General features: G+C 57.0%; 9 protein-coding genes, 1 long non-coding RNA gene and 1 other non-coding gene across 21 annotated transcripts; 5 read left to right on the top strand and 6 right to left on the bottom strand.

The window, feature by feature from the left end:
* Positions 1 to 12,442: 12,442 nt before the first annotated feature.
* On the bottom strand, positions 12,443 to 15,977 carry CD209 (CD209 molecule). The gene is made up of 8 exons (XM_060630086.3): positions 15,838 to 15,977; positions 15,605 to 15,679; positions 15,382 to 15,468; positions 14,594 to 14,671; positions 14,202 to 14,279; positions 13,834 to 13,985; positions 13,274 to 13,386; positions 12,443 to 12,889 (listed from the first exon to the last, which is right to left on the bottom strand). The coding sequence occupies exons 1-8, from the start codon at positions 15,875 to 15,877 to the stop codon at positions 12,748 to 12,750; spliced, it is 765 nt and encodes a 254-aa protein (XP_060486069.1). The 5' UTR covers positions 15,878 to 15,977; the 3' UTR covers positions 12,443 to 12,747.
* Positions 15,978 to 36,023: 20,046 nt separating this feature from the next.
* Positions 36,024 to 66,438, top strand: EVI5L (ecotropic viral integration site 5 like). 7 transcript variants are annotated; one of them, XM_081791503.1, is made up of 24 exons: positions 36,024 to 36,080; positions 36,424 to 36,740; positions 39,910 to 40,012; positions 41,007 to 41,061; positions 48,794 to 48,977; positions 50,158 to 50,347; positions 50,719 to 50,943; positions 51,047 to 51,121; positions 51,731 to 51,856; positions 53,206 to 53,349; positions 53,486 to 53,575; positions 54,708 to 54,805; positions 54,887 to 54,947; positions 58,196 to 58,249; positions 59,199 to 59,231; positions 60,349 to 60,489; positions 61,931 to 62,035; positions 62,309 to 62,437; positions 63,753 to 63,893; positions 63,982 to 64,137; positions 64,244 to 64,390; positions 64,478 to 64,573; positions 64,654 to 64,749; positions 64,924 to 66,438. In XM_081791503.1, exons 5-24 carry the CDS (start codon positions 48,841 to 48,843, stop codon positions 65,206 to 65,208), a joined length of 2,529 nt encoding a protein of 842 aa, XP_081647629.1. In that variant the 5' UTR covers positions 36,024 to 36,080; positions 36,424 to 36,740; positions 39,910 to 40,012; positions 41,007 to 41,061; positions 48,794 to 48,840; the 3' UTR covers positions 65,209 to 66,438. The 7 variants fall into 7 exon arrangements, with proteins under 7 accessions (XP_081647629.1, XP_081647627.1, XP_081647634.1 ...); XM_081791501.1 differs by lacking the exon at positions 39,910 to 40,012; XM_081791508.1 differs by lacking the exons at positions 39,910 to 40,012; positions 41,007 to 41,061; positions 59,199 to 59,231.
* Positions 66,439 to 69,280: 2,842 nt separating this feature from the next.
* On the bottom strand, positions 69,281 to 72,366 carry PRR36 (proline rich 36). Its single transcript, XM_081791498.1, has 2 exons — positions 70,331 to 72,366; positions 69,281 to 70,132 (listed from the first exon to the last, which is right to left on the bottom strand). The coding sequence occupies exons 1-2, from the start codon at positions 71,724 to 71,726 to the stop codon at positions 69,621 to 69,623; spliced, it is 1,908 nt and encodes a 635-aa protein (XP_081647624.1). The 5' UTR covers positions 71,727 to 72,366; the 3' UTR covers positions 69,281 to 69,620.
* Positions 72,367 to 72,368: 2 nt separating this feature from the next.
* LOC132674089 (uncharacterized) lies at positions 72,369 to 73,271 on the bottom strand. The gene is made up of 4 exons (XR_014136234.1): positions 73,115 to 73,271; positions 72,896 to 72,995; positions 72,580 to 72,692; positions 72,369 to 72,478 (listed from the first exon to the last, which is right to left on the bottom strand). It is a non-coding gene; the product is annotated as an uncharacterized LOC132674089 (transcript).
* A 5,645-nt stretch (positions 73,272 to 78,916) lies between these two features.
* LRRC8E (leucine rich repeat containing 8 VRAC subunit E) lies at positions 78,917 to 86,234 on the top strand. Of its 2 annotated transcripts, XM_060630074.3 has the most exons (4): positions 78,917 to 79,006; positions 80,323 to 80,445; positions 82,019 to 82,161; positions 82,923 to 86,234. In XM_060630074.3, the coding sequence occupies exons 3-4, from the start codon at positions 82,024 to 82,026 to the stop codon at positions 85,164 to 85,166; spliced, it is 2,382 nt and encodes a 793-aa protein (XP_060486057.1). In that variant the 5' UTR covers positions 78,917 to 79,006; positions 80,323 to 80,445; positions 82,019 to 82,023; the 3' UTR covers positions 85,167 to 86,234. The 2 variants fall into 2 exon arrangements, with proteins under 2 accessions (XP_060486057.1, XP_060486060.1); XM_060630077.3 differs by lacking the exons at positions 78,917 to 79,006; positions 80,323 to 80,445 and adding an exon at positions 80,491 to 81,632.
* A 1,198-nt stretch (positions 86,235 to 87,432) lies between these two features.
* MAP2K7 (mitogen-activated protein kinase kinase 7) lies at positions 87,433 to 97,152 on the top strand. 2 transcript variants are annotated; one of them, XM_060630082.3, is made up of 12 exons: positions 87,433 to 87,658; positions 89,347 to 89,394; positions 92,422 to 92,563; positions 92,746 to 92,812; positions 92,927 to 93,040; positions 93,118 to 93,237; positions 93,393 to 93,500; positions 93,588 to 93,767; positions 93,870 to 93,950; positions 94,058 to 94,200; positions 94,802 to 94,847; positions 94,953 to 97,152. In XM_060630082.3, exons 1-12 carry the CDS (start codon positions 87,535 to 87,537, stop codon positions 95,085 to 95,087), a joined length of 1,308 nt encoding a protein of 435 aa, XP_060486065.1. In that variant the 5' UTR covers positions 87,433 to 87,534; the 3' UTR covers positions 95,088 to 97,152. The 2 variants fall into 2 exon arrangements, with proteins under 2 accessions (XP_060486065.1, XP_060486066.1); XM_060630083.3 differs by lacking the exon at positions 89,347 to 89,394 and having other exon boundaries at positions 87,436 to 87,658.
* A 492-nt stretch (positions 97,153 to 97,644) lies between these two features.
* Positions 97,645 to 100,923, top strand: TGFBR3L (transforming growth factor beta receptor 3 like). The gene is given in 6 exon segments (XM_081791494.1): positions 97,645 to 98,479; positions 98,481 to 98,628; positions 98,709 to 99,020; positions 99,609 to 99,735; positions 99,839 to 99,997; positions 100,190 to 100,923. Coding segments are annotated over 6 exon segments (1,428 nt in total). The 5' UTR covers positions 97,645 to 97,874; the 3' UTR covers positions 100,267 to 100,923.
* Positions 100,924 to 101,901: 978 nt separating this feature from the next.
* On the top strand, positions 101,902 to 104,512 carry SNAPC2 (small nuclear RNA activating complex polypeptide 2). Of its 2 annotated transcripts, XM_060630084.3 has the most exons (5): positions 101,910 to 102,204; positions 102,794 to 102,913; positions 103,095 to 103,163; positions 103,443 to 103,743; positions 103,832 to 104,512. In XM_060630084.3, the coding sequence occupies exons 1-5, from the start codon at positions 102,022 to 102,024 to the stop codon at positions 104,161 to 104,163; spliced, it is 1,005 nt and encodes a 334-aa protein (XP_060486067.2). In that variant the 5' UTR covers positions 101,910 to 102,021; the 3' UTR covers positions 104,164 to 104,512. The 2 variants fall into 2 exon arrangements, with proteins under 2 accessions (XP_060486068.2, XP_060486067.2); XM_060630085.3 differs by lacking the exon at positions 102,794 to 102,913 and having other exon boundaries at positions 101,902 to 102,204.
* A 1,213-nt stretch (positions 104,513 to 105,725) lies between these two features.
* Positions 105,726 to 107,356, bottom strand: CTXN1 (cortexin 1). The gene is made up of 2 exons (XM_060630071.3): positions 107,154 to 107,356; positions 105,726 to 106,780 (listed from the first exon to the last, which is right to left on the bottom strand). Exon 2 carries the CDS (start codon positions 106,758 to 106,760, stop codon positions 106,512 to 106,514), a length of 249 nt encoding a protein of 82 aa, XP_060486054.1. The 5' UTR covers positions 106,761 to 106,780; positions 107,154 to 107,356; the 3' UTR covers positions 105,726 to 106,511.
* Positions 107,357 to 107,903: 547 nt separating this feature from the next.
* TIMM44 (translocase of inner mitochondrial membrane 44) lies at positions 107,904 to 122,163 on the bottom strand. The gene is made up of 13 exons (XM_060630070.2): positions 122,046 to 122,163; positions 119,755 to 119,856; positions 117,147 to 117,317; positions 116,100 to 116,180; positions 115,146 to 115,295; positions 114,239 to 114,378; positions 113,841 to 113,926; positions 113,107 to 113,199; positions 112,888 to 113,012; positions 111,538 to 111,588; positions 109,515 to 109,604; positions 108,805 to 108,915; positions 107,904 to 108,474 (listed from the first exon to the last, which is right to left on the bottom strand). Exons 1-13 carry the CDS (start codon positions 122,088 to 122,090, stop codon positions 108,355 to 108,357), a joined length of 1,365 nt encoding a protein of 454 aa, XP_060486053.1. The 5' UTR covers positions 122,091 to 122,163; the 3' UTR covers positions 107,904 to 108,354.
* Positions 122,164 to 123,327: 1,164 nt separating this feature from the next.
* LOC132678117 (uncharacterized) lies at positions 123,328 to 132,274 on the bottom strand. Of its 2 annotated transcripts, none has more exons than XR_013554331.2 (3): positions 131,642 to 132,274; positions 127,560 to 127,786; positions 123,328 to 123,460 (listed from the first exon to the last, which is right to left on the bottom strand). It is a non-coding gene; the product is annotated as an uncharacterized LOC132678117 (long non-coding RNA). The 2 variants fall into 2 exon arrangements; XR_009609488.3 differs by lacking the exon at positions 131,642 to 132,274 and adding an exon at positions 129,329 to 130,860.
* Positions 132,275 to 134,640: the final 2,366 nt, after the last annotated feature.

Below are 134,640 nucleotides of genomic sequence, written 5' to 3'. Positions count from 1 at the left end.
TAGTGCAGGAAGTTCCGTATACACTTAACTCAGCTTCCTCTCCTGTTAACATCTTAAATTACTGTCACTTGTCAAAAAGAGGAAAGGAACATTGGTGCAATACCATTAGCGAAACAAAAGGCTTCGTTTGCGTTTCACGTTTTTCCACAGGTGTCCTTTTCCCGTTCCAGGATTGAATCCGGGACCCCACGTGGCCTTTGGCGGCTGTGTTAGCCTCCTAGGACTGCCGCGACAAAGGACCACACGCAGGGCGGCTAACACACCAGACACGTGTTGTCTCACGGCTCTGGAGGCTGGGAGTCTGAGATCCAGCCGTGGGCAAGTTGGTCTGGTTCCTTCCGAGGCGTCTCTCGTGGGGGCATAGACACCGTCTCCTCCCTGTGTCCTCACACGATCGTCCCTCTGTGCGTGTCTGTGTCCTAACCTCCTCTGATAAGGACCCCAGTCATACTGGGTTAGGGTCCGTCCTCATGACCTTATTAAAAAAAAAATTGTGTGTGTGTTTATTTTATTTTTGAGACTGAGAGAGACAGAGCACGAGCGGGGTAGGGGCAGAGAGACAGGGAGACTCAGAATCTGAAGCAGATTCCAGGCTCTGAGCTGTCAGCACAGAGCCCGACGCTGGGCTCGAACTCACGGGGCCGCAAGATCATGACCTGAGGCAAAGTTGATCGCTTAACTGACTGAACCACCCAGGCACCCCTTACTTCTTAATATTGGATATAAGGGGGCAAGGAGGGAAAATATTTAAAAGGCTATTTGGTGGTGGCGGGGGGGGGGGGGGGGGAGGTGTGTGTGTGCGCAAAATTTAAAACAAGGTTGATAAACACTGCCTTATTCCTATGAGGTGAGTCCCTAAGCCAGCCCCACTCCAAGGGGAAGAGAATTAATTCCCTCCTCCCACAGGAAGCACTCTTAAAAAATGTGTAAACAGGGGTGCCTGGGTGGCTCAGTTGGTTAAGTGTCCAACCTGATTTCAACTCGGGTCACGATCTCATGGTTCGTGGGTTTAAGCCCCACATTAGGCTCTGGGCTGACTCTGGACTCTGCTTGGGATTCTCTCTCTACCCCTCCCCTGTTAGCTCTCTCTCTCTCTCTCTCTCTCTCAAAAATAAATAAAAACTTAAAAAAATTTTTTTTACATGTGTGAACCTGTGTTTTTTTTATTTTTATTTTTTTACATTTATTTATTTTTGAGAGACAGAGCACAAGTGGGGGAGGGGCAGAGAGAGAGGGAGACACAGAATCCGAAGCAGGCTCCAGGCTCTGAGCTGTCAGCGCAGAGCTCGACGCGGGGCTCGAACTCATGAACCGTGAGATCGTGACCTGAGCTGAAGTCGGACGCTCAACCGACTGAGCCACCCAGGCGCCACGTGTGAACCCATGTTAAAACCAGCACAGTAATTAATAAATATTTTGCAGGGGGAGATAACACAAACTGGAAGTTATGCAAATATCCTGCTTCTCTCATTAGAGTAGCACATGTTAACTATAAGCATCTGTCTGTGGGTTTTGCCTACAGTGGTTGTTACCATGGTGTTCAATGTTTTTAATGTTTATTTATTTTTGAGAGAGAGAGAGACAGAATGTCAGCAGGGGAGGGACAGAGAGAGGGAGACGCAGAATCCGAAGCAGGCTCCAGGCTCTGAGCTGTCAGCACAGACCCTGACGTGGGGCTCGAACTCACAAACCGTGAGATCGTGACCTGAGCCGAAGGTGGACGCTTAGCCGACAGGGCCACCCAGGTGCCCCAATACGCTATATTTTACAGCACTCAGGGGCACCTGGGTGGCTCAGTCAGTTAAGCATCTGACTCTTGATTTAGGCTCAAGTCACGATCTCACGGTTCGTGGGTTCGAGCCCCACATCGGGCTCTGCGCTGACAGTGCGGGGCCTGCTTGGGATTCTCTCTCTCTCTCTCTCTCTCTCTCTCTCTGCCCTTACCCAGCTTGCTCTCTCTAAGTAAACAAATAAACTTAAAAAAGTTTTTTTCAAGCATTCACCTGGACTGCAAGCTCATCCCGGCTGGAGCTCTGATGGTAGAATTTGGGGCACCCGGCAACCTATCTGAGCCGGAGTATGTGAGCACCACCTTCCTTGACTCAGTAGAAATCCCACATTCTTAGGCCTACGGGGTCAGGGAGCCCGGGGAGGATCCCCGGGTAAAGCTCATGTCAGGGTTTCGCACCCGCACCCCCACTAGAGCGTTTCCTTCTCCCGAGACTCACCTGGGCAGCACGGGGTGATTTGTCCATCCAGTGGCTTCTGTTCCACGTCTGAGAGCCCCCGGCAGGTGAAGCGGTTACTCTTGAAAAGTCTGCAGCGGCAGAAAGTTCTGGTGTCTGGAGAGGAGTCCGGAGGGGGCTCTGACCCCCCACTTCTTGGGCTCAGCGTCTCCCTAGGCACTTGGCAGGAAGTTCTTCTTTCAGTCTGACCCTCTGGCCTGAGCAGCTCTCCCATCACACACTGGGTCACCAGGCGTGCGCAAGTGTCTTCCAGGCGCCAAGGCCGGACTACTCGCGAATTTACTCACGACTCGGGTTCGCGTGCTGGAAGCAAAACGAGCCAGTCCCTGAGAGCCGGTCTCTGTTCAGCTCCGCGTGGAGGGGCATCATGTTAACAGCTTGGAATCAGCCACAGCGGCAGGATGTACACGAGGGAGACTGGCGGACACTTCGCATCAGGACTCGCTTCCCCCCTTCACCACCCCACCCCATCCCCCCTGCAGAGCGCAGGTTGTTAAACGTTCCTTCGCCTGGGGCTTGTTTCCGGTTTAGGTGTTCCCCAAACACAAGTGTTGCACCTCCTTGCCGGGTGCCTGGTTCGTTTCCTTCTCTCCCTCACCTTTCCAAGTGGAACAAACAGCCTGTCTTCCAGGAAATCCTGTGGCCAGGTGCATGCCCCAGGGTCACGGTGGCTCCCTGGACAGGCAGACCTGCTCCCGGCACTTTTTTTTTTTTTTTTTAATGTTTATTTATTTTGAGAGAGAGAGTGCATGCACAAGCGGGGGGGAGGGGCAGAGAGACAGCAAGAGAGGGAGAGAGAATCCCAAGTCTGCTCCGCTCTGTCAGCACAGGGCCCGACACGGGGCTCAAACCCACAAACGGTGAGATCCTGACCAGAGCCTAAATCAAGATGCTTAACTGACTGAGCCACCCAGGCAACTCCCCCGCCCCCGGGGCAGTTGCAATTCGATGAATCAAGTCCCCACTTCCTGGCAGGCAGTGACAGAATTGTGTCCGTTGTGATGGGAACTGGAGAAGTAATCATTTCCCTGGAAGAATGTCCACTCCCAGGGCTGGACCGACACAGGCAGGCTGTTGGGGCAGGTGGGACAGGGCTGGGACTCAGGACACCCCTATCCCTGTGTCTGCCCACTCTTCAGTCCCTCGAGGGTTGGGGGGGGGGGGTCTGTCCTGGATTCTACACCCCGAACGGCCCATTTCCCTCCCTACTTCCGGCCCGCCCCCCCAGCCCAGGAGAACTCTGGAGTCCCGACCCCCATCTCTTCCAGACTGGGACAAGCAGGGAGCTCAGAACAAGAGACTGGCTTACTGTAGTGCCTGCTGTGTGCACGCCCCGCACTGGGCCCTCAGGGAGCTTGTTTCTCAGTCTAGATCTTGGTTCATCCCGTCTGAAGATGCACGAGGAGGGCGGGGGTGGAGCCTCCTCCACCCCTTCCCTCCCTGCCCCTGCACCAGAGTGGGGAGAGGCTCTGGGTGGGCCACCAGGGAGGGCAGCGGACCAGGAAAACAGCCCCATCTCTCTCTGGGAAGTGCCCCCCTCCCTGCCCAGGCAATGTCTGCCACCAAAGACCAGGCCTGGAAGCCCGTGGCCCTGGGGGCCTATAGCTGACCTTGGACAAGGACAGCTACAGCAGCCCAGTAAAGAGCAGGAGAGGGAAGAACAGTAGCCCGGGAGGGCCTGGTAGCGGCCCAGACACCCTGAGGGAGCGGAGGATGGGTGTTTCCAGCATACCTGTATTCCTGCCTCCGCCTGCCCCAGGGAAGCCTGTCCCCCAGCCCCCACCTCCCGGGACCCAAGAGCCTGACAGTATTGGTCACCTGCGCTCCGTGCCCTAACCCTGTTGTACCTGTGAAGTTCTGGAAACCACGGATTGTCAGAATCTAAAGTCTTTGGGGACAAGTGGTCCCGCTGGTTATCAGCCCTTCCTCCTCTGAATGGGCAGAGAGGCAATCAGAGTCTGCCCAAGCCGAGACCAGAGAGGGCCAGCCCCTGCCGCCCTCCCCAAGATCCGAGTCCCAACCCGGCCTCGCCCAGGGTGCCCGGCTGCCGAGCCATCCCTGGAGTGGCGCATGTCCACCTACGGTCCCCAAACGCCTTGTCCGGGACTCCTGGGGACCCACGGCTTTTCTTTCTCGCCCCGTGGTGCTCCCCTCCAAAACCTACTTTCGCTCAGGAAAAGGAACGGGGCACCGGGCTGTGACACATCACTGTAAGAGGCCGGAGGGAGAGGGCAGAGCTTCTGATGTGGAATGAGATGGGCTGGGTCTTCCAGGAATTCCAAGAGGTGGTGCAGGGTGGTCTGGGGGCAACAGCCAGGAGGACTGGTCCACCTGTGCCACGGCCAGGCCATGGGATGCTTTGGATGAGATCCGACAACGTGACAAGTAGGGCTAACTTGTGATGCCTCCTTCACTGAGGGCAGCTCGGACCGTGCCCCCCTCGCCCTGGAACCATCACCTCCCTCTGACTTCCACTGTGCCCTCTTGGCTTCCTGATGGCCTCATTGATGCGATTTTGGGACTGACTTCAGGAGTCCTGGCTGAGTCACAACTGCTTGTTTATTTAATAGCTGCTATCGTTGGGCATTCTTCTAGCTACTTCATATACGAATTGATTTAATCTTCCCAGGTTGGGGTAGATAATGTCACCTGCAGGTTACAGATTAGAGCAAACTGCCATAGCCTGAGGGGTTCGGGTCCAGGCCCCGGACGGAGGTGGGGCTGCAAGCCAGGACTCATCTCCCTCCTCTGGGTTTCCCTGGTCAGCTGTCTGATGGCCTCTCCCACAGTCCCTCTCACCTCTGGTGCAGGGAAGGGGGAGGGAGGACAGAGGCAGGGTGACGAGGAGGCTGCTTTCGGAATCCTTGCCCCCTGGCCCTCCAGCAGCAGCTCTCTCTGGGGGTCAGTGTCCTCATCCTCAAAGGCAACTGGTTGGACGGTCAGGAGCCTCACCGTGGCCTCTGGGTAGGGCTGGCATCGCCAGGCATTTGATAGGCGATCGTATTGCAAAATATGTGAGACACTCACCACGTATAATATAATTATATATATATTATATATAATATATATGTAATATAATTGACACATAACATTGTATTAGTTTCAAGAATGCAGCATAATGATTCGATATATGTATATATTGCAAAGTGATCTCCACAATAAATCTAGTTCCATAGTTAACAGTTATACATTTTTTCCCCTCATGATGAGAATTTTGAAGATCTGCTCCTTTTTTAAAATTTTTAACATTTATTTATTTAGAGACAGAGAGAGATAGTGCACAAGCAGGGGAGGGGCAGAGAGAGAGAGAGCAAGACACAGAATCTGAAGCAGGCTCCAGGCTCTGAGCTGTCAGCACAAAGTCAGACGCGGGGCTCGAACCCACCTGAGCCGAAGTCAGACGCTCAACCGACTGAGCCCCCCAGGCGCCCCTGCTCTCTTATGAATGTCTTCTAAGTTTCCAATTTCTGCACATCCCTGACAACACTTGTGATTATCTTTTTTATTCTAGCTGTTCTAGTGGGTGTAAAGGGAGATCCCATAGTGGGTTTCATTTGCATTTCCCTGGGGGCACTTATTAAAATGCAGATCCTTGGGGTGGCCGGGTGGCTCAGTCTGTTCAGCGGCTGACTCTTGATTTCTGCTCAGGTCATGATTTCGTGGTTCATGGGATTGAGCCCCGCGTCTGGCTCCGCGTTCAATGTGTGGAGCCTGCTTGGGATTCTCTCTCTCTCCCTCTCTCTCTCTCTCTCTCTCTCTCTGCCCCTCCCCCACCTCTCAAAATAAACTTAAAAAAAATGCAGATTCTTAACCCACACCCAAGAGAGTCCAATTCAGTGAGTCTGGGGTGAGGCCCAGGAAAATCGGGGTGGTGGGGAGTCTTTTGTGATAACTAGATTTCACTTCCGATGCAAGCCCTGTTTTCTCCTGGCCCTTTCCTCCAAGCCTGTCATCACAATTGACCACACGTTCAGCCCATAACTTGGGACGGAGACCATAGGAAGTAGAGATGGGCAGGCATGGGGTCCTCAGCAGCATCTTTGGGCTCGCTCCGAAACAGGACTTTCAGTTACCTGAGCCAGTTAGTCATTTGTTCATTTTTTTACACCTGTCTGTGTTGTCGCCTCTTGCTAACAACTGCACACATCCTAACCCATACACACCCTTACAGCTGAAAAGGACAAAGCCAGTCCTGGGCCCTGAACAGGGAGATCATTTTAAATCCCTGCTTTTAGGAATGGGGTGAGAGGCATGTGTCTTATTCGGCTCAGGCTGCTATTTTAAAAATACCATAGACTGCGTGGCTTATAAGCAACAGGGGTCTGGAAGCCAGGAAGTCCAAGGTCAAGGTGCCTGTAGATTTGGTTCCTGGTGAGGGCTCTCTTCCTCGCTGGAAGATGGCTGCCTTCTCGCTGTACCTCTCATGGAGGAGAGAGGGAGCTCTGGTGTCTCTTCCTCTTCTTTTTTAATTTTTCAAAAATGTTTATTTTTAAGAGAGAGGGATACAGAGCGTGAGCGGGGGAAGGGCAGAGAGAGAGGGAGACACAGAAGCTGAAGCAGGCTCCAGGCTCAGAGCTGTCAGCACAGATCCCAACGTGAGGCTCGAACTCATGAACCAGGAGAACGTAAGCTGATTGCCATTTGCAACTACGTGGATGGAACTGGAGGGTATTATGCTAAGCGAAATTAGTCAATCAGAGAAAGACAAACATCATGTGACTTCACTCATATGAGGAATGTCAGATACAAAACAGATGAACATATGGGAAGGGAAGCAAAAATAATATAAAAACAGGGAGGGGGACAAACCATAAGAGACTCTCAAATATGGAGAACAAACAGAGGGTTACTGGAGAACAAACAGAGGGAGCATGGGCTAAACGGGTCAGGGGCATTAAGGAAGCTACTCCTGAAATCATTGTTGCACTATACGCTAACTAACTTGGATGTAAATTTTAAAAAAATTAAAAATAAAATAAAATAAAAATAAAAAATAATAAAGTTAAACAGCTACAAAAAAAGGGGGTCTAGAAATTTCCATCTGATTTTGACAAGAAAGGATGAGGTCAAGAGAAGAGATGTTTCCACATAACAAGCCAGTAGATGATATTCATAGTTGATAACTTGAGAAGAGTCTCATAGGCCTATAACCAAGAAGCAATGGCACTGGCCACAAGATCGCCCAAGTGGCCATGAAGGTGGACAAGAGAACCACCTCCCAGCTTTTCCACATTTGCCAGGAACCTGTCATTTGGGGGATGCTGAGTGACAGATCCAATCCCCTCATAGATTCAAATGGACAGAACAGAATATTTAGTGAAACATTAACTTCCTTTTCATTGGGGTAAAATACACATAACATAAAATTGACCATTTTTACCACTTTAAAGTGTACAATTCTGGGGCATTGAGCACATTCACAATGTTGCGCAACCATCCCCACTCTCTGGTTCCAGAACTTTTCATCACCCAAAAGAGGAAATCCTGGACCAATTAGCACTTACTCCCCTCTCCCCTCCCCCAGTCCCTGGCAACCACGAATCTGCTTTCTGCCTTTACGAAGATTTGCCTACTTTGGACATTCCGTATATGTGACACTTTGTGTCTGGTTTCTCTCACTGAGCATAATGTTTTCAAAGTTCATCTATGTTGTAGCAGGTGTCAGTACTTAGTTCCTTTTTATGACTGAATAATATCCCATTGTATGAATATACTAGAGTTTGTTTACCCGTTCATCGGTTGATGGGCATTTGGGCTGTTTCCTCCTTTTGCCTGTTGTGAATAGTGCTGAACTGTTAGCTTTTACTTGACCTTTCCTTAGTACCCTATATATCTAGTGATAGCAGTTCTGTTTACTGATGCCATAACCTCTGTTGTCCGCATCCCACCCTCCACTGAAGACCACCATCTTGGCTATGGTTTGGCTGTGGTCAATCTTCAGTCTGGCAAATAAGGTCAGCTCAATTGGGAGTCCCCTGTAAGCCTAGAAAAACAATACCAATGCCACTCATGTCTTTTGGTGTTAACAACATTATCCATTAGTATCGGAACAGTTATGAAGAATCTCAAGAGGGTCCCACCATGGGGAGATCTATCTGTTTCCCAAATATTTCTTCCCAAAGCAACAGAAAACAAGAGGGGGAAGCAAGGTATGGTATAGCTTGAACACAAAGAATGCCAGAATGTAAAAGGATCATGAGGAAAAGTGAAGAATCATGGAATTGAAATATGAGGGCCCCACCCTTGTGCTCCATGCTTGAATCAAAGGCAATGGAGGAAAACTACAGTGGAAACAAAAAAGGGAAACTAGCAAAACAATCTGAGGTTGATCTAGAACTATCTCTGGATAGACTAAGCTCACCCTAAGCCTGAAAATACTGCAGTGATGCCTGAGCAGATCAGAGAGAGTGCAAATTCTAGAAAAGGAATGAATATAAGGGACAGTCTTCAATACGCATAGCTTCCGGAGAAAGAAAGGGGGAAAAGGAAGAGAGAGGAGCTGGTTGGCAATCTGGTGGTGAAGAGGAATGGAAGGGGAAAATGTAGAGCCCTTCAAGACAAAAGAAAACTATGAATTGGAGGTCTCTCAACCTATTCCTGCCACCAACAAAACAGAACAAAAAATACTAAAGTAAGTCCCTTTGCTGTGTTGACAGAAGAGGGCGCCATCAAGCCTCATAGCTCATGGACTGTTCCCAGTAACAAAAACCCGAACAAAAGGAACATAGTTAAGTCCACAGAGAGTAATTGCAAAAATTCGGGAAATGAAAATCCACACAAATCAACAAAGGAAAAACGACTCCCAGAAAGGAGTCAAGACGTAGAAGGAAATTGTAAGTCAGCGCTCCAAACAGAATTCAATACTGTGTAGTCAAACGGGCATTTGCCCATATGAAAAAAAAAATCTCCTTACATCAAAAATTCAAAAACTAAAATACTGACACGGACAGGGATAAATGAAGGAAATAAATGGAAGAAAAGGCAAAATTATCTCAGACCTGTAGAATAAATTATAAGGTACTCAAGAGAGAATAGACTCCAATGAAAATTTGATAAAGGGTAGTAGAAAAAAGACAGGAAAACAACAACAAAAAATAATAATGGCTTGAGAAAGAAGTCAAACAGGGTCAGGGAGAAATGGATTAAAATGGAAGTCCAGACTGAAAGAATAATGTGTGTATTTTTGGAGTCCCTGGAGAAGAAAGACAAAATAAAACAGAGCTAAATATTTAAACCATACTCAAAAATTTTTTTTCAGAAATAGAAAATCACCTGAATTTACACATTGAAAAGGCTCAGCAGGTACTTAGGAAAATTAACCCAGAATGGCCGACTCTGAAACATATTTTTTAACTATTCAATTTCAAAGATTAAATCTTCAAGTCCTCCAGATCAAACAATTTACTAAGTCAAAAGAATTCTACTGATTTAAGACTTCTCAAAACTAACATTCAAAACAAAACAACAATGAGTGTCATTTAAAAAACACAGCAAAACTGGGCACCTGGGGGGTTCAGGCGGTTAAGCAACCAACTGTTGATTTCAGCTCAGGTCATGATCTCACCATCTGTGAGATCAAGCCCTGCATCGGGGCCCTTAAGATTCTCTCTCTCCTTCTTTCTCTGCCCCTTCCCCATTTCTCTTTTTTAAAAAACCCAAACTTTAAAAAACAAAACAAAAACTCAATGAACAAAAGCACAAACCTAAGATTTGATACCCAGCCCAGCTGTCCTACAATTACGCACAAGATGTTAAGGAATTCTGTACCCATTAGTCTTTGCTGAAGAATCCATGAAAGGATATACTTCAACAACAGGATAATTGTTTCTCACAGAGATATGAATTATAAATTCTGAAACTACTTCCTGTGTATTCTAGGATTGAGCAAATGATTAGCAAATATATTGTGAATAATGAGAGCCAGGTCTCTCACTGTTGCTGAAAGATGTTACAAATAAGGACAGGGGAGGGGCGACTGGGTGGTTCAGTCGGGTAAGTGTCCGACTTTGGCTCAGGTCATGATCTCAAGGTTCATGGGTTTCAGCCCCACATCAGGCTCTGTGCTGAGGGCTCAGAGCCTGCAGCCTGCTTCAGATTCTGTGTCTCCCTCTCGCTCTCTGCCCCTCCGCCACCATGCTCATGCACACATGCGCTCTCTCTCTCTCCCAAAAATAAATAAAAACATTTAAAAATTTTACAAAAATTTACAAGTAAGCACAGGGGAAAGGCCAGAATGAACTCTGCAGTGTTGGACAGGAAGTAGAGTATCAGTATGAATTTGTGCTTTTTTTTTTTTTTAAGTAATCCTACACCCAACAGGGGCTCGAACTCACAACCCCAAGATCAAGAGTCGCATGCTCTACTGAGTCAACCAAGCATCCCTGAACTCATAGTTTTTAATATATGTACACAGACAAGTAGATACAGAAATAAATATAGAAGTGTATGTGTATGTGTTTCGGTTAGTACACATGCATGTATTTCCTAGCTCTGCCTCCTGAGGAGACCTAGAGCACTGGACACCCCAAACCAAAAGCATACCTAAACCATAATGAGATAGCACTTCACATCCACTAAGATAGCTATTATAAAAAAATAATAATAGGGGACGCCTGGGTGGCTCAATCGGTTGAGCATCCAACTTCAGCTTAGGTCATGATCTCACAGTTTGTGAGTTCGAGCCTCACGTCAGGCTCTGTGCTGACAGTTCAGAGCCTGGAGCCTGCTTTGGATTCTGTGTCTCCCTCTCTCTCTGTCCCTCCCCCACTTATTGTCTCTCTCTCTCTCTCAAAAATAAGTAAACATTAAAAAAAATTTAAGAAAAAGAAATAAAGGGCACAGATGCCATTTAAAAAAATTAAAAATTAAAAAATAAAGTGAAAAAAATTAAAAATAGGGGCGCATGGGTGGCTCGGTCGGTTAAGCGTCTGACTTCAGCTCAGGTCATGATCTCACAGACCGTGAGTTCGAGCCCCGCATCAGGCTCTGGGCTGATGGCTCAGAGCCTGGAGCCTGCTTCCGATTCTGTGTCTCCCTCTCTGTCTGCCCCTCCCCCGTTCATGCTCTGTCTCTCTCTGTCTCAAAAATACACGTAAAAAAAAAAAATTTTTTTTAATATGTAAACATTAAAAAAAATTTAAGAAAAAGAAATAAAGGGCACAGATGCCATTTAAAAAATTAAAAATTAAAAAATAAAGTTAAAAAAATTAAAAATAGGGGCGCATGGGTGGCTCAGTTGGTTAAGCGTCTAACTCTTGATCTTATGGTTTGTGAATTCGAGCCCTGTGTCAGGCTCTGCACTGACAGTGTGGGGCCTGCTTGGGATTCTCTCTCTCCCTCTCTCTCTGTCCCTTCCCCCCACTTTCAAAAGAAAATAAAAATAAACTTTAAAAAAAGGAATAATTGACTAGTACTTATCAAAAAGTTTAAGGACACGAAGACAATTAAGACACTGAATGTCTGGAGCTGTAAGAGGTACATTTGTGCTGTTTTAAGCCACAAAGTTTGTGGTTATTTGTTACAGCATCAATAGGACACTAACACACATATTTAGTAATAAAGTTTTTATGAAGAAAGTCACAAAACTTTACTGAAGGACATTTAAAAGTGCCGTATAAAGACATGATGTGTTCAGGAATGAATGAACACATAGATAGATAGATGATAGATAGATAGATAGATAGATACATACATTGATAGATGATAGATAGATAGATAGATAGATAGATAATAGATGGATAGATAGATGGATAGGTGATAGATGGATAGATAGATAGATAGATAGATAGATAGATAGGAAATAGATTGATAGTAGATAGATGATAGATACACTGATTGATAGATGATAGATAGATGATAGATGGATAGATAGATACATTGGTTGATAGGTGATAGATAGATAGATAGATAGATAGATGATAGATAGATAGATAGATAGATAGATAGATAGATAATAGATAAATGATAGATAGATGATAGATAGATAAATAGATAGATAGCCAGACACATAGACACGTACATACTTATATGTATATATGTATATTCCCAACCCAAATTACAAATTAATCCAAAACTGTATCTGAGAAATAAAATACACAGTAGTAGAGAGAAACCGAGTGAAAGAAAACAATACCCTAGTTTATATAAAATATAATATAAAACTATAGTAAGTGAAACAGTGGCCAAAAAAATAGAAGTTCAATGGAACACATAATGCAGTGTGTGACTTTATTAAGGGGATGTCATGGGGGGTGTTGGAGAGGGGCTGAGACCATCAACAGAAGAAGGGAGACGTCTACAGCCTACAAAGGGACAGATCTTAGAGGAGAAGGGGGTCTCGGAATCTCTCTCAGGATCTTAAAGACCTCCATGCAGGAGAAGGATGGGAGTCCACCAGCGGGAGAAGCAGAAAGAATGAAGCCCGAGAGAAACGAGCAGCATGCATGCATGAGCTCGTTGCCTGATCTCTGGAGACGGGGTGGGGCACGGGGAGCACTGGCCCTCAGAGGCCCGGGCAGGGGGACGAGGGCTTCTTACAGATCCAGAAGTTTTCTGTACTACATCTGTTGTCATTCCAGCCGTCACTGTACAATTCCACACAGTCCTCATCCCCGTGGTTGTTGGGTTCCCCTTCTTTCCAGAAGCTGTGAACACCATCAAAGCCATCGGCCCCCCTGCTCTACCCAGAGCCCACTCCCCAGCCCACCCTTGGAAGAGCTGGTCCCCGGCCTTTGGTGGCAAAAGCCCCAGTAGCAGTCAGAGAGTGGCGAGGATTCAGAGGCAGCGTTTTCAAAACGAGGGTTCAAACACCACTCCCACTGGAATCAGCGCTTGCAAAGTACAAATGCAGATTCCTGGGCCCACACCTAGATTTATAGAATCAGACTCCCCCACCCTGGGATGGAGTCAGGACTCTGCATCTCCACCGAGCAAGCCCATCAGATGACGCTTTCCAATTCCAGAGTCTGAGCATCCGGGTTTGGGTTTCAGTGCCCACCCTTCCCAGGCCATTGTCTCCGGGAGATCACCTGAGTTGGAGGGGAGTGTCGTCCACCCATCTCCAAGAACCCTCATTGTGGTGGTCACTGAGGCCGATCCATGTGCGCTGGCTATTTTTTGTATTCCAAGACTTCAGAAATTTCTGGGGCGGGGGAGGACGGGCAGTGAGACATCACCCTTCCCCATGTCTGCCCACATTCCCATGGTCCCCTGCCCCCTCCCCACGGAAGACCTGTGGTCCAGCCGATAGCCCTCACTCAAGTTGTATGTGTTCACACGCACGCGTGTCGTGGCTGTGTTAACGTGCGTACACATGTGGAAACGTGTTTACTTGAGCCTCGGCTTCATGTCTGGGGAGAGATTCTGCACAGTCTCGAGAGGGCTCTGAGTTCCCTTTCTGTTCACACATGGGTTCCTCTTGGGCATGTTCTTCTCTCACATGACCTTCCCAAGGCCACCTCTTCCAGGAAGCCTTTCCTGCCATCTCCCCGCCCCAGGCCTCCATCTCGGGGAGGGCAGAAGAGGGACAGAAGGCTTTTCGCTGGCCTTCCCGAGGTCCCACCCCAGTCGGGCGCTCTGCTCAGCTCACCTGCTCCTCAGTGCTGTTGATGACCACCAGCTGGGCCCTCATGTTCTGACACGCAGCGATGGACTCTTTCCAGGTGTTCTGGGTCAGGGAGAAGAAGTAGCAGCTTCCCTGGAAAAGTTCCCATTTCCAAGGGCAGTGGCGGCACAGGCCAGCTGGGGAGGAGAGTGGGGTTGGGACAGACAGGCCCCCAGCAGGTGCATCAGATCTTCGGAACCCAGGGCCGGGCCCCTGTGTTCAGCTGTCGGCTCAGTCCCCGGGAAATCCGTGTGACGGACCCCAGCCTGAGGAAGCCAGGAGCCATAGAAGGTGGGCTCCAGCCCCACCTGGGATCCCCAAACTCCCTCCCGACCTTGGCGTCTGACGCTTACCCAGGGTGGCATTCATCCAGGTCAGCTGCTGGAGTATCTCCTCCAGGGATGATTGTTTCTGGGCCTGAGAAACATCCCCTGGGAAGAGAGGACTTCAATTATTAAGCACCTAGGGTGTGCTTGGTGTGGAGAGGGCCCCGTGACAACATTATCAGTAGATTTCACAATGGACCCCAAGAGTCCATTATGCAAACAACAAAACTGAGGCTCTGAAAATGACTTGCCTGACATTGTCCCCAGGGTCTCACCCGGGGATCCAGTCTCCTCCCCCACCTCTACCCTCCCTCCTTCACCCCTGCGGGGAGGGGTATGCGGTGGCTCATCCAAAGTCACACAGCCTCTGAGCCCTCTCCTGCCCCAAACCCTTCACCGAGGGGCATCTAGCCCTTCACCGAGGCCGGGGCTCTCCTGATGGTTCCTCTCCCGATGGTCCCCTGTGTCTCTCTGCAGGGATTGGTGGATCCTGGAGACTGCAACAGACCAGAGGATTCCCCTTTATTTATTTTTTATTTAAAAAAAATTTAAACATTTATTTTTGAGAGAGGAAGATAGAGACAGAGTGTGAGCAGGGGAGGGGCAGAGAGAGGGAGACACAGAATCCAAAGCAGGCTCCAGGCTCCGAGCTGTCGGTACAGAGCCCGACGCGGGGCTCGAACCCACCAACCAAGAGATCATGACCCCGGCTGAAGTCAGATGCTTAACCGACTGAGCCACCCAGGCGCCCCAATTTTTTTTAATGTTTATTTATTTTTGAGCGCGAGAGAGAAACAGCAAGTGGGGGAGGGATAGAAAGAGAGGGGGGGCGGAGGATCCAAAGCAGGCTCTGTGCCGACAGCAGGGAGCCCCATGCGGGCCTCAAACTCATGAACCATGAGATCATGACCTGAGCCGAAGTAGGACGCTCAACCAACTGAACCACCCAGGAGCCCCGAGAATTCCCCTTTCATCAGCACCAGCTTCAGGCCTGACCTGGCGTCAAAAATCTAGTTTCAAGGTCTCTGGGAGCCTAGGTCCCGTGTGGAGAAAGACGAGCTACATTTCACAGATGAAGAAACAGGCTCAGAGAGGGGTAGTAACCAGCCCCCAGCCACACAGAAGGCGATGCGGAATAGCACCGAGACCTTCCCAGAGGGACAACCTAAAGCGACCCAAGACTCCGAGCCCCCAGCCTCCGACTCACCTTGAACCAGAGTGGTCACCAGGAGCATGAAGAAGCCCAGAGAGACGAGAAGCAGCAGCAGAGGCAGGTGGGCCTGGGTCAGACACCCTGAAGGACCAGCAGACGGGCAGAGCTGAGGTCCGCAGGGACGGACCCTGCCCCAGCCCCCCCCCCCATGCTGGAGCGGGGGCCTCTCGGCTGCCCCTTGCCCAGATGCCCGCTCTGGACACGCCCACCTCGGTACCTGGCAGGCTCCGTGAGCTCCTGAGCAGGCCGGTATATTTCTTAGCCAGTCTCTGGTTCCCAAACATCTCCACCTCTGAACGGGACAGAACACACTTAGCCGAGCTTTGAAGCCGAGCCTGCCCAAGCCCCGCAGTCAGGACTGCAAGCCCGAGGCCAGGCCTGACTCCCCCAGGAGCCTGGAGGGAGCCCGGCCCTCCCTGCCGTCACCCCACGGTGGGGGCTCAGCCTCACCGGGGTCATCCGGCTCCTTGGGGTCACACATCTCCGCCATCCTCCTCTTCTCTCCGGCTCCCCTCCACGCGGTGGTTTTTATAACCCCACGTGCTGCCCCAGCAGCCCCTCCTCAGAAACATTCCTCCCCGATTCAGGAACAAGAACACAAAACAGGACGCTGCTTCCTCTCGGAAAAGAGGGTGGAGGAATGAAGTGCTGACACAAGTAGGGGAGAAGGCACGGAGGGTGGGGGCAGGAGCCGCACGGTCAACCCCGGGGTCACAAGGCGCTGTTCCAACCCCTATCCAGCCCTGCGAGCGCTGGCCCGGCCTGGTCGGAGTCTCCGTTTCCTCAGGTGGGAAGCGGGACAAGCGCCCTGCCTCGAACTGTTTCTGAGAGGTTTACCACCGGGTGCTAGTGCTGGGTATATACATCGCCTATTCTAATAATAGGTACTCAGTAGCAATAGCGTTTGGCACGTGCCTCGCAGTTCCCCAGGGTGTGTGTTCCCCCTTGTGGAAACAGGCAGTAAATCTGGATCTGTTCCACCGCGACTGAGTTCCTGGTGGTCTTTGGCTGGGGGGTGGGGGCGCGCCCTGAGAGATCTCACATTTGCCCTATGAGGAAGACACGGCTTTTCTATTGCTTTACAGATGAGGAAACTGAGAAACAGAGAGGGAAAGGAACTGCCTGAGGTCACACAGCTTGTAAGTGGAGGTACTCGGAATAGGACCCCGGCAGGTGGGCCTCTGGGTCCCTGCTTAACCACTACTTAACCTTCCCTTGATTAACCAACTATTAAGCAATTACTCTTTTCCTCTTTTTGATTATGAAGCATTTTGCAGAGTCACTCTGAAACGGTGTATGTCAAACTCTCCTTCTGCATATGTATGGACCCCTGGTTTCCAACCTGATTCAATTGGTTATACGTTACTATCTCTCTCTCTCTCTCTCTCTCTCTCTCTTTTTTTTAATCTAAAGTGAGTCTCTTGGGGTGCCTGGGTGGCTCAGTTAGTTTTAATTAAGCGTCTGACTTCCCCTCTGGTCATGAACTCCACGTTCATGAGTTAGAGCCCCAGGTCAAGCTTGATGTTGTCAGCAAGAAGCCCACTTCAGATCCTGTCTCTCTCTCTCTCTCTCTCTCTCTCTCTCTCTCTCTCTCTCTCCCTCTCCCTCTCCCTCTCCCCCCCTCTCTCTTTCTCTCAAAAATAAACAAACATTAAAAATAAGCAAAGTCTCTTGTAGACAGCATACGATTGGATCATCTTTTTTAGGCCATTCTGTCAATCTCTACATTTTATTTATTTACTTATTTATTTTTAATTTACATCTAAGTTAGTTAGTATATAGTGCAATAATGATTTCAGGAGTAGATTCCAGTGACTCATCCCCTATGTAAACACTCAGTGCTCATCCAAACAAGTGTCTTCCTTAATGCCCCTTATCCATTTAGCCCATCTTCACTCCCACATCCCCTCCAGCAACGCTCAGTTTGTTCTCTGTATTTAAGGGTCTCTTATGTTTTGTCCTCCTCCTTGTTTTTATATTATTTTGTTTCCCTTCCCTATGTTCATCTGTTTTGTATCTTAAATTCCTCATATGAGGGAAGTCATATGATATTTGTCTCTCTCTGACTAATTTCACTTAGCATAATACCCTCTAGTTCCATCCACATTGTTGCAAATGGCAAGCTTTCGTTCTTTTTGATTGCCGAGTAATACTCCATTATCTGTATATATACACCACATCTTCTTCATCGACTCATTCATCAATGGACATTGGGCTCTTTCCATACTTTGGTTATTGTTGATAGTACTGCTATAAATATTCAGGTGCATGTGCCCCTTTGAAACAGCACACCTGTATCCCTTGGATAAATACCTAGTAGTGCAATTGCTGGGTTGTAGGGTAGTTCTATTTTTAATTTTTTGTCAATCTCTACATTTTAATTGGAGAATTTAGTTCATTTATATTTAATGTAATTACTGGTAATGTAGGAGTTATATCTCCCATTTTGCTATTTGTTTTTTATATGTCTTAGGTCTTTCTTGGTTATCTTTTCTTGTGTTAAATAGGTATTTTCTAGTGTACCGTTCTCTAGTTTCATTTACTATATATTTTTGAATTATTTTTTTGGTTGCCCTGGGGATTACTATTAACATATTAATTTATAACAATCTAGGTAGGATCAATACCAATTTAGTTAAAATAACTGATTTAGAATCATTGTCTAGTAATTCCAACATCTGTGCTCTCTCAGAAACAGTTTTTAGTCACTTTTTCTGCCCCACCCCCGCCTCCCTGCCCGTGTATGGGTAATATTTCATTGTTTCTTCGTATGTCCCATAATCTTTTTGTTGAAAAATGGACACTTTAAATAATATGGCAGCTATGGAAATCAGATTTTTCCTCCTCCTAAAGGTTTGCTGTCACTGTTATTTGTTGTTTTTTGCTTATTTAATGACTTTTCTGAACTAATTCTGTAAAGTCTCTGTCATGTAAGTCCACTAAAATCTCTACTCAGTTAGCTTAGAAGTTAGCTGATGGCTGGACAGAGATTTCCTTGAATGCCTCTAAAAGTCTCCCAGTCTCTGCTGAGGGACTTTGTTTGTTCAGACACACCTTCAACACACAGCCAGAAAGTTTGAAGCTCTGCCTTAGCCTTCACTTCCTGCTTTCCCAGAGACTTAAAGCCAGCCATAACTGAGAGCTTAGGGCTTTCTCAGATCTTTCCTGGGTGTGCACAAACCCCTGTGCGTACAGGTGACCTTTCAGATCCCAAGAATATATCAGACCTTTCCAAAGCCCCAAGGACATCTCTCATTCCTTAACTTTTCCTTTTGAGACTTTTGACTAGGCTGGTATTTGCCTCATTGCCTCAGGCAGCTGTCCTGTTAAAACATTTGAGGAGTGTCCCCTGGAGAGAGGCTTTTAGCACTGGGCAAGTTCAAGCAGGGTCAGTTGAAGACTAGCCTTCCAAGTGTGGGCTTCCAGGGAAATCAGACAGATCAAATGATGACTCCTGCTCAGCAGTGAGGATTTTTAAGAGCTCCAGCTGTGTTCTTCTCCCTCCAGAACCAGCTATCCAGACTGTTACTTTTCAGGGCTACTTCTGAGTTGGAGGGTGGGGAATCGAACCAGAGTAAGTTAAGATTCTCCTGAGCTCACTGTTCTTTACTGAGATTCAGCTCTTTTTCTGGACTACATGCTCCCTGAATTATTGTGAGATTTTGGTTGATTTCCAGAGTTCTAAAAATGCTGATTCTGACAAATTTTGCAGTTTATTCCATCGCTTTCCTAGAAGGACAAAACTTACTGTGACATTTTTGCTGATGCTGCTTCTTCCTCCCATATTTTTGATGCTTAAATTGTCTTTGATTTGGCCAGTGGAAGCCTTTCAAACTGGCTTCTGTGTCCTCTTGACATCTGCTTATCCGTTTTTTTGCCAATCAGTTTTCCTTCCTGTTGGTCTGCAACCTCAGGACTTTCCCTGGGTGAAATCTGAAACTAGTCCCCATACATATAGGGCAGGAAGAAAGAAGAAGGCCACTCCAGATCGGTAGGTGGCAGTTTTAATAAGCAAAGGAATGACATTTGAGGCTTGTCTTGGGTGTCTGCAAGACGAGTAGATCTCCACACCTGCCCACCAGAATCTTAAAAGTTTATGTAGAGACCTTAATGGGACCCATTCGGGGCTCCTGGGTGGCTCAGTTGGTTGAGCGTCCGACTTCGGCTCAGGTCATGATCTCGCAGTCTGTGAATTCGAGCCCCACGTCGGGCTCTGTGCTGACAGCTCAGAGCCCGGAGCCTGCTTCGGATTCTGTGTCTCCCTGTCTCTCTGTCCTTCCCCTGCTCATGCTCTGTCTCTCTCTCTCTCTGTCAAAAATACATAAACATTAAAAAAAAATTTTTTTTTAAGGGACCCATTCATATATACCATCCAGATGGTATATCTCAGCACCACATCGCTATCTCAAGGCTATGTCCTTGGGGCAGCCTCTGGGAATAGAAAAGGCAAGTGGAACCCACATTCCAAGGATTGAGGAATGGGAGAGGAGCCTCTGAGTGCCCAGGTCCGGCTCACAGGTCAACCAGTGGTCCTCCTGATGACCTACTCCAAAACTTCCTTTCTATTCTAACTAGATGTTCCAGGCTTTCCCTGTCCCAACTCTGGAGTCAGCCATTTCCCAAAGAGGCTGGGTTGCTTTTAAGCGGAGAATGGCGTTTCAGAAACCAGGACCTGGATGTTAAGTGTGCTCATTTCTTTGAAGCATCACTGGTCCCAAGACCCCTCAGTAGACAAATGGGAACACACACACGCGTGCACGCACGCACTTCTCTAAATATTTTGAAAGCCATGATTTTATACCAACACCTCCAATTAAGTACAATGGGGTTCATTCTAGTTTTCTTTCTGTTCAACTTGGCAGTACCCTGATATCAGGTGCTGATATCTGATATCGGGAAACCTGATTCCCATTATCCTGAATGAATGAATGCCCCGATATATAATCAGTCTCCCTTTCTGACACCATTCCTCTACCTGTATGGATGTCTTCCTTACTTTGCTTGGACATTGACTCCTCCCACCAGGTAGACTGACCACCGTGTTGCCCTTACCTCGCCTGGGTTCTGACCCCCCCATACCAGTACAACCCTCCATGTGGATGTCCCCCTCACCAGGTTTGGACTCCAACACTCTAGTGGCCGCCACTTGAAACATTAACTCTCGTCTTCCAGTAACTGGCTGATTTCCTCTGTCCCTGAAACATGTCCTTATCTCTGCAAGCCTTCCCATACCCAGAATTGGCGTCCGCCTGCCCCTGGGTGTAGAAGATGCCACTGCTCTTGACTCACCTACAAAGGGCTCATTTTATCTCTGAAAACCAGCTCATCAAAACTCCCTTTCATCCACCACTCTGAACTAGCTCCATCGGAAAGAATGGGTTTTTCTAGTTGTCGCCATGATAGTGAGGGTCTTTTGGGTTGTTCTACACTTTTTTAATTTTTAAAAAATTTTTATTTTTTTAGTGTTTTTACTTATTTTTGAGAGAGAGAGAGAGAGAGAGAGAGAGAGCGAGCGCACAAGTGGGGGGGTGGGCAGAGAGACAGGGAGACACAGAATCCGAAGCAGGCTCCGGGCTCCGAGCTGTCAGCACAGAGCCCCAGCGGGGCTCGAACTCCCGAACCGCGAGATCATGACCTGAGCCGAAGTCGGACGCTCAACTGACAGAGCCACCCAGGCGGCCCTGGTCCTTCTGCATTGTAACCAGAAGTGAAAATCCTACCAGCATTCCTTGAGCACTTAGTGCTAAATGCTTTTTTGGACGTGATCTCAGTCAATTCCCATTACGCAGCCACTGTTGTTCCCACTTTACCTGGGAGTAAAAAGAGGACTGTGTCACCTGCCCATGAATGCTGGAACTGCGGGACAGACCTCCTCTTCATTCGGCTCTGTGCCCCAAACTCCGACCAGCTGAAAAAAGCGGGAGGGGGGATTTGATAGTGCTGCCTCTCAGACTCAGGAAGTCTGAGGGAAGGAGGAAGGCAGGGGGAGGGGAGGTGGCAGATTCAGGCTCCAAACTTGTGTATCTGTCAACTACCTGTCTCCCCCAGAATGGAACTTTCTAGACCAAGGGGGCACCTAGTAAATACTTGCTGGCTTTGCAAGGCATACAGTCTCTGCCACAACGGCTCAGGTCTGCCGCTAGGACGAGGAGGCCCCACTGACAATATGTCAGTGAATGGAGAGGGGGCTGTGTTTCACCAAAGGATTTATAACAACAGCAGGGGGCTGGCTGTTCAGAGGGAGGAGACTGAGTCTGTTTTCTTCACTGCTCTGTCCCCAGGGTCAAGAACTCTCATTCCATCCGTGGCTGTTAAAGGTCTGCCTAAATGAATTATTATCGCTTGTACATTTCACACATGGGGACGGCCGGAGGCTCAGAGAGTGGAGGAGACCTGCCCGTGGCTGCACAGCAGGAGAGGCAGGGCTGGGGTCCATGTCTGCCTCCATTAGGATCCTCTTGGTGCCCAGCTGGACTTTCAGAGGAGACGCTGACTTCCCATCTGCAGACACACGAGCGGAGCCGTGACATCAACCGCTCGTCCGAACGCCAGACAAGATACTCTCTCTTGGGAGGACCAAGTCCTACCACCTTTGTGATTAACCCTTCCGTCTGTGGCTGAACACCTCGTGATGGATCCCAGACTAGTCATCCAGTTTTCCCTCCTGGGACTTGGAGTCCTGCTGAAAGACTTTCAGTTCCCCTGGGAAGTCACATTCTGCCTCACTTCCTGATCTTTGCATGTGCCAGTCGCCCCGACGACACTCCTCCTCCCACCTCCCCATTCCGTCTCTGTGCAAGCAGTTCGCCCTTCAGAGTGTAGCCTTTCCCCCAAAGCACAACCGCCTTCTTTCTGGAAGTTCTGCGTGTGCTCCAGCGTCACCAAACTGTGTTCTAAGTCTCAGCCGACACCAACTGGACGTCCCACAAATTTCACTCCGTGATGACATTATCAACCTGGAGGTAGCATCGGATCTGATTAAAAAAAAAAAAATTTCAACTGAAGACCTTATTGCCTTTATCCAATTATTCATGAATTGAGCAGCATCTAATATGGGGGATAGAAAGGAGTTTTGAGGAGCTTAAAGGGCAAGAGACTTTATAGGCAGAAGAGGGCAAGAACAAGGAAATTGTGCCAGGCCAAAAAGCAGGTTGATTAGGGGCAGCTGGGTGGCTCAGTCGGTTAAGCATCCGACTCTTGATTTCAGCTCAGGGCATGATCTCACAGCTCATGGGTTCGAGTCCCACATTGGGTGCTGGGTACTGACAGTGCAGAGCCCACTTGAGCTTCTCTCTCCCTCTCTCTCTGCCCCTCCCTCACACACACTCTCTCTCTCAAAATAAATAAATCCACTTAAAACAACAACAACAAAAAAGTAGGTTGGTTGCTGCAAGTTTCCTTGCCATGTAGGGGACAGCAGGGGTCCATGAAGCAGGTCACCTAACTAGTATTGATCAGGTGATTCTGGACAGGCTGGTTAAGATGCCACTTCTGAGATGGGGCGCCTGGGTGGCTCAGTTGGTTGGGCGTCTGACTTCCGCTCAGGTCATGGTCTCACGGGTCATAAGTTTGAGTACCACTTCGGACTCACTGCTGTCAGTGTGCAGCTTTCTTGGGCTTCTCGCTTTCAATCTCTCTCTCTCTCTCTCTGCCCCTCCCCTGGTGGATCTCTCTCTCTCCCTCAAAAATAAAATTAACATTGAAAAATTTTCCACTTCTGAGAGAGCAAAACAGTGATTAAGTTAAGCTTCCATCCCGTGCCGTGGGGCTTGGCGTGTGTGGGGCCTGTTGCCTTGTTTTTAACAGATCCCACAGGTTAAGGGCTCAGTGCCACTGGACTGTCCCCAACTTCAGACACCAATTGTAAGCCCAGGCCACGCATACCTCTGAGCCAGTGGCTATAAATCAGGGGTTCCTATGACCCCCTCCTCAGGACTCTTCAAATAACTTGCCAGAACGACTCATAAAACTTAGGGGGAAACTTACATATACTTCCTGGTTTATTATAAAGGATGTTATAAAGGACACAGATGAGCAGGCAAACGAAGGGGTGCCCAGAATGAGTCCAGAGGGTCCCCATGGAACTGAGCTGCACAGCCTCCCACATGCGGACACCTCACTAACCAGGAAGCTAACCAAGTCTTGTTGTTCAAGGATTGTTGTAGAGCTCAACCTCCAGCCCCTAGAAGCTCCAACCTTCAAATCCCTTGACCTTCATGGGGACCAGGCCCGTCCAGGCCCTCTGCTGAGTCATCTTGTTAACATAAACTCAGGTATGATGCAAAGGGGCGCCTTATAAATAACACATGATCCTTTTATCACTCAGAGAATTACCAAGGTCTTAGGAGTTTTCTGCCAGGAGCCAAACACAAAGACTAACTATATTTCTTCTTCTATCGGAGAAGCCATCTTAGATGCCCACCAGGCTGGGGCAGGTGCTTCCTCCAGGCTCTTCCTGGATCTGTCTTTCAGATCTGCCCCGCCCCCCTGCAGACCGAGTTCCCTGTAGAGAAGCTGGCTCAGATGAGGTGTTCCATAAATGACAAACGGAATGAGCAAACGTTGGCTCTCTCCACTGCCCAGTTCAACTTCAACACCTCACGCGGCTGCTCAGTCCTACATCCCCACCCACATTCTCACCGCTCTTCCACTAACGAATCTCATCACCTTTCAATTCCACCTCTTCCAGGAAGTCTTCCTTCCTTAGCTACTTGCAGCCCATTCCCAAACTAACCGGACTGCACGGACTCTGACACACTCTGTAAGCTTTGACTTGATACAAAATCTTCCCCCGAAGATCTACCCCAGGTCAGAGCCCACTTAACCTCTCATGGCTCAGACAAGTGACACCTGTGCTTTCAGAGATGTCATTCTCTCCTTCTTTGAAATGTTGGCCAGGCTGGGGCTGGCCTCTCAGGAACTCGCCAGCAGCAGAATTCCGTGAACCTCAGCTAACAGCCACAGACCAGAAGGAGACCACCGAGGGCTGGGGTCAGGAATCAAGAAATGGGCAGCCCGCTGGGTGTCTCACCAGGCTGGACAGTGCCACCCAGTGCCCAAGGCGGCTTCAGCGCTGGTTTACAGAAGGCATGCCACACGTCCCTGCCTCCTTGCCTTTGCACTGGCTGGGACCCCTTCTTCCTCCACGTTTCCTATGTTTGCAAGTTCTTGAGAGTGACGTCACAGTCCTCTGGGTCTGCTCATTTTCCATGAGCGTTAGTCCTTCCTGGGCACTGCTGCCCATGACAGCACCAGGAAGAAGGGCGTGGCCCCACTGCAGAGCTCTGCCCTGCAGTGAAGCCAACGCCTGGGTCCACTCTTGCTTCTGTCCTGAAAACTTGTTCCTGGGGATGCGGATGATCTGTGCCTCACGTCTTGGAACAGAGAAACTTCCAGGAACATAGGCCTGGCTTCTCTCATCACCTTTAGTCCTCTAGGTGTCACCAAACTTCTTGAAAAAGGGTTTTCTTCACTGCTGCCTCCCCCCACTCCGTGAACACGACCAATGACAGTATCTACTTTTGCCTTGGGAAAACCAACAGACCCATTGTTGTCGTGGTCCCACCCCCTAAGAAGAGCTTCTTCCTTCCTGCTTGAAACTCCACTCTCCCAGGACTTCCCTCCCTGGTCACGTCCTCTCTGGGGTCTCCTCAATCTCCCCAGCCCCTCCTCCATCCCCTTCACAGGCTCCTCTTCTTCTGCCTGACCTTGAAATGCACCTGGCATTCATGAGTCTTTGCTCTCCAAATCCCCTTCTGCTCTTGGGAGGTTGAGGACAAAAGGCGGCCAGAAACTGGTCCGGTTTCCAGAAACTCCAGTTTCTCTAGACTGAAGTCAGCCTGGGTCTACAGGGACAGCAAAGTCAGAGGGAGGCACCAAGGCCATTACTGAAGGAGAAACTCTCCAAGATCCAACAGGTTGAGAATGAAAGTGCAAACTGGTCATAGGAATCAAATGGTGAAGCTAGGGTATAGGGAGACCAGGGTGAGGCTATAGAACCACCTTGGCCCAGTGCTATTTCACATATGAAATCTTCAATTACCTTCCTTTCCAATGTTTCCTGTGATGTTTAGTCTGTTCAGGTTTCCCCATTTCTTGGGTCCTTTGTTTTGTTTTTAAGTTTATTGATTTATTTTGAGAGAGAGAGAGAGAGAGAGAGCAGGAAGGGCAAAAAGAGAGGGAGAGAGAGAGAGAGTCCCAAGCAGGCTCTGTCAGCGCAGAGCCCAAGGCAGGGCTCGGACTCACGAACCACGAGATCATGACCTGAACTGAAACCAAGAGCCAGATGTTCACCCAACTGGGCCACCCAGGCACCCCATTCTTGTATCCTTTGGATAGCTTGTATCACTCTGTGATTTATTTCTGAATTGTTCATTTATTTATCCCAACTCCCCTCACATTGTCCATTACTGTAAAAGAGATTGCTACAAACCAAATGGATTAAAACAACACACATTTATCGTCCCAGGTTTTTGTGGGTCGGGAATCTAGACATGACTTTGGGATCCTTTGCCTGGGGTGTTTCATGAGGCTGAGATCAAGGGAATGGCCAAGATTAGGATCTGATCAGAAGGCTCACCTGGGGAAAGATTTATTTCCAAGCTCACTCACATGGTTTTTGGTTGCATTCAGTTCTTGTTGCACTAAGGGCCTCAGCTCCTAGCTGACTGTTGGCCAAAGGATGCCTTCAGGTTTTTTGCCACATGAATTGTTCCAATGTGGCAACTTGCTTCATGAAAGCCAACAAGGGAGAAAATGTGCCAGAGAGATAGAAGTCAGAATCTTTTGTAACCTAGTTACAAAAATGACATTTCTTTCAATGATGAGGTATGATATCAGTTAGAAGCAAATCACTCCTTGGAAGAAGATTACACAAGGCCATGAATACCAGGAGGTGGAGACCTCTGGGAACAATTTTAGAAATTGCTTACCGTATCCCACCAGAATACAAATTCTATTACAGAAGCAACACTTTTTTCATGTTAACTATCACTTCTCCAGTATTTTGAAGGGTGAATGGCCTGTTGTAGATGCTCCTTTAATATTTGTAAAACAAAATACTGAATGGAGTAAGCTGTATGGACCAAGAGTAGAATGGTTAGGGATTGTTCAATTCAACGTATCTTTTATTGTGTTCAGGGGTTCTGTTAAAAGGATATTGAAATGAATCAAAGAACAGTGGGATGGATGGAGCTTTTACAGCAGTTAAACCAGGGGTGGCAGACTGTAGGGTGAACACAGACAGGGAGGAGCCACTGGCCTACAGAAGCCATGGGTCTGCTCACCTGCATCACCTTGTAGGGCTCCAGGAAGTGATCAGCTGATATTAGGCTTGATGAGTGTGATATACCTGCCAAGATGTGTCAGTTAGCTATTGCTGCCTAACAAACCACCCCCCAAATCAATAGTTCAAAATAAAAATTATTTGTTTCACATTGTGTGGTTCAGAAATTTGGGTCAGGCTCAGATGAAAAGTTCTGCTGAGCATAGCAGGGCTCATTCACACATCTGTAGTTTAGCTAAGTTTGTTTACTTAGCCAGTGAATTTTTTTTTTTAACTTTTATTTATTTTTGAGAGACAGAGAGAGATAGAGCATGAATGGGGAAGGAGCAGAGCGGGAGACACAGAACTTGAAGCAGGCTCCAGGCTCTGAGCTGTCAGCACAGAGCCCGATGCGGGGCTTGAACCCACAAACTGTGAGATCATGACCCGAGCAGCAGAAGTCAGATGCTCAACTGACTGAGCCACCCAGGTGCCCTGCCAATGAAGTTTTAAAACATAACTGAAAATACTTTGACCAAGAAAATACTTAGACAATCAAAAGAAGAGGTCACCTTGAATCTGAGTGTGGTTGGACTTCTTCAACCAATAGGTATATCCAAAGCAATACTATATGACTTCCAATGCTATATCATTAAAAACCATTCAAGCTTCTCCCTTGTTTGCTGGAAGATTCACTTTCAGAGGCTTGGGGCATCATGTAATAAGTCCAACTACCCCAAGGCTGCCATGCTATAGATGTCATGTGGGGAGACCGCATGGAGGTTCCTGAAACTACAGTGAGAGTAGTACAATGAGACCCCAACCATTTGAGCAGTCCCAGCCAGGAACCAGACATGTGAATAAAGATGACCCCCAAATAATTTCAGCCCCAAACCACTCAGGAACGCCAGCCCTTTGAGTCTTCCCAGCTTAAGCCCTAGATGCCATGGAGCCAAATAAACCATCCCCCGCCCCCCACCCCCCACAGAATTCTGTCCACAGAATCCACAAACATATTTAAAAGAAAAATGGCAGGGGCGCCTGGGTGGCGCAGTCGGTTAAGCGTCCGACTTCAGCCAGGTCACGATCTCACGGTCCGTGAGTTCGAGCCCCGCGTCAGGCTCTGGGCTGATGGCTCAGAGCCTGGAGCCTGTTTCCGATTCTGTGTCTCCCTCTCTCTCTGTCCCTCCCCCGTTCATGCTCTGTCTCTCTCTGTCCCACAAATAAAAAAAAAAAAAAAAAAAAACGTTGAAAAGAAAAAAAAAAAAAAAGAAAAATGGCTACTGTTTTCTACTGAGTTCGGGGGTGGCTTGTTACACAGCCATAAAATATTGGAATAGATGGCCTCATTCATAGCTGGAGGTTGATTGGCTGGTGATATATATATATATATATATATATATATATATATATAGGCTGGTCGTATATCTTTCACGACCCAGGCTAGCTTGGGCTAAATCAGAGTAGGCAGCCTTCATCCATCCCCAATAGAAACAGCAAAAAACAAGTATAAATTGTCATCACCAAATTTTCAGAACTCTGGAAAACAGTCAAAGATTCAGAGCAACCAAGTAAATCCTGAATTAATAATAATAATAAAAAGGGCAACTCCAAAATGGTAAAAGGCTTTGTGGCATTTTTATTTGCCCTTGTCCCACCCTCTCCCTGGTATGGCATTGTCTTAAAAAGGGAAGCCCATGTTCCCAGTGTGAGACCCTTGTCCCTGGTTCTGGAGGGAACAGAGGAGGCTTTATTCAAAAATTATAATGAGTGCCTGTTCTAACCTGTCTGGAAACTACCTGAAAGACTGACACAAAGTACACATCTCTGTTTTACTTACTTGGCATTCAAGTAAACTTGGCTTAACAACCTGTAGACATCTGAGGCAAAGATTATGGTCAAACCATACACTACATTGCCTGGGGCTCAGGATCAAAAGCTGGGGAGAGTGTTTTTGGAAAACTGGGATATTCAGAAACACCTGTGTATCAACTGGGATGTAGAAAGTCTGGTGCATGCCCAAGGCAAAATACATGCTCAGAAAAGACCTGAGAAGACCCCAAGGTTTACTTCAGGCTGATTCTAGCCTCAGTGCAAGCCTGGCTAAGTGTTGAAGGAGTGCTCTGGCACAGAAGCCATTTGTGAAGACAGAAAGGTGGGGTTTTTGTTTTATTTGCTTGCTTTTTTAGCTCCTGGTGTTTAAAACAAATCTCTGCAAAAACACCAGCTGAACCACAAACTAAGCAACAGAGACTTCAGTGACCATGCACATGAAGGAATATGGTATTTGCAAGAATTGTCAGAGGAAGTCACTTACTTAAAAAATGCATTACTGGAGCTCTCACCAATCAAAACACAAAAACAATAACATCCAACATCAAATTCTGGAGCCAAGGGAGAATCTGATATCCAAAGTTACCACATTATAAACATACAAATGTCCAGTTTTCGACAAAAAAAAAAAAATCAAAGGCATACAAAGAAACATAAAAGTATGGCCCATTCAAAGGAAAAAAACAAATTGACAGAAACCATCCCTGAAGAAGTCCAAATACTGGACTTACTAGAAAAAGATTTCTAAATAACCGTCTTAACTGGTCTCAACAAGTGAAAAGAAAATATGGATAAAGATTTAAAAGAAACGGGGAAAACAATGTATGAATAGAATGAGAATGTCAATAAAGAGATAGGAATTATAAAAAAGGAACCAAACAAAAATCATAGAATTGAAAAGTTCAAGACTGAAAATTAAAGATCACTAGTAGTGTTCAACAGTATATTTAAGCAGGCAGAAGAAAGAATCAGAAAAGTTGAAGATAGCACAATTGAGATTATCAAACCTGAGGAGCAGAAAGAAAAAAGAATGAAGAAAAATAAACAGAGTCTAAGGGACCTTTGGGATACAATCAAATGGACCAATACACACATTATGGGATTCCCAGGAGGAGAAGAGAGAGAGAGGTAGAAATACCATTTGAAAACAAAAACAAAAAGAAAGCAACAACAAAAAACAAACAAACAAAAATACACAATGATTGAAACTTCCCAAATTTGGTAAAAAACATGGATCTTCAAATCCATGAACTTCAACGAGCTCTAAATAAGATTAAACTCAAAGAGACTGAGACCCATCGTAATCAAACTGTCAGAAGACAAAGTGAAAATCTTGAGAGCAGCAAGAGAAGTGATTCATCATCTCCAAGGGATCCTCAATACTAAGAGCTGACTTCTCACCAGAAGTCATGGCAATCAGAAGAGACTGTGGTGACATATTTAAAGTGCTGAAAGGAAAAAAAAAAAAAAAACTATCCACCAAGAATTCTATATCTGGCGAAACTATCCTTCGAAGATAAAGAAGAAATCAAAATATTCTGAGACAAACAAAAGCTGAGAGAGCTCATGACCACTAGACTTGCCCTGCAAGAAATGCTAAAGAAAGTCCCTAGGGACTGAATCTACCACTACCTTGATCTAATTTCCAGCCTCCAGAACAAAAGAGATAAATTTCTGTTGTTTATAAGCTACCCATTCTATGGTATTTTGTTATGAAAGCCCAAAGGGACTACAACAATTCTCAACGGTGAGAGACCAAAAACTTTCCCCCTAAGATCAAGAAAAGGAGGGGCACCTGGGTGGCTCCATCGGTTAAGCACCCGACTTCGGCTCAGGGCATGATCTCACAGTCCATGAGTTCGATCCCCACGTCAGGCTCTGTGCTGACAGCTCAGAGCCTGGAGCCTGCTTCGGATTCTGTGTCTCCCTCTCTCTCTGCGTCTCCCCAGCTCACGCTCTGTCTCTGTCTCTCTCAAAAATAAACATTAAAAAAAATTGTTTTAAATAAAAGAGTAAAATACCTGAGAATAAATTTAACCATGGAGGTGGAAAGTTGTACATTGAAAAACTACAAAATATTGCTGAAAGAAGTTAAAGAATACATAACAGGTGGAAAGATACCCTGTGTTCAAGGATAGGCAAACTTAATATTCTTTTTTTTTTAATGTTTATTTATTTTTGAGAGAGACAGAGACAGAATGTGACTGGGTTAGGGGCAGAGAGAAAGGGAGGCACAGAACCTGAAGCAGGCTCCAGGCTTCGAGCTGTCAGCACAAAGCCCTATGCAGGGCTTGAACACACGAGCTGTGGGATCATGACCTGAGCCAAAGTTGGACGCTCAACTGACTGAGCCCCCCAGGCGCCCCAGCAAACTTAATATTCTTAAGATGTCAATACTACCTGGGCTCAGTTGGCTAAGTGTCCAACTCTTGATATCGGCTCAGGTCATGATCTCATGGTTGTGAGATCGAGTCCTGTGTCAGGCTCCACACTGAGCGTGGTGGAGCCTGCTTAAGATCTCTCTCTCCATCCGCCTCTCTCCTTTCCGGCTTGTGCATTCTCTCTCTCTCTCTCTCTCTCTCTCTCTCTCTTAAAAAAAAAAGTCATTCTTTCCCAAAGCTATCAACAGATTAAAAAATACCAAACTTCCAACAAGTCCTTTTAGCAGACTAGAGATGCCAATTCTCAAATTCATATGAAATTGCAAGGGGCCCCAGAAAGCCAAAACAATCTTAAAAAAAAGAGACACAAAGTTAGAAGACTCACATTTTCAGATTGCAAAACTTAATCCAAAGCTACAGTAAGCAAAACACTGTGTCCTGACATACGGATAGACATATAATCAATGGAATTGAAATAAAAGCCCAGAGACAAACCCATACATCTATGTTCGGTTGAGTTTTTACAATGGTACCAAGTCCATTCAATGGGGAAAAATAGTGTCCTCAATAACTGGTGTGGGACAACTGGATCTCCAAATGCACAAGAATGAAATTGGGCCCCTACTTCACACCAGATATAAAAATTAACTGCAAACTGATCAACAACCTAAATATAAGAACAAAAACCAAACAACTTGTAGAAGAAAATGTAAGGTTAAATCTTTATGATGCTGGATTTGGCAATAGATTCTAAGATACGATCTCAGAAGCACAGACAACAAAAAAGAAACAGATTAATTGGACTTCATCAAAACTTAAGATCCTTGTGCATCAAAGGACGTTCTCAAGAAGGTAAAAAGACAACTGACTGAATGGGAGAAAATATTTGTAAATGATATATCTAATAGGGACTTAATATCCAGAATATATAAAGAGCTTCTGCAACTCAACAACAACAAAAAGACATACAACTCAGTTTAAAAAATGGGGAAAAGACTTGAACAACATATCTGCCAAGATGCTGTACGAATGACCAATAAGCACATGAAAAGATGCTCTCTCCCTGTTAGTCACTAGGTAAACACAAATTAAAACCACAATGAGATAACATTTCACACCTACTAAAACAGCTATAAATTTTTTTCAATGAAAAAAAAAAGCGAGTCCTGGCAAGGATGTGTGGAAATAGGAACCTTTGTGCATTGCTGGTGGGAATGTAAAATGATGCAGCCACTGTGGAAAAAACCCTTTGGTAGTTCCTCAAAGAGCCAAACACAGAATTACCATATGATCCAGCAATTCCACTCCTAGGTAGATAGCAAAAGAATTGAAAGCAGGAACTCAAGGAGATATTGGCATATCCATGTTCGAGACAACATTATTCACAAAAGCCAAAAAATATGGGAATGCAAGCTGGTGCAGCCACTCTGGAAAACAGTATGGAGGCTCCTCAAAAAACTAAAAATAGAACTACCCTACGACCCAGCAATTGCACTACGAGGCATTTATCTACAGGATACAGGTGTTCTGTTTCAAAGGGACACACGCACCCCCATGTTTATAGCAGCCCTATCGGCAATAGCCAAAGTATGGAAAGAGCCCAAATGTCCATCGATGGATGAATGGATAAAGAAAATGTGGTATATATACACAATGGAGTATTACTCGGCAATCAAAAAGAATGCAATCTTTCCATTTGCAAGTACGGGGATGGAACTGGAGGGGATTATGCGAAGTGAAATTAGTCAGAGAAAGACAAAAATCATATGACTTCACTCATATGAGGACTTTAAGAGACAAAACAGATGGACATAAGGGAAGGGAAACAAAAATAATATAAAAACAGGGAGGGGGACAAAACAGAAGAGACTCATAAATATAGAGAACAAACTGAGGGTTACAGGAGGGGCTGCGGGAGGGGGGATGGGCTAAATGGGTCAGGGGCACTAGGGAATCTACTCCTGAAATCACTGTTGCACCATATGCTAACTAATTTGGATGTAAATTTTAAAAAATAAAAAAATTAAAAGCCAAAAGATGGAAACAACCCAAGTGTCCATCAACAGGGGAGTGAATAAACAGCACGTCGTGCACACACACAATGGAATATTACTCAGCCACAAAAAAAGGAATGGAGTTCTGACACATTCTACAACGTGGATGAATCTTGAAAACATTATGCTAAGTGAAAGAAGTCAGGCACAAAAGGACAAATATTGGGTAATTCCACTTATATGAGGTAACTAGGAGAGCCAAATTCATAGAGACAGAAAGTACAATCAAGGTAATCAGGGGGCTAGGGACCGGGGGGATGGGGAGTTAGTGTTTAATGGGGACAGAGTTTCTATTTGGGGATGATGAAAACATTTTGGAATGATTTGCAATGATTGCGCAACATTGTGAATGTACTTGATGCATCGAACTGTAGTCTTAAAAAGGGCAAGTGTTGGGGTGTCTGGGTGGCTCAGTCGGCTGAGCGTCCAACTTTGGCTCAGGTCATGATCTCTGTTTGTGAGTTCAAGCCCCGCATGGGGCTCTGTGCTGAAAGCTCGGAGCCTGGAGCCTGCTTTGGATTCTGTCTCCTTCTCTCTCTGCCTCTCCCCACTTGTGCTCTCTCTGTCTCTCAAAAATAAATAAATGAAAAAAATTAAAATTACAATTAAAAAAGGGCGTGTCTATATATATATATATATATATATATAATCATAATTAACATTTTTCAAAAAAGAAAAAGAAGTCACAACACCTGTTAAGGTGTTAAGGTCTAGGCTTAGAATTACCCCAGCCTTATTTCTGATGCATTCTGTTGGTCAGAGCATGTGACAAAGCTAGGTCAGAGTCAAGTGATAAGAAAACACACTTCACCTCTTCATAAGAGGAGCTACAGATACTGTGGCTTTCTCGGCTCTCTTTGAGACAAATAAATTCTAGGCTCCCATGGTCAGTATTCACAACAAATGAATTTTGAGTCCAAAGTTTAACCCAGAAAAAAATTGTTATTGTGCTAAAACTGGTTATCAGAAAAATACTGAGCGAAGAGTCTTTTAATAAACTTGAATGTGCAAAATTCAACTCTGAAGATATGACAGCCACACACCAAAAAAATCACAGTGGTAGAATTGACAGTTGGTAAAAATTGGACAAAATGAGCCTCATTAATGAATCGAATGTTTCCAAAAATCACATGGTAAAAAATGTTCCCGATAAAGATGATTTCAATCAAGTAAAAATGAGCATAGGAAAAAAAATTGGGAACGGTTTAGCTCCACTAAATAGAAAAAGGATCCAGGAATCTAATTGGCTAAATGCAGTTTGTGATTCAAAAGTATTTTCCAACAGAAATGTGTTGGATTTTTTTCCACTGTGCTTATAAAAATGGAATCAAAGTGTCCCCAGAATAAAACCATCCTTTGTGAGAAAATGGCCATGTGAGGACAAGAGGGTCAAATGTCCTGTGCGTCCTTCTTGTGTTTGACTTTATTCACCAGACACCAGATGCTGCTAATCTCCCAGGAAAGACCCCAGAAATGAACTGGTCATGACCCCTTTCCGGGGTACCCCGGACTCCACCCTGACATGTGCCTCCACAGACCTTTTTGTTTCTCACATCCTGGCTAGCTGTCCAGGTTTTTCTGTCCCTTGTAAGGTATGGCTCACACCAAACTGTTCTTTTCTGAGGGGATCACTGGTGGGGAAGACCTCTGGAAACCGGGGCAAATCCCAAGACTTTGGCCCTTATGATGACTCCTCAGTCCTCCTCCCCCCGCCCCCACCCACTGAGGGACCATGGACAGCCAACATAAGGATTGTCCCTTGCTGGTCAATTGATCTTTATCATGTCCTGGCATTACTCTTACCCTCCTGACTTAACATCCTGTATCACATTTCTAACCATGTTCATGCAGGTCCGTGGCCCCCTCTCAAGCCCACCCAGGAAATCAGGGGACAATGTCGATGAGATTCATTTCAGCTTCGTACTCTGCAAGTCCAAAGTCACCTTATAACTTTGTCAAGACTATGAAATGCCCAGCACATAAGCTGACTTTAAACGAAGGGAGGTAAAGATCTGTTCTTTAAAAAAAAAAAAAAAAAAAAAAAAAAAAAAAAATTGGGAAAGGGGATATGGGCATGTGGGGAGAAGGAATGCATTATATTTATTTTTACCACCAGAGTTTTTAGAAATATGTTTTGGGGCTTTTCTTACAATTCCAGAATTTTAATAGATGTAATGTAGATAGTAAGGAAGAGAGAGAGAGACAAAGACAGTGTGGACAGAATCAGAGTGTTAGGCAGGGGCAGAGAGAATACACAGTGGCAGGGAGAATGCAGGCAGAAGCAAAATGTAGGTAGAACAGAGCGTAGACAGAGGCAAGGAGAGATGACCAGGGGCATGGAGCGAACAGATGTCAGTCATTGCTCCCAAAACCAGATAGAAGCCCCTGGTATTTAGAAGGTTGAAACCTCAGATCTTAGAAAGTCCTGATAACGGCCCACTCTCCATCCCAAGCCCCCCCATACCCATTTCTGTCTCCCCATTTTCAGCCCCCATTCGGAACCTACAATGTCACCCTCTCTTCGGTGACAGGGTCTTTCCCTGCCCCACCCCCTCCAGGGTCCATCCCTTGGGGTGGGAACGTGTCCTTTTTGCTAAGTCTTGCCTGCCATCAGTGACTGTCCCTACATGCTCCTCTTCAGCCTGAGTGACACTCCCCCACCGTTTTTCTTCCTTGTTGAGAGTCTGGGGGCTACCATTCATTCATCCCTTCATTCATCAAGCATTTATACTTAGTTTCCAGGAGCCAGGCCCCTTGCCTACGCCCTGCATCATCCACTCACACCCACACCCCACGTGGGGCGTGGGAGGGCCGTATAAGCAGTGGTAACAGCCTGATCAGAGTTTTGATGGGTGAACATAAAGCACTGTGAGCCCCAGAGAAGATACTTAACCCGGCCTAGACCAGGTTCGGGAACCGGCTTGAGCCTTGGATGTGACCCCACCCCCAACAGTCCCGCCCCCCAGCATAAAGCCGGTCTCAAAGGTGCGGTCCCATCACCGCCCCCTCAGCCTGCCAACGCCCCTTCTCGGCCCCGCCCCATTGTTGGTTCAGGTCACGCCCCTCTCAGCCCCTCCCCTATTTCATTCAATCCAGGCCTCAAGCCCCACCGCCCGGGAGACCAACCTCAAACCAACCTCACGATCCCATTGGCCAGAGAATGTTAGTGCACCGCCTTCCATCGGTGTTATTGGGCCCCGAGGCGTCAATCTTCTTTATAGAGTCCCAACAGTTGCCACGGCCGAGATTTGAGGGGCAGATAATAATGGACGTCTCAAGACGTCTCGTTATTGGGCAGAAAGCCCGGCTCTGGGCGGGGCTTAGAGCCAAACGCTTGGCTGCCTCCGTCTGGGGTTCTTCAAGGCTGCAGCCTTTCCTCGGAGACACACCCCTCCCTCCTTGTTATTGGTGCCGCCAGGTGTTGCTCAACAGGATTCCACATGTCGATAGGAAAAACTGCCCGTCCTTCACAGCTTTCCTAATTTCAATTTGCTTCTCTCCTTAGAGGCGGCAACCTTCTGGCCGTAGCCAGGGCCCTCCTCACGGAATGGCCACGGATTGGCCCGGCATCCCGTCACTCCTAGACCGTGGGCGGAGCCAGGGTGCCTGGGGGCGGCGAATTGGCTGACGGGGCCTCGGGGGCGGGGCAGCCGCTCCTGTCAGCGGGTGAAATGGCAGCGGCAGAACCGGCGGCGGCCGCGGTCCCGGGGGGCGGCTGAGGGGGCCGGGCCGGGGCTGCGGGGCGAGCGGCGCGGCGGGGATCCAGCGGCGCGGCCCGGGACGGTGAGGCTCGGCACGGCGATGGCGGCGCGCTCGGCGCAGGTAGGCAGGCGGCGCGGGCCGGGCCTCCCGGGCGCCTTCTCAGGCCGCCGGCTCCGCGCTGCGGCCCGCGGGGGGCCCGGCAAGACCGGGGCTCGGGCCGTCTCGCCGCGGAACCCGCGCCGGGGGCCCTCGGCACTCCCGGCACGGACCCCGGCCGTCGGCCTTGGGCCCCGGCCCCCGCCCACCCTCGTTCCCGGTGCCTCCGGACCCCTCGGGGCCCCTCCCCGGGCCCTTCCGGGCGCCCCCTCCCCCATCCCGCCCCCTCCCCAAGAGCCTGCCCCCCTCGGCCGCGAGCTCCCGCCCACCCCTTCCACAGACGCGCAGGACTCCTCCCGGACCCTTCGGGGCTCCCCCAGCCCCCACCCCGCAGACCCGCCCCCCACAGGCGCCCCCCCCCCCTTCCCTGCAGGCCCAGGACCCCCGCCCTCCCTCTGTCCGGATCCCTCAGGACCCCTCCCATCTGCAGACCCCTTGCCACCCCTCCCTCCCCTCACTTGGCATCCTATCTCAGGGCCCAGGCCTGCCCCCAGCCCCAAGGGTGTTAGCCTCAGAGCCCTACCCCTCCCTTCCGACCCCACAGGACCCCTCCCCTAGCCTCTGTGAATCAGGATTCGTACCCACAGGCCTGACCTCGGCCTGCTGGCCCATCTCCCACCCCCAGCAACCCCATGCCCAAGGGCACCCGGAAAAATCACTCCTCGGGCTCCTCCCAGCGCGTTCCAGCAGCTGCACACACACCCCTGAGCCTGCTTCCTGAGCATCCACCCTCCCCTCATGCTCAGGACCTCCCAACAGATAGATATTCTGAACCCTCCTCCCCTCCCAGAGACACATCTTTCTGAGAGCCCCACACGCGCCCGTGCGCGTGCACACACGCACATCTGGGAGCCAACAGTTCTCTCGCGCAGAGAGATGACCACGAACCCTCCACAACGCGTCGGGACAGACATCCTGCCCCCCAACACACAGGCATCCAGGAGCCCCCTGGTACGCGGGCGTGCGCGCTCTCGCACGCACACACACACACACACACACACACACACAGCTAGACACTCGGATCCCCTACGCACACGGAAAAACTTAGGACCTCCAACACAGACGCAGACAATTGGTACCTCCCCCCACACACTCGCACACGCAGGACTCCTTAGCACTTTCACACGCCTCCGTAGATGCCACCTGCCCGGGTCCTCCCGTAGTGCCCGAAGCTCCCAGCGCAGGCAGACTTGGAGACAGGAGCTGTTTGCCCTGCCCCAGGCGGCCAGCCTGCCCGGCGTCCCCGTTGGGGCCCTGAAGGGTGGCAGGGTGACCCAGAATCTCCCAGCACCCCTGTGGACACCTGCCCCAGGCCTCTCTCCCCGTACCCGTCTCTCCCTGCTTTGCCATTCTTCAGAGGGAAGGACACTCACTCTCCCTCCTACACTGAAGTCTCCCAAAGGGAAGCCCCCCCCTCCCCACTGCCTGCCCCCCTGATTTATGCCACCCCCCTGGTGGGGAGGGGGAGTTCAGGCTGCTCCTGAAGTCTGACCAGACCGGCAGGACCGGCTTCCGGACCCCATCATGCACGCGCCAGGGGCAGCCCCTCATAGCCCGCGTGAGTTCCTTCACCCACCACCCGCGTGTCATGCCAAAATGAAACGGCTCCCTTCTCCCCTGGCATTTGGGACCCGGTGGGGCCGGGCTGGGGCCTGCCAGAAGGACACAGCTCTTTGTTAAGGAATATTTTCAGAAGGGAAGAATGTGCTGAAGAGGCTCGGGTGGAACACAAGTGAGTAGTCAGCTTGGTTTGTCCCCGGGCCGGGCTTTGGTCAAGCTAGAGGCCCCAGCATCCACGGGTCTTCCCGGGTCGTGTTGGTTCCCTCCGCCCGTCCTGCCACCCTACAGCTGTCACCCTCAGGTCCAACCTGTGGGCGCCCCTGGGCTTTTGTGGTCACCCCCGTGGGCGGTTTGGAAGGAGCTGCAGGTGGCTTGGCCCTGGCACAGAGATGAGGAAAGGAGATCACAGAGCGGGCACGATGGTGTGGCCAGGACTGCAGGGGTGAGGAGGAGTCTGGGTCCCACCCGCGCCGAATCCAGATCAGTCCAGCCCCCGCACTGCCTGTCTGGACTCCTTTGAGCGACATTAGCCTGGAAAGCCCCAGAGAAACAAGCCCAGGCTTCTTTGTGGATATTCACCAGTGGACTCTGGACGGCCCTGAGAAGGAGCCCATGTTGGCTCGGGGCGTCAACTTCTCCATCTGGAAAATGGGGGGGAAAGATCCTTAGATCCTCGCTTTGTACTGCAGGGGAGCCAATGAGGTTAGGATGTAGTCCTGAATGTCCCCCTGGGCGCCATGTGGAAGGGGCCGGTGGGGTCCAGCAGGGCAGTCATCCATCCATGGGCGCTGGCAGGATCACTGGCCGCCCTCGTCCCCTGGTTGTAATTCGTTGGCACCTCTCTGGATGATGGCCATCTCTCTGTGGCCCAGCTGCATCTCAGGAAGCCGGCTCAGGTGGGGGTTGAGAGATGGTCTGTTGTGGGATTTGTGGCCACACAGAAGCCTCCCGTGGGGACAGAGGGTAGGATGGGGACTGCTTGCTGGCAATGCCTCTGGCCCGCGTACACCTCTGATGCATAGACCTGGGTAGGGAGAGGTTTGCTCTGCCCACTTGCTGAAGGGAGAGGTGGTGAAGACTCCTGAAGGTCACGAGGTACACAGGAAACAGTCTCCACCTCCCCAGGGTGGGACCTTGTGCAGATCCAGTGGGGTCAGAAGGCTCCTCAGAAGAGGCTGGGTACGAACTCCTTGGGAAAACACGAGAAAGCTGCTTGTGAACAGCATCGGTGCACTCTTACCCTCGCTTGGGATACAGGCCTGTGTCTTTGTGTCTATGTGCTTTGGCAGGTGCAGGGGGGCAAGGAGGAACGTGATCTCAATTTCCTCTTGCAAAATAGAGGCGCTGATTGTTCTAGGTGAAGCCCTACCAAGTATTAGGCACCGAGTCAGCTGCTGGGGTATGAAAGAATGTCACATGTGGTCCCTGCCCCGCAGTTAAAGACCCTCCTGGCATCGGGAGGCAAGAGCTGAAACCAGCGGTGTGCCCTGCGATCAGGCCCGTGCCACATGCTAGGCCCTGTGCCAAGCACCATTTACATATTATCTCATTTAATCTTCCGAACAACCTGGAGGAACCTAGATTCCAGTGTGTGCCCTTCCCACCACATCCTGCTGCTTGCCCTGTGGAAGCATGAGATGGAATTATGCACAGCGTGCGGCGGGAGCACAGAAAGGGTTCAACGCATCCCTGGGGCGTCAGGGAGGGTGGAGCAAGGATGACGTAGAGGCCCAGAGAAGAGCTCACCGGGCAGGCATCGCAGGGAAGGGCGTGCCAGGCAGGCAGAGTGCTTGGACAGAGGCCCACCAAGCAGGAGCCAGCGTGGTGCATTCAGGAAATCGTGCCTTGTTTGGTGGGCCTCATCCTGCAGGTCCTGTGTCCCAGATGCTATCCATGGGGCGTACCCTGTGTGCTGCTCCCTGGGAAAAGGGACCCGTAGCTGGAAGAACTTGGACAGGCAGCAAGCCCCACCTTGCCCAGGGGAGTCTGTAGCACATGGGCTCTGGTAGCCAAACAGGGGCAGTGAAAGGAGTGAGCACTAACTCACCAGAGCCAGGGAAGCGATGTATCCCTTCCAGGGAGATTTCGAAGGCCCCATCCGCACAGCACAGCTCGCCTGCACTTTTCCTGCATGGCTCAGCGTGCTGTGATGTGTGGTGAGATGGTTTCATTGAGGTCTGCCTCCCACAGGAGACCACTAGTCCCACGAGGGCAGGGTGCCTCTCTGTTCATGGCTGAGTCTCAGGCGACTGGATGCTCGGTAAATACTTGCATCGTTTCAGGATCTGACAGTCTTCCCTACTCAACCCACTTACGAAAGAGCACCTAAATCTCTTCCCCAGAAAGAAGTCGACCCGTTGGCCTTGGAGAACCCCCAAAGGCAGGGAGCACCCACCTCGCCCCTGCCCCCTGGTCCAGTGAGCCTGTGCAGCTGACACGGGCACCAGAAAAGCTATCATCTTGGCTTTGAAGAGCCAAGTGCCTTGCAAGATGCCACTTGTCTTATTCATGGGTCCCTGGAAGGCTCATAAGGGCTTTAAATGTTCCCCTTTGTCATTCTCAGGGACCTAGAGGAATGAGGGGTTTGCAGGAATGAAGCTGTTTCGGTGGCAGTAGGAAAGTTGGAGATGATACAGGGTAGTAAACATTTTATTTTATTTTTTTTTTTAGGTCAGAAGGGATTCCACAGGTCATACTGGTCCACCTCTCAGATTTTAATCTGAAGGTATTTGCTGCTGCTATTATTACCAATAATGATAATGATAGTTTTACTTCGTTTAACTTTTAAAGAGGGCCACCACACTGGGGGTGGGCCTGCTGAGGAGGGGAGGTTTGTTTATTCATCCCACAAATATTGGATGCCTGATGCTGTGATGGAACTCTGGGGATCCAGGGGTGGGCTAGACAGCCCCGGCCCTCATGGAACTTTCCATCCCACAGGGAACAAATACTATGGGCCGGCTCCTGTCCTAAGCACTTGACAGGTTTAGCTCAGGTATTCCTCCCAACAAAACCTGGGAGGCAGGTACTGTTTAACAGTTAACCCTGTTTTCAGATGACAAGACTGAGGCAAAGTGTATCTCAAAGATAGAAAGGGATGTAGGAGGGATTTGAACGCAGGCTACTGGCTCTGAAGTTCTCCCAGGAGGCCAAGAGATCTGGGAACAGTTATACACACACCCACAGAGCCATGGAAGAAGAGACACGGATATGGAAACATCTAGAGCAGCATGGAGTTGCAGCGAGAACTGGGGGAAAGAGGAGGATAGACAGTAAGCCCTGAATTCCAACTGCTGTTCTTGTTATCCAAGGTTACAGATCGGTTGCCCGCCCCTCGCCAAGGGAAAGGGCCCAGACACCAGGCCATTTCCCCAGGAGCTGGAGCCAGCCAGGACCATGGCGGTCTGCGGGCCCACGGTGACCGTCCTGGCAGGCTGGGCATCTAGGGTCACATGGCATCTCCTGAGGCATCAGATTCAGAAATTTTTCTGTGTCCCCCATAACCATTCCAAGAAGAGGATCACAAGCTGGTGGGGGGAGGGGAAGTGGGGAGCCAAACTGGAAGGAAACTTGGGGTCTTTATTCTTGCCTCTGAAAATGCCAGGCTCTGAGAGAGGGCACATACACACTCACCCCCTCTCCCCATTGAAAGCCAACGACTGCACTTTCCTCAGTGCCCAGTAAATTGGGCATTCGAGTTTTATGTGTATTATTCCTAAAGTGAAAGGAAGCAGGAAGAAGGCAGAGGTTCTGGAGTCAGAAATCCAAGCACAAGTCCTGCCTCCCCCGCGGCCTCGTCGGGGGCCCTGGCACCTGTCCTACTTGCTACGGCACCTGGCACGTGTTACAACTGTGCTTTACTTTTCTGTCCACGCTGATATGGCATCTTTTTCTCAAATTGTTTTTAAAATAGGGTTTATTTTTTCGAACAGTTTCAGAGTTACAGAAAAACTGAGGATAGTGGAGTATCTTGTCGGCTCAGTCAGAGCATGAAACTCTTGATCTCGGGGTCATGAGTTCAAGCCCCACATTGGGCATGGAGCCTACTTTATTATTATTTTTTTAATGTTTAATTATTTTTGAGAGAGAGAGAGAGAGAGAGCACACTCCAGCAGGGGAGGGGCAGGGAGAGAGGGGGACAGAGGATCCAAAGCGGGCTCTGCACTGACAGAGGGTGAGCCCCATGTGGGGCTCAAACTCACGAACCATAAGATCATGAGTCAGACCCTCAACTGACTGAACCACCCAGGCTCCCCAAAGCCTACTTTATTTATTTATTTTTAAAAAATTTTTTTAATGTTTATTTTTGAGAGAGAGAGACAGAGACAGAATGCGAGTGGGTTAGGGGTAGAGAGAGAGGGAGACACAGAATCCAAAGCAGGCTCCAGGCTCCGAGCTGTCAGCACAGAGCCTGACGCAGGGCTCAAACTCACGAGCTGCGAGATCATGACCTGAGCCAAACTGGGACGCTCAACCGACTGAGCCACCCAGGCGCCCCTCCCCAAAGCCTACTTTAAAAAAAAAAATTGAGACGATTGTACAGAGAGTTCCTGTAGACCCCACACCCAGTTTCCCCTATTAGTCACGTCTTCAGTTAGTCTGGCACATTTGTTATGATTAACAGACTGATGTTGATACATTAACTACAGTCCACGCTTTATTCAGGTTCCCTAATTTCCTTGTCCTCTTCCAGGATCCCATCCTGGATCCCACGTGACATTTTGTTGTCAAATCTCCTTAGGTTCCTCATGGCTGGGACAGTTTCTTAGGCTTATCCCTACTGCTGATGACCTTGACAGTTTTGAGGACTGGTCAGGAATTTTCTAAAATGTCCCCTCGTCTGGCTTTGTCACATGTTTTTCTCATAGTTAAACTGGGGTGATGTGTTCTGGGAGGAAAGACACAGAGGTGACCATGCCCTTGTCATCTCATCACGGGCCCAAGCTCTCACTATGACTTATCACTGTCCGTGTTGACCTTGATCACTTGGCTGAACAGCACAGAGATTTTTGTCTTCATTTGGCAAATGTTTACCGAGCACCTGCTAAATTCCAGATGTGTTAGGATCTTGGAGTAGAAAATTAAAGAAGTTAGGCCCAGGGCTCCTGGGTGACTCAGTCAGTTGGGCGTCCATCTTTGGCTCAGGTCATGATCTCACGGTACGTGAGCCCGAGCCCCATGTCGGGCTCTGTGCTGACAGCTCAGAGCCTGGAGCCTGCTTCAGATTCTGTCTCCCTCTCTGGCCCTCCCCTGTTCATGCTCTGTCTCTCTCTGTCTCAAAAATAAAAACAAACATTAAAAAAAATTAAAAAAAAAAAAAAAGAAGTTAGGCCCTAGCCCTCAGCACGTTCATGACCCAGTAGGGCAGGCTGGCACGTATAGAAGTAATTGCCATAGAATGTGCCTTGGGCTGGGTTGTAGGAGATATTTGCAGAGAGGAGAGAAGTGAGCCAGCGTGCTGGAGGTGGAGGTTGACAGGAACAATTTCACAGGAAAAAAAATATTCAAAATGTTGGAGAATGCCTTTCCAGCAAGAGGGAACAGCATGTGCAAAGACACAGGCAGAAAGAAGCAGGTGGTCACGGAGGGCTGAGCCTGGTGGGGCTTGGATAACGGAGAAAGGGAGGCCAGCAGGGCTGTGAGCACCAGGCAAAAACATTTGGTCTCCATCTCCAAGTAGGGAGTGGCTGAAGGGTCTGGGCAAGTGCAGAGGGCTAGCGCCAGGCTTGGCCTGAGCAGGTGGGTGGAGGGCAGCACCACGGACCCAGTGAGGCCCCTCTGCATCAGGAGGAGTGGCGGGCTTTAGGGAAGGTCTTCCTAAAATGCAAGGCCAGCCAGGCTCCTGCCTTGGTCCACAGGGCCCGGTGGGGGTCTGGCCTCTGCAGAACTCTCCAGTCTCCTCTAGAGTAGCATGCCTCCCTCCTGCTTCTGCCCTGTGGTCCCTCTGCCATCCCATCCCACCCCATCCCACCCCATCCCATCCCTATCATCATTTTCTCTGAGCGATCATTCACATAACATAAAACTCACCCTTTCAAAGCGAATGGTTCAATGGGTTTCAGTATATTCACAACACTGTGCAACTGTCCTCACTGTCTAATTCCAGAACAGTTCCTTGCTCCAAAAAGAAATCCCCCATTCCCCCGTTCACCCTAAGCCCTGGCCCCCGGCCACCACTATAGATATGCCTCCTCTGGACATTTCGTATAAATGGAACCATGTCACTTGTGGTCATTTGTGTCTGACTTCTTGTACTGAGCCTAATGTCTTCCGGGTCCGTCCACGTTGTAGCAGGTGTCAGAGCCTCCTTCCTTTTTTATGGTTGAGTAATATTCCATTGTATGGATGGACCACATTTTGTTTGTCTGTTCATCCATCAACGGACATTGGGTTGTTTCCACTTTTTGTCTGTTGCGAATAACACCGCTGTGAAGAGTCATGTGCAAGTTCGCGTGTGGCCGTGCGGTTTCCATTCTTTTGGGTAGATATCTAGGAGCGGAATTGCCGGGTCATAGGGTAACTCCGTGTTTAACTTTGGAGGGAACTGCCAGATTGTTTTCCGCGCTATCCGTTCTTCCAAGCGTGCCTCTCAATCTGTAATAGAAAGTTTGGATGGTCGTTTCTTAATCCCTATGCTCTGTACGCTCTGGGAGGGCCGCGACTGTATCGGTGTTTGCCCAGTATGGTGCCCAGCACCTCGCAGGCATTCAGCAAATATGGGTGGGTGGGCAGGTGGGTTCAATTTCTCAACTCCTATGTTGTAGGCTCAGGCAGGGCACCACAGTGGCAGGGACCGAGACAGTGGCGATTTTTACCCTGGTGGGTAATATTCAGGAGCCAGTTGGCAATCTTGGCTGGTGCTCAGGAGAAAGGGAAAGATGGGGAAAGGAGAGTGTCCCAATTGGTGGCATTTATTTGATCATTTAAGCCTCGACAGTGAGACCACCAGGGGCATGAAGGGACAGGGGCCGAGGCAAGGCCCATGGAGGAAGAGGTGCCGTGTAGGACACTGAGAAGCCCAGGAAGAGAAGTGGGAGAGAAGCCAGGAGCCTGGTCTGTCTGAAGCTGGGTGGAAAAGGACTTCAAGAAGGAGGGCGCATGGCTGGCAGTGTCTAAACAGCCCGGAGAGGGGGAGGGAAGTAGAAAACGCCCAGCATCTGGGCCCTTCTGCCCCCGCACCCCCTGCCCCCAGCACACTGGCAGTCTCTTCCCGCCCCTCTAGGTTGGCTCAGCCATGGGCTCAGCCTCATAAGCCATGGGCCACCCTGTGGCCGTGTGGAGGGTGGGAGTGCCAGCAGGCAAAGGGGTAGGCCACCCACTGCCTGCTCTGCAGGGTCCAGGACCCCATTCAAGTGGCTGAGGTGGAGTAGAGGCAAAGGGGCTTGAAGTGAAGGACGCTGAGAGGCTGGCACATCAGACCCACTGGACCCGCATGTGCATCTCAGGCCGGTGGCCCCTCAGCCCTCGAAGGGACTGCCCCATCTGTGGGTCTCTGTACCCATCAGGCAGGGGAGGCGGTGCCTCATCCACCTATTTCCCCCCATTTCCCTGTGCCCAGAACAGTGCCTGGCCCTCAGACGGCCCTCAGTGAGCATCAGGGAAGGACAATGAGCCGGGAAGAGTTGGGCCTCTCTGGAGGGAAGGCAGGGCCACCCGCAGAGCTAGGAGGGTGGCGGGCCGGTGTCCGTCCCAACCTACTCAGTCCCAAGAGTGGCAAGATCTGGTCCGTGCAGGAAGTGCGTGCATGTGTGTGTGTGTGTGTGCACGTGAGAATGCGTGGGTGTGAGACGGACTGTAGACGCGTGTGAGTGGGCTGTGTGTCCGAGTGTGTATGCATGGGTGTGGGTGCAAGATCGTGTGTGTCGCTGTGAGTGCAGGGGGTGTGAGGTAGTGTGTGAGTGTATGTAAGTATGTGTGGGTGTGTGCGGGTCAATTGCATGAGTGTGTTAGTGTGTATGGTGTGTGTGTGTGTGTGTGTGTGTGCATCAGGAGGATGGCTTCCAGCGCCAGGCAGTGTTTAGAGAATCTGGCGACGAGTCAAGAGAAAGTTCCTGAGGGATCAGAAGGTTCTGCCTCTCGGACTGCAAATTTCAGCCGTGTGTATTAGATCAATTTTACTTCCTGTATGAAGTCCACATTAATATGTGATAAATATCTGGACAAGCCCTGCTAGTGGCTGGTTTTGTTTTGAAATCAGAAGGCCAGAGTTGAAGCAGTCCCTCGGGCCCTTTGGGGGTGGCATCGTGGACACCAGGGCACTCCAGGCCTCCTGAGATGGCGGGCCCGGACCACCACCCTGGCCATGTGTGGTCTCTTGCTCCAGGGCTCCCACTGCTCCCCCACCCCAGCGGTGCTTAGGAGGCTCCCGTGCTCGCCTCCCCCACCTCTCTCCCACCTCCCAAGCCTGCCTTCCCAGCTCCTCCCCTCCCAGAGAGATCCTTCCAGGTCAGGGCTTCCTGTGCACAGCCTGCCTCTGCCCTGGCTGGTCACAGACTCTGACTCGGTGGTAGGCCCGGAGCGGGCCCCACCTCTCTCCAGAGAGGTTAACTCCTGGCTAGACGGTGCAGAGTGGCCCGTTCTCTGGGGCAGTTGTCGCTGGCCAGCGAGGCCGTGGGAGGAAGAGATCTTCCAGTTCTGCTGGGGTTTGCCACCCAGAGTTTGTACCGCCCACCCAAGCCAGAGCCCTCGGCACCCAACAGAATCGGAGAGGCTTGGGGAGCCAGAGGCAGAACCAGTGGCCCTGAGGAGCCACAGAGACCTGGGAAGGGAGGGTTCTGGGCCCCCTACAAGGTGAAAAAAGAATGATGCCCCCTCGCTCCCACCCCGTGACAGGGCAGCACAGGGCAAGGAGGCTGGAATCAAGTGTATGGCCAGGGTCAAGCCCAGCCACCCAGTGGGCCCTCAGGTGTTGGTTGGGGTCTGAGTTTAGGCTGCAAGTAGGCGCCCAGTGACCTGATGGCAGGTGTGAAATGACCTACTCTTGTCCTGTCATTGTCCTTCTGCTGCCTAGGGGACCAGATGCCCCCTCTCCGGGGCCTGGCCAAGGGCCCCTCCGGGCGGAGCTGTCAGAGCCAGGTCACGTGGGGTCCAAGGGCAAGAGTGGATTCCTGTCACAGACTATGCAGGAGAGTAGGGGGGTGTGAAGGAGCCGTCCAAAGCGACAGGGAGGGGAGGAGCACTTTCTTCCTGCCTCCATGGCCCTGGAGATCCCCATCCTCTCGGACCGTTGATGCTTGGGCTTACCAGAAACATGACTGAGTGGAAAGAACACCGCCCCCGGCCCCTGCCTTCGCTCCCCTAGCCACCCCCACCCCTAAAACCTCCCACCAGGGTGATGGCAGCTCCTGCCAGCAGTCCCCACACCAGGCATAGCAGAACCCTGGAGGCCAGCTAGATGTTGGCCCTGGCCCTGGAATGAATGATCAAGGCCGCCATCTAGAGAGCAGTCATTAAGTGTCAGGCGCCGTTCTCCCATGTTCCATGCGGTGGCACACTCAGGTTCACCGCCACCCTCTGGAGCAGGTCCTGTGTGATCCTCAGTCTTTGGAGACTCAGAGAGGCCAGGGGACTGGCCCAATGCCACCCAGCTGGTTGAGGGGGAACCACGGTTCAGACACAGATTCGTCTGAGTCCAGAGCCCTCGCTTTCGGCACGGTGCTGAGCTGCCTCTCCTGAAGCCGGCAGAAAGCAAGAGGCTAGTGTTCTGGAAGCTGCAAGGAGGGCAGGGCCAGATCCTCCCCAGGAAAAATCAGACAAATGGGCCTGGCACCCGCCCGGCCAAGATCGGGGTACTGACGAGAGCCTGTGGCTCTCGCTCTGCATCCGCCGGGCCACACATTCCCAGCACTTTGATGCGTCCATCCCCGGCTTCCCAGCCCAAGGGGAGTCGACTCTTCTGGCCGTTGGCAACACCAGCCAATCAATGGTAGAGAATAATTGTTTCTGGCTGTGCCAGCCGCCCACTTTGGTTGATGAGACGGGGAAGGTCGGATGCTGAGGCAGGGCTCCCAGGACAGGATCTAGCCAGAGACAGGGACCATGGCCATCAGGAAGGGCCACTGGAGCAGGGGCTTCTGTGCCTCCAAGGCCTGAGTGACAGGGAGCCTTTGCCCCTGGTCCTGCTGAGGACTCAGGGATGTCAAGTTGAGACCTGGCCTTTATGCCCAGGGACAGCAGGGCAGCTCGGGCCCTGGCTGCGGTCCTTCTGTCTCCATCCATGCATCTGGACCCAGGCAGGGATCATGGTAGCTGGTGTCTCGCATAGAAGGAGCCAGCATGGCCGTCCACTGGGCTGGAGTACGTGGGGATGGGGGGTGCACCGAGCGGACAGACCAGAGATGGGCAGCCCGAGGTGAGGAAATGTCCACAGGCGAGCAGCAGGCTCAGCCGGCCAAGAGCCAGCCAGACAGGGTAGGCGCCCCCACCCAGTGCTGACCATACATGTCTCCGGCCCCCAGACAGAGCTGTGACCTGGCCCTGCTCGCAGCAGACGAGCCTGCCCACCATGGCGAGCCCCACTCTGAGCCCCGACTCCTCATCCCAGGAGGCCCTGTCGGCCCCCACCTGCTCCCCCACCTCTGACTCCGAGAACCTCAGCCCCGATGAGCTGGAGCTGTTGGCCAAGCTTGAAGAGCAGAACCGGTGAGTTGGGGCCTGGGGGGCGGGGAGTGGCCTCAGGGGTGCAGCCTGGGCCCCACACAGAAGTTCCCGGGGGCCCCCCCTCACACTAAGAGCTGGGCCCAGCCCTCGGCAAAGTAACAGCGCCCACCAGAGGCTTGACAAGGGACGTCTTCTGCCGTCCTCCAACCCCGGATGATCGGTTTCCCCATTCCGATGAGACCAAGGTTTCAAGAGGGCCAGTGAACCTGGCCTTCGCTGGCTGAGCCTCTGTTGGAGGGAAGAACAAATCCTCTGACTCTGGAGCCGGGCCTTCCCACCTTTCTCCTCTGGCCCTTCCCCTGGTTTCAAAATGTAGGCGGTATTATTATTCGGATACAACGAGGCCAATGGACAGAGAGTTTGTGAGTCACCGCCTCTAAGAGGAGGGGGCCCGGCACACCATGTGGGGCTAACCAGGACAGCACCAGGGTCGGTCAGGGGGCAGAGGGAATGAGGCAGGACGTGAGCAAGAGCCTTCGTTGTGGTTCCTGTAGGAAGGAACAGCGAGGCCGACTGGCTAGCTCGAGTAACCTCAGCGGGCTCGGGGGTGCAGGGCCAAGCCTCGTTGGCCTGGCACCTGGCCCTGGGGTGATCAGAGCAGGGGAGGGGGTTGGTTTAGGGGTTCTAGATTGGTTGGTCTGCATAGGAAAACTGCACTTGGCAGGCAAGTCCTTACCCATCTCTAGGAATCTGCTAGGCTGACAGAGGGTGGTCCCCCCCGGGGTCAGCGAGGCCCCAGATGGCAGAGCAGCAGAAACACACAGCCACACAGCTGCTTGCCAGCTGGCCGAGTGGCTCGCCCTCCCTACACCTGGTGCGTAGAGCATAGATCTTAACCAACCCTGCCCTGCGGTGCTGGTACGCGACTGAGTCCGCCAATGCGCGGGCTTCTCAGCCCCGTGCTGGACACAGACGGGACACAAAGACGGCAGCCTCTCTGGGGGCCCGGGAATGAGGACCACGGCTCAGAGAGGGTAGAGCATCGGCTAAGGCCCCTCAGCGAGAACAACTTAGACCCAGTCTGGGACTCCTGAGAGGAGGGGCCGGGCTCCCCCGGGGGTGCCCTGTCCCCAGAGAGTCACTAGAGCCCGGGGGGGGGGGGGGGGGGGGCAGGAGTTGGCCGCAGCCGGGGCCCCGCCTCCACCAGCCCCTCTCTGCCCAGGCTCCTGGAAGCCGACTCCAAGTCGATGCGCTCCATGAACGGCTCCCGCCGGAACAGCGGCTCCTCGCTGGTGTCCAGCTCCTCGGCCTCCTCCAACCTGAGCCACCTGGAGGAGGACACGTGGATCCTGTGGGGCCGGATCGCCAACGAGTGGGAGGAGTGGAGGCGCAGGAAAGAGAAGCTGCTCAAGGTGGCGGGGCCTGTGGGGCTGGGCGGGGCCGGCCGGGTCACTGGGCCACCGGAGGGCAGCACCAGGGTTGGGGGGGGGGGGGGGCGCCCGGGCCGCGGTGCAGGGTGGGGCCGGCCAAGCTAGTGGCTGTCACGCCGGTGTCTCAGGTACCCGTTTGTTTCCCGCCCGCTCTGTTCCGTGACGGACTGGGGACCGCGCATTAAGCAGCATGGCTTCTGTCCGCAGCACGGGGGCTCGGCCAGCTCTGGGCCTCAACCGAGCCACAGGCCAGCCCCGTCTCAGGGCTGGACCGGGTGGCCGTGGGGAGGCCGCCCTGGGACAGGGTCCAGCCCGGCCTCCCGCCCCCCCCCCGCCCCCCCCCGCATTGGCAGGAGCTGATCCGCAAGGGCATCCCCCACCACTTCCGGGCCATCGTGTGGCAACTCCTGTGCAGCGCCACGGACATGCCCGTCAAGAACCAGTACTCGGAGCTGCTCAAGATGTCCTCACCCTGTGAGAAGCTGATCCGCAGGGACATCGCCCGCACCTACCCAGAGCACGAGTTCTTCAAGGGCCAGGACAGCCTGGGCCAGGAGGTCCTCTTCAACGTCATGAAGGTGAGGCCCGGGGCCGGCGGGTCTCCACCGCCCAGACCCCGGCCTGTGAGGGCCCGCCGGCCCGGAGGGCCCCTGCGATGATGCACGTGCGTCCCCTTTGCAGGCGTACTCCCTGGTGGATAGGGAGGTGGGCTACTGCCAGGGCAGCGCCTTCATCGTGGGTCTGCTCCTCATGCAGGTAGGCCAGGCACCAGCCACAAGCCCGGGAGGTGGGCCAAAGCAGAGCGTGCCCCCGTCCAGGGTCCTCCTGGGGTCAGACCTCCCTCCCCACCCACCTACGACCCCCGCCAGGCCCTAGGCCAAGCCCCCCATGGGTGGGCTCGGAGGGGCTGGCTGCCTGTCCTGGTCCACCGTCCCCTCCGGGAGCTGCCCGGTCACCACCCAGGGCTGGCACTCAGGCGGAGGGCTTAGGTCAGCCAGTGCGGTGTTAGCTGGGCCAAGGGTTTCCTCCAGAGAACCCGGCAGACCTAGGAGGGGAGAATGGAGACAGCTGGGACTAAACCAGAGGGTGTCTCACCTTGGGCGCTGGGGGTGGCCAGCCCCGGGCTTCAAGTCCCAGCTCCCTGTTTCCTGCCAGGAGGCCTGTGGCCTCAGCCTCAGGAGTTTTCCCATCAATGAAACCGGGATGACGATATTTACCAGGGGTTTGCTATGAGGGTCCAGGCAGCCTACTCAGTCCGCGTTCTGTAAGTCTAAACGTAACAGAGGCAGGCGAAGCACCACACCCCAGGGCCATAAGAAGAGCCGCGAGCGCCCCCTCCCACCCTGCCTGTCCCCACCCACCCAGATGCCCGAGGAGGAGGCCTTCTGTGTCTTCGTGCGGCTGATGCAGGAGTACCGCCTGAGGGAGCTCTTCAAGCCCAGCATGGCCGAGCTGGGGCTCTGCATCTATCAGTTCGAGTCCATGCTACAGGTAAGCGGAGGCCGGGTGGTCTGCACCCGCTCACCCCACGCCCATGGGTGCTAACCTAGACCTGCCCCGTTCCAGTCTCTTTAGCTGAAAGTTCCAGGGCTGGGAAATTGCACACAGAGGTTCCAGCTCAGAAGGGGTCCTGTGCTGCGACAGGGCCGGGGCGGGGGGTGGATGGGTACTGCCCCAAAGGGTGCTTCAAGCAACGGGGCAAGGGCCAACCATTGATGGTGGGCACCCCTGAGAACATGGGGCTCCCAGAGCCACCAGGGCAAGAGGGGTCAGGCTGGCTCTTGTCAGGTACACCCGCAGCCCCTCCTTGTCTGCTCCCCAGTGTGGCGGAAGGAGGGAAAGTGTTGTCTGCCTGCCTTTGCTGATACTGGAGAGCAGCCGCCTCTGTTTATAAATAGCAGCCCCGCAGGGCCCGCCCCTGGCTGGCAGACAGAGACTGGGCGTGCGTGTATGCGTGCGTGTACACACACACACACACACACACACACACACACACACACACGGCCTGCTTCAGAAGCTGGTCACAGGTGGGGCTGTGTAGCTCTGCATAGCAGATGGCAGGGAGGTGCTGTCGCTTGAGAGGACCGGGTCGTGTTGGCAAGCAGGTGGCCCGGGGCCACGGAGAGGAAGTGACCCCACCCTGGCCTGGGTGGCCAAGGCCTTCCTGGGTGAAGTAGCTGGACAGCACCAGAGAACCCCCAGCTGCGGAGGAAGCCCCAGGGCAGGTGGGGAGACAGTCCCAGAGTCTGTTTTGTCTTGGTGAAGGACATCCAGGGGGTCCTAACACCTGGTCCAGCCCCAGTTTCCCCGGGGCCTGTCACTTGCCAGCCGCCTGAAGTTCAGGCCAGGCAGACAGGCATCCCCTGAGCGTCGCTGGGCACAAATACCACGCAGGGGGCGGTGGGTGGACACAGCAACCGGCGGGTCACAGAATATGGGGCTCACGCCACAGCTCACCTCTCGCTCTCTGGGTGAACTTGGGGAGTTGTGTTACCACCCACCTCCCCCGAGCCCCAGAAGCTCCCTCTTGAGGCAGCGGTGAGGACCCCACGGGTGGTTGTGCCAGTGCGGCCCCCCGTGCATCCCCAACACCCAGTAGCTGCTGCTGCACCTGCCGCCCCTGCCGGTGTCCCCACCTCGTGCTACTCAGAGCCCTGGGGTACCTCAGCCTCCCCCAGACACAGTGCCACGGGTCGTCAAGGGCAGGTGGGTAAGACCCCCTGGCGGCCGGGGCGCCGAAGCCCGGCCCTGGCTGGTGGAGGGGGGCCCCGGGGGGGCCCGGACAGCCATTCCTGGCGGCCTCCTCACGGCGCCTGGCCTCCCCCCAACCCCCACCCCAGGAGCAGCTCCCGGATCTGAACACCCACTTCCGCTCCCAGAGCTTCCACACATCTATGTATGCCTCGTCCTGGTTCCTCACACTCTTCCTGACCACCTTCCCGCTCCCTGTTGCCACTCGTGTCTTTGACATCTTCATGTACGAGGTGAGGACGCCGAACACCCCTTCCTCTCCCAGATCCCCAGCCAGGCCCGGGCTGAGGGAGGGCCGGGACTCGGGGAGGGGTCGGAGACCCCTGGGACGACAGGACCCGAGATGCACCGCCACCATCACCTTTGCAGGGCCTGGAGATTGTGTTCCGGGTCGGCCTCGCCCTGCTGCAGGTGAACCAGACGGAGCTAATGCAGCTGGACATGGAGGGGATGTCCCAGGTGGGCCAGAGGGGCAGGGTGGGCGGGATTCCCTTACACTAGGGGCACCGGGGCAGGTGAAGGCCTCCTGAGAGATGGCAGGGGGCGGGCAGTTGCAAGGGCGGAAGGTGTCCCGAGCATCCTGACCCTTTGCCATGGCCTCTGTTCCCCGAGGCCTTCCTGGAGGACCCAGACGGGCTCTGAGGAGCAGCCTGGGGGAAATGACGGAAGGTCTAGGCTTAGGCCAAGCCCTGGGCGGTCCCCTTCACCCCCCCCCCCCCCCCCCCCCCGCTGCCCCGACCTCCTGCTCCCAGCCCTGGGGCCTCCAAAGTCTAACCCGGCAAATAGTAATACCAGCCAAACTACAAGGTCTTGGGTGTGGTTTTGGTCCCAGCATGTGGGCCAGGCGAGGGCCCGGGAGGGAAGGAGGGGTCCGGGTAGCTTCACACCCGCCCTGGCCGTCCCGCCTGCTGGAGAAGAGGCCAGCCTGCTTTTCCGCCATGTCCCCATCATGCAGGCCCCTGCCCCTCCCCGCGTCTTCCAGCTGGTGCTTTGGGGAAGAATGCACAAAGGCCACGGCTGTGTCCATGAACACGGGCATCCATTGTGCGCAGCTGCCAGAGGGGGCCAGCTGGGCTGGGGAGCGGGAGCCAGCCTGGCCCCGAACCGCAGCAAGCTGTGTGCTCCGTCAGGGCTTACGCTTAACCCTTTGCCCGGGCTCCCGGGCGCAGGCGTGCAGGCCGACCAGCGAGGGGTCTTCCCTCCAGGCTGCTCCTGCCGCCCTGATTCCTCACACCCTTCGGCCTCCTCTTACTGCCCCCCGGGGGCAGCGACATGCCTGCCCCTTCCCCTGTGGAGGTCCCTGTGCTCAGACCCCTCTACCGCCTGGCCTTTGCCGGCAAGAGCTCCCGAAGCCCTGCTTTTTCCCTTCGAACTGAGGTCCAGGCTGTGGATGCTGCTTCCCCAGCCCCGCTTCTCACACTCACTTGCTCGCTCCACACGCCCTGACAGAGCGCCCGCAACAGGCTGCACCCTGAGCTGGGCCGTGGCCGTGCCCCTGGCAGACCAGCTCCTCCCGTGGGGAAGCAGCATATAGCTCTGGCGGGCCCCGCACTCGGGGCCTCTGTGTCAGTGACCGCCTGTGCCCCCACAGTACTTCCAGAGGGTGATCCCCCACCAGTTCGACAGCTGCCCAGACAAGCTGATCCTCAAGGCCTACCAGGTCAAGTACAACCCCAAGAAAATGAAGAGGTCAGTGCCGGGCACCCAGGGGACTGGCACAGAGGGGGTCCCCGAGAGTGGGACGTAGCCTCATCTGACTCCCCTCTGCAGGCTGGAGAAGGAGTACGCAGCCATGAAGAGCAAGGAAATGGAGGAGCAGATCGAGATCAAAGTGAGTCGCGGGAGTGGGGGCAGGGACGGGGTGCCCTTGGGAGGGCAGCCTTGCCCAAGCCGCACACAGCCTGTGCTTCGAGTCCGAGGCATCTGCCTCCACACACCTGCCCTTCCTTCACCAGCGGGCCAGCGTGTGAGCAAGGGCCCACCCCACTGTCAGAGACCGGTGGCAGATAAAGTGGATAGGTCCCTGCCCTCATGGGACGCCCTCCTCATTATCGTGGGGAGATGGTCGGAGAACAAATGGTACAGGCTATGGACTCCAGAAAGTACTCTGGATAAAAACGCGCAGAAGAGAGGCGGAGCTGACCCAGGGAAGATTGCTCTGGGCCCAGGGAGTCAGTGCAAAAAGGCCGTGCAACAGGAGGCCTGATGGACCGGAGGAATATCAGGAAAGCTGGCCCTGATGGGCGGAGCCCTGAGGTCAGGGGCAGGCACAGAGGACCGAGGACGGCGCCCATTGTGGCCCCTCAGACCCAGACTCGCCTCTCTCTCCTTCCTTCTGCTTTCATCCTTCTGCATGTGATTTTAGTTATTCATGCAACAAGCATTTATTGAGCATCTACTGCGTGCCAGAGTCACAGCAGAGACTGAGGGTCCCCCCAGTCCAGTGAGAGGGACAGACACAAACCCAAACCCCAACACACCTGGCTTTGTCCTCTTCGGGATTCACTTCCCAGCTCAGCGGTGGACCAGCTGTATGACCCAGGAAGGTGGATTCACCTTTCTGAGCCTCAGTGTCCCCTTCTGCAAAATGGGAATAACATTTGCTCTGCTGTTCAAATTATTATCGTTGTTAATTTTAGTTTTATTATCATCCCCACTATCAACGTCTCTGCCCCCTTTAGAGAGGCAGAGGCAGAGGCAGAATCTAGATTAGAAGCCAGGTCACCTGCCACCCATACCTGAAGGGGAAAGAGGGCATCGGTGTCCTGGTCCTGTTTGTTGGTTTTCCAGAAAGTTTTGTGTCCTGAGTTTGCAAGCATCCCCCTTTCTCAAGAATGGCAGCTTGACTCATGCACCAGTCCCAACGTGTGTGCCTGTCTTGCTCATGCACGGTCATGGGCCTGCGCCCATCTGGTGACTGTGAGGGCCCAGTGGTAGGTACGTAGGGACACAGCAGACACTCAGACTACATGCCCAACCTGGAAATTTCCAGGAGAGGAGCCTGAGAGCCCACAGACCTTATAGGATCCAGGCAGACGCCTTCTTTCATGGATGGCCCTGCCCTTGGCACTTTCACTTTTAGCCTGTTTCAAAATGTACCTGAAATTTGTTTTTTTTTTTAATTTTTTTTTTTAACGTTTATTTATTTTTGAGACAGAGAGAGACAGAGCATGAACGGGGGAGGGTCAGAGAGAGAGGGAGACACAGAATCTGAAACAGGCTCCAGGCTCTGAGCTGTCAGCACAGAGCCCGACATGGGGCTCGAACTCACGGACCGCGAGATCATGACCTGAGCCGAAGTCGGACGCTTAACCGACTGAGCCACCCAGGCGCCCCTGAAACTTGTTTTAATCAGGTGGTCAAGTGACAGACACAGAGACGACATTGCCCTTGAAAGAAGAATTTATTACTCCTAGTTGCCAAAAGGAGGGGGCACGCCCCACCACACCTGGCCACGTGGGGAACCACCAGAGTGGGTCAGAGTGGGTCAGGATGCAGAGGGTGAGAGAGGGAAAGCGTGGGCCAGCTCCTTTATTGGGCATCCCCAGGAAGGAATGGGCAAGGCAGGCAGTCAAGTTTGAGTTCAGGATTGGTTGGTCTGAACAATTTCAGCAGAAGCTGTGGGCTACAGGAGAGTCCTCGGTTGCCCTGGGACAATTTGGGGCAGGGAGAACGCTGGCTGGGTGTGCGAGTGCTATAGGGAAGGTGGGTGGCTGTGGGCTCTGTATTGGCTGGTTTGCATATGAAAGGCTAGTCGAGGGCCAGGCAGTCTCTCCAAGATTAGCAAGGTGGCTGGATATCAAAGCATCAAAAATACAGAAAATTTAAAAGAAAAAAAAAAAAAAAAAGCCCAGCGTATGCATTGACCCTGTAGTCCCTGTTCACTCCCTGTCTCTTATTTTCCCTTTGGGGTAAGCAGGAGAGAGGGGAGTTGTCAGTCGGGCACATGCGGCTTCTCAAGGATCTCTGCGATTCTGCGGTGGTGGGTCGTGGCCGGAGAGAAGGCAGAGTAGTGCAGGGGCCGGGGGCGAGAATCAGGACCCTGGAGCGCAGATATGGGGCAGAGAGCCCGCCCGAAACAGATCGAACCCAGGCCAGCTGGGAGGCCCGGCAAGCCACCACCCCCTTGGGACTCAGTTTCCCCACCCGTGACATCAGTGAATGACCCTCAATCGAATCTATGATTCTCTCTGACCGCAGTTGCCTCCTGGGAGTGTTCTGAGTGTTTCCATCACCTTTTTCTCCCGGGAAGAAACCAGGAAAGGTTCTTTGTGATCCACAGGGAGGCGGGGCCCTCACTAATAACGGATGAATGTGGGGCCTGGGGCTTCAGGAAGACGCAGGATCTGGTTGGTGTTCATTCAGCACACACTCTGGGTCCAACTATCTGTACCCGCTTCGTAAGGGGTACCTAGCAGAAGCTACGATGCAAGGCATATATAAAGCTCACCTGCTTCCCAAAAGGCCACGGGGAACTTAAAACCACAAATATCTAACCCAAATCCATCAGTGCAGGAGAGAAGGCGGAAAGCGAGGGAAACTGCCTCCAGAACCGCCCCGCTGGAGGGAAGTGACAGCTTTTGAGCACAGCTGATTTTTGTGGCTCACAGAAATGTAGCTGTCCCGCTGAAGGAAGCGTGTGTGTTCAGCAAGACCCCCTCCCCTGGACCCAGACTCTGAGAACAGTTCGTTCTGGTGCCCGAAGCAGAGCCATGAGGGGCGGGGATTGACAGACCCAGAGGAAGGGTCTGCCCGGTGATAGGTGTCACATTGGCCTTTGGCAGGCCCCCGTGTGGGGTGGAAACAGACTCCAGAGAAAGTGGGTGTGGGTGCTGACTGCTGACCCCTGAAAGCGATCACATTGTTTTAAGTGAACCAAGGATTCTTTAAAAAAAAAAAAAAATCTAATGGGCCATTCTGAACAGGGATTGGCCCTGTTTTCTGGAATCACTGACCCAGAACATTTGACCATGACTCCATCTTGCCTGGAGGCGACCTGGCCCTTAAGGGGACAGACCTCTGTGTGTATGGGGAATGGGGTGGGGTTCTGACACACTCCCCCCCCCTCTCCCCACATAGAGGCTTCGGACGGAGAACCGGCTCCTGAAACAACGGATTGAGACCCTGGAGAAGGTTAGGAGCGTGGCCACCAGCCTGTGGCACCAACTCCTCCAGGCCCCAAGCAGGACCCAGCAGCCAGAGGGCCGGCCAGCCCCCCACCCGGGCCCGGGCCCCACCCTGAGCCAGCAGGCCCCGAGGAGCATGGTGTAAATCTCACGGAGCCCCCACCCCCAGCCCCACTGAGATGGGGGCTGCCATATACTCAGGGGTTCCAGGGCCGCTTCGCTTGGGATCGGGTGTGAGGTTACAACCCAGTTCACTGCACACACTGGTCCCTCCTGAGCTGCCTGCATGGGGCGGAAAGAGGCAGAACCGCAGCTTTGACTGAGGTGCCCCGAATTAGGCCGCAGGCTCCCAACCGTGGAATCTGGAAGCCTCCCCGTCAAAAGAGAGGAGAGGGGAGGCCTTACCATTGGCGACGTGGTGGGATGGCACAACCTTGACCCTGGCCCCCAGCCTACTTTTAAGGACAGGAGTAAAGGCGGGGGGGCCCACCTTCCTGCTCCTCTCCCCACCTCACTTGGCCCTCCACTGCCCACAGAGAGTAGCCCCCCACCAGATTTTACTGCCCTTGCCCCAAAGTCTCAGTTCTTGCTTAGACTCCACGGGAAAACACTTTGTCCTGGCCCAGCATTGCCACCCTACCCCTCACCCTCCGGGGATGGCGTCGCCTCCCACGCTTTTTCTGGGCCCTGGAGGGTGTAGCCGTGGGCACCCCCACGTCCCCACCCACACACAGACCCCTCTCCAGGACGGAGCTAGCTCTGGCTTTGGTCTTCCTCCGGGGCCTCTCCTGCTGGTTCTTTGGTTCTCTGGTCTCACTCCTCTCTCCCCTGCTTCTAGAGATAGTCCACTGCGTTAGTGACAAGTCATTCTTGTCTGTCTCTCCCCCTCTCCTGTCCCTGTGCGCCTTCCGCTCTGCCTCCTCCCCCTGTCGCTTGGAACCCCCTCCGCCGGGTAGGAGAGCGCTGCTCTGGCTGATAGGTTAATCCAGGTACTGTAGCTTTTGGTCTCCCTCTCCCGTTTCCTTCCCGGTCCCTGCACACCACAGCCAGGGACGGCCTCTTCCTCGGCCACTGCCATGGGGGGGGGGGGGGGGGCATCTGGGGCGGGGGGGGGGGGGCAGGCCTGGCACCGTGCATGGGCGTGGCTGGGGCCCGCTTCTCAGGAGAAACAAAGGTTTCCCTAGGGGGGAAGAGGGGTGTGCGCGTGACAGCACGGCGTGTGTGGGTGCGTGTGAGCGTGTCTGAGTGTAAGCCCATGCACGTGTGCAGAAAGCCTCCGCCCTCCGGGGGACACAGGTGGGGGCCCTGAGGCTGTATCAGCAACAGGCCCTGGTGTGTGCACTGCACTGAGCCTCTCTACCACACACACACCACCACCACCACCACCACCACCACCACCACCACCACCACCACCACCACCCCCCTCTGACCCCTCACGCTCCTCTCTGCTCCTACCTGCAAGGCCTACCATCTCTCACCTGCTTCTGCTGCTGCCTCACCTTGAATGGCTTTATCTGGAAGCTTCTGCCCACCACCTGGTGGCTCCGAGCCTGGAATGGGGGGCAGCCCGAATTGGTTGGGGCGGGGGGATCAGGCTGGGGGGGGTTCTTCGCCCTGGGTAGATGGGGGCCCCAGATGCCAGAACCGGAGAGTTGTAGGAGAGCTACGTCCCACCTCCCAGCCCTGCCCTGAGGGGCTGTCCCTGAGTCCCTGGGGCCCTGGCTGCCTCCAGACCCCCACCTTCACCAGTGGGGCCCAGACTCTGCTGTGCCATCGGCCTAAGTAAGGATCCTTTCTCCCCACCTGGGGCAGGGGCTGAGAGCCAGGAGCTGGCAGGGGAAGGAGCTGCCATTTGGGCTTTCTCCATTTAGGCGCCACAAAGCCTGGGCCCCGGGGTGGCTCTCCCCCTGGGCTCCTCCCTGTGCCCAGGGCTCCTCCCTGTGCCCCTCCGCACGTGCCCAGGCCCGGCGGGGCTCCCCATCCCAGGCTCTGAGTGCGGGAGACCTCGTCCCCTTCCTTCCCTCTCTGGGCCGCCCCCTGAGGTGGGCCCGAGGGGGGGCAATGTGTGAGTGGAGGGCCACAGCATCCGGTCCTCGCTGTGCTCAGGGCCAGGTGACGCGGGCGCAGGAGGCCGAGGAGAACTACGTCATCAAGCGGGAGCTGGCAGTGGTGCGGCAGCAGTGTAGCTCAGCGGCCGAGGACCTACAGAAGGCGCGGAGCACCATCCGGCAGCTTCAGGAGCAGCAGGTACCCGGCCGGGTGGGGCCCCGCACCACAGCCGCCCGGCCTTCCCGACCCGCCCGGTTACTTCCTAGCAGGCAGGGTAGGGGGGACGGAGAAAGCCGGAGGGGACGCGGCTCGCCCCACAGCCCCACACCCACGTCCCACCCGCCGGTGAGGCGTCTGGCCTGCCACACTGAGAACGAGGCAGCCTCGGCGCAAGGGCCCCTGGGAACCAGGCTGCACCTGCAGGGCCCCCTCCCTCAGCTGACGTGGCTGTGATTCCCTAGGGGAATGTCCAGCATGTCCCTGAGGTCTGAAGGGCTGTGGGCTTCCCCGGGGGCCAGCCATGCGGGATGGGAGCTAGAACGAGAGACAGAGAGGGTTCCCCGCTCCAGTGCCCGGCACTTTGCCCTCAGAAGAGGGTCCGGTCTGTGCTCACCGCTCTGAGCTGGCGGAGTCGGGGTGAGGGGGCAGCCCGATTCTTTTTTTTTTTTTTTTTTTTTAATTTTTTTTTAACGTTTATTTATTTTTGAGACAGAGAAAGACAGAGCATGAACGGGGGAGGGGCAGAGAGAGAGGGAGACACAGAATCGGAAGCAGGCTCCAGGCTCTGAGCCATCGGCCCAGAGCCTGACGCGGGGCTCGAACTCACGGAGTGTGAGATCGTGACCTGAGCCGAAGTCGGACGCTTAACCGACTGAGCCACCCAGGTGCCCCGGGCAGCCCGATTCTATTGTGGGTCATGAACTCTGGGTCAGTGACGGGGGCAGGGGGTGCTCAAGCGAGAGCACCGTGAAGAGTCCACTTCTCCAGGAGGTGGCTTTCGGGTTTTCCTTTGGCTCTGCCCAGGCCACCTTCCTTTTGCCATGACCTGCCAGCGGCACCGTAGCCCTGGCGGCAGCAAGGCTGATGGGGAAACCAAGGCTGGGCTCATCCCAGCCTTGGCACGATGACCCCTTTCAGGCCAGAGAGACTGCCACCTGCCACCCCTGAGCTGCAGAGGCGGGTGAGGCAGGGAGATAGCTGCTGGGGCTGGGGGTGGGGCTCAGCGTGGGGCCCGGGGCCCACACTAGCCAAGGGAGGGCCCCTCGCATTCGTGGATCTCGGAGACCTGCGGTAGCCACGGGCGGCGAGCAGGCCCTCCCCTGGGAAGGGGCCAGCAGCCAGGAGAGGCTGGGACCACCTCCTGGAGAACCACCCTCCCGGGCCTCCAAGCATCGAGATGGGGCCATGGCTCCAGCCCCAGGGCTTGCTTCCCTCACCCACCAGGCGGGTATCCACTCCCCTGGGGCTCACCCTGGGGTATGTGCGTTGAGAAGCCTTCTGGGCCCTGAGCAAGAGCCTGATCCCAGCAGACTCCCCACCCCTTTCTGTTTTGAAATGAGGGTGCAGCGAGAGGAGGGAGGTGGAGGAGGGGCAAGAATGCCCCAGCCCCACGCTGCTCCCACCCCCACTTTGTGCTTAGGCGCCGACTTCACCTTGGGGAACGTGCCTGGGAGAACCCGTCCTCCACCCCAACCCCAGCAAGCCTGGGAGCCAGCCTGAGGCCCTGGAAAGAGCCCTGCAGAAGGTCCCCACTTTGTGGCTTTCCCAGCAAAGAGGCTAAGCCAGGCGGGCTCCACCCCTAGGCACCGAGCATCAGAAGCCCCATGATGGGGTTCAGTTCCCTCCCCACGGGGCAGAAGGCACAGGGAAGGGGATCCAGGGCTTCTCCTCACCACCGCAGCCGCGGCCCCCTCTGCCAGCCCAGGGGCTCTGAGGAGGGCGGGGGCAGAGCCCAGGCCTGCGGCCAGCTGGCAGGAAGGCTACTGACCCCCAGCTGCAGCCCTCTGCCTGCCCCCAGGACAACCCGCGCCTCACTGAGGACTTTGTGGCCCACCTGGAGACTGAGCTGGAGCAGTCACGGCTGCGGGAGACAGAGACGCTGGGGGCCCTGCGGGAGATGCAGGACAAGGTTCTAGACATGGAGAAGGTGCGACTGGGCCGGCAAGTGGGCAGATGTTGGGGAGACCGTGGAGGAGGGGAGGTGGAGAGACCAGACGTGCTTCTGGAGGTGCATGAGCAGGCCCTAGTTGAGAAGGGGTGACCAGACAGACCCAGTGGGGCGTGTCAAGCCCCCCTGCCCTGGATATCTACACACACACACACACATCAGGGCACACACAAAGCAGCGTGACTCCTCAAGGGACAGCAGTGTGGTGGCTTTCACGGGCTTCCTGGATAGCCAGTCCCACCTGCCTGTGTCTCCACAGGCCCTGGGGTCCAGGATGGAGGTGGGAGGGAAGGCCAGGGTCCCTGGGGGTTGCTCTCCCCCTCCCCACCTCCATACAGAGACCACCTGCTCCCACCTGCTACTCTGAAGGGCGCCCCAGACCTCCTGGGCCCTCCTCAACTGCTGTCTCCCTGACTCCATGTTGACTCAACTCCCACAAAGCCCTGGGAAAGAGGTGCCCCAGCCAGCAGGGGGCAGCAGAACGCACTCACACGAGGCACAAGCCGTGCCCCACCTCCCTCAAGCCTGCACTTATCTGGGGTGCCCTCCCAAGTGGGTTGTCTCCACCCCGCCCATGGGCCTCTCAGGCTCCACCAGCTGGCCCAGAACCGGGCTTTCCTCCCACCTCCCTCCACATCAGAGGGAAATGTGCACACCAGGACACCCTGCCACCGTCCCCCAAGCTCCCAGACTCAAACTGGGGGCGGTGAGGACCTCTAGCAGCAAGCTGGATTTTGATCCAAGGGACTGGAGCCCTTGGAACCACCAGGCCTAGGCCTAGGCCTAGACTGTCCCTCGGCCTGTTCCAAGGAAAGGGGCTGCCTGTCCTGGTCTGGGGGAGAGAGGAACAGGGACAGGGAGCTGTGACCCACAGCCTTCTCGGCTGTTGCTGGGGCAGGTTCCAGGTCTGACCATGGGCCCCAGGGGGTGATCTCGGGTTCCCACGTGGCGGGGCACCCGCCCTATCCCAGCCTACTTGGTGTTATTAGCAGTAACATTTATGGAAGACCCACGCGTTAGGCGGTCACCCTGAGACAGTCCAGTGAGAGCGGGTGCCGTTCCGCCGCAGGATTTCTGCGGCTCTAGGCCCGGGGCCCCGTGGGGTCGGGTCTGCTCCCCAGGGGCCTGGGCCGCCTTCCCAGTGTATCCCGGGGTCTGGGGGCGAACCCCTCCTCGCCGGGGTGCCCGGGGTGGAGCTCAGAAGACCGCGAGGCAGGGGTGTTGGTCCCGCAGGCAGGGCCGCCCGACGCGCGGCTTCCCCCGCCCCGGGCGCTGACCCCCTCTCGCCCCGCAGAGGAACAGCTCGCTGCCCGACGAGAACAACGTGGCGCGGCTGCAGGAGGAGCTGAAGGCGCTCAAGGTGCGGGAGGGCGAGGCCGTGGCCTCGGCGCGGGAGCTGAAGCTACAGCTGCAGGAGCTCTCGGACACCTGGCAGGTGAGGGCCCCAGCCCGACGCGCGCGGAGCGGCCCGCGCGACCCTCGGGGCTGGAGACGCACCGCCCGCCTCTCCCCGCCCCCTCCAGGCCCATCTGTCCCGCGGCGGCCGCTGGAAGGAGTCCCCGCGGAAGCTGGTGCTGGGCGAGCTGCAGGACGAGCTGATGAGCGTGCGTCTGCGCGAGGCCCAGGCTCTGGCCGAGGGGCGCGAGCTGCGGCAGCGCGTGGTGGAGCTCGAGACGCAGGTGGGCCCGAGCGCCCGCGCCGCGGCGGGGGCCGGGGAGGGGGGGGTGGGGGTGGCGGGGTGGGCCCCGCGGCTGGGCCGTGACCCCGCCCCCCGGCCGCCCTCAGGACCACATCCACCGCAACCTGCTGAACCGCGTGGAGGCGGAGCGCGCGGCGCTGCAGGAGAAGCTGCAGTACCTGGCGGCGCAGAACAAGGGGCTGCAGACGCAGCTGAGCGAAAGCCGCCGGAAGCAGGCGGAGGCCGAGTGCAAGGTGCGCCCCCGCCCGCCGCCCCCGCCCGGCCCGGCCCCCGCCCCGCCGCACGCCTTGACGCGCCCTCGCCCCCTCTGCCCCCCCCAGAGCAAGGAGGAGGTGATGGCCGTGCGCCTGCGGGAGGCGGACAGCATGGCGGCGGTGGCCGAGATGCGGCAGCGCATCGCCGAGCTGGAGATCCAGGTGAGCGGCGGGGCGGCGGCGGGGGACGGGCCCCGGGGCGGGCCCGGCCCTGACCCCCCGTGACCTGGCCCGCCCCGCAGAGGGAGGAGGGCCGCATCCAGGGCCAGCTGAACCACTCCGACTCGTCGCAGTACATCCGCGAGCTCAAGGACCAGATCGAGGAGCTGAAGGCCGAGGTGAGCGCGGGGCCGCCCCGGCTGGCGCGGGACGGGCGGAAGCCCCGCGTGTCCTCGGCGGGTGACGCTGGGGCGTCGGCGCCCGGGAGGGCGCGGGAGGAGCGGCCTGGCGGGCCGGGCTCCGTCCGTGGGCGCGTCCGTCCGCGCCTTCAGCGCGCCGGTTCCCCGCCCCAGGTGAGGCTGCTGAAGGGCCCGCCGCCCTTCGAGGACCCGCTGGCCTTCGACGGGCTGGGCCTGGCGCGGCACCTGGACGAGGACTCGCTGCCGTCGTCCGACGAGGAGCTGCTCGGCGTGGGCGTGGGCGTGGGCGCGGCGCTGCAGGACGCGCTCTACCCGCTGTCCCCGCGCGACGCGCGCTTCTTCCGCCGTCTGGAGAGGCCGGCCAAGGACAGCGAGGGCAGCTCAGACAGCGACGCCGACGAGCTGGCCGCGCCCTACAGCCAGGGCCTGGACAACTGAGGCCGAGCCCCGCGTGCGGAGCCAGGGGGCCACCACCCCTTCCGCCGCCGCCTGGGGCCGCACCTGATAAACTCCGTGCGCTCCGTGGTCCCGCCCACCCGGGGGCTAGGCCCAGAGCGGCGCGGCGCAGAGGGCAGGGCCGCGGGCTGAGGATCCTCAGGGTCCCCCGGCAGGCCCACTCTCCACAGCAGTGTTTACCCATCTTGGTCTGTACCCCTCCGGGTCCAGTTCCCGGGAGGGTCTGCCCCTCTTAACAGCCAGGGCAGGGGACGACCCGGAGGTCCCAGGACTGGACGCGCAGGAAGCTCCCTCCTCCCAGCAGTCCCTCTTCTGGGACACGGTGGCCCTGCTGGGAAGGGCCCAGGGGCTAAAGGAGGCCTGAAGAAGAAGGGGGGCGGCTCTGGGCTGGACATTACCACCCCACGATGCCCCTGGGGACCCTTGGCGGCTGGGCACAGATGGCCAGGCTGGCCTTTCCTGCCTGGTGCAGGCATCATGGCCCCTGCAGCAGAAACCAAAGTCCCCCCTACTGTGTGCAGGGCCACCTGGGGTGTGAGCGGACAGCGGAAACCAGCCCAGGCGTGGGCAGTGACTGTCCCTGCTTCTTGGGGGCCAGAGCAGCTGCAAGGAAGTGAAGAGACCCCCCTCGCCCCAGCGCCCCCCCATATTCCTGTGTGAGACACTCTCATCACCTTGTCTTGGCCAACGATGGAGAGGCTCCCCCACCCAAGCTAGCCTGCTCTCCAAGGGGGTCCCCAGCCTCTTCATCCCTTCCTTCCCTGTGGCCCCAGCCCCACCCTCCCCAGGGGAGGACTCTTCCCAGTGGTTACCTCCCCTCCGCTGCTCATGGTGGTCCCGTGGTCTTTGCAGAGTCGGAGCTGAGAACGGTGCCAAAGTCCAACGATGCCCCCAGCCCCTTGCCCCCAGGGCCTTGCGACCCTCGGGCCTGACCCTGTCGGTGCTCCTGGAGCCCGGAGCAGCATCAAAAGCAATCTCCCTGGCACTTCCTGGGGTGGGGACCCATGGTCAGTTCCCCCGTCCCGGTTGCCCACTCCTCAGTGTTACAAAAGCCTGGGGACCAGGGTGGGCGCCCACGGGGCTCTCCCACGTGCCCCCCACACTGCCCACCACCATTTTGCACACTGCCTGTTCACACTCCACACGTCGCCCAGGCGGGAAAGATGGAAAATAAAGTGTATTTACACAGTCACAGACAAGGTGCGACAGGCCTGGGGGGCTTGCAAGCAGCCGTGAGTCCCCAGCCCCTTGTCCTGAAAAGCAGTGTAGAGGACATCAGACTGCCCCACAGTTTAAGAGAACCAGCAGGGGTGCCAAAGAGGCTGCCTGGGATGGGGGACAGCAAGGGAGAGGAAAGGTCACTCGTTGGCTCAGTGTGAACAAAAGTGTGGGGGCTGGGAGAGATAGTACGGTGTGTGGGGGGGGGGGGTGGACAAGTTGCAAAGGACTTCAAGTGTCAGGCTGACAGATGGACGCTTATGTCTTGCTATTTTCAGAAGGGTGGCTCTGGAGACGGTGACAGGGGGGAGGTATTGGATGGGGGGCCTGATTTTCCACCTGGACAATATGCTTGGGCCTCCCAGGAGAGACGTGGAGGCATGAGGGGCCCCAGGGCTTCAGGAAGATACAGGACCTGGTTGGGGTTCGTTCAAACTCACACCCATCCTCAGGCCTTCCAGGTGCTCTGCCTTGTGCCCAGCTCTGCGGGGTCCCCAGTGTGGTGGAGACAGACAAGGGGGTGGGGGGCTGAGCCTGCCTACCAGTGGGGTGAGTACCCAAAAGAATCCAGGAAGGCTTCCTGGAAGGGGCGGGGTGGGGGGTGGAGTTCTCTCCAAAGGCAAAAGCAGAAATCGAGACTTGGCGGGGTCAGAGGAGGCACATGATGCCTATGAGGAAGGAACTGGAGAGAGCGGGCATGGCCAGACTGAGAATTGCTTCTCCAGTCGGGAGCCAGAATTTGTGCTTTGAACTGAGGGCACTGAGGAGACATGGAAGGCTTAGGTAGGGAGGGGGCACCAGCAGATTGACCACAGTGTTGGGGGTCAATCAGGAGGCCAGGGCAGAACCCAAACAGCTGGACAGTAGGGACAGTGAGTAGGCAGGAGCTCTCCTGGGGGAAGGAGGCCCGGAGAGGCAGAGTCCGTAAGGGGTTTCTGCACGGAGCTGAGGCAGGTTCCTGGGGCGGGGGTGGGGGGGGAGCGGCAGAGCCAGGGATGGCAAAGGGAGGCTTCCCAGGGAGAGAATCTTAATTGGGTCCAGGCAGATGCCAACCAGGCCCTGCCCTCTGCACCCAAAGTGCCCCTACCCACTGCCACCTGGTACCGGCCAGGGAGCAAGGCGTGACACCGGTTATGCACCAGCACAGCCAAGTCCCACATATTGACCCATGGCTCAACAATGGTGTCTCCACGCACCATTCCCAGCCTACAGATTTAACACTGAGACACCCTCCCCCCAATGGCTGCCACCCCTCCTGCTCCCACAGGGTCATCCACCCCAGCTGGCTCCCCAGGGTGGGGCAGGGCCCTGGGGGAAGTGTCTGAGGTTCTGCCCTGCTCCATCTTAGAGGCGTGGTCTTGATGCCCTGGTGCCCAACATGTCAGGATTCAGCCCCTACCCTTGACTTTGTCCTAGCATCTGGAAGCAAGGCCACCTGGGTCCTTGCAGGGCCCAGCTAGAAAGAGAATCTCTGTGGCTTGCCACTGAACCGAGCTTGAGCGCGGGAGCGTGCTGGTTCCCCCCCATACACATTGGCCCCTAGGGGTGGAGGTGCCCGGTCCCACTGGGAGAAGGCCGACTTTCTCCTAGGACTCCAGACTGACATGAGGGTTGGGGACAGGCAGGGCTTAGGGATTAGGTCTAACAGGAACATGGCTATAGGGTGGACTACAGGGACTGGGTCTAGGGACAGAGACAGGGCTAAGGGTTCGGCACAGGGTCCCACTCTGTCCTTTTACCTGCTCTGTGGATTGTGGTCCCCCCCACCAGGGAGGACCCTCAGGGAGAAAAGGCCTAGGGGCTGCATTTTCTGGAGTGACACTGGGGAGGACAGGTCTTGGTGGGGCTAAAGGGGTCCAGGGTCGAGGTGACTCAGTTGCAGGAGGAAGGACAGGAATTCTGATGGGGGAAACAGGTGAAGACAGATTGGCAGTTTTGTTGAGGACTCTCGACTGTGGGCCCAGGCAAGGTTGTCTGGCTGGAGGGGCTTGAGGAGGACACCCTGAGATGGAGGGGAAGATGAGGCCCAGGGGTTGGGAGGCACAAAAGGGCCTGGTGAGGACTTCCTGGTCTCCCACCCGACCTTGGGAGAGGCTGCTCCTTTCCCGCAGAACCCTCTCAGCACAGTCGGCTCCCCAGGGACAAGGAAGCCTGACGCCGGAGGATCCTGTACCCTAGAGTCCCGGGGCCGGAGGAGTCCTGGGCGCAGCTGCAGACCTACCTTCTGCATCGGAACCTCCTCGGTGAGCGGAGGGCAGTGTGCCCGCGGGCTGGGAGGGCGCAGGAGGGAACGGAGATCGCCACTGGGTCTTAGACGACCCCCTCCCTTCGGCACTCCAGGGCGTGCGAGGTCAAGGGGCGCGCACCGTGACGAGGGGGCCTCAGGAAGAGGTCCCCCACCCTCGCCCCCGGACCTGGGCGAGCCCTTCCTGCACGTCTTTCCCCCTCCCCGCAAGAGCTGCCGGCTCCCTTAGCGGAGTATAGGAAGAGCTTCGGTCGTTCAACAACGCTGGGCACGTCTCAGCTCAGCCATCCGGTGGTCGGGCAATTCCACCGGGCCGCTCCTGCGCCTAACTGGTCCACCACGAGTCAGACAAAAAAAGTCCACGTTCACGCACGTGCGTGGGGGCGCCGCGCCGGGGACTCAGCACCAGGTCCCACCCCAAGCCTGCCTCACGCGCCCATTTTCCTTAGCAAAGAGGCACATCTGCGTGGGGCGCGGGAGGCCTTCATCCGGAGCTACAACCCGCTCGCGCACAGCCTCCAGCACCGGCAGGCCCAGCCCCTCTCGCCGCCCCGCGGTAGACCCCCTAGGCGACTTCGAAGGTGCACAGGCTGCAGCGTCCCGGCTTTTATTGCAAACTCGGGCAGCGCGTGGTAGACAATACACAGGACGCGGGGCGGAGCCTAAGCGGAGGGAGGGGGCGGGGCTCGAGGGGAGTCGGCGTGTTTCCAGGCCAAAGGGGCGGGGCTCGAGGGAAAGACCTCGGCCACAGGCGTGGGTGGGTCGAGAGCCTGACCCAAAATCTAGGGCTCTAGGGGGCTACGTCCAATCCAACGGGAGCCAGACTCCCGAAGGAGAGCAGACAGGCGGGCAGTCTAAGATACAGAGGCGTAGCCAGAGGGGCGGGTCCTAAGGCAGGGATGGGTATGGTGGGCGGGGCCAAGGGTCTGGCTCAGTGGAAGGTCTCCACCTCTACCACCGTCCAGTCACCCTGGGGGGAAGCCACGTCGTCCGGGGAGAAGCTGGTGACCGAGGTGATGCTGGCGCGGGACTCGTCCAGGGGAGACAACAGTTCAGCCCAGCGGCCCAGTTCGGCGTCGCTGAGCGCAGTCCGGGCACCCCCCGCGACGCCACCAGCCCCCGCAACCCCTGGGCCACCGCCGCTGCCGCCCGCGGCACCCTCGGCCGCAGCTAGCAGCAGCGTCCGGCTCAGCAGGTGCTGCACGACGCTCGCCTGCAGCGCCCCCAGCGGCAGCTCGCCCAGGCGCGCCGGCTTCGCGCCGCGCGAGGTCGCCCCCGCGCCTGCTCCAGCCACGACCTTCCCACCACCCGCGCCGGGCCCAGGACCCGAATCCAGCGCGTCTGGGGCGGGGGTCGCCGACTCGGGCCCCTCTGCCTCGTAGATGGTGCACAGGCCGTCAGCGGAGCCTGGCCCGGCAGAAGGAGGCCAAGGCAGAGGCGCTCCTGCGGAGAGAGAGGCTGGACTGGGCTCAAGGGGCGGGCACCTGGGCTCCAGCCGCAAGGCCCCGCCCCTCCTCCCGGTTCCGCCCCAGACCCGACTGCCCTGCCCGCGAGCTGGAAAGCCCCGCCTCCCATCCCGCCCTCCTACCATCCCCGGACTTCGCTCCTCCCACAGCTCGGCGAGGTCAGGGGGCTGCTTACCTGGGGTGCTGCGCACAGCCAGCGGCGGAGGGGGACCTCGGCTCCAGGAGGCCGGGTGGCAGGCGGCGAGCTCCGCGTCGGCGGGAGGGGAGGCGGCGGCGCCGCCCTCCGGCCCGCTGTCGTAGCCGCGCAGCTCTTCCGGCGTGCTGGTGGCACTGCTGCTGTGGCCCGCCAGATCCGGGCCGCTCAGCGTACTGGACGGGCTGCGGGAGGGCGGTGGCGGCGGAGCTGGGGCCAGCGCCAGGGTCAGCCGTGGGCCCGGGATCGGGGCATCGGGACCTGGGGTCGGGGGGCGGCGTGGGGCCTGCAGAGGGGGTGAGTCCAGGGGAGAGGGAGGGACCTGCAGCGGGGGCAAGGCCAGGGAAGGTGGAGCCTGAGGAGGGGGCGTGGCCAGAGGCGAGGGAGGAGCCTGCAAAGGGAGACTAGAGCCCTGCAGAGGAGGTAGGGCCAGGGAAGGTGGAGTCTGGTGAGGGGGCGTGGCCAGGGGCGGGGGAGGAGCCTGCAAAGGGAGCGTAGAGGCCTGGAGAGGAGGCAAGACCAGGGAAGGTGGAGCCTGAGGAGAAAGTGTGGCCAGGGGAGAGGGAGTTGTCCGCGGAGGGGGTGAGGCAGGGGGAGAGGGAGGAACCTGAAGAGGAGGCAAGGCCAGGGAAGGTGGAGCCTGGAGAGGGGGAGTGGCCAAAGGAGTGGGAGGGTCTTGCAGAGGTGGTGAAGCCGGAGGGGAGAGAGGGGCCCGCAGAGACAGTGGGGCCTGAACTGGGAGCAAGGCCTGAGGGGGTGCGGCCTGTAGAGGGGTTGTGGCCAGGGAAATTGGAGTCTGTGGAGGAGGCGTGGCTAGGGGAGAAGGTGCCTGCAGAGGTGGTGAGGCCAGAGAGGGTGGGACCTCTGTAAAGAACCGGGTCGGAGAGGGAGAGGCCTGTGGAGGGGGTGTGGCCAGATGAGGTGGGGTCTGTGGAGGGGGCGTGTCCAGGAGAGAAGGCGGAGCCTGCAGCGATGGTGAGGCCAAAGGAAATGGAGAGCACAGAGGAGAACCCTGCAGAGAGAGGGTGGTCAGAGGGCAGGGAGAGGTTTGTAGAGGGTATGTGGCCAGAGAAGTGTCCTGCGTGGGAGGTGTGGTCACTGTATAGGGCATAGCCTGAAGTGGGGAAGGTGATAGGGAAGGACTGGTCCGTGGAGGGGGAGTAGTCAAAGCAGAAAAGTCCTGCAGAGGGGGTGTGGCTTGGGGAGAGGGCGGATTCAGCAGAGAAGTTGCTGGAGTCAAAGAGGCTTGTAGAAGGGAAGTGGCTGGTGGTAGAGGAGCCGTGGCTGGTGATCCAGGAGCCGACAGAGGAGGTGTGGCCAAGGGAGAGGGGAGAGTCAGAAGAGAGGGCAAAGCTGGAGAAGCTTGGGTTGGGGGCATACTCTGCAGAGGGGGTGACACGGATGGAGAGAATGAAGCCTGAGAAGCGGCCGTAGGAGAGGTGGATGCCTCCAGAAAGGAGGTACCCACGTGTGTGGGTGGGGCTTGCGAGGGGGGTGTGGCCGGCGGAGAGGGGAGGGTCTGCAGAGCGAGTGGAGCAGAGGAAGGAGGGGCTAGGGGAGGGGGCGTGGCCAAAGGGCAGGTAGGAGAGCGAGGAGGAGGCGTGGTCGGTGGAGACGGAGGGAGAGTGGCCGGCAGGGGAGTGCCTGTGATTTGCGGAGGCGGTGCCAGTTGTGCAGTCAAACCCGGTGGAGAGGATGTGGCTATTGGAGGAGAAAAGCCCGGCGCGGGGGTAGCGCTCTTCCTTGGGGGTGTGGACTGGCGGGGGCGTAGAGCCTGCAGCCCTTTCGCCTTGGGGTGCGAGGGCTGCGAGGGCTGCCCGGGAGCCCGGGGTGTTCCACCCGGCGAGGCCCCGGAGCGGGCAGGGGAGGACAGGGGAGTGGCGTTGGAGCCTAAGGGGCGTGAGGCTGGCCTCTGGAGACCTCCGCCGGCGCTGGGTCGCCTCCTGGTGGCGGGGCTCGGCTCCGCGGCACCATGCTGCGGGGTACTGCTCACGGATTTCCTGGAGGCCTCGGTCGGAGGCCGCGGCCGGGCATTCGGAGCTGCCCGAGGGAGACCCACTTCAGCTCCTGCAGCCCGGGACCGACGGGAGGTGGCTGGGGAAGGGGCGCCTGGGGAGGGCCCGGAAGAGTCTGGGGACGAAGTAGAAGGCCAGAGGGTCACCGATACTTCCAGGCTGGTCCCCTTCACTGCCCAGGAACCCCGTTCCCCACCCCACCCCCAGGCCACGTACCTCTCCGTGCCCCGGCGCTCAGCGGGCTCCTTCTAGGTGTTTCTGGGGCTTTTCCTCTGGCCACGGGTTCCTCAGCTGGGGGCCGAAGCCCTTTCTGCGCAAGAGTGCCTAGCCTAGGGACAGGAGCGGCCCCGCTCAAGAAGGAACTCTTTGCTTTCTCCCAAGCCTGTATGTTCCCACCAATGCCCTCTCTGGGGACACGCAACCTGTGCCCAGCGACCTGTAAATGCACCCACTCCCCCAATTCATGTGTAAAATTGAAAGTTTCCAGTTAGTGACAGTAGCCCTTGCCAAAGGGACTGGAGAGGCATTTTACCTGGTGGTCCCGCTGGCACGTCCCGGGCTAGAGACAGAGCCTGGGCCTGGGGTCTTGGCAGGGGCCCGCTCCCCTCTCCCAGCAGCTGGGGGCCTGGAGGCTGCGGGGAGAAGGCCAAGTCAAGGCGGTGCCTCCGGAAAGGAAGGGGAGGCAGCAGCCTCACAAGGAAAGGGGGGACAGAAAGACGGGGTCTGAATGGGGGCAAAGAGGGCGGGATACCTGGACTCCGGGGGCCTGTCCCAGCGCTCCGAGTTGATCCCACCCGGGGAGCAGCCTCCGGGAGAGCGGCTGCCCGGGTACTTCCAGCTCGCTCGGCCAGGGGCCCTCGCCCTGCAGCTCCCGCTGCCCCCAGAACTCGGAGCGCCGCGCTGGTTACTGGGGGAGGGGGTCGAGGAGACCCCGGGGGTCTGGGGGTGGGAAGGCCGGGAGGGCGAGAAGCCGGAGTCCTTGTAGCGGCCCCCGCCCTGGCCTTGTCCCTCTTGTCCATCCCGCACCTGATGAGGAGACAGACAGATCAGCATCCCAGCTCCTGCGCTGCTACGCTGCCTGCAGGGACCCGGGTCCCGGCACCTCGCTGCTCCTTCCCCACCCACAGGCGCCCACACTTCGGCTTCGATCCACTTCCCTCCCACCCACACACCCACTCACCAGCCCAGCTGCTCACGGTGGTCCCCTGGTCCCACCCTCACCGCCTTCCTCCAAAGCTGAGAGGCCCTGCCTGCCCCAGCCCACCCGCCTCGGCTCCCTTTCAGGACCCGAGACCCACGCCCCTACCCCTCGCCCCTTCAGAGACCCGGACCACCAGCCTCGGGGACGGGGGTCTGCCACAGGCTCCAGCTGAGGGGGACGGGAGCGCAAGCCCTGGTCCCCTCCCCGGCCCCCAGCGCCCTCCCCGAGGATGCGGGCACCTGCCAGGAGGAGGAGCGGCCCCGGCGGCCCGCGAAGGGGCTCGCGGAGACAAAGAGCCGCGTCCGGAGCCCGTCCCCCTCCCCCAGCCGGGCCCTGGTCCGCTCCGCCCGCTCCACCTGCTCGCGCCGCGCTCACCTCGGGCTCTGGCCGCCCGCCTCTCCACGCTGGGTCGCCTGGGGTGGGGCCGGGCGGGAGCGCCGGGGCTGGCGTGAGCCGCCGGCAGGCGAGGGGAGGGGGCTGCGGGCGGTGGCGCGGGGAGCCGGGCCCGCCCCTCGGCCGCGGAAGGGGAGACGGGGGCGCGCGCGCTCGATCCAGCCCCGGGAGGCGGCGGGCGGGAGCGCGCCGGGGGCGGTGGGGAGAGGCGCGGTGGAAGGAGGGGCGGCTTCTCCGCGGCCGCGCCGCAGGGCCCCAGACTCCCAGCCGCAGGGGCTTCGGGAGGGAGTCCCTTGGGGTCCCGACGGGGCCTGGCCCCTTCCTCCAAACACACACACCTGCCTTGGCCCCCACCCCAACCACCTGGCGACCGATGCCCGCCTGGACGCGGATAGGCCGGGCCCTGGCAACCAGGGGGCGGGACCATCGTGCCTCGTGCCCAGTCAACCAATCCCGCCGCTCAGTGTCCCTGGTCCCAGTCCTCGCCTTCTCGACAGCGGAGGCCTGGCCCCCCAGGGTCCCCGCGGGCCTCCGCCCCTCTCATATCCAAGGCTTTTCCCAGACCCCAGGAAGCCCCTACATTGGTTGCGGGAGGCGGACCACGGAGAGAATGCAGCCGTGGGAATTTAGGGGTAGGCTCGGATTTGGGAGAACACAAGAAGAGAGGAAGGCTGGGGGAGAGAACTGTGAGAGGCTCCGAGCCCTCGGCAGGGCAGGGCACCCCCCTCCCCACATGCTCCTATGTCAAGTCAGCAAAAGCAATTAGCAGAGCCGAGCTTTGGGCGGGGGGGGGGGGGGGGGGGGGGAGTCAACCGGGGGGGGGGGGGGGTGTCAAAACTGGTGCCTGAAGGAGCAGAGACGACCCTGTCGGAGGCTGCCCAGCACAGCCGGTGGGAGTGGGAGGTGCCTTTCCCAGCCCGCGCAGGGGTCTCCGTGGAAGGACCTCCACAGGGGACTGGGGCAAGGGGGAGGTAGGAGTGGGAAGACAGAGCCGGCCGCCCTCCTTCATCTCTGCTTATTGCTAGGACACCTACCCCCCCCCCCCCCACACACACAGTTCTTTCTACCTCTGATACCTCCTCTGTCCAAACTGAGCCACCCCCTCCCCCATCCCAAAGAGCCAGCGCCCTCTGCCCCAACCCTTTGCCCATCACATGCCTGCATGCCCACACAGGAGCAGTTCACTACTGTCTGGAACTGGGGGGGCTTCATGCACAGGACGGGGCGTGGGGGGCTTTGGCACCTGGCTGAACCTGGACAAGGAAGATAGACTCAACTAGGGTGTGGCCGGAAGCAGGGGTTTGGCTTTCTCCCCTCAGGAGTTGCGCCTGAGTTCAGTTGAGGTTCAGGGAATGGAAGAGAGAGGGGGCAAGGTCAAAACCCTTTGGAATTTGTCCTTTCAATGACCCCTCCCTCCAGCCTGGGAGAGGTGCCCCCTCACCATTCCTCAGGGCGCTGCCCTCCAGAGTAGATCATTCTGGCCTCACCTCCTCCCCAAGTCTTCCGAGCATCACCTGTGTGAGCCCCTTCTGGCATGACAGCAGCCTGGTTCCCCCCCCCTCCGCCCACCCGCCCATTCACCAGCAGTGCCCTTCCCAGCAAGTCACATCCACTGGCCACCCCCAGATGCCTGCCCCTCACCTTTTATAGCGCAAGGCCCCTCCGAGGCTACACTGAACCCACTCTGCATTTCACTGGGATCTGGGCTCCTCCTTCTTTTAAGAACGCTCTTCAAATGTCCATCAACAGGGATGGATTACGCAAACCAGAGAGTACCCTACAGTAGAATACTCCTCGGCCAGAAAAAGCAACAAACTACTGGGGCGCCTGGGTGGCACATTTGGTTAAGCCTCGACTCTTGGTTTCGGCTCAGGTCATGATTTCACAGTTCATGGGTTCAAGCCCTGCGTCTGGCTCTGTGCTGACAGCATAGAGTCTGCTTGGGTTTCTCTCTCTCTCTCCCTCTCTCTCTCTGTCTCAAAATAAATGAATAAACTTTATTTAAAAAATTAAAAATAAATAAAAAGCAACAAAGTACCAAGCCACTCAAAACAGGGACAAATCTCGAAAATATCCTGCAGAACAAAAGAAGCCACACACACACACACACACACACACACACACAACGCGCTGAATGATTCCATTTATATAACATTCTGGAAAATCCAGGCTAATCTGTAGTGTCAGAAAGCAAATCAGTGATATCTGGGGCCAGTGGGAGAGGGAGGTGTGAACCACCCATGACACTCACTCTCAGGTTCCCGACCCTCAGAGATTGTGTGAGACAATAAATGCTAGTTGTGTTAAGCTCCTAGGCTTGGGGGTGATTTGTTTGGCAGCGATCGATAACTACCTCCCATTCACAAAACCTTAAAAGCTGAGTGTTAAATAACAGGTGTCGGTGAGGATGTGAAGAAATGGGAGCCCTCGTGCACGGTTGGTGGGAACATGGTGCAGGTGCAGCCGCTGTGGAAGACCGGGCGGCGGTTCCTCGAAAAAATGAAACGGACTTCCCATATGATCCAGCAATCCCACCCCAAAGAATGGGAAGCAGGAACCTGAAGAGATATTTGCACCCCGGGGTTCAGAGCACCACTATCCACGACGGCCAAGGGGTAGAGGATCCATCGACAGATGAATGGATAAACAAAATGTGGTCCAGCCACACAACGGAATACTTTTCAGCGTTAAAAAGGAAAGATATTCTGACACCCGCTACAACACGGATGGACCTCGGCAACGCGTGCTCGGTGGCAGAAGCCAGTCACGGAAGGACGAACACGGTAGGATTCCCCTTATGTGGGCTCTCTAGGAGAGGCACGTTGGTAGAGACAGACAGCAGGTGGCGGGAGGCAGGGGGCCGGGGCCAGGGTTTAATGGGGACAGAATCTCGGCATTGGAAAATGAAAAGCATTCTGGAGTCGGACGGTGGAAATGGTTTCAGAACAACGTCAGTGCACTCAATGCCGCTGAACTGCACACTTCACCGCGGTGACAGTGGTAAGTTCTACGTCATGGTATTTTACCACAATGCTTTTTTTTTTTTTTTTTAATTTTTTTAATGTTTTATTTATTCTTGAGGGAGAGAGAGACAGAGCATGAGCGGGGACGGGGCACAGAGAGAGGGAGACACAGAATCCGAAGCAGGCTCCAGGCTCTGAGCTGTCAGCACAGAGACAGACGTGGGGCTCGAACTCACGGACTGTGAGATCATGACCTGAGCTGAAGTCGGATGCTCAACCCACTGAGCCACCCAGGCGCCCCACCACAATGCTTTTTAAAGGCTGGGTGTGATCGATGGGGGGGGGGGGACTCACGCGCCACCAATGGGGGTGTGAAGCAGACGGTCCTTCGGGAGAATAACTGGAAGGCGTGGTGCATACGTGTGTCCCGTGACCTGGCTGTTCTCCTGGGGCGTCTACACCTGTGGCAGGTGCCGCAGAGTCCCCTCCGCCCCCCCTTCTCCAGAGCAACCCGCAGCCTGACAGGAGCTGACGGGTCAGCCCTTCTCAACCCCCTCGCCCCTTGGGTTGGACAACTTGGCGGTGTGTCCTCCACCGTCTCCCAGCAGAACAGAGCCCCAGCTGCCTGTGAACCTGCTCCGTTTACCCTCACGGATGCCTCCTGGCCTCCTTCCTTTCCCAGGGTCACTTCCCAGTTACCCACCCCCCAGGGCGCCCTGGGATCACCTTCTGGGTGGACCATTTGCCTCCAATTCCGTGTCAGGGTCTGCACCTAAGGCGACACCTCAGTCGTCCACCCACCTGTCATTTACTGAATGCCCCCCCACCCCGTGTGCCAGGTACCATCCCAAGGGTTGGGGACACAGCAGTCATGGGGCTGCCGTCACAGTGACCTCGGCGATTTGTACAAGTGTGCAAAGCCATGTGTATCAGGATGGTCACCCCGGCGTAAAGCTGTAGACCAGGGCATGGGCACTCTCAGAGAGAAGAGGGCCTCCTGTCTGTCTGTCTGTCTGTCTTCGAGCTGCCTGTGGTAGAACCCACAGACACCTGAAAGAGGCCGGGTCTCCAAGGGTCGCGCCCACTACAGGGCTTCGCAGAGGAACCCAAGCTTAGAGGGGGTCTCAATCTTCGAGGTTTCAAGCCTCGGGTCTCAGACTGTCTCCAGTCTAGTGGAAGTCGTGAGCCTCCCCGTGGGGGAGGGATCTCATTCCCCCACTTTGTCAAGGTCCCCTCTCCCTTCAGTTTTGCAGACAGAACGGGTCAAAGTTCACCGGATGCCTCCAGGCTGAAAGGGTGCTTTGCCAGTGTAAGACCCAGCTCAGGCCTTCTCGGCCAGGGAGGGATGAGTGGGGGTGGGGAGGCAGCCATCCTCTCTAGAAGCTGCCCTCCCAGACCGGACTCCAGCCCCAGATCCCAGAGCCTTCCAGCCCTTGTGCCGCCCCCAAGACCTGGGAGCAGCTTACCCATCCTCCGAAGTCCGGAGAAGGTCTCAAGGCTGGGCAGGGCCAGACAGGTAAGCACCCCACTCTGCTCATCCTCCCTTGGCTGGGTGGTCAGAGCAGGAAGGGGAAGCCCCCTCCCTTCCCCCGGACTCTGTTCCTCTGGATTTGGCAGCCAGGTGGCTGCCCCTTGGGGTGGGGGTGGGGGCAAGGATGAGGAGGCCCTTCACCTGTTCCTGACAGGGTCTCTACAGCTTAGATCCTGGAAGGGGGCCCACAGGCCGGCTTTGGGAGCCGCGCAGCGCCTCCGGGGGGGCCCCCCTAGTTTCCTTGACTGCAGCCCGGCCCAAAGTTCTAAGACCTCTGCCCTCCGGCCCGCCCCTCACCCTCCACGATCGTGGAGAGCTGGATTCGGATTGCCCTCCTCCCGCAATCCCTTGGCGTCTGGAGTAGGGGGCGACCTGGGAGGACCCAAAGGGAGGCGGAGCCGAGACGTCCCCGGGGCGGGCGGGCGGGGCGGCTCCCGGGCTCCTGTCCCGCCCGCCCGCCCTGACTCACCCAGGCTGGCCCGGGAACTCTGCGGGAGTCCCGGCTGCTCCGCTCCCAGGGACCCAGGAGTTGGGCCCAGCGTCCCAGCCAGAGCGGTGAGTAGGAGGCTCCCCGTCCCTGGGGACCGGGTGGCGGGGTGGGGGTCTGGCCCACGTGAGGACCGCCCCAGGTGCCGCCGGCACTGCCGCCTGAGCCCGCGGCCCGCCCGCCAGGGACACAAGGAGCTGGGGAGGGGGTGGAGGCGGCGAGAGCCTCGGCCTTGGCCAGACCTAGGGCGCCTGTCAGGGAGCAGGCCAGCCTGGCCAAGGACAGATCAGCAGGCTGGGGGAGACCCCCATGGGGTCTTGGCCATGTTCCCCTGGACGCCCCAGAACCCTACCACCGGGGGTCCCTACCAAGTTGCCCTCTCTGGGACTATTAAACCTCAAGACTCCCTGACTCCCAAATCCTGGCTGGGCAGCTTGGAAAAGTACTAGGTGGAGAGTCCCCAGGCCTGGGGCCTGACCCAAGATCTGCTACTAGGGGACCCCTACCCCCACCCCCGACCTTAGTTTCTCTCCTGTGTAGAAGTCAAAGGTTGGACCTGTGTGCTTCAAAGCCCGTTTCAGGGCTGACAGTTACCCCTGTGTCCTCCTTGCCCTTTAGCACGGGTTGTGGGCGAGGAGGGGCGCTGGACCCCGAGCACCCACCACTGCCCCCAGGAGGCAAGCTGGGAGCCTGGGGAGGGTCTGAGAGGGGAGACGCAGGGGTGAGGCATGCATAGTAGAGCTGAGGCTAGGCGGGGGGCACGACCCCGTCCCAGGCCGACCAGAACCCCCAGGGCCTGCCCTGCAGAGCAGCCCTCCGCCCATCTTTTCTCTGCTAGAACATTCTCTGCTAGAACACTCTCCTCCGGGCTCCTTTTGGCAAAGATGCTGCATCCCAGCGAGAGGTTCTCACCCAAGATGAAGCAGACAGGGCGCTAGGGGACAGATGAGACTTGGGAGTCACGCCTCACATACCGCTTGTAGCTGTGAAAGCTTCAGCTGGTTCCTTCCCTCCCCTTGAGTCTGGAAAATGAGGGTTGTGGTGCCCTCCCTCCCCCAGAGTGGGGATTCAAGGAGGCACCGGAAGCATCTGGTGGCCATAAGTTGCGTATGGCCGTGCTGTTGTTTTCCTCTGGGCTCCCCATCCCTGGAGCCCTCTGCCCAGGGCCCTCCCGCCAGCCCTGCTCAGACAAAGGGGGGGCCAGCCTTGTGTCTGTGGAAGCTTAATGGCAGGTTCAGGCCATCGAGTTTGAGTCATGGAGACAGATAATGATAACCCCAGTGTCTGCCTCTGATGGCGTTGTGTATATACCTTGTTCCGTGGGAGCCACTGGGCCATCCACCGGGGACCCTCGGTGTCGCCGCCGTCTTGCCTTTGATTGTAGTCTTGACCTGGTGGATACTGCAGCTTCCGCCACTGCGAGATGGACCCAGGCAGGAAGTTGGTCCTCGCCTGTGTACGTGGCATTTCTGTCGCAGCCCCAACAGCGGAGCCGTGTCCCTCACAGGTACCCGGGGCAGGGAGAACGGTGGCTGGCTGGAACAGGTCCTGGGTCTCCCCTCAGCCCAGTGTATCCGGCTCCGGGTACCCACCTGCATCCGTATGCACACTCCAGAATGCCCCCAGGTGTCCCTTTTGGTGGCTACATTGTTCATGTGGCCCCCAGGGTGCTGCTGATAAGATTCCCGGCTGACGGCACTGAAACGCTGGGGCACTTCTACTCAGCTTTTCTTTTAGGACAGGGCATCAAACTGCGAGTGAGGAATGGGGCATTGTGGGAGGGAGCCCGTGCTCTGTCTGTGCACCCCCTGCCTGTCCCCGGCTCTGGGTGAGTCAGGGCCTGAGTCAGGGGGGCGCTGCCCCTGCCATCCCTATGTGAGGGCCTTTGAAGGGATTAGGAGGTGTGGTGGACTACCTCGCCCTCAGCCCGGCGGGCAGGGCTTACAGCCTGCATCCCTGTCCGTCTCTACCTCATCCCCGCCCGGGAGTCAACCCCAGGCCTCAGGGACCTGGGGACTGCAAAGGGAGGCAGGGTGCTGTGAGAGGCAGTCCAGCCTGGGAGCCCCCTCAAAAGGCAGTGGGGGCCTTGTGGCCTCCCTTTCCTTCCGTCCAGCCTCCGGGAGAGGGGGAGGGAGGCTCCCCAGCTGCCTGTTCTGGGAGGGTGATGTCCCAGCTTGTGGCCCATGCCCCCACGTGACTCGCTCCTGGCTGTCCCGTATCTGAAATAATGATACCTTGGTCTAAAGTGAAACCCAGGGACAGACAGAGCGGGCTGGCCGCCCAGGAGCCTGGCAGCCCAGCCCCAGCCCAGACAGTAGGTGTCACTCTGGCTTTGTCCCTGAGTTTTCCATTTCCTGATCCTCTGCCCTCCGGCCATCCTGGCGACCCCCTACCCTCCCAGTCAGAGCCCAGGTTTCTGTCGTCTGCCTCAGTTTCTGGGCACCGATCCCTCTAGAAACCCAGGTGTCCTAGTCCTCCTTCCCCTCCACTGACCAGCCTTCAGCTTTGCCCCTCCCTGCCCCTCAGGCCCTGTAACCAGAGCCAGGCTCCAGCCGGCTTTTCCGGTTGGAGGTTGGAGGTGGTGCCCGGAGCGCCCCTGAAGGGGGTGGGGGGCCCACACCCCGGAAGTCCTCAGCCTCAGACGCTCTCTGGCCGGGTGGCAGAGACAGCAGAGGCTAGCGGTCCGGACACCAGGTGTCTGGAGTCAGAGCGGCAGAGCGAGTGGTTTGGGCTCGTCATCAAGGGTGGGAGATGGCTGGGTTCTGGGAGAAGGCCACTCGGGCAAGCAGGGGGACAGCGGCTCCGTGGACTGCCCTTCCTGACCTCTGAAAGGGCGAGCGGCGTCAGAGCGGGGGCAGGGATCCCGGGGAGCAGATGTGGTGAGACTGGTAGTAGCTTGGCTTCAGGAAGAAGGTGAGGTCTGGGGGAGAGAGGGGCACACAGCTCGTGCCTTCTGCCAGATTCGGGCAGGGCAGAGCACAAACTGGGAGCAGAGGCGTGTGTCTGGCTCCTCTGGGGGTCCGCCACCAGACGCCCCTTCTCGAGGGTCTCTGCAACCCCCGCCTCCTCCTCTCCCATAGGAAAGATGATTCCGGTGGCCGAGTTCAAGCAGTTCACGGAGCAGCAGCCCGCGTTCAAGGTGCTCAAACCCTGGTGGGACGTGCTGGCGGAGTACCTCACCGTGGCTATGCTCATGATCGGGGTCTTCGGCTGCACCCTGCAGGTGAGGCGCGAGGCAGCAGCGGGGCCTGGATGGAGCGCGGCCTGTAGGGGTTGGGGCCTGGGTGCGTGGAGAGGGGCGGGGCCCGGATGAGCGGGTAGTTGGCGGGGCACGTAGGGGGCGGGGCCCGGGTGGGGCCCGTCTGTGGGGGCGGGACCTACAGGGGCGGGGCCTGTTTGAGTGGGTCGGAGAGGCGGGGCGTGTGGGGTCGCGGCCCGGATATTCCGGAGGGCTACCTGCTTCGATCCCACAGTTCCGGAGACTGAGCGTGTGAGGTCAAAGGGTTGACAGGGTTGTGTGTTTCTACGGGCTGTGAGGGAGCATGTATGTGTCCCATGCCTCTCTCCTGGCTTCTGGTGGCCTCGGGCCTTCTCTCATCTCCCTTCTGCGCACGGGTCTCTGTGCAAATGGCTCCTTTTTATACGGACACGGTCGCACTGGATTAGAGCCCACCTTAATGACCCCACCTTAACTTGATCACATCTGCTTTGCAAAGACTATCTGTCCACAGGTATTAAGGATTAGGAGGTCAGTATCTTTCGGCGGGGGGGGGGGGGGGGGGCGGGAGGGAGAAGGAAGATGCAATTCAACCTAACTCCTTTTTTTCAGACAAAGATTGATTCTCAGAAGTTTAGTGACTCTTCCAAAGTCACAGCCCGCTGGGGACAGTCAGGGATTGGGGTCTCCCACTTTCAGCCTGCCTTTCTCCCCCCAACCGTGCAGGCCATCCCAGCTCCTTGGCCCTGTTTCCCCCTCATTCCCAGGTGACACAGGACAAGATCATCTGTCTGCCGAGTCACGAACTCCAGGAGAATTTCTCAGAGGCCCCCTGCCAGCAACTGCTGCCTCGGGGCGTCTCCGAGCAGATGGGGGGCCTCCGGGAGGTAAGCGGCCTCAAGAACAATCTGGACCTCCAGCAGTACAGCTTCATTAACCAGCTCTGCTACGAGACAGCCCTCCACTGGTACGCCAAGTACTTCCCCTACCTGGTCGTCATTCACACGCTCATCTTCATGGTCTGCACCAGCTTCTGGTTCAAGTTCCCCGGCACCAGCTCCAAGATCGAGCACTTCATCTCCATTCTGGGCAAGTGTTTCGACTCTCCGTGGACCACACGGGCCCTGTCCGAGGTCTCTGGGGAGAACCAGAAGGGCCCCACCACCGGACGGGCGACAGCGACCGTGGAGGCCTCGGCGGGGCCGGGAAAAGCCAATGAGGGTGAGAAGGAAAAGGTGCTGGTGGAGCCCGAGAAGGTGGTGACTGAGCCACCAGCCGTCACCCTACTGGACAAGAAGGAGGGTGAGCAGGCCAAAGCCCTGTTTGAGAAGGTCAAGAAGTTCCGCGTGCACGTCGAAGAGGGGGACATCTTGTACACCATGTACATCCGGCAGACGGTGCTCAAAGTCTGCAAGTTCTTTGCCATCCTGGTCTACAACCTGGTCTACGTGGAGAAGATCAGCTTCCTGGTGGCCTGCAGGGTGGAGACCTCGGAGGTCACGGGCTACGCCAGCTTCTGCTGCAACCACACGAAGGCCCACCTCTTCTCCAAGCTGGCTTTCTGCTACATCTCCTTCGTGTGCGTCTACGGGATCACCTGTCTCTACACCCTCTACTGGCTCTTCCACCGGCCCCTCAAGGAGTACTCCTTCCGTTCTGTGCGGGAGGAGACGGGCATGGGTGACATCCCCGACGTCAAGAACGACTTTGCTTTCATGCTGCACCTCATCGACCAGTATGACTCCCTCTACTCCAAGCGCTTTGCCGTCTTCCTCTCCGAGGTCAGCGAGAGCCGCCTGAAGCAGCTCAACCTGAACCATGAGTGGACGCCCGAGAAGCTGCGGCAGAAGCTGCAGCGCAACGCCCGCGGCCGGCTCGAGCTGGCCCTCTGCATGCTCCCGGGGCTGCCCGACACCGTCTTCGAGCTCAGCGAGGTGGAGGCGCTCCGGCTGGAGGCCATCTGCGACATCACCTTCCCCCCGGGCCTCTCGCAGCTGCTGCACCTGCAAGAGCTCAGCCTGCTTCACTCGCCCGCCCGGCTGCCCTTCTCCTTGCAGATCTTCCTGCGGGACCGCCTGAAGGTCATCCGGGTCAAGTGCGAGGAGCTCCGCGAGGTGCCCCTGTGGGTGTTCGGGCTGCGTGGCCTGGAGGAGCTGCACCTCGAGGGGCTCTTCCCCCCGGAGCTGGCTCGGGCGGCGACCCTCGAGAGCCTCCGGGAGCTGAAGCAGCTCAAGGTGCTGTCTCTGCGGAGCAATGCCAGCAAGGTGCCGGCCAGCGTGACCGACGTGGCCGGGCATCTGCAGCGGCTTAGTCTGCACAACGACGGGGCCCGCCTGCTGGCCCTGAACAGCCTCAAGAAGCTGGCGGCGCTGCGGGAGCTGGAGCTGGTGGCCTGCGGGCTGGAGCGCATCCCCCATGCCATCTTCAGCCTGGGGGCGCTGCAGGAACTTGACCTCAAGGACAACCACTTGCGGTCCATTGAAGAGATCCTCAGCTTCCAGCACTGTCGCAAGCTGGTCACGCTCAAGCTGTGGCACAACCAGATCGCCTACGTCCCCGAGCACGTGCGCAAGCTCCGGGGCCTCGAGCAGCTCTACCTCAGCCACAACAAGCTGGAGACCCTGCCCACCCAGCTCGGCCTGTGCTCTGGCCTCCGCCTGCTGGACATCTCCCACAACGGGCTGCGCTCCCTGCCACCCGAGCTGGGCCTCCTCCAGAGCCTGCAGCACCTGGCCGTGTCCTACAACGCCCTGGAGGCCCTGCCGGAGGAGCTCTTCTTCTGCCGCAAGCTGCGGACGTTGCTCCTGGGCTACAACCACTTGAGCCAGCTCTCGCCCCAGGTGGGGGCCCTCAGGGCCCTCAGCCGCCTGGAGCTCAAGGGCAACCGCTTGGAGGCTCTGCCAGAAGAACTTGGCAACTGTGTGGGGCTCAAGAGAGTGGGGCTCCTGGTGGAGGACACCCTTTACGAGGGCCTGCCAGCGGAGGTGCGGGAAAAAATGGAGGAGGAATGAAGCGAAAGGTGGGGCAGGTTGGGGTAGAGGCCTTCTGGATGCTTCCGCCCCAGAATCTCTACTATCGTCTTCAAGCGAGGTGGCCAAGAGGGCCCGGGCCAGGAGACGAGGAGCAGACACATCAGCCTTGGGTTGGGGGGGGGGGGGGGGTCCAGACAAGATCCTGGGATTGGTTTGTCCGAGAAGAGACAGGAGGCTGTGGATTTGGGGTGGACCGTCGTAGAGGGATCGACTCAGTCACAGGAGTCTCAGACCAAAAGCACACCCGTGTCTTTGGCTGGCTGTCCTGCCCTCCCCCTGGACATTCTAGCTCAATTAGTGCCGTATGTGGGGGTGAGGCACATCCCAATGGGATTTCAACCCTTTCTCCCCCAACCCAAACAGCTTACATCTGCGGTTCTCTCCCAAGGAGGGGACACAGACACAAGGGACCAGCGACCCCTGCCCCCAACTTTGATGCCAATCCCTTATTTATAAGTTGTTTGCTATGGACACGTGAACTCAGTAAAATGGTCCTCATGTTTGGCCTTGCATCAAAATCAACAGCCCCAGAACAAAACATCCCAGGCCCCACCCCTGAAAGACTGACTCAGGTCTGGCTGGAGGCCAGGAACTTGTCTGTAAATCAGCATCCCAGGTAATTCTGATGCAGGTGGTCCTAGGCCTGTATGTTGGGAAATGCTGACCTACAGAATCTGGATGTTCAGAGCCGGGGGTCTCAACCCTTTTGAAGACCTAGGACTTTTGAACATCTTATAAAAGTTGGGCACCTCCTTGCCCAGGAAAATGTACACACACATGCAAAATTCCAAAGCTACTTCAGGCGGTCAACAGATTCCCCCAGATTTCCCAGAGGGCCATTCATGGACATCCTAAGGGTGGCAGACTCCAGGGTTAAGAACACCTGCTGTGGAATTTACATGTTTCTGAGAACAGGCAGGGACTTTGTCTTTCAAATGTTCTCTGTGTGAGGGAGCATCTATCAGTGGGTGGTTAATAAATAATACTATGAGAACTAAAATTCTGATCTCTGGTATCCACTCCTGTTGTCTAAGCCTTCCATTTCATCCAGACCAATGACAGGCAAGCAGTGACACTAACGTGCCAGAATGAAGGGTATGAGTTTCGTCCTGGGAGCAAAGACAGACCTCAGCAGGAGAAATTAAGTGGCATCTTCTGCTTAGCTTTTTTTCTGGAGAACCCCTTTTCCTCTCCATTCCTTGTTATTCTCCGGACTCCAGTCTTTTATCTGTTCCACCCGTAAGCTGTCACCATAGGAGTCCCCACAAGCCTTCAATGCCCACCAGTGATCCTGTGCGGGCCCGGGAGTAGGCAGGGCGTATGGCACAGCCTGCCTGACCCTGACTTCCTGGGACTGGACACCTCGAGATGTCTGCAAAACGTGAGCCTCTTCCTGGCAACTGAGAGCAGAGACAAGCTGCTTTCCGAAAACCAGGATTGCAGATGGGGACATTTTCCCGGCACCCACCATGCCAGTTAAGCCGCGAGGATGACAGGCTGAGGGGAATTAACACCAAAGCCCATCTACTGCACTGTCCAGACGCTGGGCTCACATTCCGGGGCGGGAAGATGAGGGAACGTCTTAAAATGTCCCAGGTGGGTCTGGCCTGGAACTCTCTGGCCATGACCCTGGCCCTGTGGTCGAGGTCAGGGGTCATGCCGCTGGACTCCTAAGGCCGCTACAGTGACCTGAGCCCTACCCCGTCCGTCCCGCCGGTCCTTAGCCACCCCCGAGTTTGCTGAAATAGAAAGGGCTCCCCACGGGTGCCTAATTATGGGGAGGAGGCAGCAATTAGGCATAACAGCGATCCTAATGAAACACTGTCCCGTAAGAGAAAGGCAGTCCTGAGGGAGCGTGGGTGCCAGAGAACAGGCCGGGCGGGGAACAGCGAAAAAGAGGCTGAGGACACATAGCAAGAGCTACTCCCAGCAACAGCGGCCGCGGAAAGAGCCAAGGTTGCGCATGCGCAGCAAAGGCAAAGCGCGGGATTGCGTCTACCCCTCTGCACGCAGGCGCGCCGCTTTCCCCGCCTGCCGCGGTCTGCAGAACCGTGAATGGATTTCAACACAGTGCCTCTCGAGAAAGGGCTCCAACTCCGCGCATGCGCATCACGATGAGCGGCTTTGCACGTTGCCCGACGCGAACTCTAGGTGGCGTCATCTCTCCGGCCGGGAAGAAGCACGCATGCGCGGAGGTTAGCACGAGGGATGGGCGAGTGCGCGCCGCGGACATGCGCCGTGCAGGGAGAGACGGCGGCTCGGCGGGGTCATCCAAGCGCAGGCGCAGTGCGGTGTTTGTCTGCCGGACTGACGGGCGGCCGGGCGGTGCGCGGCGGCGGCGGGGAAGATGGCGGCGTCCTCCCTGGAGCAGAAGCTGTCCCGCCTGGAAGCAAAGCTGAAGCAGGAGAACCGCGAGGCCCGGCGGAGGATCGACCTCAACCTGGATATCAGCCCCCAGCGGCCCAGGCCCAGTAAGCACGGCGGCGTGGGGGAGGGGGCGGGCGGGCGGGGCGCGCGCCGCGGGAAGCCCCGCCCCCGCCGTCAGGCCCCGCCCTCGCTTCCGGGGCGCTCTTGCTCCTCCTTCTCTCCACCCTATACCCCCTGCTGTCGGCTCGCTGAGAGAGGGTCACGGTGACCCAGGGGGGCGTGGGGCCGGCGGGCTCCCGGGCGGCCCTCCCCCAACCTAGGGGGATCCCCCCTTACGGGGCCTATGAGCCTAGTCACCCGGCCCTAGGGCAAGGCCTCCCCATCTGATGACCCGCCCCCTCACCGTGATCCTCGGAGCCCGTGTCACCGTCACCTACTCTAGGAGCCGGGCTCCCCTTAATCCAAGCGACTGTGACCACATCCAGATCCCCCGCAAACATGTACACGTCCCTTCCGACCAGATGATTTCACTCCTGCCATCTCAGTGACTGGCAGGGGGCCCCTTCTCCCAACCTCTGCACCTGGGTCCTTGTCATATGGTTCAGTGGATGGTCCACTCGCATTCATACACGCACACCTGGCCCGGCTGACACCTGAGATTATTTGACCGCATATAACCCCCTATTCCTCTGACCTCCTTTTCTGTGACTGTGTCTGGTGATCCCTTTTTACTAGGCTGGGACCTTGTCCTTCGGCCTCGCAGACCCCCTCCCGCACACACCCTACCCACATACACCAGGCCCCCTCCTACTTCATCTTGGCGACTGTCTGGCCTCTCCAAAAATACACACCCAGCCTCCAGCCTGGCATGTCGTCACCTGGACTCAAGTGACTTCCTGCACACCCACATTCACCTGGCCTAGGGATACCTGAGGCCAGTGTGGTGCTATCCCAGCCCATGTACAGCTCACGTCTGATCCCACCGTCTCTGTGACTACCTGCCTGGCATCTTATTGTTTGGAGTCAAAAGCTGCCCCTCCCCGGCACTCAACACCTGGCCAGGGATTGCCATGACCACTACCACTGTCTAGTCTCTTTGTTTTGTCCCACAGAACCCCTTCCCCAAATCTCTCAGCTGGAGGGCATGAGAACTTCACCCTCCCCCCAGACCTGATGAGGAGCACCCCGCTCTCTGGCCCTCCTTTGTGATTCTTCCGCGATCCACGTAGCTTATGCAGCTCCCTGTGGGGTCATCCTGATAGGAGGGGGACATGCCCCCACATCGGGGTATTCCAGTCTCTCCCTGCCCACCCAGCCTGACCTTCACAGCCTGAGTGCCCCCACCATCCCTGTGTGCAGTCCACTCCTCCCTTCCTCTTCTGACCTGGGGTAGTGTGGGCTCCTCCCCGGGGCAGATACCCTCCCGACACCGGAGGGTCCCTGCTGGGCTCTGCGATGCTGCCTCCCGCAGCCCCAGCTTGGGTGAGACAGGGCTGGGCACGGGGCCTGGGGTGCCTTACGGGGTGGCTGTCCCAGGTGCAGAGTGAGGTACGGTGAGGCCCGTGGTGGGCAGGCCCCCGAGGAGCCCCCTCCAGGCGTCTGTGTCTGTGTCAGCTCCATCCCATCCTCCTGGTCCTCCCATCTCTGTGGTTTCTACCCGTCTCTGCACTTTGGTGCCTCGCGCCTCCCCCTCTTCCTTGTTATGATTTGATTTCTTTTCTTTTGGACAAATCAGTTGTTTCTGTTGTGATTTATCGTGGTGTTGTTTTTTTTCTTCCTTTTCCCCATCCAGTTATTGTGATCACTCTAAGCCCTGCTCCTGCCCCGTCCCAACGAGCAGGTACCAGCCTTTTTATCATTGCCGCTTGGACATCTGCACCATTGACCTAACCGCTGCCCCGGCCGCAGAATGCCCTCCCCCATCGCCCCATGCTGTGTGTGCGGTGTGTGTGTGCGTGCCCGCGCCTGTCACTCTTACTCTCTGTCCTTCCACCCGATCCGTGATCAGTGATGTTCGGCCCGCTTGGCCTCTTCTGTGTTCTCTCACCTTCGCTCCTCCCTTCCTGGTGAGCTCAGGTTTAGACTCCCCTGAAGAGGAAATGGGCTCCTTCACCGGCCAGGAGTCTGCCACCCGTGAGAGATCACGTGTGTGTGTGTGTGTGTGTGTGTGTGTGTGTACGCGCACGCGCGCGCTCACGTGAGGGAAAGAGGGAAAGCGGGGCCAAGGCCATCGGGCTACATCTGTTGGTCCGTTCCGACAGTACGGCGAACATGTATTGCCTGCCGCGTGCCATGTCTGTTTGAGGTGCTAGGGACGCGGCGGCAGACAGAATGGACCAACGCCCCTTCCTTCTGCGGCTGACGCTCGCTGACAGCGAGCATCCTCCTGGTCTGGGAGAAGTGGAGAAAGCGGTGATGCCTTGCAGAAAAGGCAGAGTAGAGCTGGCTTGGGGTTCTGCAGCGGGGGCCCAGTTGGGGAAGCCTCTGGAGAAGCTGCGATCTGAGCACAGTCTCATGGGAGGTGGGGAGCATGTAAAGGAAGGTAGAGAAGGCAGCCAGCCAAGGCCTGAGTGCAGTTGCCGGTGGGTCTGGGAGCAGACGTGTGTGGGGTGTGTGTGTGTGTGTGTGTGTGTGTGTGTGTGTGTGAGTGAGTGAGAGTGAGTGTGAGAGAGAGAGACACACACACACCTACACCACCTCTGGGTGGGGTCTGGTCCTGTTGGCCCTTATGTAGGTAGAACTAGATTGGGCACTGTGTGTGTGTGTGTGTGTGTGTGTGTGTGTGTGTGCACGTGCACGCACATGTGTTGGGCTGGCAGCCTAGTACATCTGTGGCTCCTGTTGGCCATGTGCTTTCATGCCCTCTCTTGTTCTGTCTCATTCTCTCTTTCTCTCTCTTTCAGCCTCTTGCTCTCACTGTGTCCTCCTGACCTGCCGCGTGGCCTGTCCCCACCTCTGTGACCTCTGTTTTCAGGGCCTTTGTGTACCTGCCCCTTTCCCCCCACCTTAGCTACCCCACACTGGCCCCACTCAAATCTCCACCATGCTTCAGTCTGAAGGGCCCCAGGAAGCGTCTGCACCCCCCTGAGAAGTACGGAGAGGGTAGGATGTGGTCCTCACCCCACACACCTGACAGTGCAGGGCAGAAAGGGGGCCCAGATATCCTCCAGGGGGTGAGAGCCTGGCAATGTCTCCAGAGAGCCCAGGTACAGGGACAGCATGAGGGGCCCTCGAGTGTCCCTGAGGTGGTTGGGCCAGGGAGGGAGGGATGAGGACTCTGCCTCTGGCCATGGCAGTGCAGTGAAGCAGGGGATTACAAAGCAAGGGGCTGGAACAGCAGGGAGGGGGCCCAGGAGGTCAGGCCCCTAGGCCAGTGCCAGCTGATGGGCCTGGCCATCACCCTGGTCCCCAGGGCCTTTCCTTTGCTCTTACCAGCCCTTAGCAAGACCCGCATCCCATTTTCAATTGTAGGCAAGGGTCACATGCCTGCCCCCTCACTCTAGATGTGGTCAGGGTCCCAGGCTGGCAAGGCAGGGTAAGTGCCCAGATGCCAGCAATTCAGGCATATTTGTCTCTGTACGTTGGTCACTGGGCCCACATCACCAGGTGCTTACAGAACTGGAGGAGGAAGGGGTGGGCCGTGGCAGGAGGTGTAGGTGGGGGGGGGGGGGGAGGCCAGGGGCAGAGCGGCAGGCCCCAGGCCTCCTGGCCTTTCTCCACGAAACGTCCTCTTCTGGCCCCTTAGCTCGTGGAGCCAGTGCCCTACCCAGCTAGGGTCCCCTTCTGGAGCACTTCCAGGGCCAATGGGGGTATGAGGGTTCAGTGGAGGGTCATGTGTCTTCTCCAGGGACCACACCGGTCTCTGCTCCTCGACCCTATTGCCAGCCCAGCCAGGGAGGATTCTAGCCACTCAGAGAACCTCCTGTCCTGTCCCGGGCCCCTGTCTGGCCTGTCTCTGCAGTGCCTCCTCTGGGCAGCTGGGCTCCAAGTCTTGGCTCCCATTTGTCTGTCTGTCTCCTGCCCTCCCGATCCCCGAATGCCGCCTGCCCATCCTGGGGTGACCGCTGCCTGCCCGCTGCCTGCCTGCCTGCCTGTAGCATGCCCAAGCTGTCCGCATGCAGGCTGCTGAGAAGAACCAAACCCCACTGCCTGGCCCATTCCCCACCTCCCATCCCACCAGCCCTTGGAGGGGCTGTGCCGCCTGGATCCTCTCACCCAAAGGACACAGGCCCAGCCTGGGGTCCTACCCCCACCCGTTGGCCCCAGCTTTGTAGGCCGAGCTGGGAGGCTCAGAAACGAGCCTGCTGGCTAGAGGATGGCCCTCCCTGACCCTGGAACAGAATGTGCGGCAAGGCAGCTGGAAGCTTGCGTCCCTCGCTCATTGTCTCCCTGGGGTGGTCTGCTTGATTCTTATTGGGCAGCCACGTGCAGTGCTCCCAACAGGGCCAGAGCCCAGGCTGATCCTGGCGGGCGTTCCTTCCTCACGTGGTCCGGAGCGTGGGCACCATGGCCCTGGGCCTGCTCCTGGGCAGAGGTGGGGTGGAAAGGGACACATAAGGAAGACTGCCTGGCTGAAGGGTGCCATCAGCCTCTGGGCCTTGATCCTGTGTCAGCATAGACTTGGGGACAATCCCTCAGCCTCTGGGGACCACCCCTCCCTGCCAGCCCACTCCATCTTCTTCCAGGTCAGGGGGGCAGGAGAAAGCACCCTGAGAGTGGTTGGGGGTGGGAGGGAGACCTTAGCTCCTCCAGCCCATGTCTGTGTTGGCCTACCTGATGCCAGGGAGGGGAAGACCGGAGTCCCCCGAAGACCCCACAGTGCCAGCTAACCCCTCTCACCCCTGGCTCTCACCCCCCCCCTCCCCAGCCCTGCAGCTCCCGCTGGCCAATGATGGGGGCAGCCGCTCACCGTCCTCCGAGAGCTCCCCACAGCACCCCACACCCCCTGCCCGGCCCCGCCACATGCTGGGGCTTCCGTCAACCTTGTTCACACCCCGCAGCATGGAGAGGTGAGCTGTCGAATGGGGCCAGCTGGCCAGTGCGGGGGTCAGGAGGTCAGTGTGGGGAGGCCACTTTGCCCGCCCCAGGGAGGAGGGGGGTGAAATCTGTGGGAACCCCTGTGTGACGGGCTGGAGTGGCCTCAGTTTGGTTGGGATCCTCCTCCACCGGGACCTCCTCCCTGTTCCCTCAGTATCGAGATTGACCAGAAGCTACAGGAGATCATGAAGCAGACGGGCTACCTGACCATCGGGGGCCAGGTACCACCTCGCCCCGACTCCTGGGGGGGCGGGCAGGACACGTGGTGGGGCTAGGTCTTTGTCGGGGGCAGACGGAGACCCGGCAGAGCCTCCAGCTCTGGCTGTCCTCGACAGCGGTACCAGGCAGAAATCCATGATCTGGAGAACCTGGGCGAGATGGGCAGCGGCACTTGCGGCCAGGTGTGGAAGATGCGCTTCAGGAAGACGGGCCACGTCATTGCCGTCAAGGTGAGCCCTGCCCCCGTCCCCAGCGGGCGCCCCGCCCCGAGACCGGGCACTAAAGCTCCCCTGGCCGTCCCGTGCAGCAAATGCGGCGCTCGGGGAACAAGGAGGAGAACAAGCGGATCCTCATGGACCTGGATGTGGTCCTCAAGAGCCATGACTGCCCCTACATCGTGCAGTGTTTCGGGACCTTCATTACTAATGTGAGTCCAGGCCTCTGGTGTTCCCCTGCCTCTCTGTGGGCTCCCCAGGTGTCCTTGCTGATCTCCGGGTGTGCCCCCTGGCGCTGGTCTGTGTGGGGTGGGCCGGAGGGTGCGGCTGCCCCCCCCCCCCGAGCCGGCACGTGCCGCCCCCACAGACGGATGTTTTCATCGCCATGGAGCTCATGGGCACGTGCGCTGAGAAGCTCAAGAAGCGGGTGCAGGGCCCCATTCCCGAGCGGATCCTGGGCAAGATGACGGTGGCGGTGAGCAGCCCGACGGGTGCGGCCGGGCGGGTGGCCCCTGGGCCCCCATCCTCCCATCACGGGTGCCCTCCGCTGTCCTCGCCGCAGATCGTGAAGGCGCTGTACTACCTGAAGGAGAAGCACGGCGTGATCCACCGTGACGTCAAGCCCTCCAACATCCTGCTGGACGAGCGGGGCCAGATCAAGCTCTGCGACTTCGGCATCAGCGGCCGTCTCGTCGATTCTAAGGCCAAGACGCGCAGCGCGGGCTGTGCCGCCTACATGGCAGTGAGTGGGGGTCCCGCGGCGCCCCGGCGGGGGAGCGTGGGGATCTGGGCGGCACGCCTGCCGCAGCCCTGGGGGTACATCATCCCCTTCTCCCACCGGCAGCCTGAGCGCATAGACCCTCCGGACCCCACCAAGCCAGACTACGACATCCGGGCCGATGTGTGGAGCCTTGGCATCTCCTTGGTGAGTTGCGGGGCCCCTGCCAGCGTCTTCTTGGGATACAGACGAGGGCGGTAAGGGAGGGCGGGGACCAGTCCTCGGCCCACCCAGCCCGCCTGCTTCTCTCCTAGGTGGAGCTGGCGACGGGACAGTTTCCCTACAAGAACTGCAAGACAGACTTTGAGGTCCTCACCAAAGTCCTGCAGGAAGAGCCCCCGCTTTTGCCCGGTCACATGGGCTTCTCGGGGGACTTTCAGTCCTTTGTCAAAGACTGGTGAGGAATCCCCCCTCCCCTCCCCCCCGCCCCGTGCTGTGCTCTGGGAGGCAGGGCGGGGTCAGGTGTGGCCCTGCACTCAGAGCAGCCAGGGAGATTTGGGGCTGGCGGGACCCCCCCCTCCCCGACGGGGGGTGGGGGCAGCTGTGGGCGAGAAGGCCGCAGTCAGGGCGGGGATGTGGGCGGCAGCTGGAACCCGAGGCCCGAGTTGGCCCTGTGGGCAACTGGCAGGATGGCCCTTGGGCTTGGCCACAGGAGGTTGTGAACAAGCCGATGTGCCCCGGGGCCTAGGGGTCTGTGTGTCCCGCGGCGACAAGCGGAATGATGCCCGCGTGGTGTCCCCATTTGATTGTGAGAGCCCCAGTCCACCTCTCCCGTGGGCCCCTCCCAGCCCAGGTGGGGCTTCCGCTGCAGGTGGGATTTGTGCAGGCCCTGGGTCCTCTGGCTTCTCAGCCGGCAGCACAGGGCTGTGAACACACAGCAGCTGCTTCCCTCCAGATTCTGAAGACCCCTGTCTCAGAGGGAGGACAGTTGTGTCCCCGGGACAGCCAGACCCCTCTTCCCAGGCTCTGATTTCTGTTTCCTCCCTCTTTTCTGTTAGCCTTACTAAGGATCACAGGAAGAGACCAAAGTATAATAAGCTACTTGTGAGTATCTGGGGCCCCTGCCTCCCCACCCATCTGGACGTCCAGGGGCCTGATCCCCCGCTGGGGCTCCTCCCTTGTCCTAAGCCCTCCCCCTCGGGCCCGCAGGAACACAGTTTCATCAAGCGCTACGAGATGCTGGAGGTAGACGTGGCATCCTGGTTCAAGGATGTCATGGCGAAGACCGAGTCACCGAGGACTAGCGGAGTCCTGAGCCAGCACCACCTGCCCTTCTTCAGGTAGCCACGTGGTGGCGGCCAGCCCCACCGGGGGCCGGGGGCATGGCCACAGGCCCCCCCTTCCCCACCTGGCCACCCAGCTGCCCGCCAGGGGAGACCTGGGATCTGGATGGCTGCTGAGGGCTGAGGACAGAAAGTAGGGGGCGCCGACCCACCCCCGACTCCCTGCCCACCAGCTGTGGACAGATGGGCTCGCCAGGCCCCAGCCCTTCCCGTCCCGGGGTCAGCCGGCCGTGCGCGTCCCCCTGACAGACACTGTGAACGGAAGACAGCAGGCCACGAGCAGACTCGCTATTTATTCAGTCGTAACCTCTGGGCTGGGGCGGCCCCCAGGGCCCGGGAGAGAGCCGCCCGTCCTGCCCCTTCCCTCCCCACCCCACCCGCTGTGTGTTGTCCCCTCTGCCTCCCCTCTGCGAACACGTTCCTTGTGTCTATCCCCTCTCTCTGATCCCTTGTCTACCTCTCTGGCTTTCCCCACCTCCTTCCCTGCCTCTGCCTCTCTCCTGGCCCAGATCTGGGCTCTGCCACCCCCAGGGGTGAGGGGGGGACCCCTGGGTCCACTTAGGTCTCCAGCAACGGCGAGTCGGTCGGCTGGTGTCTTCGCCCCAGGAAGGCGGGCTGGGCGTTATGACTACAGCTGGACCTGGGCTGGTCTTTCTCTCTCTCTCTCTCTCTCTCTCTCTCTCTCTCTCTCTCTCTGTCTTTCTCTGTCTCTCTTTGATCTCAGGGGGTCCTTTTTGGAGTTTATTGTATTTTATTGTACTTGGTGGGGTGTTTGGGGGGTGGGGGGAGAAGAGCTTGTTCTCACGGGGTTTGTCGGTACCTTCAGAAACTTTTACCAAAGTCATGTTTAGCTGCTTGCGGTGGAGCCCCTGACCGCCTGTGGGCACGGGCGTCTGGGGCTGGGGGCCAAGCCCCAAAGGTGGGCTCTGGGGGCGTTCCTCCTCCCTCGGGGCCAGCCCTCGGGGCTGGAGACTGGCCACAGCTTGGGGGGTGAGTTGAGGACCTCAGGGGGCATGGAGGGAGCCCAAGGGGCCGCGGCCACACAGGGTGGCCTTCAGGGAAGGCGGGCACAGGGCACACCGAGGGCAGCAGGCGCTGCCACGGCAGGGAGGTGGTGGAAGGAGTCGGTGGCAGAAGCGGGGCCATGGAGCCCCGGGGAGGCAGGGATTGAGGGTGCAAGCGGTGAGCGTGGGGGTTCGAGGACGTGTGACGGGACAGAGGTGGGGCTGGCTGAGGGCTGGGCGTGTGCAGACAGTCACGCCCTCGTAGTGCCCCTGAGCGCCCCTCGACTCCCCCAGAGCTGGCCAGTCCGCCCGAGCCCTGTGCAGCAGCCAGAATGGGAGGGGGTGTGTTTCCTTTTTGTTGGTGATGCATGCAAACCAAGTGGACGACAAAACAAAACAAAACGAAAAAAAAACAAAAAACCCACCAACACCAAAGGTGAGGAACTTGGCCGGATGTAGCTGAAGCAGTCTAGACCTAGGCATCCCTGTATTCTCTTGTTCCTGTCCATACTCACGAAATGCCGCATGTTTAAAAGTACGCAAGTTCTCTGCTCTTTGCCCCCCCTCCCCGGGAGGGGAACGGCCACCTTCTCCCGCCCCGGTCTCCTTTGTGAGGGGATGGGCGCAGGGTGGGGGGGCCGACAGGCCTGGCCCCCCATCCTCCCTCGCCTGGCCCGGCCAGGGGGGCCTTTGTGGGTAGCTGGAAGGTTCCATGGCTGGTCCCAGGGCCAGCGCAGGCCCTAGGCCGGCCACCTGGATTTACTTTTATTTAACTATTTTCTGTTTTGTGAGTGTGTCTGCCCACCCCTGCCCTCCTTCAGTGTTAAGTGGGAGTTCTGGGGGAACCTCTTCCCCTCTGCCTCTTTCCTGACCTGCCCTCCGTCACCGGTCACCAGCCCTCCCTCTTGACCAGGCAGAGGGTGGAGCGGGCGGGCAGGGGCCTGGGGTGGCCCACAGCCCCCTTCTCTGGTCGCCAGTATTCCCCTGTCCCTTTTTAAAATGAAATGCCCTTGTTTGTAAATCCTTAGACGCTTGAGAATAAAACCCCTCCCTTTTCTTCCATCGTGTCTCTGTGTGTCTAGAGCTCGGCAGGACCGGGTGGGAAGGGGCTGTGAGCCCTGAGCTTGGGGGCTGCGGGCGTAGTGCCTTCCTCTGCGTGGAGGGGAGACTGGAGCCGGTCCAGGGCCTGGTAGGGCGGTATTTGTAGTGAGCTGCCCGATGCTGAGCGACCGGGGTGAGGGACCTCCCCCCCCCCCCCCCCCCACCAACCCCGATGGCCACAGGTTGGCCAGAGAGGAGCCCTTAATCCCCGGCAGGCCTTGGGTGCTGGCTCTGATGTACACCCTTCAGTCCACCGCCCCCGCGCCCTGCCTCCTGGGGTGGCCGCTCAGCCAAGGACAGGGCTGCCTGCCTACTTGCCAGGCCTGGGTGCCGCCCGCTGGCGCCTCCGCTGCTGGGGCACACCTGACTGCCAGTCCAGCATGCCAGGTGCTGCACTCCTGCTCCTGGCCCTGCTCTCGGGGGTCTCCACCTTGCCCAGCGGGCCACCTGGTACGTAGAGGCTGGGGACGGGGCCTGTCACGCTGCCATCCCTGTGCTGCCCTTTCTCATCCCTGCCTGGGGGAGCGGGTGGGGTCTGCCTCTGTGTCCAGATGCTCCTGGACCCCCGACTTCTTCAGAGTCCCTGCCAGTTAGGCTAAGGCCAATGGCTGTAGGGGAGGAGTGTTCAAATGCGTTAGGAAACGGGGGTGGGGGGGGGGGTGTCCTGAAAACACTTGACAAGGATGCCAGCCGAGTGCCTCCCCAAGGCGGAGGGCGCGCGCGTGTGTGTGTCCCCACCCTTTGCTACTGCTGCCCTCAGTGAGGAACCTGGAGGAATGGAGAAGCCGGAGACCCCCGCAGCCTGGCTGAGCTTCAGCTGTGTCAAAGGGCAAGGGGACAGCACCCTCCCTACTGGTCACAGTACCCTTGGAAAGGAAGGGGTGGGGCCGGCACCCTCCCTGAAAGCTGCTGCCACCACAGAGCAGCCTGGGCCCCTGGGGTTGCTGACCGCCCCCCCCCGCCCATCAGGCACCCCTCAACTTCCCAGCCAGGGATTCCCTGGCCCGCTCTGGGTGGAGAAATCGAGGTCCGGGAAGGGGGTCTCCTGCAGAGGCGAGTGGCTTTGCGCCCAGCCTCGGTTGCTGGACTGTGGACAGCCCCTGGGTCTTCAGGGGACACACAGCGACTCTGCCAGCAGTGAGCCAGGCGCGGAGCGGGGCGTGGGTGCACCCCTCACCGAAACAGCACCCATTTTCCCAAGGAGGCGGCAGAGGCGGGGAGGTTGGGTCACTCGCCTGGAGGGTCTAAGGGAGAGCGCGGCCTCGTCCTTGTCCTTCGGGCTGCCCTTTCTCCCCGCCAGCGCCCCCACTCCCGGCGGCGCCCGGGCCCTGGCTGCGCCGACCCCTTTTCAGCCTGGAGCTGTCCGACGCGGAGGACGCCTTCCCGCGCCGCGCGGGGCCGCTCGAGATCCCGGCCGACAGCCGCGTGTTCGTGCAGGTGTGGACGCGGGGCCCGCCGGGGAGGGGGGCCGGGCCTGATGCGGGGCGGCGGGTGCTGATGGCGACCCCACCTCCTAGGCGGCCCTGGCCCGTCCCTCTCCGCGCTGGGACCTCGTCCTGCACCGCTGCTCAGTGACACCGTCCTCCCGGCCGGCCCCGGGGCCCGCCCTGGCGCTGCTGCGCGGGGGCTGCCCCGCCGACTCCTCGGTCGTCTTCCCGCCGCCGCCGCCGCCGCTCCCGGGTGCTGCCCGTCCCGCGCGCTTCAGCTTCCGCCTGCGCCCGGTCTTCAACGCCTCGGTGCAGTTCCTGCACTGCCAGCTGAGTCGCTGCCGCCGCCTCCGGGGAGCCCGCCGGACGCCCGCGCCTCTGACGCTGCCCCCGCCCTCGCTGGTGCGCGGGCACCCGGCCGGGAATCTGGGCGCCTGGGCCAGTCGGGGGTTGGGCATGGACCCTCTGGCCTCTAAAGGAGGAGCCCCTCGGAGTTTGTGGATCTAGGGTGCCGACGCTATGGAGCCTGGAGACAAGGGCCCCTCAGGGCTGGGGATAGTCACTGGGTCTCTCAGTCTGGTGGCTGGGCACAAGGACCGAGAGGGGGGCCTGTGGGTCTCCGCACAAGGGTTCCTCAGCGGGCGGGGAAGGGGCACTGGGCTTGCTCTGGGAGGGGCTGGGTGGCTGGATGCAGAAGGCGGCTAAGGGGCCAAATTTCTGGTTATCCAACGTTCTCAGAGAATCGGGTCGTGTGACTCTGAGGGGCTGAAATTTGGAGTCCTCAGGCCGGGTGGCTGGCTGCTTGTACATCTTGGGCGCCGGGCTCGGGGACCTCTCAGGGGGTCGGGTTTCCAGGGGCTTATTGGTGCGCCTCCCGGTTGCAACAGAGAGCTGGACACTTAGATCTCTTGGGGGCCCTGAGGGCCCTGGGGACAGGCCCCTGAACCCTGGGGCCTGACATCCCCATCCCTTGCCTCCTCCTGCCCACAGTGTCTGCCTCGGGATGAGGCGTGCGCGGGCGCCGGCAGCGGCAGCGGCGAGAGCCCGGGTGCCGACAGCCCCCACCTGCACACGCTGACGCAGCCCATCGTGGTCACGGTGCCGCGGCCACCCCCCAGTGAGCGCGCAGTTCTCCTCCGCAGGGGTCCCTGGGGTCGGGGGAGGGGGGTGGGAAGGACAGCTGGGGCCTGAGCCCAGTCTCCGTTTTGTGTTCCCCACAGGGCCGTCCAAGGGCGTCCCCGGCCGAGCCGTGCGCCCCGAGCCGCCTGCGCCGGCCCCGGCGGCCCTGGAGCCCGCGCCGGTGGTGGCGCTGGTGGTGGCGGCCTTCGTGCTGGGCGCCGCGCTGGCTGCCGGCCTCGGCCTCGTCTGTGCGCGTTCAGGTAGCAACCTCCGCCGGGGCCCGCAGCCTATTCCAGCGAGTCCGGACCCCGGGGCTCCGCGACCCAGCGGGTGGGGCTGGACCATCCCTAGACCCGCCTCCGCTACGCCCGCAGCAGCCCCCAGGGGGCGCTCTTGGCCCGACCCAATGAGCGGCAACCCCTACCGCTCTGGAGCCTGCCTCTCCTTTCCAGCACCCCCAGCCCCCGGCGCGGCGCCCTCCCGAGAGACTCGGCCGGCGGCCCCCAGCCCAGGAGGCCCCAGTGAGTAGGTAAATTTGGTGACGGGGGTGGAGGGAGGCTGTAACGTGGGGCCAGCTGGAAGAGGGGGGTGCTGAGAAGGACTCTTCATAGGCTTTCCCTTGTGCCAGGGAGTGTTCTGAAGGCTTCACGCCCATTAACTTCATTCATCCTCGCGACAACTTCCAGGTAGCTCCTATCGTAAGTCCCATATTAGAAATGAGAAACATGAGACACTCTCTGAAGTTGTCGAAGGTCACAAAATTGGGTGGAGCTGGATTCAAACTCAGGCACTGGGTCACCCACGGCCAACTTCGGGCCCTGTGTCACAAAAGGGGTCCTCAAACCTCGGACAGACACTAGGCCGGGAGAATTCGCGACTCTGACCCAACACCCGCCCTCACTCCGGCACACAGATCGATGGAGGAGGCCGATGACCAGCTGGGAAGGGGGTGTCCTCTCCTTCGTTCGGCCTGGATAGCCTCTCCCCAGGGCTGGGGCACCCCAGCGGGGTCCTGAGACACACCAGCCACGCCTCGAACCAGGTCCGCCAGGACTGGACCGGCCGAGGTCGACCTCTGACCCGGTGGGACCGCCATCCCAGCGTCCTGCACCCTCCCGCCTCCGACCCTCTGCTCCGCACACCCTCCCACCTGGGCTCAAAATAAACATCTGGTCTGACCTGCTGAGTTTGAAGTCTGCGTGTGCGCTTGGCGCAGGTGTAGGAGGCAGGAAGCAGAGGCCTCGGGACCAGGACTTAGGGGGGTCTGGGCTGAAAGAGGTCCAAACTGATACCCTTATGTACGTGTGCCAGGGGAGATTCAAGTGTTGCCCTAAACAGAAAGGGATACCCAACCCCACCTGCTTAAGTTTTAAGTAAGCCCCGCCTCCTTCCTCAACACCTGCGCCTGCCCACCTGCCTCGTGCGATCTTCCCAAAGCCAGGCCTTCTCCGCTCTCCACCCCCACCACTTGGACCCTACTCTCGCCAGGGCCTCGACCTCTGGGCTCTGCTCCAGGCTACTCTCCGCCTAGTCTAGAGCTCTTTTTAAAAAAATTTTTTATGTTTATTTTGAGACACAGCGTGGGCGGGGGAGGGGAAGGGAGAGAGAGGCACACAGAATCCTCAGCAGGCTCCAGGCTGTGAGCTGTCAGCACAGAGCCCAAGGCGAGGCTTGAACTCACTAATAGTGAGATCATGACCTGAGCCGAAATCCGACCGCTTAACGGACTGAGCCACCCAGGCACCCCTCCTCTCCCCCTACTCTAGAGCTCTTAAATAAACGTCTCCTGTCCCAGTTATTCCCTTCCCTTGAGCGGGATACTACCTCATTTTACAAATGAGTAAACTGAGGTTTGGCTCGGCCAAATCACTTGCTCTAGGTCACCAGGGCTGGCCGACCCCACAGCCCAGGTTCTTGGCTACCATTGGACAAGCTGCCTTCCGGCCAGGGTCCACCCCTTTTGGAGAAGCAAAGCACACAGTAGGAGCTTCACAAGACTTAGTCCAGGAATGGAAGGGACGGCACGAGATCTAAGGTCTCGGCTCCAGTTCCCGAAGGAGATAAAATGCAGGCGGGGAGGGCGGGTGTGTCTCATTCGCCCCCGCCACAGTTCTCAGGCCTGTCCCTCCAGCCTCTCCCACCCAGACGGTTGCTTCAGGCCGCAAACGCGAAGCCACGCCCCCATCTGTTTCCGCCTCCGCGCCGCCCTTTCTGATCCCGGCGGCCTCCGTAACCCCGCCTACCAGGAAAGCGAGCCCGGAACGCCGACTCCGCCCTCGCCGGCATGAAGCCTCCACAGCGGCGGCGAGCGGCCCCGGCGCGCTACCTGGGCGAGGTGACCGGCCCCGCGGCCTGGAGCCCCCGCGAGAAGCGGCAGCTGCTACGACTACTGCAGGCGCGGCAGGGCCAGCCGGAGCCGGACGCCACTGAGCTGGCCCGAGAACTGCCGGGCCGCAGCGAGGCCGAGGTGAGGCATCTTGGCAAGGAAGCGGGGGTGGGGGCGGGGCTGGGATGTGGGCGGAGCATCCTTGCGGTCGAGGGGCGGGGAGTGGGCGGGGCGCGTGCGATGCTGGGGGCGGGACGAACTTGGGAGCTAGGGTGGGGTGGGCGGGGCGTACGTGAGGATGAGGGGCGGGGCGAGGTGGAGGCCGAGAGTGCGAGAGGTTAAGTCGGACTCCCGATAAGGCGGAGCGGGGAGCGGAGGCCGGGGACCGGGCGGAAAGGGCAGCGGGACCTGGCGGGGAGTGAGGCAGAAGTGAGAGTCAGGAAACGGAGCCGAATGGGTGAAGCGGGAAGGTGAATAGGGTGGTACTTAGCGGGGGGTGGGCCCTGTCTGCGGGGAGGAGCCCGAGCTGACCTGGGTCTTAACACTTTATTGAGTGGCCGGTCACACCTGGGGCCTTGGCCCTCGTCCCCGTGCAGAGTCACTGAGACCCCTAACACCTAGCGGGAGGCTAGGGAGCGGTGCCGGTCCTGGGGCAGGCAGTCGGCTTTGGCTTCTCTCCCCAGCCCTGGGCGTATAGAAGGCCCATTTGGCCTCCTCCTCTTTTCCCCAGATCCGGGACTTCCTGCGGCAGCTCAAGGGCCGCGTGGTCCGGGAGGCCATTCAGAGGGTGCATCCAGGTGGCCCGCAGGGTCCAAGGCGCCGGGAAACACAGACCCCGGCCCCCATCGAGGTGAGGCAGGACTAGACCCACCCCCCACCCCCCACGGCCGGGCCCTGGGGCATGGTGTGGGTGTTGCGGGGGTTGGAGAGTGATAATCTGGCCAGGGGCTCCCCAGGAGGGGCAGGGCTTGGATCAACCCCTGAGGGTTGATCCCTAGGCTGACCGTGTACTTTCTGGTCTCCCCATCCAGGTATGGATGGATCTGGCTGAGAAGATAACAGGCCCGCTGGAGGAAGCCCTGACTGTGGCTTTTTCACAGGTACGGCCCTCCCCCAGGCAGGATGGGGGTGTTACGTGTAAGTCTAAATACGGTGGATTGGGGTCTTGGAACCTTCCCCTGGCCAGCTCTGTGACTCCAGCCAGCCACTGAGCACCCTGAGCCTCAGTGACCCCGCTTCCGAAGCATCTCGTGCATGTTACGCCTAACAGGGGGGATTTGGTGAGCAGGTGGGGGTGGAGGGCTCAGCCTTGGGCAGGGCAGGGGGCTGGCTGATGGGAGGACTTGTGCTTTCCCCTCCCCGATCTCTCTTCCTGCCAGGTACTCACCATCGCGGCCACAGAGCCCGTCAGCCTCCTGCACTCCAAGCCCCCCAAGCCCACACAAGCGCGTGGAAAGCAGCTGCTGCTCAGCGCCCCTGGAGGGCGGGAGGACTCGAGCCCTGAGACCCCGGAGACCCCTGGCCCCGCCCCCAAGACAAGTGACCCCGCCCCTGAGGCACCTTCCGAATCCCTAGCTGACCCCGCGGCTGAAGGAGATCTCTCCGTGGACTTTGAGAAGATCTACAAGTATCTGTCAGCCATCTCCCGCAGTTGCCAGGGCCCTGAACTTTCTGCAGCTGGTGAGGATAACGGGAAGGGGCTGTGAGGGAGTCCCAGATAGCAAGCCCTGCCCCACCTCACTCTTCTCTCCTCTCTATCCTTTACCAGAGTCAGCTGTGGTCCTTGACCTGCTGCTGGCACTTCCGGAGGAGCTCCCCCGCCTGCCCTGCACGGCCCTGGTTAAACATATGTCGGATATGTACCTGCGCCTGACGGCCCCCCAGCCGGACCCAGCTGGTGAGGGCCTGGGGCCCAGAGCTGAGAATGGCGGGACAAGCCCCAGGGGGCCGGAGGAGGCCAGCCAGGCCATGCCCCAGGCCCCAGAGAATGCTGGGCCCAGTGAACCGAGATCTGCTTGGCAAGCAGCCGGGGTCTGCCCCCTGAACCCGTTCCTGGTGCCCCTGGAATTTCTAGGCCAGGCAGCCACCCCTGCGCGTTGAAGGCCTGGTAGGCAGAGGACACACCAGACATCTGTGAACCCCCTGGCCCTCAGTCCTGCGTGGGCTGGCACTGGGTTGTCATGAGTCGTGGCGGAAGGTACCGGACACGGTGGGCGTTATGGGGCGGCTTTTAAGATGACTGATCCCGCGGGGCTCTCTGAAACAAGCAGCACAGTTGCACAGGCGTTTGGCCACAGAACTGAGGTGGGGGCGGCCAGGCAGGCTTGGCTAAATCCACTGTCAAATCCAAACCCTCCACCCTGGGCTCCCCCCCCCCCCCCCCAGCTCCTGTGTCTTCCAACATCCTGTATCCTGTGTCCTGTAACTGTGAGTAAAGTTCCTGTCAATCTCTCTTGCTCCCTTTTTTCTGTGAGTTAAAGATGGGGGTCGAGGCCCAAAGTGCCAGAAAGAGAAGTCAGGGGTAGGAGTGCCAGAGCTGGAGGAAGGCCAGCAGCTAAAGGCTGCTGCAACCAGGTCTGGTTCGGTGCCACCTGGAATGACCTTGGGCCGGCTGTGAGAGGGACCTTTGGTGACGGTATGGAGGATAGAGGCCTGATCCTGACAGGTGTGAGTGAAAGGTTCTCGGAGCAGGTGACCTCACGTCACACAGATGAAGGGGAGAAGCCAGCAGAGTGGCCAGATGGGAGGAGCCAGGCCCCAGGTAGGGGTGGGAGGGAGGGAGTCCCTGAGGTGGCCTTAGGGAAGCAGGGAGGGGGAGCTGGAGGGGCCTTAGGAGCAGGGAGGGAGGAGCTGAGCTGGGTAGAGGCAGGGGCCTGGCTGCTGGGTCTCCCAGCAAGGGGTCCCCCTTCATCAGCGGGCCTGAGGGTGTAGATTCAGGGGCAGGTTGGGGAGAGGAACGGCAGGGGAACCAAGCATCCTCCTGCAGCACTGCCTCCCCCCGCTTCCCCCCCCCACCAAGCCTAACTAGTCTTCTGGGAGCTGGTAAATTTTGTTCGCAGAGCCCGTGCATTCACACAGCCTTCCTTTTATAGAAGCGCTCGCTTCTCCCCACACACATTGCACACGGCTCCCCCGGGGCACAAACATATCTCCCAGGCGGGTGTGGAGCAGAGCCAGCCCACTCCATGCCGCCAGTCCCACGGTTTCCAGTGTGCACGTGTTCACGGTGGGCAGGAGGCACCAGGCTCAGAGGTGTTTCAGGTTGCAGATGTGGTCGGTGCCAGGTCATGCCACCTCTTGGTGCCACCCTCCAGCTCCCCACTCCAGCGAAGTCCGTGTATTCCCCAGCCCCCAGTCCCCTCAAGTCAAGGGAAAGAAGGGGGATGGGTCTTGGCTATGCATGGGGCCGGCGGGATCCAGGTTGCACATCAGTCGCCCCCAGAATGCGGCCTGGGTGTCTCCGCGGCATGAGGCTCACGGACAGCAGGTGGAAATCAGGCCTGGGTTCAAATTCCAGCCACTTAGTACAGGCTAGTCACTCAGGCTGCCTGGACCTTCGTCCCCTTGCCTGTAAGACTAGGGATGCTAACAGGCCTCAGGGTCCTGAAGAAGGTACAGGCCATGCACAGGACGCTCTAACTCACACGCTGCTTGGCACGTAGTAAGCGCTCAATAATAGCTTTTATTTTCACCAATGGCTGGGGGGCTGGGAGGAGGGAGAAGGCGTGGGTGAGGCCAGGCGGGGATGGGAGCAGGGATCAGGGGGAAATGGCAGGAGCGCCAGTGCAGGGCGGAGGTGGTGACTTGGGGGAAGGGCGCTGACCTGTACTGGGGCCGGGGCTGGAGCGGAAGAGAACCTGCCCGCACTCTCCTCCCACCGCAGGCGTCACGCATCCTGGACACAACAGCCATTGTTGCTCTCCAGTCTCGGTCTCCGGGGGCAGGCCACGCGGGGCATATTGCTATGCAGCGTCCACCCCGTGGGCCCAGAAGAGCCTGTCCCGCAGGAGCAGCTCAACACTTAAGGGTTGGGGGCGAGGCGACGGGTCGGGGTTGGGGGAGTGAGGATGGCCAGACCACAGGGGAGGGAGGGGGACACGGGGGTCCCCCGCATCCAGGAATGGACACGACAGTCATGCTCGGCGGCGGCAGGACAGTAGCAGAGCCACCAATACGCCTTGGGGTGGGGGAGGGGTCCTCTTTCCCGTCGGGGAGCCAGTAGGGGACCAGCCGGGCCGGTGGGTCACGGAGCGAGGACGGGGCGGGATAAAGGCACGAAGTGGGGCTCCGGCCAGGCCGGGAGGAAAGATGGGAGGGGTCTGAGGGGGAGGAGCCGGACTTCTAACGCCCTGCCCCCTCGGGCTAGGATCTGGGGTGGGATCCTGAGCGCCATCCCGGCCAGGCGGCGCCCCCGTCGGGTCGGCCCTCGGCGAGAAACCCCGCTCGGCTCAGACCAGCGCGTAGTCGAACTGCCCGCGCTCGAGCGCCTCCTTGTGGTCGGTCCAGGACGAGGCGGGCATGCGGCTGTAGGGGTCGAGCAGGATGCGCACGCAGCGCACCATCAGCAGCACCAGCACCACGAGCAGGCAGAGTACGAAGGCGAACACTGTGCGCTGCTCCGCGTCCAGGCCCGCGCCCACCGGGGGCCCCGTCGACGGCGGCAGCGGCTCGGGGGACAGCGTCCACGTCGCGCTCATGGCTCACATCGCCGCGCGCCCTGCGGAGGAGGGGCCCGCCCGGGGCGCGGGGATGAGGCTGCGCCTTCCCTTCCCTGCACCGCCCCCTCCTGCCGCGGCCCCCTGACCTTGCCGGGATCCAGCCCCCGCCCGGGCCTCCGTCCCCCCGGCTACGCCCAAGCCCGGGCCGCAGGCACGCCACCACAGGCACTCAGGGACCCAACTCCGGCCATGCGCGCAGGTGGGGGTGCTGACAGTGGGGAGAGGGAGCCCGGGCCCTGCCGGCCCGCGTACAACAGGTGCGAACGCACGGCCCGGGCGGCGCGGCGAAACCCTGTCCCCCGCCCCGCTCCCTTTGTTCCCGGCGTCCCGGGGACCCCTCCCCCACCACCCCCGCCCCGCCGCGCCCCTCACCCTGGCCTCTACCGGGACGGGAACCGAGCGTCCGGCGGCTGCGCTCTCTTCCGGGACCCGCGCCGGCTCTGCTCTCGGCCTCTCTCCCGCGGAGGCAGCGGCGGCGGCGGCCCCGGCTCAGCCCACCCCACCCGCCCCTGGAGCGCCCGAGACCGAGGCAGGCGAGCCGCGCGCTAGCCGGGCCGCCGCGGCTGTTCCCATGGCGACGGGGGGCGGGGCCGCCGCGGGGGGCGGAGGCTGCGCAGGGAGCGGCGCGCGGGCTCGCGACCCCGCCCCGGCCTCCGGGAGAAGAGCGCTCCCGCCCGCAGGCGCCTGGGAGATCCTGGGCGCGGGGCGCATCGGCACCCAGGACCTCGCCCACCCCACCCCGACAAGCACCCCAGGCAGCCCCAGCCCGACTCCGGCACCTGTCTATGCGATAGACCCCTCAAGCAGACGACCTGTTTGGGGAATCCCAATGCCTCCCGAATCACTCATACTGACGCTCAAGCTCCTCCAGTTGTAGGGACCCCAACCTTCCGAGATCCCAGCCAGGCCTCGGAAAAGCTCCCTAGCTCTTGTGGAGGACCCCCGACCCAGGGAGGGCAAGGTCCTGAGCAGGCAAGGTCTAGGGCTGCAGTTCCTTCAGTGACCTTGACCGCCTCCTGTGACCACCCGGCCAGCTCCCACCACCCATCCTCCAGCTCCCACCACCCATCCTCGGTCCCAGCTGCCCCCTACCCCAGTGACAAACACCTCAGACCACCCGAGTTGCTGTCCTGCACTTTGGCGTTTTATTATTATTTCCAAATCTCAGGCATATATACAGGATAATAAGGGCACTGTTAAAAAACGGAGCCAAAATGGCCGGGCTGAAGCGGCTCGTACGCTACTCTGAGCAGCAGGTCCTAGACCTGCCGTCCTGCCCCCCTGGATGGTCCCTGGGCCAGAGGGGCGGCCTCTCGGCACCATCCGGCGAGTGCACCACATTGACCCGGCTGCTGGCGGAGGGGCGCGGGAGCAGTGCAGGAGCCCCCGGGATGGGGAGCCGCCCCCCCCTCATCCACCCGCCCGGCCCCATCCAGTTGGTTTTGTAGCGGCCCTGGTAGAGATCCGACAGTCCCGTCTTCCCCAGAGGTCTAGTCGTGACAGGCAGACACCAGTCCTGTGTGACCACCGCGTGCTGATCCAGCCCAGAAGCCTCTGCTCGTGGCCACCACGCTCAGAGGACCTGCTCCGTGCTGGATGCTGAGATGTCCAGGAGCCGCCAGGCCGCGTAGGGGTTGAGCTCGTCCTGGTCTCGACAGAGCGCCCACACGTACAGCATGCGCAGCACCTTGTCCTGCAGAAGCAGGGACGGTGAGGGCCGCGACGAGGGACTGCGGGGAGGGGCAGGGCAGAACACAAAGGGGACGCCAGGAGGGACCAGGGAGCAGAGCTGGGAGTCGGCCTGGGTCCAGAGTCGACAACTCAGGCCTCTGCACAGCCAGATGAGTCAGTCACCCTCCAACCCCCACCAGCAGCCACAGGGCCCCAGGCTTCTCAAGACACTGCCCTGCTGTTGCTGCACAGTCACAAAACCTCCTGGCTCTGTCGGCGCGAGGTGGCTGGAGGCGGCCATCAGCCAGTCTCGCACCAGCCACCCGCGAGACCCGATCCCTCCTGGACTCACCGGGTCGCCCTCCACCACCTCGCCTTTGGGGTTCTTGATCACCATCACCAGCTGGGCCTGGAAGGTGATGATCAGCACAGGGCCCTGCTCCATCATCTTGCCCATGGCCAGCTGCAGGGGGACAGACAAGGTGGGCTGGCCTCAGAGAGTGGCCTTGCCCCTCCCCTGACAGTCGCCTCACGGCTGGTGCCGACCCTTGCTTCCCAGGAGGCAGTCCCAGCCACCCCACTTGTCCTACTCGTCGGGCCAGGCCCCAGAAGGACCTGTGGGAGGTTCCCACGGGACCCTTCCCAATGTGAGCCAGAGTCTGAACTAAGAATCCACGCAGCCTCCCCGGACCCTGGTGGCTTCTTGTTCCCCAGAGGGGGCTGGGTGGGCGTGTAAGGCCTCACAGGGGGGCCCCTGCACACGGGCAGGGGTAACCAGCACTGGCACTCGTCCGGCTCTCCACAGGGGCAAAGCTCTCGCCCCGCCCAGTGAAGGCAGAGGGACAGCACTGCCTCTGGGGGCCCCGAGGTCTGGGCAGCAACAGCAGCCCCTGCGTCCGCCGCCTGCCCAAGAACTCTCCCACCACAGGCTTATGGGAACCCTCTGCCGAAAGGGACCCTGAGGTCATTTCACCCCAGTCCCTGTCTGTCCGTGCCGCAGCTCCCCCAGGGACGGGCGCCCCTCTGACTAGCACCCCCCCGACGCCGAGAAGAGCCGCTCACGTCGATGTTGTCGATGTCCAGAACGCGGGAGTGGAACTGCAGGCCCAGCGCCTTGGCCTGCTGGATCGGGTGCGCCAGCTGGCTGTAGGTCTGCGAAGAGAAGCCAGACACATCCCTGCGGCTGGACCCGCGAGCGCAAGCCCCACCAAGGTGCTGCGGCGCCCCTGCTGGCGAACCCCGGGGGCTGCACCGTCCTGGGAAACTCTCCCCGCAGACAGGCTCACCGCCCTATCCCGTGCTTTCTGCACCTGCACCTTCCAGAAACGGCTGCTATCGCCTGCGTGTGCTTTGCCAGGAGCAGCAGATGCCAGGAGCACAGGTCCAAACAGGGAGGCCAGTGCCACCCATTTGCTGGCCCGAATCACACCCCCCTTGTTATAAAGACAGCGCTGCATCGAGACGCCCAAATGAAAGTGGTATTAATCAGTAAAGTAGGTAATTTTCCTGCAACAGGATCTGAAATACACGCCCAGAGGGAAGTTGAGGCCTCTCTGGCTGATCTTGGACTTCCCCATACTCACCGCACTCAGAATCTTGGCCTGGAATCAAACGCGTTTTCTAGGATTCACCCTAACCCACAGCCGCTCTGAAGTGAGCTCCCTCGGTCGGCCTCCTCCTCACTGACCAGCCCCGATGGGAGGCTGCTGGCCACAGGCAGCCCGTTTTTCCCGCGGGGCGGTGACACCCCAATGACACCTCCAGCCCCCTTGAGCCTACTCCCAGGCCCAGGACACACGTGACACCTGGTACCTTTTCACTGGAGGCTTCTCTGGACTCAGCAGCTATGGCGGAAGACATTCCAATAACACTTACTTTTTATGGAAATAACTGATCTACCAAGAAAAAAAATGGTGCCAACCCTATTTCCTGTGTGGTTCTTAAAAATGGCATCTAAGAAACACCTCTGGGGGCGCCTGGGTGACTCAGTCGGTTGAGCATTCAACTTCGGCTCAGGTCACGATCTCACAGTTCATGGGTTCGAGCCCCGCGTCGGGCTCCGTACTGACAGCTCTGAGCTTGGAGCCTGCTTCGGATTCTGTGTCTCCCTCTCTCTCTCTGCTCCTCCCCCACTCACGCTCTGTCTCTCTCGAAGAGAAACAAACATTTAAATAAATAAATACACACACACACAACACACACATACATACACACATACACCTCTGTGAAAGCACCTGCAATTTCAGGAGCATTTCCAGGGGCCCCAGCAGCTCTTTGGCAAAGATAATCAACCACAGCCTAATGGTCCCAAAGCATTAAAAAAAAAACAAAAAAAACAAAAAAAACCACACGCTCATAAATGCCTGCTGGATTAGTCACCATGCAGGGGAGTATTAAAAAAAAAAAAAAAATCTGACATCTTCTCCTCTGCTTTCTCCAAGTTGTTTGTGAGCTGGAAGCAGAATAGATCAGCCAAAAAAGGCTCTGGATTGCTCAATACAAATAAGCTAGAAAAAAACCCCATGAAGACACAGGTCAGGGAGTGAGCAGGGTGAGTCGAGGTGGCCGACAGAGACCTGCAGGGCCGGGGAGGCTGCCAGGACCGGGGCGGACAGGGTGTGCTCCTGGGGACAGCTGACCTGGGTGCACGGCCTGGCACCATGGGGCCCCGGGACCCTGAGCACTGACTCTGGGGAGCAGTCAGGCCTCATCAGGACACACGGCTCCTCCCCATGCGGGAAATCTTATCACCGTCTGTTTTGATCTGTGTTTCGGGAACTAAAAGTGAGAACAGCTACAGTGAGTCTGGCCAGCGCTTTGTGCATCCGGGAGCGCTGCGTCTGTGTTCACACTGTACCCTCATGACGCCTGTGACATGGCCCAGGGACGGGAGGTGGTGTGGGCTCGCAGGCTGCTTGCTGGCCAGCGCCCAGAGCCACCACGTGAGACCCCTGAGCGCTGAGGGAAGGTCACACACACCCCAAGCTATTCACGGTCCCTTTCCTGGCTCTGCCCAAACAGACCTCCAAACTGATTCTTTTTAGGCCTAAATATAAAAAGTAGAAAGAAAAAGAGAAGGACTCACAGCTTCATAGCACCAGTCTTTGAGAATCTCAAGCTCTCCAGAAATCATGGCCTAAAAAGGGAAAAACAAACAAACAAAAAATAAGTTTGAGACTAATAGGGGCTATCTAGGCTGGAGACCCTACTCTATAGGCTCCAGCTGGGGAGCAGGGGGCCTCGGGTCAGGCCGCAGCCAACGGATGCCCCTCCCCAGGCCCTTGGGACCAAGGGCCTGCATGTGTGACCCCCGGCAGCCCAGGGTGGCCCCAAGGGCCTCGGGTGAGGTGGAGGAAGATGGAAGCATGCTGGGCTCAGCGTGGCTGGGAAGCTGAGCCAAGGAGGCCAGGAGCTGCATTCCACCTCCACCGGGGCTGGAGCTTTGCACACCCAGAGGTCAGGAAAGGGGCAGAGGAGGGGTCCTGGGGTGGCCTCCCAAGGTGCCACAGGGGATGCCTCTGCAGGAACCCGGAGGCGGGGCTGACCTGCTGAAGGTCAGAGAGGAGCCCAGGGCCAGAGGGAAAAACAAAACTAGGGGCAGGCCGGGAGCTGAGACGTCGTCTCTAGAAGAATCCGCCTGTGCTGGGGCTGCTGTGTTAAGGGAGCGCCCCCTCTCTACCTCCTCCCGGCCCTGCCCAAAGTGGTGCAGGGAACGTGGGGAATTAGAGAGGAGGGGACCACAGGGAGACCAGGAGGATAGAGGAGACAGGGGGTGGGGACTGGAACCTACCTTCGGGGCGGGTGCGGAGCCTTTCTGTGATCTCATCAGGCCCTACCAAAGGCCTGGCAGAGGCCCAGGTTCCGGCCACATCCCAGGGGCTGGAGAACCAGACGTGGCTGGCTGGAGGCAGTCGACCTTGGGCAGGGGCCCCGTGCAGTGTGTGTGGGGGCAGGACCCTGAGCGAGCCACCCCCTCCTCGTTTATGAACCAGAAGGAGGAGCCAGAAAATGGGATTCAGGGCTCCCACAGAGAGGGGACCTGGCCCCTGGGAGACAGAGCCGCGGCCCTGGGGCAGCCGCTCACTGTAGGCTCGAGGGAACTGCTTCAAGCAGATCATGAGGGAAACCAGACAGGAGGCTCCAGGCCGGCTGTCAGGAAGACGGAAGTTGCTGCCGGACCTCGTGAAAGGGAACTCCGTCCCTGGGAGCAGACACACCCCACAGGGAAGAAATCGGCCACCATCACGGGGACCAGCGGGGACCACAGGTGACCCTGGGTGCCTTCTCAGAGGTGCATGACTAACGAGGGCTGGGCGTGGGGGTGCCAGGCCTCTGACGGCCAGAGATCTCTGCCCCTGGTGGCAGTTCCCAGGGTAACCTGGCAGGCGGGACAGTGGGGACCCGCTGGGTGGGGGCCCCGGGGTGCAGCACCCACCTCCAGGACGTTGGGGATGATGTCGCTCTCACACTGCTGCAGGAACCGCTCCTTGTCGAAGGCAGGGTCAACTCGCAGGATCTCCGTGAGCACCTCTGACATCTCCGTCTTCGAGAACAGGCCCCCTGGAGGCAGCCACGGCAGGAGTGGGCCAGGGCCCGGGCCCGGGACCGTCCCTGCGGCCAGCCCAGGCGGGAAGGACGGTCCGGGCCCACTCACCCAGCAGGTCTGTGACCTTGTCTGTCAGCGCGCGGGACGCCCGGATGAGGACGTTGTCGCTCTCGTCATACTTCACCTTCATCTCGAAGAACCCTGCTGGGACGTGGGCTGAGGTCAGGGGTCGCCTCCAGAAAGACACCCCTACTCTAGGACTTCCGGGGGCTCCTTGCAGCCCTGCAAGACCCACTCCCTGTGCAGACCTGGACAGTGCGGGGCGGAGCCAGCTTTCTCGGGGGTGGCTGAGGGGCAGGGCTCTCCCTACCAAGGAAACCGGCCTCCAGTGACCGTCACAGGACAAGGGACAAGGGTGTGTGGCGTGGCGGTGCTCTGGCTGGCACCTGGGAGGCCCACCGGCGCCTCCTGTCCTGCCCCGTGAGGGAGCCTCTCACGGTGGCACCCACAGCCCAGCCACTGGAGAGGCAGGTCGGCCTGGCCGCCCTCCTGCCAGCGGCAGCTCCGCGACCGCGAGGACGGTGACTCAGCCCCTGGGGTAGGGCCCCTGCCCGCCAGCTGGAGATGTACCGGGCTGCCCTCGAGAGCAGGGCTGCCTGGCGGCCTGGGCTCTGCTGCTCACTGGCTGGGTGATCCTGGGGAGTGGCTGGTCCTCTCTGACCCCGGTCTCCTCCTCTGTAAAGCGGGGGGTCTGGCTTGTGCCCAGTGCGCGGGGAGCACTCAGTAAGCGTCTGCTGCCACGGCGACGCTGTCGGCCGAGTGTCCGAGACGTGAACACTCACGATTAAATACCACGTTGTTGTCCCTGAAGTCTCTCCACTGCTGGTACCACTTGGAGTCCTTGTGCAGCACGACCCCCAGGGCCTCCCTGGGGAGATGGGGCAGCGGTGAGCAGTGGCGATGGGCCCCTGTGTGCCGGCCCAGGCACCCAGCCCTCCTGTCCCCGCGGGCAGCGCCCCCGTCCCCCTGGGCAGCCCGCCCTCCTCTCTCAGCCTCCTGCCTTCTCTCTCCCCTTCCCACCACCCACCATCTCCCCCACGTTCACACGGGAGCAGGGACTCTTGAGCAGAACAGACACTCGAGAACGAACTGACTTGGGCAGGAACGTTCCAGGGGCGCTCAAACACAAACAGTGTGTGTGTGGAAGGGGGACACAGGCCCTGGCCAGTCTGCTACCTACTCGTTGGGCTCAAACACCTTCTCTTCCTTGAGCTTCTCTCCTGCAAACTCCTTCCTCTTCCTGAGGCGCTCTGGCCTCCGATAGGGCCCGGTCTGCCCCAGCACGCTGTCGTCGATCTCCTTCTTCACGGACTCTACCCCCTGGGGGAAAGCAGCCAGCCCCAGGGTGGGCGCTCAGGACCTTCCTGACACTGCGGACCACCGCCGGGGGCCTGTGCGTTTGTGCCCCAAGTCAGGACAGTGTCCGCGGAGAACCCCAAACCAGGGCCCAATTGGTACCCCAGGGCCTCAGCTTCCCCCGGTCTCGAGGTCACGTGGCTCTGAGCACCCTGCCTGACTTCCCTGCGTGGACCACAGGGCTGTTTCAGATGGACCCCGCTTTTCTCTGGCCACCCCCCTCATTTCCCCCAACCTTGCTGCAGTCACCCTGGCCGTGTTGAGCTGGCTGTGCACGCCTCCCCACTGGAGGGGTTGCCACTCCACCCGTGGCCCCTCCCCTGTAGGTTCCCTTGTCACATGTCGCTCAGGAACCACTCATCACCCTCTGGGTCCCCCAGACACCTCAAGAGCAGGAATTTGGACTTTCTATCCAGTGGCCCCTGTGGGCAGCAACAGAGCCCAGCATGTGGGAAGATTCAACAGGCGTTTCAGAATGAATCAGGTCGCCTTGAGGACAACAGGTCCCGGGCTTACGGACACAAGCTAAGTGTGTTAGTGGCTGAGAGGCTCTCCGTGCATTAACCTGCTGCTTCCTAGGGGCTTTGACTTGTCCAAGGCCACCCGGCAGGGAGCGGAGCACCATCCTGGTGCCTCGAGCAGGCCCTCCCTCTCCAGGGCTGAGATCGGCAGTGAGAACTCAGGATCCCGGACTCAGAGCAGGCCAGGCCGTGAGCCCCAGCCCGACCCACCTGGGAGATGGCTCTGAAGGCGGCGGTCCGGCCCAGCTTCTCCCCGCCTTTGGACACCGACTCGGCCGACTGTTTGGCAGTCTTGGCAGCTTCCTCCACGCTCTCCTTGATCTTCCGGCCAAGGTTGCTTTTACCGACTTCATCAAGACTCTACTGAGACACAGGGATGGGGGTGTCAGCACAGCCCCCCCCCCCCCCCCCCGCCCCGCCCCGAGCTAAGACCAGTCCAGTCCTTCAAAGGTCGGGAACAGACACTCGGAACTCGTCTGACCTATGGGGCCCGGACACTCGGGTGCACCGTGTACAAGGTCTGCAGGGCTGAACCCCTGGGCTCTGGGCTGGACACCAGGTCAACTGGGTTCTCCCCGGAAGGGGCTCGAGTGGCTGCTTAGGGATAAAAGGTTCGAGGAGCCTGTGCCTAATGCTGGACTGGCCTGGAACCCTCGCAGGCGGCTCAGAACAGTGCAGAGCCCTGCCCCTCTCTCCTGCTCAGAACAAAGCAAAACAGGCAACAAAAAGGAAGCCTTCGGGCCCCCCCACGCTGCCCCATCTCCCCTCACCTGGGGCCAAGCAGTGCTTCCCTGTTTTGGGTAGGAGGAGACAAGTCATTGGCCCTTCTGTCTTTGCTGGTGGCACGAAAGCGTGAAAGCTTCTACTGCCAGCGGTGAGCCGCAGGGCACGTGGGCTAGCCTGACTTCGCCCTCCTTCCTGGGCGAGGGGCGGGGGAGGGGGGGCGGGGGGGGGGGTGCTGTGCATCCTAACTCCGGAAGCCACCTGGCCGGGCTGGCTCTTCCCTGGCTCGCCACCCACGCCTATTCATCCGCTGTGCCAAGTCACGCCCTGCCCAGGCGCCAGCTCTGCCCGCAGCTTCCAGCACGGCTCTCCTCCCAGAGGAGACGAACAGATGGCCTGGCAGCCGCGGGCAACAGAGCGTGGGGGCCCGGAGACCATTACCTCCTTCACTGTGCCTGTGATCTCCCCCAGCTTCTTCTTTATCACCTCGCTCGTCCGCACGGTTTCGGATTCAATGCTTTTCTACGGTAAGGAGGTTGTTTCTCTTGGTTACAACACAGCAGTTGTCTTATAGGAAGCATTTTCTGAGCGGCCCCCTGCCCCCCCACCGCCCTGCCCGACCACCCCAGCCCCCTCCCCACCCCAGGGCCCCTCACTGCCCGACAGCCTTGCTTTCGGGAGCAGTTGAGGGCTGACGGATGGAGACCCCTGAGGCCCAGCCCTGGCTCTAGTCTCTCGCCAGGTGCAGGGGTGATCTTGCCCTCCGCCCCGGTTCATCCACATTATCCTGCCTCACTCTGCACCCCTGCAGCTGCCAGCCGCTGCTGGATCTCCCACAGCCACAGTCCCACCCGACTCGGCTTGCTCTGCCCCCAAACCACCCCTTAGCCCACTCCTCTTCCTTACTGGAAAGAAAGGGTCATCATCCTTCAGGTCGAATCCCCCACAGGCCCTCTGAGCGAACAGGCCTCGCCCACAGCCTGGGATGTGGCCAAGAGAACAAAAACCCAAGGGACCCGGAGCAGGCACCCGTTGGCAAGATGGGGCGGCTGTCCCCACCTCGCAGAGCCCTGATGCAGCAGCTGCCGAGCCCACTCCCTGCGGCGGGCGCCTGGCAGCTGCTTCGGTAAGAGACCAGGCGGTAATTAATAATCACACCAGCACCGTGACCCGCTTTCTACCTGCTTCACTCAAGGGGCCACAACCAGCTCTCAGGAGCAGCGCATCTTAAACCTACAGCTCAAGGGGTGACCCGGGGAGCCCGTGCAGACGCACTCCGATCCAGCAGGTCGGGGAGGGCCCCGCGACCCCGCATATCTCACGAGCTTCCAGAAGAAGCTGGCGCTGCTGGTGTGCAGAGAACGCCACTCCGTCTCACCGCAGAAACGGCGGGCTGGCGACTCACTCCTGTCCGCTTGCCCCTGTGGTCAGTGAGTAACGTCACTTCCCCCACTGTGTCGTCTCTGTGCGGGAAGCAAAGAGACTCACGTATTTCCTTCTGGCCTCCTGGAGCGCGTCAGACTCTTCTAGCTTGCGGGCCTCATCTCGGAACTTTTTTATACTTTCTTTCATTTCTTTGTTTTTGGCTAATTCTTGCTTGATATTATCTAGCAAGCCAGAGAGAAAGCCTTTCCTGTTTCCAGAAGAATAGGATTTGGACTGAAAAGAAACAAAGGATTTTTACTTTCTCCTCTGTGCTGATACGGGTTTCACAGTGAACAGCTACCTCCATTATGAGCCAAGAAAGTCAAGTTAAGAAAGCATCAGGTGATAAACTGTGGGATGTTCAGTTTATTATCCAGTAATAAAAAGAAACCAGTTAGCAAGCTATGAAAAGATGTTGCGAGGGGCGCCTGGGTGGCTCAGTCGGTTAAGCATCTGAGTTTGGTTCAGGTCATGATGTCAGAGTTTGTGAGTTCGAGACCCGCATCAGGCTCTGTGCTGACAGCTTGGAGCCTGCTTCGGACTCTGTTTCTCCCTCTCTCTCTGCCCCTCCCCCTCCCCAGCTCACACACACACTCTCTCTCTCTCTCTCTCTGTCTGTCAAAAATAAACATTAAAAAGAAAATTAAAAAAAAAAAAAAAAAGATGTTGCGGCCTTACACAATTTGTCAATGACATCTCAATTTAAAAAAGACACAGGAGGGGGCACTTGGGTGGCTCAGTCAGTTGAGTGTCTGACTCAGGATTTCGGTTCAGCTCAGGGTCTCATGGTTTGTGAGTTCAAGCCCAATATCGGGCACCATGACAGTGAGGAGCCTACTTGGGATTCTCTCTCTCCTTCTCTCTCTGTTCCTACCCTGATTGTGCTCTCTAAAAATAAATAAACTTAAAAAAAAAAAAAAAAGACACAGAGGAACCTTAAATTCATATTACTGAGTGAGAGAAGCTGGTCTGAAGAGACTCCAGGCGGCATGATCCCCACTCTAGGACATTCTGGAAAAGGTGAAACCATGGATAGTAAAAGGATCAGTGGTTGTCAGGGGCTGGGTAGGCTGGTGGGGAAGATGAATGGGCGGAGCAAAGAGAAGTTTCTGGGCAGTAAGACTACTCTGTCCAAACCCACGGAATGAGCACCCAGCATGAACCCTAAGGCAAACTATGGGCCTCAGTTAATAACGATGTATCAATGCTGGCTCATCAGTTGTAACAAAGGTGCTTATACTAAAGCAAGAGGCCGCACCTTGGGGAAAATGCAGGCCCAGGTGGGAGGAGGGGCCGCCAGGAGGTTGATGGAAACTCTCAGTACTTCCTGCTCAATTTTTCTGTACATGTAAAAGTGCTCAGAAGGATAAAGTCTATTAAAAACAAAACAAAGTGCCAGGCTCCTTCTCCAACAGAGGGAACCCTGGGTGAGAAACGGGCGGTTTGGAATCCTCATGGACATTCAAACATGCTCACCCAAGGCGAAGGGCAACACCCAAAGGGGCCCTGTCCCAGGAATGGAGTGGAAAGGACTCTATAGCCCCTTATCTGGAAGAAGCTGAGATAGGGCCCTACTCCCTGGGCTTCTGGGGCCGGGATAACTTTGGGGTCACTCTCAAGTCCCACATTGGAACTCACGTGTCACCCCAGGGGTTGGCATAAACCTCCGTCGTCAACCCACAGGATCACTGTCACCCAGAGCCTAAGCTCAGGGGTGCCCCTCGCAGGAAAACCCAACACACCCAGAAAGCCGGGGCCTAGGGAGGCCAGAAGAAAGGCCACGGTCCTTCTGCAGACACAAGAGCCAGAGTCGTACACTGCCCGAGACACAGGCTTCAGTTCAGGGTCGCACTGAGCCAGGTTAGGATTGCTGCTTCCCCACCACGTTGAGAGTGGGCTCCGAAAAGAGAATGCTTGAAGAACCACGCGAATGGTGTGCCCCGCCAGCCTTTCTCTGGGGGAGGTCTAGGTTCTAAGACTGTCTGGGACTGCGCCACCTGGCAGCTGCCCCACCTGCCGCTCCACGGCGGGGGCCGGCCGCACACAAGGAGGTGGTGGCTAAGAGGAAAGGCCACAGGGCATGTGCCACGCCCACAAAAGCTCAAGGACAGGACCGGGGAGACCAGGCCTGTGAGAGACTCAGCGGGAAGGGAAGGGTGTGGGCTGCCCCAGTGTGTGCATTTGGGGAAGGATACTGGTTTGGGGCTTTCCTCCCTGTGGTGGTAACACACCGCCAGAAAGAAGCACAGTTAAAAAGGAAGGACACGGAGGAGAAAGGCTCTAGAAAATGCTGTCTGTGAGGAACAACAGAGACAGGAAACTGAGCCCCCAAGCTGAGGTGGCTCCGCTCAAATGCCTGGAGGGCTGTCACCCAGAAAAGGGAAGAGCCACAGGGAGGTGGATTTCAGCTGAGTACAGGGATGCCTTTCCAGCCCCGAGAGCTGACACATCATCTACTTTATCAGGCAGGAGCTCCACCCCTGGTAATGCCAGGTGCTGCCCGAGAGCCCGAGAGGACCAACACGCTGGGTTCTGTGACCCCGCAGGTCTTGGATGGGGAACGCCAATCAGCTGCCCTTGCCAGTGTGGGCAACGTCCTGCAGCTCTGTCTCCTGCTAACCAGGTCTGATCTTTCAGACTCCTCTCTGTCTGCTGGCATCCCGTCACTCACCAGAGGCAGCTCTCGGCCGGGCCGGCGTATCTGATAGGCACCATTGTGCAGTAGCATTAGGTTGTGGCTGGACAGCAACTGGACTCCATTGCTGACGCATCTCTAGTTAGGGAAGAAAAGAGAAAGAGCCATTCAGATAAGGTAACTAGGAAGCGAGTAAGCCCCACTAAAAAGTAGGGGTCGCCCAAGTCTCATTTGCCGATTTTTTTTTTAATGTTTATTTTTGAGAGAGAGAGGTGAGGAGGGGGGGAGGGAGGGAGAGACAGAGCGCTAGCAGGGGAGGAGCAGAGAGACAGGGAGACACAGAATCCGAAGCAGGCTCCAGGCTCTGAGCTGTCAGCACAGAGCCCGATGCGGGGCTCGAACCCACAAACCGTGAGATCATGACCTGGGCCGAAGCCAGATGCTTAACCGACTGAGCCACCCAGGCGCCCCATCATTTGCCGATTTTCACTGCAGGCCTGCTGCATGCTAGACACTCCGCCATCTTGCTAAATTCTAAGAAGCCAATGGAATCTTGTGGAAAGGAAGACACTGGATCTGCACCTCCAGGGTCCATCCCTACTTTCCTGCCTCTGAACCTGGGGGAAACCAGATGAGTCTCAGGAGATACCAACCTATGGTGGAAGAAGGCTAAACGTGCCAGTCTGATTTCGTCTCATTAGCCTGAAATGGGCCCCCAAGCGCCTCAATGCTGGCCGTGAGCAGTCTTCTCTCACAAGCCTAGCCCAATGCTGCCGGCCTTGGAAGACCACAGACCTGGGCTCTCAGAGGTAAAACACAGATAACTTGTTCTAGGCACAACCCTGGAAGAAACCTAGCATGTCCTGGTCCAGGGTTGGGCTGCAAGAGGGCACACCTGGGCCAAGACACTACTAACATCACGTGAAAGGCATTTCTTCTCCTACCAAATGAAGGACTTAAGCTCCATAAGAGAAGGGCCAGTGCACGTCCTGCTCAACATTGCACCGTAGCACCCAGCACCGAGCCAGGCACATTGATGTCAATGACCATAGAACCACTCTTCCATTTCCATATTCCCTGGGCCTTTCCTCTCCTGTTCCATGCCTCCTATCTCCAGGAACTCTAAGCAACAGCCCAAACTCATGCAAAGGCCAGCATCTCCTACAGCTACTCAAGAGCAATTCCTGGGGTACCTGGCTGGCTCAGTGGGAACAGCATTTGACTCCTGATCTCAGGGTTGTGAGTTTGAGACTCCCACGACTGGGGTAGAGACTACTTAATAAACTTAAATATATATATATATTAAAAAAAAGAGTAACCCCTGAGAGCTGAAATCATTTGTTCTTCTCTATATGCCTACACCCATTGATCCTGGAACCACTGACTTCAGCAACAGTCTAAGATAGCAGTGAACGGCTGTCTAACTTGGAAAAGAAACCCCATATTAAGCCCCAACCCGAGGCTGGTTCTCAACCAGTTTTGTGCCCAAATCCGAACATGCGTAAATTCAATCTCAAACCCTGACTTAAAACTCAAGTAGCCAAGAAAAAAAAAATCAGCCTGGAGTCAAAGACAGCTTCTTCCTCCCCACACTAGGATCCCTATGAGATACTTTCCTTCATCCAGAGCCTAGCACTGCAGTCAGTTTGACCTGGGCTTTGGACCAGGTCAGCTTACCACGAGCTGAGGCTGTGGGCAGGTTGCTTAACCTTTCTGAGTCCCGGTTTCCCAACCTGTGAAACAGCAACAAGCAGCAGCAGTACATGAAGTACTTGTAATCCACGAAGCTTGTAGTACACGAAATACTACTGTTTTCTGAGTGCACCATACACGCCTTAACTCCCACCACCCCTATGAGTTCAAGCTCTAAGCCAGGACGAGAACCATCTCCCGCACTTTCACACGGAGGACGAGGGGGAGCGATGCAGGAAATGCTCTCGGTAGAGGACCTGGCACATAAACGCGAGCCGTGACCGTCAACGGTATTTTGCCTTCTCCCGGCTGTTTCTCCACCGGGCGCCCGGGCCACCGTGCACTCCCCGGTGCACGTGGAGTCTGATCAGGAAGTGAGGGGCGATTCGCCGTCCGCCGGGCTCAGCGCATGGCCGCCTCGGACCCGGCACGCTTAGCTCCTCACCACAAGCTTCGCTCGGGGACCCCGGCCCCGGCCTCGACCGACCCAACGACCCAACCCAAGCCTTCTGCCGAGCCCAAGAAAGGGCCGAGGGGGCCTAAGGCCTGAGGAGAAAAAGGCCCTGGAGGTCGCGGGCGGGAAGCTCCCTAGGCCCGCCCCCTACTCCCCACCCTGACCCCGTACGTCTCCTTACCTGCGGGCAGCGGCACCAACCTCCCCGCAGCGCCGCCGCCGCCATGTTGCTGGATCCCGTGTGACCTTCTGGTGACGCGGCCTGATGGCGTCATCCGCCGCGTCTATGTAGCGCGGCGTGGGTCTGGGAAAAAGCCGGCCTTGGGGGCGGGGTTTCGGGGAGGGAACGGCCTCTGATTAGACAGGGTTCCCTTGGGGGCGGGGCCTTGGAGAGTGGTCTGGCATAGGGGCGGGACTTAATGAGCTAGAGATTCCTAGAGAGCTAGGCGTCTGATAGGGCAGGATTTGGGAAGGCGGGGCATGTTGCTTGACGTCACCCGGGGCGGGCACTTTTTTGAGGTAGAGACCTAGGGTTGGTTAAGGCTGCGAAGGGGCGGATCGTGAGGACGTGATTTCTGTCCCGTGCGGAGAGGTGATCTCCCAGTCAGGTCGTGCAAGGTTCCGTTGTCCGGAAGGACGAGTAGGGCGACTGACCACAGGGACAGGCTCAATTGGATTCTGACTGATTGACCCGCGGACCAGCCCAGTAGTGACTGACCCTGGCTCTCACTTACAGTGACCTACAGTGACCGACCGACGGGCAAGTGAGTTGCTCCAAGAGCGAGAGCAAAGGAGCCCACTTTGTACAGCACTTTGAGAATGCGCCCATTGGTTTTAGTCCAGAACAGGAAGATGAAGACCAGGCTGGGTGGAGGCCACTCCCCATGGATTTCGCATAAATTGACACATCTTGCCCTAAAGAAGATTAGGCCTTTGTCTTTTTAGCACTTAGATACTATTTTCCATTTGGAGAATGCCGCCACCAAGTGGCGGTACCTTAGCATGGCCATGCAATCTGAGTCTAGATTGGGGAGCTGGTACCTTGGGGGGAGTTCATGTATTGAAGCCTTTTGAGTTACTAAGCTGTGATAAGGTCTGTGGGACTTGAAAGGGAAGCAACATAACACTTCCTAGCTTCAGGGCAGGACAGATCCTGTGTCTCTCAGGAGCTCCACCTCGAGGTGGGAGTAAGGGACGAGGGCTTCCACTCTGGCTTTGTTTGAAATGTCTTTACTCCAAGAAGAGCAAACTAGTTACGTGGTTGGGATACATAGGTTGTTGCTGAGAAGACCTGGGCTTCTTTGTTGTCGTTGGAGCCATGGAATTGGACATGGGCACCCGGGAGTGTGTCAAACGGGCATATCAAAGGCCAAAAGTGGAGGAAAAAGAACCCTTCAAGTAGACTGGGCAGGACTGGGCAGCAGGTAGGAAAGGCACCTGGAGGGCCTCGGAGAAGGCAGGTGGAGTACGCAGTGTTGAATGCCGCACAGAACTCACGCAAGGCAGGCCAGGCCAGACATGTATCCGTTGTCCTTGGCAGTTTGCAATATGGAGGTCCCCGGTGAGACCAGCAAGAGGGTTTTGGTGGAATGGTGGCTGTGGAAGCCAGATTTCAGCGGGTTGAGATTTTTTTTACGGTGGTGTGCTGGAGCCAGCTTGTTCTGGCTAGCGAGAGCTAACAGTCAAATTTTTAGGAATTTGGGAGCTAGTTGTTAAAAACAGCCATTATTTAAAAGTTAATTATAGGGGCGCCTGGGTGGCTCAGTCGGTTGAGCGTCCGGCTTCGGCTCAGGTCATGATCTCATGGTTCGTGGGTTCAAGCCCCTCATCAGGCTCTGTGCCGACAGCTCAGAGCCTGGAGCCTGCTTCGGGTCTGTCTCCCTCTCTCTCTGTCCCTCCCCCACTCGTGCTCTGTCTCCCTCTCTCTCAAAAATAATTAAACAGCAAACAAATAATAGAATACAAGTTAATTGTATAAACTTCTGACCAAGTGGATTCTATTTAGACAAAGGTAATAAATACTCCAACCCCAACACCTCCTTTTCTTTTTAAGTTTATTATTTATTTTGGGACAGAAAGAAAGAGAGAACGGGGTGGGGCAGAGAGAGAGGGAGAGAGAATCCCAAGCAGGCTCCGAACTGTCAGCACAGAGCCCGTCTCGGGGCTTGAACCCAAGAACCGTGAGATCATGACCTGAGCTGAAATCAAGACCCGGATGCTTAACCGACAGAGCCACCCAGGTGTCCCAAAACTCATAATTATTTTTCCACATGTTGCTTCGCCATGCTACTGAGGGTATTTACATGTATCACATCTGTGTGCTGGAAATACTGTTACATGTGCTGCTACCAATTCAGCGTTCAGCGACACCACCTGAGTAGCCGTGAAATCAGCCGGGGGGAATATTTACACCACAGGAATTGGCAAACACTACTGATCAGACGCCTTTGATTTTGTTTGGAGGACCAGTAATTAAACATTTAGCCAGCACACAGAGAGAGCGAGTGTGGGCACCTCGGGGGAATCTTTGCTGTGTGTAGAAGGAAAAATGATGCCAGGTAGGGGAACATACGGGGAGGAAGGAGGGTGGTTTGTTGGTTCTTCCACCTTGTCCTTTGAAAAATTTAAAAGCTACCAAAAAGTTGCAAGAATGGTATGATGAACACTCATGTATGCTTCACCTAGATTCTTTTTTTTTGGGGGGGGGGGGTATTTATTTATTTTCGAGAGAGAGAAACAGTGCGAGCAGGGGAAGGGCAGAGAGAGAGAGGGAGACACAGAATCTGAAGCAGGCTCCAGGCTCTGAGCTGTCAGCACACAGCCCGATGCCAGGCTCCCACTCTTGATCTCGGCTCAGGTCAGGATCTCGCGGTTCGCGGGTTCGAGCCCTGCATTGGGCTCTGTGCTGACTGTGCAGAGCCTGCCTCGGATTCTCTCTCTCTCTCCCTCTTCCTCTCTCTCTCTGTCTCAAAAATAAATAAAAATTTTGGGGCGCCTGGGTGGCTCAGTCGGTTGAGTGGCCGACTTCAGCTCAGGTCATGATCTTGCGGTCCGTGAGTTCGAGCCCCATGTCGGGCTCTGTGCTGACAGCTCAGAGCCTGGAGCCTGTTTCAGATTCTGTGTCTCCCTCTCTCTGACCCTCCCCTGTTCATGCTCTGTCTCTCCCTGTCTCAAAAATAAATAAAAATGTTAAAAAAATTTAAATAAATAAATAAATAAATAAATAAAAATTTTAAAATATGAGGTTTAAGACAAGTATGTATGGTGTGCTCTCACAGTGTCTGTGGGCCCGGCGTCTTGGTGTGACCCAGCTGGTCCTGTGGTTCAGGGTGTCTCACAAGTTTGCAGTCAAGATATGAGGCGGGTCTGTAATCTTCTCAGGGCCCAACAGTGGGGGTTGGGAGGGGGGTTCTGCTCCAGGATCATTCCTACGGCTGTTGGCAGGATTCAGTCCCTTGACGGCTGTCAGACCAGGAGCCTCCGCTTCTCACTGACTAGGGGCTGGTAGCCCTCTTCGGTGTTTTACCCATGTGAGTATGTGCCAGCCTCCAACAGGGCAGCTGACTTCCATCCAAGGGTGTAAGAGAGGGCCAGCGGGGCAGAAGTGACAGTCTTTTGTAACCTAATCTCAGATGTGACATCCCATCACACTTACCGTATTCTGTTACTTAAAAGGGACTCCGTAGGTCCTGTCCACACTCCAGGGGAGAGGGTCAGGCAGGAGCATGAACAGAGGAGATGGGAACCGGGGGAGCCGATGTAGAGCCCCTCCCCCCTTGATAAGTGTTAGAGCGATTTGATTATAAGCCCTGGGGAGGGCAAGACTCAGGACTCAAGGGTAACGCCCCCTTCGTTTCATAGAGTTGTGCCGTTACAGAACCTGGGGCCTAGGCAGTGTCTCCTTCTTGTGCTTAGAGATTTCCTTCTTGGCCTACGTGCGTTATCATTCTTTGTTACTGTTCCTCGAAAACCCCTGTGATTAATCATGTTGTCAGCATCTACTCTGGATAGGATGCCATATGATGAAAAGGGCCCTTCACCTCTGGGTTTTCCTCTCCAAACCCACCACCCTAGTCCACCTGTGAGAAGAGCATCAGGCAGGTCCCAACTGATGGAGATTCTCTGAAATTCCTGACCAGTTCCCCTCAGGACTGTCAAGGTCATCACAAACAAGGAAAGTCTGAGAAGGTGTCCCAGCCAAGAGGAGACTAAGGAAATGAGACTAAGTGACCATGTGTGACCCTGGATGGCCCCCTGGGACCCAAAAGGACATCAGGGAAAATTTGAAAGAATCTGGCATGGGCTTAAGTTGATTAAAATGCATCAATATTGGTTCATTAATTGTAACAAGTGTCCCATATCTTTATTCTAAGATATGAGGACTAGGGGAGAGATTGTAGGGGGTATGAGACTCTGTATCATCTTCGCAATTTTTCTGTAAATCTAACTCTTCTAAAAGGCAAGTTTTGTTTTTAATTTGTTTTTTACATTTATTCATTTATTTTTGAGAGACCGAGAGAGACAGAGCACAAGCGGGGGATGGGCAGAGAGAGAAGGAGACACAGAATCCGAAGCGGGCTCCGGGCTCTGAGCCTGAGTCAGCACAGAGTCCGACGTGGGGCCCGAACTGACAAACCACAAGATCATGACCTGAGCCGAAGTCGGAGACTCAACTGGCTGAGCCACGCGGGCACCCCAAGGGAAGTTTATTTTTTTTAAAAACCGACTTATTATTTGTAATGTATAAACCCGGGTATATGAATTATTCCATTAATTATAACAGTCACATTCTCTGGGTCATTACTTTTTGTGAATAAGTGTGTACCTTTAATATATTCACCTTCCGAAAGAGTACCATATTTTCAATATAGGCATTAATGTAAAAAACAATGACCCTTGTTTTAAAAAATTAACATATAGGTTAAGTCAGTTAAGCGTCTGACTTGGGCTCAGGTCATGATCTCACGGTTCATGAGTTCGAGCCCTGCGTCAGGCTCTCTGCTGACAGTGCAGAGCCCGCCTCATATCCTCTGTCTCCCTCTCTCTCTGACCCTCCCTTGCTCGTGCGCTCTCTCTCTAGCATAAATAAACAGTTGAAGAAAATAAGTAACTAAAAAAATACAAATTAAAAATTAACATATAACTTATGTTTAGAGCAGTTTTAGGTTCACAGCAAAATTGAGTGGAAAGTAAAGGAAGTCCCCATACCCTCTGTCGTCCCCACCGTCAACGTGGCACCAGAGGGGCACTTTTGTTACGGTCCGTGAACCCACGCTGACACCTCATTACCATCCAGAGTCCATACTCTATTTAAAAACATTTTTGAATGTTTATTTAGAATGAGAGAGAAAATGAATAAGCGGGGGAGGGGCAGAGAGAGGGAGAGAGAGAATCCCAAGCAGGCTCCACACTGTCTGCGTGGAGCCCTATGCAGGGCTCGAACTCCCGAACCGTGAGATCGTGACCTGGGCCGAGATCAAGAGTCGGATGCTTAACCGACTGAGCCACCCAGGCGCCCCCAGAGTCAATGGTTTACTCTGGGGTTCGCTCTATGGCTTTGGACAGATGGATAATGAATGTATCCATCACTGTGGTGACATACAGTGTATTTCACTGCCGTAAAAAATCCCCTGTGCTCCGTCTGTTCATCTCTCCCGCCTCCCCACCCCTGGCAGCCACGGATCCTTTTACTTACTGTCTGCGTGCTTTTGCCTTTTCCAGAATGTCATCGAGTTGGAATCATACAGTGTGTAGCCTTTTCAGACTGGCTTCTCTCGCTTAGCGACATGCATTTGAGGTTCCTCTGTGTCTTTTCACAGCTGGAGAGCTCCTCCCTTTTTAGCGCTGAGTAACATTCCGTCGTCTGGATGTCCCATGGTTTATCCATTCACCCACCGAAGGACGTCTGGGTTGCTTCCAAGTCTGTGGGATTATGAACAAAGCTGCCATGAGCACCTGTGTGCAGGTTCGTGTGTGCTTGTTAGCTTTTCACTCCACGTGGGTAATAGCACAACAGTGTGACTGTTGGGTACATTATTTCTATTCTTAAACCCTCAGTTTGCCATAGTTGATTAAGTTCTCACTGCAGTTACGTTTCTGCCAGTTTATTCTATATTTTTTCTTTCTTTTTTTTAAGAGAGAGAGAGAGAGTGCGCAAGCGGGGGAAAGGGGGCAGAGGAGAGACAGAATCTCAAGCAGGCTGCACCCTCAGCGTAGAGCCCGATAGGGGGCTTGATCCTACGACCATCAGATCGTGACCTGAGCCAAAATCAAGAGTCGGACGCTCAACCAACTGAGCCACCCGGGCTACCTTATTCTATTTCTAACATTTTTTTGTTTGGGTATTATATTTTATTTATTAAAAAAAATTTTTTTATGTTTATTTTTGAGAGAGAGAGAGAGACAGAATGCGAGCAGGAGGGGGGCAGAGAGAGAGGGAGACAGAATCCGAAGCAGGCTCCAGGCTCCGAGCCATCAGCACAGAGCCCGACGCGGGGCTCGAGCTCACGGACCATGGGGAGATCATGACCTGAACCAAAGTGGGACGCTTAACCGAGGGAGCCACCTGGGCACCCTTTGGTATTATATTTTATGAAGCATATAGTTTTAATAATGCCATGCCTCCAACTTATCGTCATGTTTATCATAATCAGGCTCCTTGTCTTTTTGGTCTACCTGGTGTTTTTTCTAGATCAACGGTCCTGGCCAAACCGTCTTCACTAACAATGAGAGCTGTGATTTATTAAGCTCTTCTAGGCCAGGCAGTGTGCCAAGAGCTTCACAAGACTGGTTTAGTTAAGCCCTCTTTAGCTGAGAAGAACCTGATGAGGGACTCTGGCATCTAACCAAGCGGCCGGGGCTCGTGGGCAGAACTGGACAGTCCGCTGGCTTCGCGGAGGCTGGATGGGGACAAGACAAGCCTACTGCTTGGAGCCTAGCACCCCTCCTGCTTCCCTTCTCCCAACACCCCCTCAGTGTCTGTTGTGGGCCAGATGTCATCCTACCCCCAACTTCCTATGTCGACATTCTGACCCCAGCACCTCAGGATGTGACCCTTAGGAGCTGTAAGGCCTTTAATGTGATCATCGAGTTAGAATGCGGTCATCAGGGCAGGTCCTAACCCAGTATGACTGGGGTCCTTAAAAGCAGAGGAGGTGGGGACACAGGCGCGCGCAGAAGTTACGGCCACGGGAGGACACAGGTGAGACGGTGGCCGTCCACAAGCCAAGGAGAAAGGCCTCGGAAGCCCCCAGGGCTGCCGACAGCTCCATCTCAGGCTCCCAGCCTCCAGAGCGGTGAGAAATACGCGTCCCGTGTGTCGGCCGCCCTTGGCAAAGCACAGCTACCCCACGTCCTCTCTTGGGCTTGGAGCCCCTGCCCACGCCCAGCTGCTGCTGCCCACAGGCCTCTGCGTTCTGTCTGCCTCCTGTCTGGCTTCCTTCCCGCTCCCGCTCCCTCTCCTACCGGCTGGCTCGCTCCTTCTCGAGGTGTAATAATAGCCACTGGCACGGGTGGCTCGCCTCCTCTGTTCCAGACAGCCAGCCCAGCCCCGGGAAGCGCTATCTTCCTTAGCACCCCCCTCCCCCACCCCCGGGGCGGATGCTATCATGAGCTCTCGGCTTGCAGAGGGGAAGGAAGTGGCCCACAGCCACTGGCAGCGTCAGAGAGAACGTGGCTGGCCCGGTTAGGGCGCGGGCTGTCGTCCCAGGTCATGGCGCGGACTCCTGGCCGGTGGGCAGGGTGATGTGCCAGCGAGAGCTGCGCATATAGCAGACGCTGGCTTCTCCTTAAGATCTCTGAAGTTGGCCGCATTTCCCCCATTTTCTAAGGCAAGGAAGCAAAGTCCCCTAGAAGTCGAGCCGCTCGAGTGCTGCGATGGGGGGACGGCTGCGGTATTTGCGAGAAGCAACAAAGCAGCTAGGTTCTCGCAGGCTTGCCGCAGGCGGGGACGACAGGGCAGGGAGTAAGGACACGGATGCTTCAGGGTGAGGGAAGGGCCGTGCAACTGTCAGGGGTGCAGAAGGGCGTGGAGGGTGTCATCCAGTCAGTTCTGCTTTGCAGAAAGATCCCTCTGGCTGCAGTGAGGAGGCCACTGAGGCTGTCAGGAGAGACCACAGAGTCCCGAACCAGGCGACCCAGCAGGAGGGACTGCTGAGAAGCCAGGGGACAGGCTGGACAGGGCGTGGTGACTGTGGAATGGCAAAACCTGCCTGTTGGGGGATAAGGCGGGCAGCGCAATCCATTCCTAACCGCCTCGCTGTCTGCGCTCCCCGCGCTCCAAAACTATAGAGCAGGGCCCTTTGCTGCAGGTGACAGGGCCTTTGCTGTGCCCGGCCCACGGTGGACAGTCTGGAAAGGTTTCCAACGTCTGCAGTGGTCCTTTGTTTCACGCTCGTTGGGACCGTGCTGCGTGGCCCTCCTCCTGGTCAGTGGGACACTCTTCTCTCTTTGGAAGCTGATCTCTCTTCTCGAAATTGATTTGCAGTCATCAGCATCCACGTGAGTTATGGGTAGAATGGTCAGTAGGCAGCAGGCGCACAGCCTGTGAGGCAATCAGGCCTTTCGAAGAACCGGGCCTGACCCGTTAGCACAACGGACTTAGCTATTAAATGCCTAGGACCACAATACTTTGGGGGCCCTTGCAAATGCTTCAGTTTCTTTTAAAATTAGAAGGAAAGGGGTGCCTACGTGGCTCAGTTGGTTAGGTGTCCGACTGTTGATTTCGGCTCAGATCATGATCTCGCGGCTTGTGAGATCAAGCTCCCGGTCGGGGTCTGTGCTGGCAGCATGGAGCCTGCTTGGGATTCTCCGTCTCCTTCTCTCTCTGCCCCTCCCCCACTTATGTTGTCTCTCTCTCCCCCAAAATAAAGAAAAAATTTTTTAAAAAAGAAGGGAAAATCCCCATAATCTAGTCTTTATATTATATTCACCTTTATGCTCCAACTCAGGTGTAACATTAAAAAAACATTTTTTTTAAGTTTTGTATTTATTTTAAGAGAGAGAGAGAGTATGAACAGGGGAGGGACAGAGGGAGGGACACAGAGAGAATCCCAAGCAGGCTCCACACTGTCAGTGCAGAGCCGGATGTGGGGCTCGAACTCACGAGCCATGAGATCATGACCTGAGCCGAAATCAGGAGTCAGATGCTTAACCGACTGAGCCACCCAGGCGCCCCAAATTTAACTTTTAATATATATATATATTTTTTTCCTTTATGGATGATCAGACCCATGAAGGCCAAAGCACCCGGGGCCCCCAAAAGTCACAATGGGGCATCCTTTTAGCATATTTGGGGAGCCTTATCATCCTAGAGTCGGTCTTTACAGTCCTGGGTAGTATTATCAACCCCCCTTCTGTTACCATGACCCAGAAAGGGAAGATAGGGAGGGGAGAAGAGAGAAAGAAAAAAAAAAAAACCAACACGCCAGCACCAAAGAAGACGTGTGCACACCCACGTTCACAGCAGCATTATTCATAACAACCGAAAGGTGGGAGCGCCCAGAGTGTCTACCAACAGACGCAGGATAAACCCGATGTGGTATGTCCATACAATGGAATAGTATTCAGCCTCAAAAAGAGCTGAAGTTTTGACACCTGCCACAGCACGGATGGGCCTGAGAACACTTACTAAGTGAAGCAACGCACGGGGTTTCTGAAATCCACAGAGCTCCGAAAGGCAGACAGCCGTTCCCCTCTCCACATCCGGGCGGGCTTCAAACGCAGACCTGATTGCCTCACTGGCCCTCCCCGCCCCCAACCCCCCCGGGCTTGAAATACCTTATGATACAGATGGAGAGATTTGCTCCAATGTGCAGAGTGTTTCTGGGGGGTCCACACAGGCAGCTCGAGGAAGGAGAAAGCTGGATGGCTAGGAAACTGGAGAGAGGAGGAGGTTCATTTGATCATCTTTGGGCCTTGCATGCTTTGAGCCATGAACATTACCTGCTGAAAACGAACCTGGGGGAGGGGGCATTAGTGTTTAATAGAGACAGAGTCTCAGTTTGGGAAGATGAAAGTTCTGGAGACAGATGGTAGGGATGTTTGCACAACACTGAGAGTATATGTATTGCCACTGAGCTATGCACTCACACACGTTTCAAATGGTGGTACCTGGCTGGCTCAGTGGGTGGAACGTGTGACTCTTGATCTCAGGGTCATGAGTTCAAGCCCCACATTGGATGTAGAGTGTACTTAATTTAAAAAAAAAACTTTTTTTTAATGTTTACTTATTTTTGAGAGAGAGAGAGAGACACAGAGCATGAGCAGAGGAGGGGCAGAGAGAGAGGGAGACACAGAATCCCAAGCAGGCTCCAGGCTCTGAGCTGTCAGCACAGAACCCCACACGGGGCTCGAACCCACAAACTGCGAGATCACGACCTGAGCCGAAGTCGGACACTTACCTGATTAAACCAGGCGACCCTAAGATAAAATCTTTAATAAAATGAAATGAAATGAAATGAAATAAAATAAAATAAAATAAAATAAAATAAAATAAAATAAAATAAAATATATTCTACCTTGAAAAAGGAAAAGTAGTTTGTTACTCACAGATCCTGGGGAGGGGGGCACGCACGCCAAGTGGGGCCACATGGGGAAGGACCAGGGTCAGTGAGGGGGTAGAAGGGGCGGGGAAATGTGGCTCAGAGCCTTTACTGTGGTTTCCCCGGGGAGGAGGGGGCGAGGTGGGGAAACAGGGTTGGGGCTGGCTAGTTTGAATGACTTCAGCAGACTCTGCGGTGTCCGGGGCTGGCCCCATTGCCTGGACCAGGCCCTGGGGTGATGGGGCAGGGGTGGTGGCCCTGAGTGTGACAGGAGCCCACAGCGGGTGGGGTGTGGACTCTGGATTAATGGGTTTGCGAGTGAAAGATAGTTTGGCAAGTTGTTTGCTAGCTCTAGGAATTCACCAGCCCTGGGAGGGGCGGGCTTTTCCAGTTCAGCGAGGCGCCCCCCACACCCGCCCCCCCCCCCCCAGGATGACAGAGCATCAGAATACAGAAAATAAAAGACACTTAAAAAGCAAGAAGAAGAAGCATTGTCAGGGGGCAGAGACCGACAGGTGGAGCAGGGCTGGGGGCTGGGAGCCACTGTCTCCGGCAGGAGATGGCATGTCCCAACACTCGGGGGGAAGCGGGAGGTTGGGGTTCATCAATGGTGGGACTGCATCTACCACCACCAGCCCCCCGCCCCTCCCCGCCACGCCCTCTGCCTTTGAGACTTCTCTGGAATGGAGGGGTCGAGGGAATTGCCAGGAGAGAGCCTGGGATCCAGGCCGATGGTGCCGGCACTGCCGGGGCTCTGTCTTCCCTAGGCTTGTACTCACGGCTTCTGGCACATTCAGCCCCGGGAGCCCTGCCCCGCTGCCCTCAGATCCCCCCCTTCCTACTCCACCAGTGGCGTCTCCCTCCTCCTCCCTCCTCTTACCCTTCCTGGCGCCACAGAACCTCCCAGGTTTCTTGACCCCCACCCAGATTTGGCCTCTGCCGACTCTTCTCTCGCAGCTCAGAGTTCTTTCTGCACAGCAGAGTCAACCTGGCCTGCGGGGATTCACACGTGTGGTTGTGTAGTGCGGCTGTGTCCTTCCCACGCCTACAGCATCTTCCCTGACGATCTGCGATGAAGGCTCCGGTTTTGCGTTTTTGCTTCTTTTAAAATTTCCAATCCGTTGTGAAGCAATACACGGTTCTACTGTGTGTGGCCAGTGCACGCCTGGGGCGAGGGTGGGGGGGGCACTAGGTGTGCGACACCCATGTTCGCGTAGATCCCGGGCACGGAGCCATTTGAGAATGCACTTGAGGGGCTCCTGGGTGGCTCAATCGGCTAAGTATCTGACTTCGGCTCAGGTCATGATCTCATGGTCTGTGAGTTCGAGCCCCGCGTCGGGCTCTGTGCTGACCGCTCGGAGCCTGGAGCCTGCTTTGGATTCTGTGTCTCCGTCTCTCTCTGCCCCTCCCCTACCCACACTCTGTCTCTCAAAAATAAACATTAAAAAAAAAGAAAGAAAGAATGCACTTGAATGTCACGATGAGGTCAAGCTGCTTTACACACTTCTCAACACGCCTGCTCGAATCCTGTGCCTTTTTTTTTGGTGTGGATCAACCTCAACCAGCATAGCAGGTGCTCTGTGAGGACAGGGACGGGGTCCTTTTGGCTCATCTCTGTACTCTCAAACTGGCACATGGGATGGCTATGGGTTGAACTGTGTTCCCCACAAATTCCTATGTTGCAGTCCTAACCCTCAGCACCTTGGAATGTGACCTTATTGGGGTGCCTGGGTGGCTCAGTCAGTTAAGTGTCCGATTTCGGCTCAGGTCATGATCTCGCAGTTTGTGGGTTCAACCCCTTGCTTGGGATTCTCTCTCTCTCTCTCTCTCTCCCTTTCTCTCTGTCCCTTCCCTGTCTCTCTCAAAATAATTTTAAAAATTTTATCTTAAAAAAAAACAAGAATGTGACTTTATCAGGAAGTAGGTTCATTGCAGGTATAATTGGTAAGGATGATGTCATCCTGGAGTAGGGTGGCCCCCAAATCCAACATAATTGTGTCCTTCTACAAGGGAAATATGGACACAGACATGCACACAGAGAGACCCATGAAGATGAGACCACCAGAAGCCAGGAGAGAGGCCTGGGACAGAGTCTCCCTCCCCAAAACCAACCTGCCCACACCTCCATCTCCGACTTCTTGCCTCCCGAACTGTGAGATGATAAATGTCTGTTTTCTTAAGCCACCCTAGCAAACGAATACATACATCTTCAGACAGCCTGTTCCCGTGTGAGCC

Source organism: Panthera onca, chromosome A2, assembly GCF_046562875.1.
Source record: "Panthera onca isolate mPanOnc1 chromosome A2, mPanOnc1 haplotype 2, whole genome shotgun sequence".
NCBI classification, from domain to species: Eukaryota; Metazoa; Chordata; class Mammalia; order Carnivora; family Felidae; genus Panthera; species Panthera onca.
The sequence above is the reverse complement of the archived record's forward strand: the minus strand, read 5'-3'. Positions and strand labels throughout refer to the sequence as shown.

What these genes read in the sequence shown, in the direction of transcription:
- CTXN1 (XM_060630071.3), bottom strand. Translation starts at nt 106,760, where the DNA reads ATGAGCGCGACGTGGACGCTGTCCCCCGAGCCGCTGCCGCCGTCGACG.
- TIMM44 (XM_060630070.2), bottom strand. Translation starts at nt 122,090, where the DNA reads ATGGCGGCGGCGGCGCTGCGGGGAGGTTGGTGCCGCTGCCCGCAG. An exon ending in CAACAACGTGGTATTTAATC is followed by an intron (nt 113,200 to 113,840) that starts GTGAGTGTTCAC and finishes ACGTCCCAGCAG; the next exon opens with GGTTCTTCGAGATGAAGGTG. An exon ending in AAGACTGGTGCTATGAAGCT is followed by an intron (nt 109,605 to 111,537) that starts GTGAGTCCTTCT and finishes TTCTCTTCGCAG; the next exon opens with ACCTACAGCCAGCTGGCGCA.
- LRRC8E (XM_060630074.3), top strand. Translation starts at nt 82,024, where the DNA reads ATGATTCCGGTGGCCGAGTTCAAGCAGTTCACGGAGCAGCAGCCCGCG. An exon ending in TCTTCGGCTGCACCCTGCAG is followed by an intron (nt 82,162 to 82,922) that starts GTGAGGCGCGAG and finishes CCTCATTCCCAG; the next exon opens with GTGACACAGGACAAGATCAT.
- EVI5L (XM_081791501.1), top strand. Translation starts at nt 48,841, where the DNA reads ATGGCGAGCCCCACTCTGAGCCCCGACTCCTCATCCCAGGAGGCCCTG. An exon ending in ACATGGAGGGGATGTCCCAG is followed by an intron (nt 53,576 to 54,707) that starts GTGGGCCAGAGG and finishes GTGCCCCCACAG; the next exon opens with TACTTCCAGAGGGTGATCCC. An exon ending in AGGTTCTAGACATGGAGAAG is followed by an intron (nt 62,438 to 63,752) that starts GTGCGACTGGGC and finishes CTCGCCCCGCAG; the next exon opens with AGGAACAGCTCGCTGCCCGA.
- SNAPC2 (XM_060630084.3), top strand. Translation starts at nt 102,022, where the DNA reads ATGAAGCCTCCACAGCGGCGGCGAGCGGCCCCGGCGCGCTACCTGGGC. An exon ending in CGGGCCGCAGCGAGGCCGAG is followed by an intron (nt 102,205 to 102,793) that starts GTGAGGCATCTT and finishes TCTTTTCCCCAG; the next exon opens with ATCCGGGACTTCCTGCGGCA. An exon ending in CCCTGAACTTTCTGCAGCTG is followed by an intron (nt 103,744 to 103,831) that starts GTGAGGATAACG and finishes ATCCTTTACCAG; the next exon opens with AGTCAGCTGTGGTCCTTGAC.
- MAP2K7 (XM_060630082.3), top strand. Translation starts at nt 87,535, where the DNA reads ATGGCGGCGTCCTCCCTGGAGCAGAAGCTGTCCCGCCTGGAAGCAAAG. An exon ending in ACACCCCGCAGCATGGAGAG is followed by an intron (nt 92,564 to 92,745) that starts GTGAGCTGTCGA and finishes CTGTTCCCTCAG; the next exon opens with TATCGAGATTGACCAGAAGC. An exon ending in GCTGTGCCGCCTACATGGCA is followed by an intron (nt 93,768 to 93,869) that starts GTGAGTGGGGGT and finishes TCCCACCGGCAG; the next exon opens with CCTGAGCGCATAGACCCTCC.
- PRR36 (XM_081791498.1), bottom strand. Translation starts at nt 71,726, where the DNA reads ATGCCCCCAACCCAAGCTTCTCCAGCTTTGCCCTCTCTTCTGACTCTC. An exon ending in GGCTGTGCGCAGCACCCCAG is followed by an intron (nt 70,133 to 70,330) that starts GTAAGCAGCCCC and finishes CTCTCTCCGCAG; the next exon opens with GAGCGCCTCTGCCTTGGCCT.
- CD209 (XM_060630086.3), bottom strand. Translation starts at nt 15,877, where the DNA reads ATGGCGGAGATGTGTGACCCCAAGGAGCCGGATGACCCCG. An exon ending in TCAGGAGAGCCCCGGCCTCG is followed by an intron (nt 14,280 to 14,593) that starts GTGAAGGGCTAG and finishes CTCTCTTCCCAG; the next exon opens with GGGATGTTTCTCAGGCCCAG. An exon ending in GACACTCCCCTCCAACTCAG is followed by an intron (nt 12,890 to 13,273) that starts GTGATCTCCCGG and finishes TGGTGTTCACAG; the next exon opens with CTTCTGGAAAGAAGGGGAAC.